Source organism: Eurosta solidaginis, chromosome 3 (genome assembly GCF_040869045.1).
Source record: "Eurosta solidaginis isolate ZX-2024a chromosome 3, ASM4086904v1, whole genome shotgun sequence".
NCBI classification, from domain to species: Eukaryota; Metazoa; Arthropoda; class Insecta; order Diptera; family Tephritidae; genus Eurosta; species Eurosta solidaginis.
Window position 1 is genome coordinate 32,835,188 of NC_090321.1, and position 144,179 is coordinate 32,979,366.

Genomic DNA, 144,179 nt, shown 5'->3' on the forward strand with positions numbered 1-144,179 from the left:
ATCGAGCAAAATATTCTATCACTGCACCAGGTAAAATTTTTCTTTTCTGCCTTCAGATTACATTTGTCGAGGTCAATACGCGGCTTTTGACACAAGAAAGCGTCCACCATTATTAGGGTATCATTCTACTACCATTGAGGTTAAAAACGCGACTGATCCCTATTTGGCTCAGTATTGATACCAAAAGGGACTAGTCGTCATATGTTCCCACATGGGTACAGAGGGGATTGGTCCTATCGATCCCTTTTGGGTATATATGGGTGCAATTAGTCTATTGATAGGACAGGCTCAAACAAAATGGAACAGTTCAACTCATACAAAGAGATCAAAACTGACATTGGTCGCATACTCCTATGCGACTCATTCCTGATTCACCTTACACTAATCGCATTTTTTGCACGGATACGTAAGGGCTAACAAGCACACGTTTATAATTTATTTCATTCATTTTAAGAAACAACTACTTACAAACGTACATACATATATACTACATACTACATGCAATATATATATGTGTAGCTCCTTGAATATGCATGAGCATCGTATAAATAGCATATTTTCAGTGTAAAGCCAAGCAATTCATTCAAATACTAAATAAATTCTGCAACGCAAAAAGTGAAAGCCAAAAAACGGTGATAAATGAAGTTTTAGTGGCTTTTGACCCAGTTAATAAATTGTTGAAGTTGCATTCAATGGCACACACAAACATACAAACGTACATTTACAAATGAAGCAAGAAAAAGTGCAATTTTTATTAGTTTTAGTATTAAATGATGCTGAGAAAGAGCAAAGTGGGCGTATTGAGTTTGAGAAAACTTAAATGTTAAACATACAGATTAGTATACACTTTCATAGTATTGGAAGAGAAATTTAAGCTCTTGAGTTTTTGAAAGATTGAACATTTATTTGAGTAAATCAAGACAGATGCAGTTTTTCCTTTTAAGGTTAAATATTTTGGCGGATTTTATCAAATGTGGCACATCAATGAAGAAACCTTAACCAGCCACTAGTAAACGAATGGCGCTGGAACAGCAACGGCAATGTTAGATAACAAAAACTTAACAAATACTACAGCACTGCTGTCACTGAATCGAAGATAAAGAGGAGACGCCCATACAACCGAGAAGCGTTCGAGAATGTAATACGCGAATGATACAGACTTTCGTAACAGCTGTCTGCTCCTGCTTGACAGGTTTTTTTTCGAATGGGAAGACGATGAGTATATACCCGCGATAGGCATGCCTGTCGTAAAAGGCGCCTAAAATACCGAATTTATTCAATGGGTTGTGTAGCGCAACCCTCTCAAGAGGTTGCCAATGCAATATATTAACTTCTCCAACCCAATGGTCAAACTCACCCACCCGTTCCCGAGATGGTCGGGCTAGCACCTTAATGGTGCATTGTTACCGGAACGTACTGGATCTATATCCGACAAGGGACCATCAACATCGATCACACTCCCCAAAGCCTTCGGTGAGTGACTTTATCGTTAATACAAAAACAACAACATGAGGCGGAAGACGCTTTCTGTAAAGTTGTTATTGGCGACTTTAACGCCAAACTAGGCAAAGAATTTGTTCTTGGTCCCACAATCGAAATGTTCAGCCTACACAATGAAAGCACTCCTACTGAACTGAAGCTGATCGACTTCGCCGGTATTCGAAACATAGTCCAAACCAGCTCAAGGTTCATGCATAAAACTATACATCATTACTTGGCTGTCCCCCGAACGAAATACACGCTGTCAGATCAAGGACACTGTGATAGACGGAGGGCATAACTCCAAATATGCACGGGATTCGAGGATCTGAGGATCTAGCTTTGACTCGAATCATTATCTCATTGCAGCCAAAATGCGAGCCCGCCTATGCACAACTAAAACCAAGGAACAAATAACGCAAGGAAAGCTAGACGTCGTAAGACTGCAATCACAACAATTTCGCAACTCGCCTCTCACATCTGCTCGCTGAGAGCACAAGTCAATCCGATGGAATACGGGAGTACTGGGTGCATATCTCTAAAGCACTTCGTACTGCCGCTTAGGAAAATTTTGTTACCGTCGAAGCTCTTTCCCTAATTCTTTGCTACTCTCAAGGCGAATCTTTACAAGGTGATGTCAAAGAGAGTTCAACCCTATTCGCCGTTCAGAATAATTTCAAATCAAAAGAGAATTTGTATTGATTTCGATGTAATGAAATATTGTTGTACCAAGCCGGTGTATAGCAAAGCGAATTCAGTACAAGGTGTTGTTATCCCAACAGCTGATTGCTGCTTCTTGATTATTTTCCATACAGCGCTTCAATACAATAATATGTCAGTTAATCAAAATCAATTAACATTTTCTTTTGACTTGGCATTCTTTTGCACGGCGAATTGGTTGAATTCGCTTTACCACCACCTAGTATGGATTCGCTTTGTGTGTATGGAAATCAAGAGCTCGTACAAAGTGATTCCAAAGCGAATTTAATTCAATTCTGCCAGCAGAAGAATGCCAAGTCGAAAGAAAATTAGCATTGATTTCGATTAACTGACATATTATTGTACTGGAGCGCTGTACGGAAAACAATCGAGTAGAAGTAATCAGCTGAGAGGATAACAACACATGGCCAAAAAGAGAATTCATAACAGGTGGTGGCAAAGCGAATTCAACCAATTCGCCGGGCAAAAGAATGTCAATTCAAGAGAAAATTTTCATTGTTGTTGTTGTTGCAATAACGATAAAGACACTGCCCGAAGGCTTTGGGGAGTGTTATCGATGTTTATGGCCCTTTACCGGATATAGATCCCGTACGTTCCGGTAACAAAGCATCGACCATCTTGGGAACGATTAACATATATGGCCACATTAAACCTTCAAGGCCATCCCTCCCTCCCCACCCCCTAGTTCCATGTGGGGCTTGGAGTCGCCAGAGCCTCGTCTGTTAATGAAACAGGATTCGCCTCGGGTAGGTCAGATTGACAATTATGTTGGAGAAGCTATATACTACGCTGATTCCGATTAACTGACATGTTGTAATACAAGGCGTTGTATGGAAAATAATCAAGAAGAAGCAATCAGCTATTGAGAAAACACCACTTGGTACTGAATTTGTCTTGGCTACTCTGTACATTATATTTGATGATCTGCCTCACTGTAAAAGGAATAAAACAAATATGAAAATCTTCAAAGAAGACTGTTGCCAAAATAGTTTTTTTTTTGTCAAAAATCTTAGTCAAAATTTGTTTCTTTCGACAAAACTATTCAAAATTCTCAAATACGTTTTTTTATTTCCAAATACCGTACAAATTTTTGCAATGGATCTCGATATGGATATGATATTCACTGTTTATTATGCGATCGTCTTGCTGTCAATTGCGGTTGGCGTTTACGGCGTAACAAATGAGAGAGTGGAAGAAGCAAGGCCCTGAACAGTTTGAGAGCTACTGCACAGTTTGAAAATAAACGCAATCAAATCATCAAGGGGTTACATAAATATTATACAAGGAGAAGAATAAGATGAAACATTGCAAGATTATATACTTAGAAAGTTTTTAATTCATTAAACAATTTTCATCCTGAGGAAATTTAAAATGTTTTGAATCATTTCGGGCTTTGTGCTTTTGGTGCAAGAAACATGCGAAAAAGTGGTCTGCGTGTTGCCCGATCTCCTTTTAAGTGGCGTTGACTGAGCTCCAATCACGTTAGTTCGAGATCAAGAGCTGACGAATGAACCTCTCTAGCATATTGCAATGGCAATCCTAACTTTAGTTTACACATCGCGGATATGGCGATCGTTATGTTAAGCTTCGCGAAGCTACAAAGATTTGGGGTTATACATATATTTTTGTAACAGAGCATTTCAATATTTGTATATGTTGCGTCAGTGTATAATTGCGTCAGTGTTTTTTAAGAGCTTTTCATTTCCTCAACACATTTCGGTACTATTCGCACCTTACTCAAGGGAATATGGTTACGCCTGCTGGGGAAGAAAGAAAAAGTGGGGATAGGACACGTCCTAGATGCATTTCTTATTTAATCATTTGTGGCTTTAATGTTGCGTTTCTCAACTCAGCAATTATCTGAAAACCATTTAAATTTTTGGGTTCACATACTCAGGATCAGATCTGTTTGTGCATGGTCTTACAGGGTGTAGTGGAATGTATCGAAGGACGTGTACAGGTTAAATGCCACAAGGGCTGCTGTTGTTACTGTTATAATGACGATAAAGACACTCCCCGAAGGTTTTGGGGTCGATGGTCATTTGACGGATATAGATCCGATATGTTTCATTAACAAAGCACCATGAAAGTACTAGCCCACCCCTGTCGGGAATGAGTATGGGCTGCTATTTTGCTCAGTTGGGTTTATCCGTTCTAGATTGTAGATGGACGTAGATTCACTGTGAAGAAATGCCGAAAGTTGACGTTTGTTGTGATTTATTAAGAAAGGCAAACGTTGTGATAAAGACCCCTACTGAAATTTCACCTGCGCCTAAAATAACAATACAGTGTACCTTCAGGACAAAAAATGATCAACCAAGGACCAATCAGCTAACAACCAATAGCAATTCACCGAAGTGCCAAGCAAGCATGTGTTGCAGTGACACTACACTCATGTCGTTCAGTTAACTGTGAGAGTTCCCTGAATTATCACACATTTCCTTCAGCATAGAGGCTACCGATGCGCTTATGGGATGCACACAGCTTCCATACACACACGCTAGTTAACTGAGCGAAGGTGGTTCTACAATGGCAACTGGGCAACTTTCACTTCGCGAGGATGACAGGCTAAAACCTTTTAGAACATTTTAGGTTATTAAGATCGGCGTTCAGTCAAGAGAAGGGGGATTTGCTGCCTTGTGACTGTACCTCCTCACCCATGCTATTCTCGCTACGATCGTAGATCGATGAGTGATCCGAAAAATTTACCGCAGTGCTTTTGGTGCACACAATCACTGAGCAAATATGTAGATCGGCATCCGAAATTAAGGTTGAAAAAGATCCTATGGCCGCCGTAGTGTGATGGTGGTGTGCCTCGCTTACCACACAGCAGATCCTGGGTTCACGAAATTTTAGAACCAAGTTTTTTCAATTAGAAGAAAATTTTTCTAAGCGGGGTCGCCGCTCGGCACTGTTTGGCAAGCACTCCGAGTGTATTTCTAACATGAAAAGCTCTCAGTGAAAACTCTCCTACCATGTAGATGCCGTTCGGAGTCGGCATAAAACAAGTAGGTCCCGTCCCGCCAATTTGTAAGAAAATTTAAAAGGAGGCCGACGCAAATTGGAAGAGAAGCACGGCCTAAAATCTCTTCGGAAGTTATGGCGCCTTACATTTACTAATTTTAAAAGTTCTACTTCCATTTTTGTTATGTATACATTCATATCCAGTGAGTAAACCAGCTCTAACCTGAGTAGATCGGCATCCGATATTAACGTTGATAAAGGATCTACTACCATTTTTGCTATGAACGCAATGGTACCCGGTAAGTCTGCCATCTCTAAGGTGAGGACCCCCCGTCGGCTGCCACTGTAAGATCAGTCAGTTTGACGATGTAACCAACCAATTCCGTGGCACTAGCGAAATCGCCGACCCTACCATCTCTACAGCTCTGATACTGGCATGCACTGCGCCGTTTTACTGCAGCTGTTGGTGCAGGCTGGCGATCATATTGTCACCCAGGCTTATGCCGACCCTATCTTCGCTTCTGTTTACAATTGTCCTTCAGGCTACTCCTGCGACCATTAACCTAACTGTTGCTAACACCAATCATCCATAGGAGTTCTTCATCTACTATATCGTCCATCGCTTACGCATACTTCCAAGAGGGTACATTGCCTACAAAAACTCACTCCGCTGATTTGTACTAAATGAAGCTATAAAAGGTTTATCTATCATCAGCACCATATCTGCACAACAATAACAATTGTGTGCCGAAAGCACTTAAAATTGTCACAAGCACAACCGCAATACAAACAATAACAATAAAAAACAAAAGAATTGCAAATAAATTCATAAAATTTTTAAACTAAAAACAAATAAACAAAAACTCAGTGCAGCATTAACATCATGAGCAACAAAAAAAACAACCTAAGGTGCAGTTGTTGTGGAAATTGTTAAATGCAATTGCAATGCATAACAACATATGTACCAATACATACGCAGAAATGCATTGCATTTCAAAACCGCATTGCCAATGGCAGCCATGCCAACAGAGTGAATTTTACTGAGCGCACAATGGGCGGTCGGTCAGACTGGTGTGGAAAAAAAATTTGAATAAAAACAAAAAATTTTTATAAAATCAGCAAGCAGGAAATAAAGTAATAGAAAATAAAATAATGGCATTTAGAAGCACATTTACGAAACATTTAAATAAATTGTTGTGGCATGCAACAGCAGTGGCAGCAGCAGCAGCAGCAGCAGCAGCGGTGGCAAGTTAAATCAGCAGCAAGCGCAAAAAGTACTGAAATGGAAAAACAAAAAAAAAAAACAACAAAATACCAAGGCATACTAATGTGTCGCAACGTGTGGCAAAATCTGTGGCATGCAACTAAAGGAAGAACAACAACAACACGACTACTTCAAATTGTGTCTTCAGGAATGTTGTTAGGAAGCTAACATGGAAACCAGCAGCAGGGGCAACAAACAAATCTCTGCTAAAAATTATGATCTCTGTAGCAGCAAAAAAATGCATACACACTCAAAAAGAAAATTTTGAAATGCTACACCCAATAGCTGCATGGTTACTTGATTCGTGCGACAGAAAGAGTAGGGGAGGAGCTGTAAGATATCTTCTTTCAGGAATCCCTGAGTTAGGCGAGTACTGTGGGAATTCTACTGGACATGGAGCTGCACTGAACTGTAAGCTGTCCCAAAAACTCAACGTTGGAGATAGAGCTATAAAAGCCTCAAATTTCATGTATAACTGCAGCGGACCCGTCGACAAAACCTGGCACCTTTCGGTCTGGCAATGGCTTAACAAGATGATAGTCAAATCGATACTCCCCTATAAACTGCTGGTGAGGTGGAGCTCGGTGGGCATGGCAGAAAAATTTTATTGTCTGTGCAGCGAAAACCACTGGTTGGAATTGCCTTCCATGGGTCTCAATGTGATGCTGAATTTACATCTGGTATATATTTCGGGCAGAGCGGCTTCAACCCGCACATTGTTCAGGCGTTGTGTTTTGCAATGTGAGCTCTCAAACTTCGGACCCTCCAGCATACTTACCAACTTCGTCATTATTCAAGGCAGGACAGATTAGTATGTACTAAACACTACCCCTGTGTGGACTTCATCATGTTTGTTCCACGGCAAGAAATGAAGTTAGAGACCCAACTGAGGCACTGGACCAGCTAAGTAGTTCGGCATAGCGCCAAAACTGAAATGATGGTGGCGAGGTTTACTGTTAGGAGTTCACTGCAGACACTGCTAACCAGGAGGAAATCGCCGAGATTTAGGAAGCAGTGGATTGAAGGCTTTCCAGTGTCAATAGGGTTAGAGAGCTTAAAATATGTATGCATACATAGCTAAACAGCAATTAAGGCTCTGGGCTCATTTGTCGTAGAGCAGAGGGTCATGATAATAAACCTTTTAGTACAAATTGGTACAAATCAACCGAATGTGAATGGTTGGTGGCAGCTTGGAGTTCCGCTTGCCACCTGAATCATGCTCTGGGATAGATAGAAATCAATACAGCTAAGCAAATACTGGCCAGATATTTCCCTTTGTATTGCAGAAAAACCCTTACGATCGGAAGTGCGTGGGTCACTGCAGCACATATATCCTTGGTTGTTCGCTTCTGGTGGGTCATTGCCCAATGATAGTCCATGCGGTACGTCTCAATGGAAACCCCTTCGTGCTACATGTTGAATAATCAAATAATGCTTAGGAGGTTCAATGTGGTCATATTAAATCGTTTCCGAGATGCTCGGGCTTGTACCTGAATGGTGCTTGTTACCGGAACGTACCGGACCTATATACGGCAAAGGACTATCAACAACAATAAAACTCTCCAAAACCTTCGGAGAGTGTCTGTGTGACCCAAAGGTATAAGCGGTCAGGGGCGTGTTTAAAATTTTCTTAGACTGGAAATTATTTCGACCAACCGGCACATAGTAACGAGATAACTACTTCTGCTAGCCAATGAACGTGTATGATGGGCATGGATATCAATGCCTTTCGATGATCCTCTTTTTTGGGAAGTCCTGCTTCAGTCCCTATTAGAAAGGAACAGGGCTCGTCATTGCTTCAGATTCCGCTAGCCAGTACGACACAATACTCCTGGGGTGGATACCTTCCCTGCGTATTACTTAGAGATGCTTCTCCAGCTTGGTACGCTTTGGTGTTTCACCAATTAGCATTTTGATAGATCAAAATTAAGTCAGACATGTCAGAAGCTAAGGCCTGGATTTTCTGCTTTCTCTGAGAACATCGAAATCAATGGCTGCGCTTCGTATTTCTACGTACTTATGTATTTGAAAGTGATGAATCTTGGTTTGGTGCAGTTTGGTCTTGATGGGATATGGTTTTGTATAAAGACTGGACAGTGTAGTGTAAACAGCCAACAATTTAATGCCAAATATTTAAATCAGTCTAATATGCTACCCTGATACAAAAATTGTCTAAAGGTTCATCAACACATAAATATGCATTTGATAATTATTGCTGACATAGCCAGTCACACGATTTAATACAGGTGTGTGTACAACACACAACCAAACAAAATTGAATTCAAGCAAGTTTGCAAACATTGCATTTCCCACAGAAGTCACAGCTCAACACAGATGTGCAGGTACATATTTTGTATCGAGTTTTATGTAGGTATGTACGTATGCTTGAGGAAGATATGCATGTAAGTATGTATGCTTAAATGTAAATATGTATGTAAGAATATGTTTCAAATAATTTAATATAAGTAAGCTTAAATATTTGAATAAAGAGACATTCAGAATTCGCTCACTGATGTCAAAACTCATTTACCTGCATTTAATCCTTTATAACAGCTGTCGGCACATAATCCGAATTGACTTAGAACCTACTTCGATACTACTCCGACTTTTGAAGCACTGATAGTCAGTAAGATCTAACATTGATTTTATCCTAGCAGGGAGTGACTAGGAGGATAAACAATCTTTCTAAGCAATTAAGAAAATCAAAAAAACTCTCACTGTAATTTGAACCCAAATCTTCTTGAGATTCAACAAATTCGCTGGCCGATAGTATGCACAGTATATAAAAATATATTTTCAGCAATGTGACCATCACAAATTCCTTCAATATTCCTAAATCTTATGAATTAACTAGCGCACATAATCTTGATTAATTACGAATCAACTAGTTAATACAGATCAGCGTACCGTCTGTCAAGCATATAAGTAAGAGATATTTGTATCTCATGGTAATCACTAGCTGTTTGTGATTTTTCTTTTACTTTCGCTCCATTTCCTGCATCTCACGAGACTCTACCACTCCGTTCCCGCACTCATAACTTCACATAGAGACCCCAAGCGTACTCGGTCTCCCCCGCCGCAGTAATCAAGAGTAAAAAGATGTCGCTGTCACATTTAAATGCTGATTCAACACCTGCTTTATCGAGCAAATAATGCTGCAACTTCTTGCTTATGCAAATTTTGTTGTATGCAATAAGAACAAGTAAGAAATCTAAGTTCAGCTGAAACCAAATATTACATACTAGGGCGGGTCGATTTAAAAATCTCTGATTGCTCTGTGAAAATCGTATTCTAGGGATCAAAATAAGAAACTTTGCTGAAGGGACCATACCTCTAAAACGAATTCTGATGTCCCCCAATTTGGGTCGAACTTTTGGGTAGGGGCAAATTTTGAAAAATCCCACTTTGACCCATTTAGAGGGCTCCAATCGAGTCCAAATGTACGACCGACCCCCACTAACTTTGGAGGCCCATGCTTGGGTATATGACTCAATTAGCACTTCACACTTTGACTTCTTCACAACGACTTAATGCATTCACAAAAACTGTTGCGTTGTATATGGGCTACGAGACGACGTAATAAGAATGAAATGGTAATTTCAATTCTACCTGCTGTGTCTTGTGGTGGCTTAAAAAAAAAACAACACAAGCAATTTTACGATCTGCAATTGTGTCACAGTGATACCTTCATTTTTTAAAACGGTTGAATAAAAAGCCCACAAAACTATGTTTACGACATGCAAATGCATCACAGTGATGCCTTGGTTTTAAAAGGGTTGTAAAAACGCTAATTTCTAATAATTTTTTTATTTCTTTTCTATTACGAAGTTAAATTCATTTTTAGCACGCTTTTATTAGCTTGGCCTGTATGTAACGGAATCTTTGAGCTTAATTTTCACCGGTTTCTAAAAGTCTGATTAATTTGAAAATTTGCATACCTATCAAGGCTCGATGACAATGCATTAATGTGATGGTGTGGTGACATAAGATCAACGGCTATAAGGTCAATTGGCCTTATTACCACATACCCATTTAGCTGATTTTTTCATGTAAAGTGCAAAACCGGCGATTTTTTTAAATGTTTGTATGGTGAACCCCCAGAGTGGTTCCAGGAGTATGCCACTGGCATCGGTGGGTCGCGCCTCCAAAGTTAGTGGGGGTCGGTCATACATTTGGACTCGATTGGAGCACTCTAAATGGGTCATAGTGGGATTTTTCAAAATTTGCCCCTACCCAAAAGTTCGACCCAAATTGGCGGACATCAGAATTCGTTTTAGAGGTATGGTTCCTTCGGCAAAGTTTCTTATTTTGATCCCTAGAATATGATTTTCATATGGGCAATTTTTGTGCCTCCCCACAAATCGACCCAGCCTATTACATACCCAGCTGTGCATTTGAAACGCTGTTTTTGTTTTCCTTGTGTGGTTAATAGTGTTAAAAGACTGCATTACAGGACCTTTAGGAAAAGTGAGTGTGGTCTTTAACCGATTTTGATTATCTTCACTCAGTCAATGTAATATCTTGTAATAATGTAATATCTTTTGATTTACGGCTTGTTAAACTTACAAATTTTCTTCTTCTAAATGGGTGGGGACCCGCTCATATTCCAAAATTTTTTAAATTTATGTTTTGCGTCATAAAACCAATTCACCTACCAAAATTTCATTAGCTTAGCGGTATTCGTTTTTCAATTATTTCATTTTTTTTTTTTTCATTTTTCTAAATTTTCGGAATCGACAAAGTGTGCGTGGTTATCGTCCGATTTTGCTAATTTTCAATATCAGTCTATTCTGGGCCCTGATAAGTCCGTAAACCGAATTTGATGAAGATACATATCTCAACATTTGCTCAAGTTATTGTAATAACGGATGGGCAGTCGGACGGACGGACTGACGGACATGGCCTAATCAGATTTTTTTTCGATACTGATGTTTTTGATGTATGGAAGTCTATATCTATCTCGAGTCCTTTATACCTGTACAACCAACCGTTATCCAATCAAAGTTATAGCATCCTGTGTACGAGTACAGCTGGGTATAAAAATAATCAAAATGCAACAGACTTAATATGAAAAAGTTAGGATTTGGCTATGCGAATAAGTGAAATAAGTTTTGAAATATATTGGGAATTAGGTTTAATGTCCAATGTGAACCACCTACTTGCACTGTGCTCGTTTTAGCTATTGACTTGGGTGGAATGATGGAGCAACGCAGATCTTCAAGCCTCAAGTTATATTTATAAAATATTCTGACATCTTCTTTTATAAAGACGGTAAATGGCTTAAATGAGCTTGGTACTCCAACAAAGTCACTATCTTCTTCGCTGACCTGCCTACCATCAATTTGTAACATCAAAAGGACTCAAATCGCTTTCCGCCTACTTCTTCCGGTGGAGTGAAAGTCGTCCTCTTCCTCTACTACCATAGGTGGACTCGGAAAAGAATACCTTCTGGGCTATATTGATGATCATTAAGTCTTCGCCGGCACTCGCCATTGCCAACGCGTAGGGGTCCGTTAATCTTTCCTAAAACTTTTTCCACCACAAAAGCCGCCTCATCTGATATTTCACTGTCAACTCTTCTACTCGAAGCCGATATGTTACTTGCAGGTCTTGATTTTCGTTTTTCGTGAAAGAACTTTATTTTTACTTCTGATATCTTCTGATATCATCACCCCACAACTGGAAAGTTCGGTTAAGGAAAAAGCTATGTGTGTACGATACATTACTAAAGAGGCAGACCTCGGTCCTGGATAGATCCCGACAAAAATATCTATGCCCACTCTCTGAAAGGCTGGGAAGCTGAGCATTAAATTACTAGATGAACCTACCTCTACAACTAAATCAGCTGCAGCTGTCCAGACGAGAGCAAGAGGTAAGACTATACTGGTAACAAGGAGGTTCTGCTCACAAGTGAATATTCAAACCCTGAGATAAGCTTAACAGTTTCTAGAAATATCCTCATTCCCCGACAGCCTGTGGCCTCAGCGTGTCAGACCTTGGTGCTTTGTGAGCCTTTTGATTATCTGCGTAGACATAAAATATTAAAGCGGCGTATGCAATTTCCTATACCGCAACTTTGGCCTTAATGCCTATATATTCGGCTGGTACCGAGCTTTTGTTCAAAAATTACCAAAGCAGTTATATCGCTCCCCATGAGCGTAGTCTAAAATTTGGGATCTTGTGCTTCCTTTTGTGCAGAACCTACTCCATTTTACTAGATTTAAGAGCTAGTCGGCATATTTTAGACAACCTAGTCACAATGTTCTGGTAGGCCTGTAAAGCATGCCACAGTGATCGGAAGTACAAGGACTGCGTAAGCATCAGCATAAGCCAATATCAGTTTGATAACCGAATGAATATCCGTTTCTCATAGCACTGCAATCACAGTAGGCGCACTGACGTGCAGAAAATCGCTCTCAATAAATCCTGCTCCTGACTTAAGCTAGATCAGCCGGTCCAGTATTTATATCACGATCAAGAACAGGATGATTGGTCTATAGAGTTAGGCAGGGACTTCAAAGATGTTATCCGCCTCTGGGGTGGATATGATTTGGACTATATTCCAAGAAAAACAGACAGTTGGCAAGAGTTAGAGCCAGCCAGCTGCAGGAAACCCCCATGAAATTGTGCAGGAGTGAGGCTTTTTGACCCGGCCCCTTGTAGGCCTTAAATGAATGTGGGTTGACTTTCTAAATGAGGTATGGATACCACTCCTTTTGTTCCAACCGCGACATCCATCATATTTTTGTTGTTGTTGTAGCGATAAGGACACTTCCCGAAGGCCTTGGAGAGTGTTATCGATATTGATGGTCCTTTGCCGGATGCAGATCCGGTACGCTATATTAAGGTACTACCCCGACCATCTCGGGAACGATTTGGTATGACCACATGAAACCTTCTAGGCCATACCGCCCTCCCACCCCTAGATCCATCAGGAGTTCGGGGTCGCCAGAGCCTCGGCTATTAATGAAACAGGATTCACCACGGGTAGACGAGGTTTACAATTGGGTTGGAGAAGCTATATATTGCGCTGGCAGCCCCTTGAGAGGGTTGCGCTACACAACCCCTTGAATAAATTTGGTATTTTAGTCGCCTCTTACGACAGGCAGACCATACGGTATCCATCATCATTATCATTGGTTGCCGCTTAACCGCCTGAGCGATTTAAACCATTTCGTAAAATGTCCCGCCAGCTTCCACGGTTTCGCGATAGCTTACGACAATCGGGAGCACCAAGGAAGGCCAAGTCTTCCTCCACCTGCTTGTCTCAACTCAGTGGAAGTCTGCCCCATCCTCTGCTTCCAAACTGTGATACCGACTGAAATACTTTCTACGCCGAGTCGTTTTTGCCCATTCGCATAATATGACCTAGCCAGCGAAGCTTTTGTGATATCCGGAAAAAGTATACAATTTCTGCTACGATAGAACATTTTTTCAACAAATTGTGATATAAAACGTATTCAAAAGGCCAGCTGAGGCATGTAAAAGCTTTCCTACAACAAATAAGAGTTCATTTAACTTTTGTACTTTGGTAGCTTAGTCGCGGCAATTATTCACACTGAACAAAAACAACCAGAAAAATGTTTGACTTAACGTATTGTTGTAAAAGTTCAGTAGCCTGTCGACGCATACAAAATATTTTAGTTGTAGTAGGATGCACCCACTTACTTGGCGCTATTCATTTAATGAATGCAACTGCAACACTTCCAGCCGCCAAGCGCTGTCAAAGTTATTGTTTGGGAGCATTAGCAGCACAAAGAAATACAATGCATGTCTCAAGGAATGGATTATTGTTGTTGTAACAATGCAACAAATTTAACAATAGGAAAAACTACTTGGAAATTATACGATTCTTGCAAGATGAATCGCACCTAGAACACTAGATACACTATGACCTGTCAACCACATTCAGAAGTTGAATACGGTTTTGTGAAGATTTCCTTAGAGTATTTGGGAAATGTGCGAGCAGGAAACTTTGTTTGGAAGCAGATGCAAAAAGAGAGGACATTGGCTTGAACGGTGATCTGGTATTTAAAGGAAAGGGTTTAATCGCACCCTCGTTTGTAAAATTTTAGCTTACTGGCACGCCACGATATTATATGGCCGATGTAAAAAACTCACCAAACCTCTAGTACAGACTTATATGTCAGGGAGGAATAGGAGGACGGCTTAATTAAAGAGTGGGCATAGTACAATCCACACAGACAACTCAAAGCTGGAAAAAAGAGCTGGGGAACTGGGCAAAACCATGGATTTGCTGAAAATTTGGGAAACGAGAGGAAGAATTAATTATAGCCGCCTTCGACAGCATGAAAAGGAGCTGCCTATGTGCCGCTATGTCTGAATTTGGTTTCCCCGCAAAACCTATACGGCTGTGCAAAATGACGTTGAGAACACCATCAGCTCATCCAGAATTGGGAAGGACCTCTCCGAGCAGTTCGAAACTAAACGAGGTTTCAGACAGGGTGACTCCCTATCGTGCGATTTCTTGGATGCTGGAGAAAATTATACTAGCTGCAGAACTTAACCGCACTGGAACAATATATTATAAAAGCGTGCAATTACTGGCATATGCTGATGACATTGATATTATCGGCCTAAACACTCGCGCTGTTAGCTTTGCTTACTCCAAACTGGAAAAAGAAGCGGTAAAGATGGGTTTAATGGTGAATGAGGACAAAACGAAGTACTTGCTGTCATCGAGCGAAGAGTCAGCGCATACGCGCCTTGGCAACCACGCCACTGTTGGCAGCCATAATTTCGAATTAGTAAAAGACTTCGTTTATTTGGAAACCAGCATCAACACTAGCAACAACATCAGCACTGAAATCCACCGAAGAATCAATCAAGCACTGAAATCCAGCGAAGAATCAATCTTGCCAATAAATGCTACTTTGGATTAGGTAGGCAATTTAAAAGTAAAGTCCTCTCTCGGCGAACGAAAATCATACTCTACAAGTCACTTATCGTACCTGTCCTGCTATATGGGGCAGAAGCATGGACCATGACAACAGCAGATGAAGGGAGTGTTCGAAAGAAAAGTTCTTCGAAAGATTTATGGACCTCTACGCGTTTGCGATGGCGAGTACCGAAGAAGATTTAGTGATGAGCTGTACGAGCTATACGCAGACATCAACATAGTCCAGCGAATTAAAACTCAGCGGCTGCGCTGACTAAGCCATGTTATGCGAATAAAAGATGATGCTCCGGCCAAGAAAGTGTTTCTATCGGAACCCGCCTATGGAAGCAGAGGTAGAGAGCGGCTCCACTCCGTTGGAAGGACCAGGTGGAAAACGATTTAAACTCCCTTGGTGTGACCAATTGGCGCCGGTTGGCGGAGCGAAGGAGCGAATGGCGCGCCTTGTTAGACGGCCATAACCGTTTAGACGGTTAAGCGCCAATTAAGTAAGTAAGTAAGTAATTCAAAGTGTTAGTACGAAATCGTCACATCTTTGTAAGGGTAAAAATCTAAGTGGAAACTAAAATCTTCCAAACTTGTAGGCTTAGTACAAGAAGACCCTAAATTATTTTATACTTACAAATTCGCCAAAGTACGTCCTTCTTTGGCTCTGATAAAAAGGCGAAAAGGTAAGTGTTGCTGTTATTGTTCCAAGTAAGGCTGAAATCTTGCAGTCGACAAATAAAGAATCGTTCAAATTTGAGCTGGACAACCACGGAGAATAACATTAACAGCGATACTAATTTTTTGAGCCTATGAGTACAACGTAGAAAAAACAGTCTGACAGCTTATCGGAACAGATATACGGCACGAAGTCATGGACGAAATAGGAATAATAAAAAATAGAGTTTGGGGTATTTGAGAGAAAGGTTCTCCGAGATATGTATGGCCCCTGCCTTTGTCCTCTTCCAATATATCCGCCACTGCCTCTATGCCGTCAGTTTGTGCCGCTAATGTGAAGCTCTCTTTCAACCTCCCTTGCTTTAGGCGTTTTATGCCTGTTATTCTTAGAACTTCACTCTGAGTGCCACATATTTTCCGTTTCCTTTTTTGAAATATGCAAAGCACCTTCCAGTGGTAAATCCTCCTATAAATACTTGCAAGCACTGGCTGCAGATCACAGTTCATGGAACAAGCTAACGCGGGATGAAGGAACCAACATGTTGAGTGCCCCAATCTAGACGGAAAGAGATCGCAATCGGTCATACTCCTGAATTGTCTCTCTATTAGCCCATTCGTGGGTATCCTAATGGGTCACTGTCTTCTGGGTGCCCATGGGGCTCATATGGGCTTGCAAACAAATGACTTCTGCCGCAGCTGCAGGGACGAGGAAGCGATTGAAAGCGTAAAGCCTTATCTATGCAATTGTCACCCTTTGCAGAACTTTCGAACACGTTCTTACCTGATCCGGTCATAAGTGGTTCTGAAATAATCGCTGCCTTTGAGAAGTTGATTCAAAAAATCGTATAACTTAGACCTAACTACTGTTCGTTTTAGCATTGCTACCAACCGGCTCGCTCAGCGTATGTATTGCGTCTGGTGGGGTGCGATAAAGCCATGCGAGATAACGCCATATGGCCTTATCACTCAATTCAAAGAGAGATAAAGCCATATATTCGCGCCAAAATTTCTGTATGGCTTTATTTCCAATTTCAAAGAGCGATAAGGCCATATGGCGTTATCTCGTATGGCTTTATCTCTCATTTGATTTTCCCTTTTACGGAATATTTTCGGTGGGGTGCAATAGAGCCATACACAATAACGCCATGCGGCTTTATTTGCAATCAGTTTGGGAAATAAAGCCATATGGCCTTATTTCCAATTGCTAATGGAAATAAAGCCAGTATGACCTTATTGCCATTTTCAAAACATGGGTGGCGCGATACCGGCCTAGTGAAAAACATAAAAATTGTATAGGTATTATACAAACTCTGTAAATAATAAACCAGAACTTCATTAATTTATTAGTAATAAATTTGCCTCTATTATTTACAAAATTATGGTTTCTCCTTTTACGAAATGTGCACTATTAGTGATTTTAACCTTTCGTAAAAGGAAAAATCTTTGACAATTCAATTTTAATAGAGTGATTATTAAAAACAGTTCTACGTATTGTGCTTAAAAATTAATATGGAAAAATTGAAACAAATAGAGAGTAATCGTATAAACGCAAGTAAGATCTTACTAAAGAAAAACGCCTTGCTTGCCATTTATTTTAAGTTTTACCTCCTTATGGCTTTATTACTTATTTGAGAGAATTTTCGGTATGGCTTTATTTCGCTTTGCGATTTAAGCGAATTGGAAATATCGTCATATGGCCTTATTTCCATTTCGCTTGAGAAATAAACCCATATGGCGTTATTGCGTATGGCTCTATTGCACCCCACCAATATTTTCTGCTCTATATGCATTCAAGAAGGTGTAAGCATTCTGTAAAAGGGAAAAATCATTAGTTTTTCTTCTTGCAATGAAAAGTAATGATTTTTCCCTTTTACAGAAATGTGAAATACATTTGAAAAGCTAACGATTTTACAGAATTTGCCACTGACCATTTTTTAAAAAAACAAACTTTCAGTTTCTTTATATTTATTTAAAGATAATAAAGTAAACACAAGTATAACATTAAAAGAAAAACATTATTCCAACAAACAAATCAAACAATATGAAAACCAAAAATTACGTGTAACAAAAAATTAAACACTATTTCGATATAGTTCTAGGTATATAATAACATATGAGTTTAATTGTATTATTAACAAAATATATGTTTTGCTTCTTTTATTATACTGCGACAAATTGGGCACAATGTTTGTACGCCCTTTAATTTGCTGTTTTCTTCCATTTTTCGAAAGCATGTTTGACAAACTTTATAATGATGAAATGGGTCGAACAAGAGTTCCCTTTCCCTTTCGCAGCAAATTACGCATAACAATGTCATATTTTGTTGCGTTTGTATATGATCTGTACAATGTTGATCTTCAATACTGTCGTCGTCGTCTTCATAATCATCATCGGAACTATAGATTTCATTGACGAATTTTTTTGCAAGTATGCAGTTTTCCATTTTAGAAAACTGACTGAGAATTTCCATCAAAGATATTTTATTGTTTTTTAATAAGTCTAGCCGTTTTTTAATAAATTTGTCACGAACTTTATTGCCGAATGTTTTGATTTATATAGATTCGTACAACCAGAAATAGATTTTGAATAATCCATGGATTTTACAAAATCTAATTCGAAAAGGGTTTCTAGGGAGTTGTAAAACGTGCCTCGCTTTGGAGGCTTCATATTCAATCTGCTATGGAAACCTTCAGCCGAATTACTTGTCCTGACAGGTTCTTTATACGCTGAAAAGTTTACAGGTTTTTCCTAAAACAAGAAAATTTCATAAAATTATATATGTATATGTAATTTAGTTTTCTCTCATTTTTTTCATCCATTGTCGCTCGAAGTAATTTATAAATGGTTTAACGAAGCTTTCTGTATTATTTGATGCATTAACAAATTTTACATCCATAGCATCTTGTTTTAAAATGCTATATATAGGCTTCTATAATATTAGCCGGTTTCAATAATGGTAGATACATAAATTTGGAAAATACGTGTTTGGCATTTTTATCTCTGTTCAATTTAGCTGTGAATCCAGGAATTTGCGTAACTTTCCGTCGAAGAGCATTCGTGTAGTGAAACCAACATCCAACCGTTTTCACTGTTGGGTATACACTTTTAAAAGCATTACGTAAACTGCATTCAAAATCAGTGATTACTGACGTCGGCTTCAAATCGATGACATTTGATTGCAAATATTGCAAAACATGTTTATATGCAAATTCTGACTTATGAGACATTAAAATATATATGAACGGATATGCCTGAAAAATAATGAAAAATGATCGAGTTATTTTAAGATAAATAATAAATTTTAATTTTAAAGTTCTCACATGGTCTGCGTGAATAATATGAATTATAAGCAATTGCTTATATTTCTTTGAAATAGGTACTATGTTAAATGTTCCATCAACTATATAATTACGTTGTTCCATGTGGTTTCTTCCTTTAATAGCATTAGAAATGGTAGGAGACACAAATAATGAGTAGGCAAAATTTTCTTCTACTATAGTGTCAATATAAAGTTTGTCATTTTCCTCATATCGGGACATTGTGAATTTTGATGCAATTTCTTTATTTGTATAAACTTCAATAATTTCTTCAAAAGTCATCGGATTTTTTGGATATTTTTCTTGTTTTATATGAAACAAATGCCTACGCATTTTACCGAACTCCACTGAGTGTGATGTTTCCTTTTATTTTTTACATTGTGCATCAAATATATCCGCACACTTGAACGTTTTAATGATGCACTCATCACTTCAGTTTTTATCGAATTTATTAATTTTAATTTATCAATTAAGGCACTTTGTTCCCCATGATTGTGGCCGTTCTTGACACTTTTCTCTGTTTTACGGCAAAATCTTGTGCTATTAAATTCAATGGCAACTGCAGCTGAACAATTATCCACTTAACAATAATAATATTTAACATTTTTATTCATATATTTATATTTGAAAATTTAATTTTCTTTTTCAATTAATAATAAAGAACTGTTTTCCCTAAAACTTGGAATCAACTTATATTCAAAAATTATTTCTTGATTTTCCATTTTAATCAAAGCACTAAACACGTGGATTATGAAAATATGCAATTTGACAATATGCAATATGACATTGATTAAGAAAGTTGCCAGGTGAAATGAATAACAATTAAATGCACATTCACAATGACAAATAAATTCATATGAGAGATAAGGCCATATGGCTTTAACTCACAATTGACAAAAAAAAAATATGGCATTATCTCTCAATACGAAGCGTGATAATGCCATATGGCTTTACCTCGCAATTGGATGGGAGATAGAGCCATATGGCGTTATCTCGCATGGCTTTATCGCACCCCACCATTGCGTCTACTTCCGAAAAGCAATTATCCTATTGAACGATCACAGGACAAAGTTCAAAATCGTGATACGAGAATTATGAATAATACAACTCTTACCGTGAACCGTGAAATGTCACCCTTCTATCAATGTAACCAAATATATAGCAGTGAACATAACATAGGGCCCGACACAGCCTAGTGCATATTTGATTCAACCTATGAACCGCGTTGGGGCCCTTAATCCAGATTTTGAAGCTGTATCCTGTAGCATAATTGGAAGTTTAATTAACTCAATTTACTTTAGCAATCGTAATGAAATCACATTACTACCTTAACTACTCACAATTGTCAACGACAGAAATACATACTTACCTATGTAAATATGTATAGTTTTTAAATAAGAGCAGAAAATACATAATTAAAACCAATGCCTTGGCAATTTACAATATTGCAAACTAATTAAAAACCAATGATATCAATATGAAAAGGATTCTGATGCTGACATTTATTTGCTTGAATACCAAATGTAGGCTGCCTGCATATCTACATACAATGAATCCTTTATTCATACATGTGTGTGTAACTATGTGCATAATTTAAAATGTCGTTTACACTTTTATGCCTTATTAAATCCGATAACCGCAGAGAAGTGGCGAACATCCGACATCCTACAAATGAATTGCGCTTTTAAGCGTTTTTCAATTTCTGATTGCTGCAACAACATTTCACATACTTCTATGTCTGTATGTATACTAGGCCGGTCGATTTGTGGGGAGGCAAAAAAATCGCCCAATGTTCTGTGAAAATCATATTCTAGGGATCAAAATAAGAAACTTTGCCGAAGGAACCATACCTGTAAAACGAATTCTGATGTCCCCCCCTTTGGGTCGTAGGGGCAAATTTTGAAAAATCCCACTTTGAAATGCCTATGTTTTTTTCTTTTTGGAGTTTATTTTTCTCTTTAAAAATGTATTTAATCAGAACATATGTAAATGAAAAAATTAATTTAACTTAGTAATAGAAAAGAAATTAAAAAAAATTATTAGAAATTTGCGTTTTTACTACCCCCTTTTAAAACCAAAGCATCACTGTGATGCATTTGCATGTCGTAAACATAGTTGTGTGGGTTTTTTATTCAACCGTATTAAAAAATGAAGGTATCACTGTAACACAATTGCAGATCGTAAAATTGCTTGTGTTGTTTTTTTTAAGCCACCACAAGACACAGCAGGTTGAATTGAAATTGCCCCTACCCAAACGTTCGACCCAAAGGGGGGGACATCAGAATTCGTTTTAGAGGTATGGTTCCTTCGGCAAAGTTTCTTATTTTGATCCCTAGAATACGATTATCACAGAGCAATGAGCGATATTTAAATCTACCCGCCCTAATGTATACATATATGTGTAATTGGCCTATACAAGCAATTGCTGAAAGATTTTATTATTCTCTTCTTGCACATTAATTTCATTGAATTAAACAACTTATTAAATTGCCAGCTGATAATTAGTTGGTATTTTGATTGATGCAATTGAAGCAATCGGCAGACAAGCTGTCAATTTAAAGCTTATTGCATAAAAGGAAGCCCCTTCAAGTCCCTGCAATATAAGCTTGTAGAAAAAAAAAAAAAAAAAAAAGAAAAGTGCAGCGTGACTGGTGGTAAAGGAAATATAGGAAAGTTTATGAACAGAACTTTGAGCCGTAAAGCTACATCATTAATTGGCGCTATCAATCACGTCAACTATTCCTGTTTCGCGATAGCTAGCGCCAATTGGAAGTAGCAAGGGTGGTCAAGTCTTCCTCCACCTGCCTCTCCCAACTCAGTGGAGGTCTTCCGTTTCTCCGAAATAGACGCAACCATAACTCTATAATTATCTCGAAATCGTTATGAAATGATCCCAGGAATATTTTATAACTATCTCAAAATAGCCTTACATAATTCCGAAATGATCCCGAAATTGCGCTAAACTATTTCCAAGCACCTTTGCAAAATTATCTCGAAGCAGTTATACTCAAATCGTCTCAAAATTGTATCGTAATAATCATAACATTACTACAAAAAAGTTTGGAAATCATCCTAAAATGATTCCCTAAAAGTGCAGCAATTATCTCAGAAATATGCTATCGTGACGAGGTATGGTTTTAAATTTTGAGGAAGAAATAAATCTAGGCAAACCCTACAGTGGCGTATTGAGGTTTTCTTGCGCCCGGGGCTAAATATTTTTTTAGATTCAATTTCTTTTCTACTGCGAAGTAATATTTTACGGTCACATATTTCGATAAAAAGTTCTGTTCCATCGAAATCTTTATTATAAAATATACCCAATTTCTTTCTAAAATGTCATTATCCTTGTTTAACAAATATCCAACAACTAAGAGAAATCAAAATTTAAAATTAAGGTCATTTAGTCGTGTGAATCTTGTACGTATTTCTTGTTGAAGATGATCGCGAATACTTTTCATAAATGTCACATTCTCCGGAAAGACTAATATCTCTAGCCGACTCTCCGGGTGTGTTGCGGCGCCTTCTTAAACGTTTTACTGTACCAATATCCCGTTTTTCACAAAGAGACTTCACTTTTTCTAATGATTTAAGATCATGATACGTTTCTCTAAAATTCATCCCCGGATTTTGTAATCTGCGCTGCACACGATCAATCCTCCTTAAGATTTCATACCATGTTATGAAACTAAAATTTAGTACTACATCTCTAACCCATCGACGATAACGCTAACCGCTTGTATTCTCGCGCTCCATCGTGTTTCAGATTCACGTTTGACAGTTTTCTTAAAGGATTTTTTAATAATTCCCATCGTAACGTTGAACGTGAGAAACAAAAGATATATGCTTTCAATTATTCCACAACCTGTTGCAAGTGTTTCCGATATATGCATGCATTTTTTAGTATAGAAAATTTTTGCCAGAAATCAGTTATAATAAAAATACAAATTATCCAGGAAGTTCTGCCTTACTGACCATTTGGCGCCCCCCTGTGAGTAGCGCCCAGTGCGAGATGCCCCCCTTTCCCCCCTCTGACTACGCCTCTGAAACCCTAATAATAATATAATATTAAGTTTACATTATGTTAAGTCTGAACAGACAAGAGATTGACCATTCCCGAAACCTATTTCGGTCGGAAAATAACAGTTTTAAAAATCCTTTTACATTAAATCACACTGAAAAATCTCAGTCATAGCGAGGAAAATAAAAATTTATCTTATTGAAGGCCAAATAAATACGCATATCTCACGTAGAAAGTCCCTCTTTGTTCGTTGGTATCGGTTGTTATCCGTAAGAAACCAAACTGCCTTTTCTGGTTAATCGTTAAATGAAGTATCTGATTTTTGACAAAAGAGCCTAGATCATCATAGATCGGATCTTGCCTGTGGTTTTCTTAATATTTCAATTCAATCATTGAACTGTAGAATAAATAACTCAAATATTCAGTATAGCAAAATGTTCTATATTGACAACACTACTTTGGTAGTACTAGTCCATAGCCAAATTACTCGCGTGCTACACTCATAGCGTACTAAAATCAAACTGACTTATTATACCTCAGCTTGTGCTGCCTTTGTAGTCTCAGTTATCACTTTCGCCTATTTATTCTAAGGTCTAGGCTTTCCATGAACAGTCGTCTCGGATAAATATATCTCAAGTTGGTTATTTAGATATATACATGTTGTGACGAATATTATCATCACTAAGCGATACTAGTATCACTAAGCCGATACTAATCATGTACACACATACATACAAGACAGCAGAGAGATACTCACAAACACATGTTATCATCAGCCGAATTAGTACTCACATATACACACGCAGATGGATACAAACTTCAAATATACATGTATATAGCTGGTAACCAAGCATGAAGTTCACGAAATTACTAGACCTTAGGAGAAATGAGTGAAAGAGGAAAACGATAGTATGAAAGCAGCGCAACCTTAGGGATGACTAAGCAGTTTAGATTTAAGCACGCTATTGGTTGTAAAGTATAAGTGTTATTGTGAAGTACTTTCTAAGGATTCTAATAAAGACCATTTTGCATTATTGAATATTGGAGTTATTTATTCAGCAGTTTAGCGATTTGAACGTTAGCAGAAGGTTTGGGATAAGCGGAATTTCCTTAAATTCGTTGCAATATATATGTACGAGTAATTTCAACTTCGCCCTTAGCTGATGATTCCTTGCTGTGTGACTGTTTATCGCTTTTCTTCGCTCTTAACTGCTGACTACAGTTGGAATATTCTCTTTGCTCTAAGCTTCGCTATTTACATGGATGAGTGGCTGCTTGCTTTGCTGTTCTTGTGCATATATTTACCAGCAGCACAGTGATGTATCGAAATGCTAGTATTCGCCACAATATATAAATAATATTGAAAGGAGCAGAAACATTGCTAATAATGCATTGCTATAAAATCAAATGTCACTGATCAAGTTCTGTTGAACATGCCTTTAAATATTCCATACAATTTGCATTAAAAACGTAGAGTACCAAGATGTGTAACAACAAAAAATCAAAAGTTTAAGAGCAGCACCCGAAGCTATCTGAGAAAGAAGTGATAAGTAATATTTTTTTAATATCAATAAAAATAAGAACTGTTATTTATGATCTCACGCAAAATAAAAACAAACAATAAATTTTTTTTTATAATTTTATTCACTCAATAAATTTTTATTCTTAAAGATATTTACTTATTTTCTCATTGTTACTTTATAGTTTTTTTTTTCTGATTTAATGTTGTGTTTTAGTGTACATTGCAATGTTAAATACTCTATATAATTATGTATGTATTTATTACAGTAAGTATCTATATGTATATGTGTGTATATGTATATATTTGTGTATATATATTAGTTTAATACAATATTTATTTGCTTTCGTTTACTTTTACTGCTTTTAACGATTTTTTATCCATTTATACTGCCATGGTTTTTTTTTTTATTTTTTTTTTTTTTTGTTCTTTTATAGCAACACTTAACATCTTTTTCTGCTATATTTTTGTTAAGTAAAATGCTTTGCTTATTTAAAAATGTTTCACTAATACTTTTTTTTATGTTAGATTAAATAGAATCAAAAATTTTATGTGTATTTTATATAATACAAATAATCTAACATTTTTCTAAATTGTTTTAAACTAAATAACGTTTTATAGCTGAAACTTATATACATTTATATTTATTTTAATAGAGTTTAGGTTTAGTATATGGTATATTGAAAAAAAAAAAATATTATAATAATAATAATAACAATGATAGCTACGACATTGTGTATAGTATTTTTTTTTCTTTTTTTAATTTGTTGACTAGTGTAAAATTAATAATATCATTTGGTTTGTCAGCTTAGTTCTCATTTTGCTTGAATTATAAATTTTTTATGCATTTTCTTCGCTTTTTTAACAGAACATTTTTCAAATTTTAAAAATAATTTTTTTTCCTTTAGTGTTATAGAAAAAACTATCAAAATGAATCGAAAGAAGTCGAAAAACCGCAGTTTTCCTTTTCATTTGTATACTAAAATTAAAACTATCAAACCAAATCGAAAAAAAATTGCAAAATCAACAACTCGGTTTCTCCTTTATTGGTTCTTCTTATTCCAAACTATTCCTCATGTTTTTGTTACACGGAAAGAAATAAAGCCAGTAAAATCAACAATCAAATTTCTTGTGAGGGAAAATAGACATTCAGTAAAATTGATCGCATTATGGTTGATGTAACGGAGTTTTTTGTCAATAAAACAAATTTGTTTAGTTAATACAACAGAAGAAGAACTCCTGGTCTCAAGTTAACAATATACTGTAAAAACTAAGGATTCATAATCAATCTGATTTATTTTTGTCTTATAAGAACTGATATCATTGGTCATGTCACAGTTGTTCGCTGTCAATATTGTGGCGAATATTAGCAGTTCTATACATGACTATGCTGCTACTTAACAAATCCACAACAACAATAAAGAAAGCAGCCACACTTATGTACATGTACACATTAAAGCAAGCAGCCACACCTTATACATAAACACATCAAAGCAAGCAGCCACACACACACATTACCAGCTGCTTTAAGCAGAGAGATTATTTCACATACACATGTAGTCAGCAGATAAGAGCGAATATTAAAGAGAGACAATCACATATTACGTTATCATTAGCTAAGAGCAGAAGTTGTTACTCACACATGCACATGCATATAGCTAAATAACCAAGTATGAGATGCAACTGTTCCAGAAGGCATGTTCGTAAAAAGTCTAGACCTTAAGAGAAATATGCGAACGAGGCAAAAGAGGGTATAAAAGCAGCGCAAGCTAAGGAATGATTAATCAGTTTGATTTTAAGACGCTTTAGTGAAGTACGCGATATTTGTGAAGTACTACTCCAAAAGTAGTATAAGTAAAGAACGTTTTGTTATACTGAATATTTGAGATATTTATTCGGCAGTTCAGAGATTCGGACGTTAACATAAGCTACAAAATAATCAGGAGTTTTCCAAAATTCGTAATAATATTATACAAATCAAGCAGCTAATTTTAAAGTAAGACTTACGCTCACGGCGTTCACTTACTTCTTCTTATTGCTTTCTTGTCACAGAAATCTCTCTCATATCAACAGCCACTTTTATTCTTATGTTGATGGAAATCTGTTATTTTAACAGTTTTCTTAGGGTGACATTAACAATTGTTTCATGAAACCAGGTGGTCACCGTGGTGTGATAGTAGCGTGCTAGGCCTACCACACAGAAAATTCTGTGTTCAAGCGCTAGAAAAACAACATCAAAATCTTCAAAACAAAGCATTTTCAATGAGACAAAAAGGTTCTAATTTTTTGATTTTTTTTTAACAGATCCTTGGCTGAAATTTTTGATGTGTTTTACTTCTTTAGGCGTGTTATGAAAATTTTATGAGAGTGAAATTTTATAAAATGTGACACAAAAGTCACAGGTTGAAGATGCGGTTCGTGTGTTTGTTCGCTGTGCATTGTACTAGCAAAGTGCTTTGAATGGGATGTACGTACATTTATGTATGTCTTTATTCGAAAAAAAACTACCAACAAAATAGAAATACCTCCTCTATTGTTTATATGTATAATTGTCCATATATACTTATTTTTGTGCACTAAGGAGATTTAATCTATCTTATATATGGGGTATTCCATCCCATTTCGACCAATTTTGAACCCGACCCCTTTAGAATTGGCTGAAAGTTTTTCTTCTTTTTCTAGCTTACGAAAGACGTTTTTCAGAATTTTTTCAAATTTTTTCATCTAACTCAAAAAAAGTTATGAATTTAAAAAAAAACACCGTTTTTGTTTTCAAAATGCTATAACTTTTTCAAAAGTTGACCGTTTGGGATCTTTTTTTTTTTTTAATTTGTTTTTAAATGTACTTTTCGGAAAAAATACAAAAAAGTTTTTAAAGTTTTTTTTTTTTTTTTTTTTGTTTTCAGTCTTTCGAGATTTTTCGAATTTCGCCATTTTTTTTCTCATAAAAAACTTCAATCAATTCTGCAATCATCCCCACTAATCCCGGAGTGGGCCGATTTTTTTTTATTTTTTTTTTTTATTTAATTGAAAAAAAAAATTTTTTCAAAAATAAAATTTTTTTTTATCAATTTTATTTATATCACAAAAAAATGTAAGAAAATGATTTTTAATTATTCTTTTCTTTTTTTGTTACATTATTTTTAGAAAACTTACATGTTTACTGTGTCAGTCATTAATCCTGGTTATTTGATTCGTAGATCACCATAATATATAAAGAAAAGAATACTTCAAAATCATTTTCTTACATGTTTTTGTTATATAAATAAAATTGATAAAAAAAAAAAATTATTTTTGTAAATTTTTTTTTTCAATTAAATAAAAAAAATATAAAAAAATCGGCCCACTCCGGAATTAGTGGGGATGATTGCAGAATTGATTGAAGTTTTTTATGAGAAAAAAAAATGGCGAAATTCGAAAAATCTCGAAAAACTGAAAACAAAAAAAAACTTTAAAAACTTTTTTGTATTTTTTCCGAAAAGTACATTTAAAAACAAATTTAAAAAAAAAAAGATCCCAAACGGTCAATTTTTGAAAAAGTTGTAGCATTTTGAAAACAAAAACGGTGTTTTTTTTTACATTCATAACTTTTTTTGAGTTGGATGAAAAAATTTGAAAAAATTCTGAAAAACGTCTTTCGTAAGCTAGAAAAAGAAGAAAAACTTTCAACCAATTCTAAAGGGGTTGGTTTCAAAATTGGTCGAAATGGGATGGAATACCCCATATATATACTATATCTTCTGTAGGTGTGTTTGTCACTGCACTCCTGCTAAACGACTCTACCGATTTTGATAAAATTTTCTGTGTATATTGAAGAGGGTTCGAGGATACTTAATAACAATTTCGTCCGGGAAGTAAACCGAGGCCGAGCTATCTCAAATAATCTTATTTATGGTGCATTTCGTTTGGAATTCGGTACAGGGGAACCTCTTTGACTAAAATAATATTTGAGAAACTTTTCATTGCGGAATGTGGACTAGGGGCCGGCATATTCTAAATAAAATAGTGCAGGTGGCGCTTTGTTTGAAATTTGGTATTGGATACTTCCGTGACTAGCTTATTATTTGAGACACTTTTTTGTCCGGAAAGTGCACCAGGGACCGATTTTATCCAAAAAATCGTATTTATCACGCGATTCGCTTGAAATTCGGTACAAGGCTACCTCTTTGACAAAGATAATGTTTGAAACACTTTCCATCCCGGAAGTGTTTCAACTGTGTTTCAACAGTCAAATCATTAAAAAAAAAAAATAACTTAAAAAAATGGACGCATGTTCTTTTTTTTAAATTTTTTTTTTTTTTTTTTTTGTTGAAACACTCAATTCAAAATCAACAACTTTTGCGAAGTTGATTCAACAGCTATTTACTATGGATAAATATTGACAGAAATAACGGTTGAATTGACCCGTGGTTCGGTTGATTTTACCAGCTTTTTGCTTTCGGTGTATATTTGCAGTAATCGAAAATCAAATAACTGATTCAAATTAATCGATCAATCGTTTTAACTGAATTTTTTCCACTTGCTTCATTTGTATTCCTTTTTCTTTGTTTAGTGTCAAAAAATATTTTAAATAAATAAAAAAATTTTAAATAAAAGCAAAAAGTAAACATAACGTGTGAACTATCAATTTATTTCAATAATATTGCAAAATATTCATATTTCTAAATAATCGATACAAATATCGATAAAAATCAATTTTTTGCACTTGCTTCCTTTTTTATGTATTGTGATCTTCCGTTTTAATACTTTTTATATATTATTAATTTTTTATGTTTGTATTCAGCTGTTCGATAATTTTCTTTGCTTTTAACTTTATAATAGCACATTTATTGTGTATCAGTTGATTGATCAATGAGGCGGACTTTAATAATATCATTCGTTTAAATGTAAATTCATAGATGATTTACAATTAGTTTTTCTGCTTTTCTCTTAACTTCTTTATTTTTTTTTCCTTCAAAAATATTGTTTTGTTTATTTTTTAATTACTTTTGTTTAATTTTGTTTGGTTCTCTGCAACTATAACATGGTACATCTCGTTAAACTGTCAAAATTAGCTGTTTTATCTGTCCTTCACATTTCAGCTGTCATAATCAGCTGATATCAATAAAATGCTGCAGTTAAATATACGACACAAGCTTTATTTTATTTTTTATATATATATTTTTAATATTTATACTTATTATATATTTTTTTTAACTTTTTCATATTTATTCAATCTGTCAAGGTACAACATTTAGGTAAATATATATATGTATGTATTTATATTATATACTGCTGCTTTTTATTGATTTACTGGCATAAGCAAATTTCTTTTAGGCTTTTCTTTTATTTTACCTGTCTCTGTTTATTTTATTTATTTTTTTTCATTTATTACTTTGCCTATACATACATATCTTAATCTACACATATTCTCTTAGCTTAATATTCACCAAAATTCCTTTTCCCGCAAAATAGCTACATACACATATATATTTGTTTCATCTATTGCTAAAATGATATGATTGTGATGTAGGTAAATTTTTGCAAATTAAAGTTTCTATAAAACATTTGCATGCAAGTACATCAGGGTTGATAAAGAAAAATTAATTTTTTTTCTTTTGGCAAAAAAAATTGCCCGATTCACTCTCATCAAAAGCTTCAATCTTTGGGGGCCGACTCAATCTATTATAATGTATTACCTAATACAACAAATATGGGTCGATGTACTACGCTCGCTCAACGCTGAGAGTCTAATCGGTTTCGTTAAAATTCATCAGCAAATTGCTGACCAGAATTGTAGTGGCGAGGTGGAGTGAGTGATGGCTCTGAGAAAGATGAGTACGGGTACGTGTTACTGAACTACTTGCTTCAGAACCTTTTCCCGCAGTCAAAAGGTTGGAAGCCGCACAGTGATTAGCAACGGTAGCAATAAGCAGTGCCCTTCGTACAACACATATGCAGACACTAAGGGCAATTGTGAATCTGTACCCGATGGACATAGTGGGCAAAACGTTCGCAGTCCGGGCGACAATATGGTTTCGTGAGGTGGAATATATACCTCTGAACAGCGGTCACCCCAGCATTATGATTGCGGTTAATTTCATCCTTGGCGGGACAGACTACTGTACATCGCCTTCCCCTCCTATTGCCACATTCATCACTCATATTCATCCAAGGTAAAGGGGAACCTATATGGTATGGGAGTTTGTAAAGATAAGAGTATTCTGCCATGAACTTGGTGTTAGCTGGAAAATTGAGCTGCCCAATTGCTGCAGCATCTTCCAGGCGGACGTTGCCGCTGTAAAAGATGCCCTTATTGAGATGCTATCCACAGAAGTAACTCAGATAATCAGACGACTGTCAACTCAGCAAAGTAAATGTGGAGGAGAGAGCGGATGAAAGCTGTTGATGAGTGCTTTAGTATAGGGCAATTTTCATACCCCTGGGTGACTAGGCCCTCGAGATATAGGCCAAAGCGTGGATAGAATGGGTTTATAAAATATGGATAACAAATGAAAACTGTTGATGAGTGCTTTAGTAGAGGGTAATTTTCATACACCTGGGTAACTAGGGCCTCGAGATATAGGCCAAAACGAGGATCAGGGTAACACTAGGATGGGTTTATAAAATATGGACAACAAATGAAAACTGTTGATGAGTGCTTTAGTAGAGGGTAATTTTCATACACCTTTGTAACTAGGGTCTCGAGATATAGGCCAAAACGTGGATCAGGGTAACACTAGGATGTGTTTTTACATTATGGAATCAAATTTCTGATAAAAAGTATCTGGGTGCCTGGGCGTATAAAGATATCCCTGGTAACTGTCTGACAGATCTCTTGGCATGGGTAGCCAAAGAAATTGTCTGGCAGTGGAGACATTGAGCACCCAGCCAGCTAAGCAAAGGCTGAACTGACAAGACCTTTTGCCGAGTGTCGAGATTTTTTTGGCCTGCGTTGACTTCACGCGCAAAAAAACTCTTATCATTACTTAGATATTGTTTAGGAGACCCATCTAGCGGCAATTATGGAAGTCTCGCGGCAGTAGTTAAATAACTCGATACAAAACGGTTTGTGCTTAATAACGGAGACACGAACCTATGTTGGTCTAGTGTATAACCTGTAGCTGAATTAGTTGCGATGAATTGTAGACACACACACTTAGGCCCGGTTTTGCAGTACAAGTTCAACTCACTTTGTCAGTTAAACTACGCTTAAACTTATTCTGCGGTTTTTCAGTCTATTTTAACTGAAGCTTAAGCTGAGCTTAAATGACCAATCTTGCAGGTTTAAACTCTAGTTAACCTATCAGTTATTTGTGTTCGTTCAAAATGGCATGGAATATACCCAACAAGCATTTGTTCTTGAGTACAGTTAGAGCTCATGTTGATAACTATGAATACTTCTTCTACTATTCAAGAGTTATTTCAAAACAGTGGCTCAACTTGAGAACCATAGCGTACTCAGCAAAAGAGAAAATTTTTTATAAAGCAGCAAATGCTATTACTTAAGTTGAAAGAATTTAATTCCCAACTTGTGGTTCTCTAACTGGACTCAAATGTAAGATTCCTATACTAAAGTATTTTCGCAAAAATGAAACATAATATTTATAATTAATTTTTGATTAATTAAGCTTAACAACTGCTATCAATCAGTTGTTTATTTCGCACAATAAATAGCTGTTGGCTTTAGTGGTACCACCTTGAAGACTTTTTTCAACTTCACCTCAGCTCGATGTCCAATGTAGGATATCAACTGGAGAAACATGTTGAATATTCATTTGAGAACTGTACATTTCTCAAAATCTCTTAAAGATTGGATAATAATTTGAAAATGCTAATGACGTTAGAGATCAACTCGAGAACTATATAGTTTAAAAAATGTCTCAAAGATTGGATAGTGATTGGAGAATGAATTTGGATATCAACTTGAGAACTATCTTGTTTAATAATACCTAGAAAATGACGTTGGATATCACTTACAGAACTGGATATATATTTCACGGGAGAAATATCTTCTAAATGTTTGTTGGGTAAACAAAATCTGATATGGTATCTACAAATTATCTAGGTAATTAAAAACCAATGTTGCCGTACAAAAAAGCCTACCCAAAGGCGGCCTTAAACTGACTGAAAAAGTGCTCAGTAGTTGAAATGGAGTTTAAAATTTACTGGAGTTTAAGCAAACTCAGTTTAAGCTTAGCTTAACCAACTACTGAAAAACCGGGCCTTAGTGGAGAATAGTGTAGGGATAAAATGCAAAGGCACATTTCAGTAGCAACTGAGTATAATTCATACTGAAATTTGGCAGTACTAACTTTATGCGTTTGCCAGTGCATATAAGTGTATATGTATATACATATAAAAAGAACACAGCTACTATGTAGATATGAAAGCTGTCAAATATTTTCACACCAGTGTACTTGTATACATATTTTACGGCGCATGCGGATTTTATGTATATTAGACTGGGTCGATTTATTAACCGATATCGCGCCATCGATTTTTCAATAGGATTTGGGCTCAGAGAAAAAGTTCCACTAAGCATGCCCAAAAAAATAATTTTCGAGCTTGCGAAATTTAAGTTTTTTGACTTTTTTTCGACTTTGATTTTTAAGGTTGTTTTCGTGACCTACTAAAAAAATTTTCATTTGATTGTCCGCTAAAAATATACTTTTTTTTTCAAAAAGCTGTTATCGACAACGTTTTTAGCGGACATTTTTGAAAACTTTTAGGTAGGTCATGAAAAAACCTTAAAAAGCAAAGTCGAAAAAAGTCAAAAAACATAAATTTCGCAAGCTCGAAAATTATTTTTTTGGGTATACACAGTAGAACTTTTTTTCCTGAGCCCAAATCCTATCGAAAAATCTATGGCGCAATATCGGTTAACTTTCGTTCATACAAATCGACCTACCCTAATGTATATACTATAGGTAGATATGCAAAACTACCTCAACCGTTTACAAACTCGACTAAATGATGTCATTTAATGTTTACATAACAGTGTAAACACCTAATTTGAGAAGCTAAAGATGGATGAATTATGAATACTTTCGTTTGTCTGGAATTAAGGGTGGGCGTGAATTTATTCCCTTATAGTAGTTAGGCGGTGTTGCTATTGCTGTGGTTTTGCAAAAACAGCGACGCTTTGCACGATATTTATGGTATGTACTTATGTGCTTTTCATATATATAGGCTGGGTGCGAGTTCGCCTAAATTTTAGATACCTAAACTAATATTCCACTGGAATTTTCCAGCACTGCAATAATTTAAACCTGTCAAAACTGTGCGAGTTGATTTGAAAACCTACATTTTTTATTTCTGGTAAGAAAATAATAGCAATACGGGAAATTTGGTATTTTTGATACGTTTTCATGCTTAAAAAGACTAGAAGTCAAGTAGGGTCCGCGGTAAGTAACTATCCCAAGATAGCAGTTCAAGAAAATGCAGTGGCTCCGCGGCTTTTTTTTCGGACATAGTGGAGCACGTACACAATGGTCTTTTCCACAATCTCGAAATCAAAACTCTGATGTTGGTACGCCTCCAATAACTTCTTTAGGCCAATTAGCGCACTTGGCTGCCAAATATGTTCAGATTGCGGTCCATATTTGAGAAGGATCCAATTCTTGTTTCGCCAAAAGCAGCTTGAACAAAATTGAGCTCATCATCACGTACAATCGATCGGACCTTAATCGCAGTAGAGATCATCGCTCTATGATCTATGATTTACTTAAATTGAACGGACAAGAGCCATTTATTTGCATATACAATATTGAAAAATCAATATTTTTGTTTTTGAAATTTGACATTTGAATTTAGGTTGAAAAGTGTGCTCATCAAAATTATAAATTTTTATTTTGTACTGTCCTACCGACAGTTTCCAGTGATTTAGGTTTTTTCTCTATTTAGGTAGAAATTTAGGTCAACTCGCACACACCCTTAATATATATTTCACTTAAGATTTATTTTTTAAATATATATATATTTAATTTAATGCATATATTTAAGCAAGCAATAACAGACAAAATCAATTCTAAGTAGAGCGTTTAAAATTGTTACTTATATCAGCGCTATCGAGCAAACTTGACTTTGGTTGTTATCGCTTGTGTGTAAAAATATATTTGTAGCTTGGCTGTGCATATGAAAAGTATTGTTTTTGTTTTTAAACATCCTGCAAATATATACTAAAATAAAATTAAAGTGATTTGCAAAGAAATAAAAACTGCATGTAAGTTAATATTTATGTTCGTTCTGCTAGTTAGGCCATTTTTCGCGATATGTTTTGCAAAATATTTTTTTCAAGTTACCATATGCCATTGCCATATAATTTTTTGCTAAGTTTTTTCTTTTATATATATAATATCGTAAATGTATTTATTTTCCTCTTGCTTATTAATTGTCTAACTTATGATTCGTTACAAAAACTTTCGCTGAGCTGATTATATTTTGCTAACGTGTTTGCTGCACATTCAGTGATTGTTTTTTATTACCATGTTTGCGGTCTATGTGTTCAGTTTATATATTATTTGTGATTTTTATGAGTACCGTTTATTTTATTTGTTTAGTTGTTTTGCACTATTTTTTTTTTTTATTTCGAAATTATTTTTTCTTAAAACAATAGTTTATTTTGAACAGTTCACTTAAAAATTTTTATTTTATTGGTAAAATACACCTAGATTTTCATATATTAAAAAAATTCAAAATTTTAATAACGAATACAGCTATAATTTGTAGCGTATTTTTTTTTTTTTTTTTTTTTTCTAAACTTAACTAATTATCAATGCTTATAACACAAAAAATTTGAAAACGAGAAAATATTTTATACAATTTAGTTATAGCAAAGAGAGCGACAGCTGGAGCGGTGAGGTTTTTTTACATTAATAAAAAAAATTATAAAATTAAATACTAATAAATAATATTAAAATAACAATGCTCAACGGAAACATTGCTAATAACGCACTGCTAAAAATGCAATGTGAATAAGCAGTTCTGTTGAACGCGCCTGAAAATATTCCAAACAGTTTACTAAAAATATTCACTCCTGAGATATTCGAAAAGACAAATTAAAATAACCGAAAAAAGCTTTAAACAATATTTTCATATATTAAGCAATAGTATACCTCCCGCTTAAAACGGTATTATAATATTTATCTAATATTAATAACAAAAACAATGTATTAAATTAAATACAAATAAATGATATTAATATAATAATGCACAGCGGTAACATTGCTAATGACGCACTGCTAAAAATTCAGTTCTGTTGAACGCACCTGAAAATATTCCACACAGTTTGTATTAAATATATATAGTATACATTGTGTATAAAATAAATAACAACAAAGAGCTAATACTTATGCAAATTTTGTAAATTTTCTCTTATATAAATAATAAAAAACGGACACTTAAATATCGGCGAGAAGTGAAACTCATCAACTTATATTACAATAATATTTCGAAGAAGAACAATTTCTTGCATATTAAGTGCCAATTTGTAGAAAATTAAAATGCTGCGCATGCCAAATTAAAACACACAGCTCGATCTAAGTCTCCACGAAATGTATCGCTTTATAGTTTTATGCAACGAAACATTCAGGAGCTAAAATCCCGAAACAGTCCGGCTAGTACCAGAAGGTGCTAGTACTGGGGCAATTTATGTCTAGCAGAGAACTTCGCATACCCGCAACACACCCAAAGACGTTATGGAAGTTTGTAAGCGGTTACAGCAACAACAGCATTAGTACACTTTAAGAATTCGAGGCCCTTTTTTCGCATGAAATGCCATGACTCCGCTTGAAGGTCTTTTCCAAGCTGAGTAAATGAACTTGGGAGTAATTTTTGAGAATGTTACGGGAACAAAAGTTCCATTCGAGTAAGAAGTCGTGTCTTTTTAGTGTGATTTTAGCATAGTTCTATATTCAGAGGGCTAAAAATGACACCGAAAATGGTGAAAAACTCGATACTGGGTTGTTCCTAAACTAATTTTGACAAACCCTGTGCATTTTGAAGAGCAATGTGATCTGGGACTGTGACTTTTCAATTTCAGCCACTTTTATCCGCTACTGTGATTTTATAGTGATAAGAGAGCAACATGGAATTTGCTCTGGCCTTCGACCTTCGCGAATAGAGCTTAAATCACAGTGCTTAATCTGGAACTGCGATACTGCTACTTAGCTGAAGCATAAATCACAGATTCATTGATGAATATTGTTGCTGCTAAACTTTAATGTGATGTGAACTGTGATTAACTCTTTGATTGCGGTTTTTGATAAGCGTGGTAGTGAACTTGGCATAGATGTTGTCACAGTCTGAAAATCCTGACGATTTCTGGGAAGCTGTCGTTGCAATTTACTGTGACATTTCAATCGATGTGATAAAATCACAGGAACGTGAATATTTTTCAACCAAATGTGATGAGGAATGGCGAATTGTTTCAATATATATTAAATCTCCAAAATTTCAACAATGAAATAATTTCACTGCTCTCTTTATCTCTCTCTGCCTCTCTCTCTCACTCTCTCTCTCTTTCTCTTCACTATATCGTTGATCATGTAGGCGTATACACAAAATATACATACAAATAGATGATTCGAAAACTGTGTCTAAAATTCACAAATCTAATCTTGGTGCAAAAAAACCCAATTAGCACTCTAAATGCTCTCCAAACTCACACAAACATCATACATTTTATGAGCTTATTGCGCGAACGGATTGTGAGGAGTCGCGCCGGGTATGTCAAGATTACCACCTGTAGTCTGATAAGTGCCGTAAGTATTGCCTGTGCCACCATTGGGATTCATCTCATTCAGGCGGGCATTCGACAGAGCGCGCGGTATTGGATTACTGGGTACACCATGAGGCGCTAAATGTGACGTCTCCTCCGCCACCTGCAATACAGAAAGTTGTTGTTAGTTTCTTTTATCACTTGACAGATCTCTCTTTACGCATAACTCACCTGGCGTGGATCCTCGGTTGGTGGCAAGTCCGAAATGAAACCGCCCTGATCTTTGCGATAGAAATTCACGAATATGAAAACACCCAAGACGACCAAACAAGCCAAACCATAACCGCGGAATGTTTTCGTAGTACCATAACTTGTAACGAACATACCACCAATAATCGCGCCACAACCACGCCCCAAACCATGATGTATACCCTGTAAAACACCTTGTGCTGAGGCGCGTAAATGTTTCGGTGTGCTGTGCGCAATATACGAGCAGGAAGCAGCCCAAACCGCTGCATGTGTTACACCCTGCATCAGCTCGAATGGCAAGACCATCCATGGATTTGTAGCATACGAAATGTATAAGAAACGCAGCACATTACCAGCCAAACCCAAACACAGCACTTTAATGTGCCCAATTTGTGTGATAAAACGGAAGCTGTAGAAATATGCAAAGATTTCGGAGACATGATTGATGACAGAAGCGACACCGAACAACGTTGGAGTGCCGCCATAATCTTGCAAATGCCAAAAGAGGAAGGTGAAAATCAAACCAATGCCGAACCCCATGAACCAAGCAACGAATAAGAATGAAATAGTTTTCATATCCCTGAAATGTGTCAGCACAGTCATCCATTCGGGCATTTCTTTGGTAGTTTGCGCAAACATTTTCGATTCAGTGCCGACAGGTGCTGGTGTACGTGGTGTCTTGCCAGCGCCACCTGTGCCACTACCCATCGCTAATGATGGTAAATTCAATTGTGCAGCCAACTCGGCCATTGAGTCATCTTCCGCTTTGTTAGTAGCTGCAGTATCAACATTATCAGTGGGTTTTTGCTCCATATCGATCGGATCATATTTGAAAGTAATTTTCGAAGCTGAAGCTATAGCGCCAACCATTAAAGCGGAGAAAATCGCGAAGCAAATATTGTAATTTTTTTCCATGTGTCCGGCACCGCATGGATGATGTGAAAAGCGTGTTGAGTGATCCAAAGCAATGCCAACAACAAACATAGATATACCCCAACCAAGTGAGCCAAACATGCGTTGATGCCCATATCTGTCAGCATTTTCGCCAAGTAGCGTGATGACAGCGGAGTCGGCCAGAGTTATGGCTGGTGCGCTGAAGAATTCGCCGATCAAGATGACGAGCAAGAGTAGGAAGAATGCTTTTTGAATGTCCTGCGCGTGTGGAAAGTGTGTGTAGAAGAAAATAAATAAGATGAAATAGAATTAAGAAAATGTGCTTCCATCTAACAAAAAAAAAAAAAAACAACTCACCGGTGTGCGATAGACCATAGATGAGAAGATGGGACTAACATAGTCACGGTGCTGTTTATCATCGTAATTGCTGACAAAATTGATGTGAATGGGTGAGATACCGGCATCTATGCGTGGAATTAGTCCACGTTTGCGTCTGGAAGAAAAAATATTAAGTAGTTTTGGAAATATTGATTTAAGGACGAAAGGATTCGAAATCAAAACGAAATGAAAGGGCAACGAACAGCCATATTGCCCTTATGGCCATAAATATTTTGTTCCAATAACGCATTTTCAGTATGACGTAGGATAAGTTGGAAGTGGATTTTGGGCTTACGATTTCTTCTCGAACACGAACGAGGTTTTCGAGACTCGCAGCTATTAAATTGAATTTCGAGAAGCTGCAGAGTCTTACAAGTATTTCGAGATTGGAGAATTTCATGAATTCGAGAAAGCGCAAATTGTTTCAGGGAGCTAAAAGTCGCAAGAGGTTGAAATATACAAGGCAAGTATGCCAGGCTGGTTTTCAGATGCAACATACATAAGGAGGATCATTTGGGCACATGGAGGAGCGGTGACAACCAGCTTTGAATTATTCACGAAGCCACTAAGCTGCAACGATTAAGTTCCCAATAAACCCCAAAGTCGGTTCATGCCTGTTGTCAGAGGCGACTAAAACCTGTACAACCGAATCTTGAAGTGGTCACATAATTAATTCCGGGCTAGTACCATGATATTTCAATACCGGAGAGTACATGATTTATATCCGGTAAACTATCTGTATTTACAAAACCCCTCTAAACATTCGTGGAGGGTATGTGCGATTACAGCAATAAGAAAAATATTGAACCAACTTCAGATTTCTACAAGTCTTTCAGAGATACGAGACGAATGATACTTTGGTCTTATCTTTGGAAATCCTCTTCTCTCAAGTATTTGCCGCCTTCAATACAGTGGCCTACTAAATTACCAATGAGCAGGTAAAATTGAGCCTTATTGTACCAAAGAAGTTCGGCTGAACGCATGGAAGCTATACCTTGCTATAAGGACTATATGAGGACGCTATAACTTAGCTGACCTAGTCCTCACCATTTTACTGGCTAAGAAATTCCGAATTTCTCATTCTCCGCATCTGACTCGCATATACATAGCTGGATTACAGTTATCAGGAATGTATATCTTTGAATTCCAAGATGACCTCTATCGTGAAATGGAACGAGGCTTCCTCGACGACACCGCTCTACTTCATAAAGCTGAGGGTTCAATGAGTCACTTTCGTGTAAAGGCCAGATGATGCTTGTACCGAAAGAGGCCGGGTTCATATCCGGAAACGAATATAACAGTAGCACTGCCTTTAATTTCTCCTTCTTCTGGACGCAGAAGTTTAATGGCAAATTTCAGTCCGAGTTTAACCTCTTTTTCTGTGAGTGATCTTTATGGCATCAAAGATATCCTTAATGGCTGTGTATATGAACAGTAAATAAGATATCCTTCAAGTAAAGAGTGCTAGGGACATCACAGTCGACACAAAAGTGAGAAAGAAAACTTGAGTTGAGCTTTACTCCAAGCATTTGCAGGTCAGCCAACATCCCGCGTCCACCGGATGGACAATACATTCTTAGATACCATTGTAACGATCTCAAGGAAACGAAATCAAGCAATAAACTATTAGGCCACAGAATTTTTTTGGAACAGCCGGAATCACTGTGAAGTGTCAATGTCCTTTTACCTATTTTAGTATATAAAAGGAACGAGCTTCTTTCCCAAACTTGGCCAATATGTGAGTATGTAGAGAAAGCGAAGTTGATGTCCAGAACTTTAATCAAGGCGACTCAGATTTTGGGGCGCTCGGTTTTTCGACAGTCTGGCAGAGGTAAAGGACGTAAAGTCGTCGTTCGTATTTTAATTCAAATGAGAAAGTCAGTGGCTTGATGAGGACTGATTAGAAAGTATGTTTCTGGTTCAACGAATACTTGAGTGCATTCAAATCGAATGTAAAGGTAGGAAGTTCGCGTGCACACACCGTCAACCTACCTTAAGCTAGCCCAGCGGCTGCGAACCACGCTTCTACTCTTCTCATTCTTCTTCCTCTTCTTATAGCTATGACCACGCTAAACGTTTTGGGGAGATTGTATATGCCCTCGTTGGCCCTTCTAGGTTATCACACTCCTTGCTTCCGTGAGGAACTTGGTGTCGCAGAGTCACGTCTGCTAATAAAACAGGATTCGCCGTACGAAGGTGAGGTTGGCAGTTGGGTTGAAGAAGCAGATAAATTGCGCTAGCAACCTCTTGAACCGTCTTCGCCTTCAATCTAGCGTTCGTCAACAAGTTCAGCAATACATTTGTGTAAATAAGCCCTTCACTAGACTTGTTCATTCAAATCGTAAAGCTATCAAAAAGGAAAGGTTTTCCAGTTAATTAAGTCACACCGCACGAACTTTCATTAGACTATGATACATCACAACTCGCACCACAATTGCCCACAATAGAATATACCCGCGCTAGCTATGCCTGTCAAAAGACGCCACTAAAACACCAAATTGAATCAAATGGTTGTGTAGCGCAACCCTCTCAAGGGGTTGCCAGCGCAAAATATTGCCTCTCCAACCCAATTGTCAACCATGTCATGTGGTCATACCAAATCGTTCCCGAGATGGCCGGGCTAGTACATTTATGGTGCTTGTTACCGGAACGTACCGGATCTGCGTCCGACAAAGGACCATCGACATAGATAACACTCCCCAAGATTTTCCGGGAGGGTCCTTCTCGCTACAACAACAACACCAACAGAATCTTACTACCCTGCAAGAAAAGCTGGACCGCCTCTAGGTATGTTTCCAAAAACAAAACTTAAAGTTTCCCTAGTGACGAAACAAACTTGCGATAGACGAATCGGGATGATTTCTAACTGCCATTTGCCCCTATAGTCATGTTAAGACAGCAAGTTCACATTTAAAATTATAAAAACTTGCTCTTCAAAGCAATCAGGATGGGAGAGCAGAAGATCGATTCATAACTTCCTTTGTTTCGACGAAGTTCACTCGATTTAGAGCTAACTGAAAGCCTTCAAAGCGAAATAAATGTTCCATCGTGAATAATATTTGCTAGGGTAGGCATCATTTCTGTTCACAATAGCCAGTCGACCAAAACTTACCTAATATGAGATTCTTGTACCATTTCCACTACAGGCTTTGAGTTTACACCATGTAAAGCTGACTTTGAATCAAAATTCTCGCTGTTCTTCGTAAACATTTCATCCTGATTGTAAGCTGATAAATCACGCTTGGTACGAGTTAAAGTCAAAACAAAGTCGGTATCATTTTTGCGCTCGATACAATTAACAGCCTCTGGCTTGATAAAACTCAAAGGGATCGTGAATAAGATCCAGCAAGCGAGTGAAGCCATGAGTAATTGTTTGCCTTGACGGCAGCTAAATGAGAAAAGAAAAAGAAAATTAAGAATGTGAAGTGTGCCAAGAAAAGTTTGACAAATATTTACGTACCGATCAGCATATGAACCCCAGAAAGGTGCTGACAAGAATTCCACAAACGGACGCATACCAACTAAGATACCACATTGACCTGGATTCATGCCCATTTGCTTGAAGTAGACGCCCATCAAAGGAAAGAGTGAACCAAAAGCGGCAAAGAAAAAGAAATAGAAAGCTTTCACAGGTAGAAGATCTTTTTCAGAAGGATCGAAAAACTTTTCTATAATATCAGCGTGACTGCGAATTTTTTGTGTTGCTTCTTTGGGTTCGGGATAACTAGATGAATGAAAGAAAAAGAAAAAGGAAGAGGCAGTGAGATAGAGGGAGAAGTATTAAACATCTAAATCAATTGTATTTTGTGATTCAGAAAACTTACAGCGTTGGGTCCACTTCACCTGTCGCGTCCACATCCACACGCGGACGTGCCGCTACACCAAATGGTTGTTGTGGTATTCCTGCTGTTGCGCCAGCACCTTGCATACCGCCACCATAATCCATACCCATACCTTGCCCACCATATCCGGCGCCAGTTTGTCCGTACTGTGGATCATAGCCGCCACCGCCACCTGTCTGATCGTAACCACCCATTGGTTGCCCATAGCCGCCACCATAACCAGGCTGCTGTTCATAGCCACCACCACCACCAACTCCACCGCCAGCAAAGGGATTAGGCGTGCCGCCGTATTGAGCCATGCTACTCCGCTTGCCGCACGTCGATTAATCTATGTGTATGCTGGGTAATCACTCTGTGTACTGAACTCCTTTTGCTTCTAAAACAATATTAGTTGTTTTGTGGTTTTCCCCCTTTTGTTTTCTTCTCCCTCCTTTATTCGTAGCCTACAATTGTTTCCATCCAATATTTATGAAAACTTTCGTATGTTGCCCTCACTCAATCTCACCTGCTAATGACAGCAAAGGCTCGTTAGTTTCTTCTCTTTTATCCCGCACAATTCAGTTTTCAATTAAACTTGTTGTTGTTTTTTCCTCAACGTTGGCTTTGAATTATCTTTTGTTTTAGCATTTTTGAGTAATCAAACAAAAACTCATTGCTACTAATATTCTGCCTTGGTGATCTGAAAAGGGATTAAAATAGGGAAATGGAAAATTTATTGGAATGCGTTTGAAGTTATTGCTCTAATTTTTTTTCTACTTCTTCTTTTTGAGGAAACATAGCTTAACCATCACGAGTAAACCGATGGACTTTACTACCCATCCTTATGGATCTAGGGGGTGGGAGGGCGGTATGGCCTACAAGATTTCATGTGGTTATACCAAATCGTTCCGGAGACGGTCGGACTAGTACCTTGTTATCGGAACATACCGGATCTGCATCCGGCAAAGGATCATCAACATCGATAACACGCCCCAAGGCTTTCGGGGAGTGTCCTTATCGCTACAACAACAACAACAGGAACAAGCCATCCGCTTGCATTTACCCCTTTTTTGTTTGTAAAACATCTAGACGGACGCGTCAAATATTTTTCTCTACGTAGTAGACTGCCCATTCCAAGCTCCTTACGGAAGTTAGTGATTGTATAATCTTGAGGGTTCAAAATAAATTTATCTAATCTTTCCCGATATAGTTGATTTACTATCTTAAAATGCTTATACGAAGGGTACCGTATCCATATCCGACAAGGGACTATCAAGGTCGATGGCACTCCCCAAAGCCTTCTGAAATTGTCTTTATCGCCACTTTAACAATGTTCGAATCAAATCGTTTTCTCAACGCAGTATCACGACGTCCACAAGTTTCTTACATGATAAGACGGTGATATATCCTCTTAGGTTTCAAAGTGGTTATATATAGTCGCTCTCGATCATCCTCCTCTGCTTCCAAAGTTAAGTACCGATGGCAGTATTTGCTAAATCGAATAATCTATAATCGATTTTATATATATAATTTGGGTTGAATTACTTTCCTTAGTAACAATTCATAAGAATCCGACATCACGTAGTCGAAATCTTACTTGGCCTAGTTCTACCCGGAGCGATTGCTGAGAAAATGATCTAGTTGGAGGTGTTGTTTGAAGCGAACCATAATGCAAGCCAAGAATGTGGTCAACACACTTACGCAATCAAAAATGCATGCAATGAAATAAGCCTAACAAAGTTAATTTATGACTGGAGGCCCATGGGGGGCATTGTTGAATAACACTGCCATCTGGGGTCGCATGTTTTAGAATTAGGCCTCGTTGGTCCTAGCTTTGGTTGCTGTTTTTCAGTTAATTCGTAGATCAAATTTCTATGTGAAGTCCTTACGGACTGGTGAGTTCAACCCCATTTTACCTCAGCGCCATCAGCACATATACTCGGGCGCCAGCTAATGAGCACAAGTTAGAAAAATAGTTATATCTAGTATATTAAGATCGTGCTGCGTTTCTATACAAAGAAACAAGTATTGAGTCAGTAAGTTTACACTTGGAAGCTTGGTAGCCAAGGTTTGATTTTTTACTTGCTTACTTAATTAGCACTAAGTCGTTTAAACGGTTATGACCGACCAACATGGCGCTTCAGTCGCTTGCTCGCTAAGCTAATAGACGCCAATTGGTAGCACCAAGTCCTTCCAATGGAGTGGGGCCGCCCTCTTCGTCTGCTCTCACAGGCGGACTCTGATAAGAACATTTTTTTGGCTGTAGAGGCCCATAAATATTTCAAAGAAATTGTCCACTTAATTTTCCAGTTTGGAGTAAGGAGAACCTACGGAGCCGGTGTGCTCCCAGCGGGTTAGGAGCTTAGAATATACCAGCGGCAAGTATGGCTGTCTTAAAATTCGACTAAAATACCAAATTGATTCAAGGAGTTGTGTACCACAACACTTCCAATGTGTTACCAGCGCAATACACCGCGCTCCAACCAGATTTTCAACCTCACCTACCCGTGGCGAATCCTGTTTCTTTAACAGCCGAGGATCTGGCGACCCCAAGTTCCTCATGGATCTAGGGGGTGTGAGGGCGGAATGGCCTAGAAGATTTCTTGTGGTCATACCGAATCGTTCCTGAGATGGTGGGGCTGGTACCTTTATTGTGCTTGTTACCGGAACGTTCCGGATTTGCAAAAGGGCCATCAACAATCGATAACACCGCCCAAGGCCTTTAGGGAGTGTCCTTATCGCGACAACAAAAACAACAACGCAGCCGATTTTTAGGCCCATCATTGCAAGCTCTTATGGAATATTTTTCCAGAGCGATTCAGTTCTGCAGCTGGTATAATAATGTCCAACATTAAATTACAGGGGTCACCTTCTCTGAATCCTAATTTTGTTTCCAACGGCTCGGAGAGGTCCTGATTCTCAATTGTTTTTTATTGGTTTTTTCCCCATTATTGTTAGATTTACCAGGTCTGAAGCCACACAGACAAGATCCAATCATGTGATATTAATAATATGGAGTCTACGCACGAAAATCGATGAGCTGATTAAACATGACGTCAAAGAGTTGGCGACGTAAAGTACTTACAGTGATTATATGACAAATGATGAGGTGATGTGAAAAACGAATCTTCTTATATATAAGAGCCGTTATTTTTATAGTGTCGTTTGTCACTGAAAACAATGTTTATTCATATGCATGTTTTACAGGGGCCCAATAAAGTTTCGTCCACTTATTGCTTGGAATTTTGGGAAGGATATATGTAAGTAAAGTAAAACTATTTTAAATAGGAAGCTTGGCGTCCCATACAACTAAAGCTTAGCAGTCATATATTTTCGGAATCAGAATTGTATAAATCCCTGCCAACCGAGTATGAAGTGATCTCAAGTGGTAGCGAAAAGGGACTCATGCAATACACCCTCGGAGAGTGCTTTGATTATGGAGCGAAGAAGGAATCCTAAATTATCGAGAATTTTGATAGAAAGTCTATAAAATTTTGATAACAAATCAATAACACTCCGATGACAATCAATAACTCTTTTATAACAAACCAAAAACTTTTCAATAGTAATCGATAAGTTTTTGAAAGCAAATCGATAATTTTTTGATAATAAATTGACAGCTTTTCGATATTAAATCAATAGCTTTTCGATAACACGTCGACAACAAATTGGTTATGCGCCGATAACAATAAATACCAACGACATATTGATAGACAATCGGTATTTTTAGTAATAAATCGACAACTTTTCGACACCACCAATAACTTGTCGATAGAAGGTCGATAGCTCACCGCTTATCATTGTTATCGATAGCATATTTATAACATTTGGAAGACTATGCCTACACTACATTCCATATTCCTCCATATAGCACACCATGCTCACACTTACCTTACGCTTACATTCCGTATGCCGTGAGCAAAAATGTTAACACATAAAAAAATGTTAAAACCCGAGATCCCAAATAATTAATATAGCAACTTTGTTAACCAAACCAAATTTCATATCTATGTATGTTTGTTTAATGGTGTGTTCAGTTTATACTTATATTTGAGAATTCATGAGCTTAACACCGGCTTATAATAACTGAATATTAACTATTATGCTTTCTAAGAGAAACTGAAAATAAAGAAACATTTACTGGCATATTGCGATGGAACCATTTCGAAAACCGCCCGCAAATTTCATATTCTTTTGTGTGTCTCCTCCCACATTCACATATTTCTATTTTTATTATAAGTAAATTTCGCGTTTCACCTTTTTCACCGTCACCATAACGATAGTTATTTTTGTCTATAAATTGTGCTACTAAAATACACCACTTGTCAAACAAATGTCGATGTGTGTTTTTTGTTTGAATTATGTACTTACTACTTGCCATTGCATTCCGCTCTCTTTATTTAATTGTATAACATTATCTCAATAGTCTGAGCGCACATGTGTGTCACTGTGCCACCTTAGCAAATAAAGCACTCACTCAATTTTATACATAGTGTAGGCGCCTGTTTGTATACTACGTGAATAGTGCGTGCTTTCCACTTAAAAAGAAGAAGCAATGTGTTTGCTTTTGGGAGAATCATTGAAATTTTTATGAATTTTAATGTATGGTCGTTCAAACACTTTGGTATGTAATAAATTTATTTCTTGCCAATTTAATTATATAAGATTATTATATTTACAAAAATTTTATTTGGAAGGCACTTTATATGCTCCACACGTTTTGTATGGCAAGATATTTATCATTTTATTACGAGTAGCAAATACTTACTCGTTTATTGCTTTTTTTGTGATCAGTTGCTGTTGGAAATATTCCTTGGCTCTTCACCTGATATGTAGATGTACGTACAGTAGTTTTATAACGATATTAATCTGGATTAAAGATTATAAAAGGAACTCGTTTTTAGAATTTCAGTGTTTGGGGAAATTCTGAGTGTACTCGAGAGATGTAAAGCATAAGCAAATGAGTAAATGTATTCCTTGAAAGTGGTATGGGATATGGAAGATACATGTATGTTGAATGTAAATGCAAGCATTGTGTGGAATAATGGTATAGGGTATGAGGTATTAGGTACTACAGATTGCGTAAGCGGTGGAATAGTGTAGTATTGGTACACTGTATGGAGTAAAACAGAATGTAAGTGTAAGTGTAGTCACAATATTGTAGTGCAGTGTGGTAACAACGTACGTGGTAAAGTTTATACGAGAAGGATATCAAAACAAAAGTAGGAAAATGAAGGAAAGGAAAATAAAAGAGAGTTAAGAAAAAGAAAGCAAAGTAAACTAAAGGAAACAAAAGGAAAGGGAAGGAATGGATAGGAAAGGAAAGGAAAAAAAAGTAAAGGAAAGGAAAGGATAGGAAAGGAAATGAGTGGAACGAAAATGAAGGGAAAGGAAAGGAAAGGGCAGGAAAGAAAGGAAAGGAAAGGGCAGGAAAGAAAGGAAGGAAAGGAAAAAAATGGAAGGAAAAGGAAAAGGAAAGGAAGCGAGACGAAAGGAAAGGAAAGGAAAAGAAAGGAAACGAAAGGAAGGGAAGGATAGGAAAGGAAAGGAAATTAAAGGAAAAGAAATGATAGGGAAGGAAAGTAAAGGAAAATATAGGAAAGGAAAGGAAAAGAGGGGAAAGGAAAGGAAAGGATAAGAGAAGAACGGAAATTAAAGGAAAAGAAATGATAGGGAAGGAAAGGAAAGGAAAAGAAACAAAAGGAAAGGAAAGGAAAGGAAAAGAATGTAAAAGAAAGGAAATGAAAGGAAAGGAAAGGTAATCAAAGGAAAGGAAAAGAAAAGAAAGGAAAGGAAAGAAAGGAAAGGAAAGGATAGGAAAGGAAAGGAAAGGAAAGGAAAGGAAAGGAAAGGAAATGAAATGAAAAGAAAGGAAAGGAGAGAATATGAATGGAAAGAAAAGGAAGGGAAAGGAAAGAAAGGAAAGAAAGGAAAAGAAAGGGAAGGAAAGGAAAGGAAAGGATAATAAAGGAACGGAAATTAAAGTAAAGGAAAGGAAAGGAAAGGAAAGGAAAGGAAAGGAAAGGAAAAGAAAGGAAATGAATGGAAAAAAAGGAAGGGAAAGAAAAGAAAATAAAAAAAAAGAAAAGAAAAGAAAAGAAAAGAAAAGAAAAGAAAGGAAAAGAAAAGAAAAGAAAGAAAAGAAAAGAAAAGAAAAGAAAAGAAAAGAAAAGAAAAGAAAAGAAAAGAAAAGAAAAGAAAAGAAAAGAAAAGACAAGAAAAGAAGAGAAAATAAAAGAAAAGAAAGAAAAGAAAAGAACAGAAAGAAAAGAAAAGAAAAGAAAAGAAAAGAAAAGAAAAGAAAAGAAAAGAAAAGAAAAGAAAAGAAAAGAAAAGAAAAGAAAAAAAAGAAAAGAAAAAAAGGCAAGGAAAGGAAAGGCAAGGATAGGAAAAGGGAAGGAAAGGAAAGGAAAGGAAAGGAAAGGAAAGGAAAGGAAAGGGGAAAGGAAAGGAAAAGGAAAGGAAAGGAAAGGAAAGGAAAGGAAAGGAAAGGAAAGGAAAAGGAAAGGAAAGGAAATGAAAAGAAAGAAAAAGGAGAGGATATGAAATGGAAAGAAAAGGAAGGGAAAGGAAAGGAAAGGACAGGAAAGGAAAGGAAAGGAAAGGAAAGGAAAGGAAAGGAACGGAACGGAACGGAAATAAATGGAAAAGAAAAGAAATGAACGAACATAAAAAGGAATACAACAGAAAAGAAAGGAAAAAAGGAAAGAAAATGTTATACAAGTGTTTCGAAGAGATTTTAGGCCGACTTTCTCTTCCAATTTGCGTCGTGCTCCTATTGATTTTTCCAACAAATTGGCGGGAGGAGTCTACTTGTTTTATGCTGACTCCGAACGGCATCTGCAAGGCAGATAAGTTTTCACTGAAAGTTTTAATTGCAGAAATACGCTCGGAGTGCTTGCCAAACACTGCCGAGGGACATCCTTGCTTAGAAAAATTGTCTTCTAATTGAAAAAATTTTGATGGGGCTTTGCAGCCGCCAAATTTGCTATATATAAAGTCGGTTATCGAAAACTTATCGCTTTGTTAGTTAAATGTTATCAATTAGTTATCAAAAAATTTACGATTTATTTTCCAAAAGTTATCAACTTCTTATCAGAATGTTCCCAATACGCTATCAGCGTGTTATCGATGTATCATCGTCGATCCATACGTTTATTAAGAAGTCCAATAAGAAACCGACAAAACTGCAATACCAAGCCGAAACACACCGAAAACCCAACGATAATTAGTCGCTGTCGATAAAAAGTCGATAATCAAGCATTAACTTTGGGTATAAGTCAAAAAATCCTAAACTATTTGCTTCTGGTCATGTTGCCTCATTTGAGAGTTAACTACAACTACTGAACGAGCTTTAGTTAAATTAATGACATTAGCTTTCTAGACGTACACGCATCGAACTTAACGAGTACTTTGTACTCATGCCTTTTTTTCCAGTTTATTATACAATTTTTTTTTTTTTTTTTAAATAGAGGAAATTTCCAAGTTTCCTTGTCATTATAAAAGTTTCATTACTTTAAGGATGAAATTCCTACGGTTAAAAATCATTCCAATTTGAAAAAACAAACGCTTTTTAAGTAACCTTTGTAAGTCATACGAAACAAATTTTTGATTTTCTTTTATTTAATTTTACACACGTGTTGTACCTCTTTCTTTTGTTGTCGTTCCTTTTCATTATTATTATACTCAGTTGAGCAGAGCTCACAGAGTATATTAGCTTTGATTGGATAACGGTTGGTTGTACAGGTATAAAGGAATCGAGATAGATATAGACTTCCATTTATCAAAATCATCAGTATCGAAAAAAAATTCTATTGAGCCATGTCTGTCCATCCGTCCGTCCGTCCGTCTGTCCGTTAACACGATAACTTGAGTAAATTTTGAGGTATCTAGATCAAATTTGGTATGTAGGTTCCTGGGCACTCATCTCAGATCGCTATTTAAAATGAACGATATCGGACAATAACCACGCCCACTTTTTCGATATCGAAATTATCGAAAAATCGAAAAAGTGCGATAATTCATTACCAAAGACGAATAAAGCGATGAAACTTGGTAGGTGAGTTGAACTTATGGCGCAGAATATAAAATTAGTAAAGCTTTGGACAATGGGCGTGGCACCGCCCACTTTTAGAAGAAAGTAATTTAGAAGTTTTGCAAGCTGTAATTTGGCAGTCGTTGAAGATATCATGATGAAATTTGGCAGAAACGTTACTACTATTACTATATATGTGCACAATAAAAATTTGCAAACTCGGAGAACGACCACGCCCACTTTTAAAAAAAAAAATTTAATTCAAGTTTTAAAAGAAAAGTTAATATCTTCACAGTATATAATTAATTATGTCAACATTCAACTCCAGTAATGATATGGTGCAACAAAATACAAAAATAAAAGAAAATTTCAAAATGGGCGTGGCTCCGCCCTTTTTCATTTAATTTGTCTAGGATACTTTTAATGCCATAAGTCGAACAAAAATTTACCAATCCTTGTGAAATTTGGTAGAGGATTAGATTCTAGGAAGATAACTGTTTTCTGTGAAAAAGGGCGAAATCGGTTGAAGCCGCGCCCAGTTTTTATACACAGTCGTCCGTCTGTCCTTCCGCTCGGCCGTTAACACGATAACTTGAGCAACAATCGATATATCGTTACTAAACTCATTTCACGTACTTATCTGAATTCACTTTGTATTGGTGTAAAAAATGGCCGAAATCCGACTATGACCAGGCCCACTTTTTCGATATCGAAAATAACGAAAAATGAAAAAAATGCCATAAGTATGTACCAAATATGAAAAAAGGGATGAAACATGGTAATTGTATTGGTCTATTGACGCTAAATATAACTTTAGAAAAAAACTTGGTAAAATGGGTGTGACACCTACCATATGAAGTAGAAGAAAATGAAAAAGTTTTGCAGGCGAAATCAAAAGCCCTTGGAATCTTGGAAGGAATACTGTTCGTGGTATTACATATATAAATAAATTAGCGGTATCCGACAGATGATGTTCTGGATCACCCTTGTCCACTTTTTGGTCGATATCTCGAAAACGCCTTCACTAATACAACTAAGGCCCACTCCCTTTTAAAATACTCATTAACACCTTTCATTTGATACCCATATCGTACAAAAAAATTCTAGAGTCACCCCTGGACCACCATTATGGCGATATCTCGAAAAGGCATCCACCTATAGAACTAAGGCCCACTCCCTTTTAAAATACTCATTAACACCTTTTATTTGATACCCATATAGTACAAACAAATTCTAGAGTCACCCCTGGTCCACCTTTATGGCGATATCTCGAAAAGGCGTCCACCTATAGAACTAAGGCCCACGCCCTCTTAAAATACTGATTAACACCTTTCATTTGATACCCATATCGTACAAACGCATTCTAGAGTCACCCCTGATCCACGTTTATGGTGATATCCCGAAAAGGCGTCCACCCATAGAACTAAGGCCCACTCCCTTTTAAAACACTTATTAGCACCTTTCGTTTGATACCCATATTGTACAAACGCATTCTAGAGTCAACCCTGGTCCACTTTTATAACGATATTCCGAAAAGGCGTCCACCTATTGAACTAAGGCCCACTCCCTTTTAAAATAATCATTAACACCTTTCATTTGATACACATGTCATACAAACACATTCCAGGGTTACCCTAGGTTCTTTTTACAACATGGTGATTTTCCCTTACTTTGTCTCCACAGCTCTCAACTGAGTATGTAATGTTCAGTTACACCCGAACTTAGCCTTCCCTACTTGTTTTTATTTAACTTTTTTAACTCATTGTTTTTTCTTTGTTAGCATTAACATGTTTAACCTTTGATGTATTGTGTCGATTGTGTTTCATATTTCATTTGAGTGTCAGTGTCACCATTTAACTTTATTCTATGTCAATGCGCAATACTTACTTGCAATACACGCACATAGCGACACATATTAATGTATTACTTATGTATGTGTGTTTACACGCCAATATTCGCAATGAACTACATATTTATCTCAATTGTTTTAAGTACATATTATATATTTTTTAAAGGTCGCACTCAAATGCTTACATGTTAAATACTCGTTTATGTATATGTGAATGTGTTACAGGGGTGCGTGTACTTGGATATCAGCTGCTATCATTAATACTCATACGCCGTGTCTCCAACAATGGTTATTACAACTTTAACCGTAAAACGCATAACCAAAAAATACCACGCAAACGCATAACGGGGGTACCCGTGTGTCCACTTACAAGTTTTTACCGTTACAAATGCACAGTAACAAAATTCATTAGTAACAAGTAAGGAAAGCTAAATTCGGGTGTAACCGAACATTACATACTCAGCTGAGAGCTTTTGAGACAAAATAAGGGAAAATCACCATTTAGCAAAATTAACCTAGGGTAACCCTGGAATGTGTTTGTATGACATGTGTATCAAATGAAAGGTGTTAATGATTATTTAAAACATAGTGAGCCTTAGTTCTATATGTGGACGCCTTTTTCGAGATATCGCAATAAGGGTGGACCAGGGGTGACTCTTGTTGTTGTTGTTGTAGCGATAAGGTTGTTCCCCGAAGGCTTTGGGGAGTGTTATCGATGTGATAGTCCTTTGCCGGAAACAGAACCGGTACGCTCCGGTGCCACAGCACTCTTAAGGTGTTAGCCCGACCATCTCGGGAACGATTTATGTGGCCACATTAAACCTTCAGGCCATCCCCTCCCTCCCCACCCCCAAGTTCCATGAGGAGCTTGGGGTCGCCAGAGCCTCGTCTGTTAGTGAAACAGGATTCGCCGCGGATAGGTGAGGTTGAAAATTGGTTTTGGAGAAGCTATATATTTCGCTGGCAACCTGAAGGGTTGCGCTACACACCCCTTGAATCTGGAATTTTAGTCGCTTCTTACGACAGGCATACCTACCGCGGGTATATTCTTACCCCCTTACCCGCCAGAGATGACTCTAGAATGTGTTTGTACGTTATGGGTATCAAATTAAAAGTATTAATGAGGGTTTTAAAAGGGAGTGGCCCTTAGTTGTATATGTGAAGGTGTTTTCGAGATATCGACCAAAGTGTGGACCAGGGTGACCGAGAACATCTTCTGTCGGGTACCGCTAATTTATTTGTATATGTCATACCACGAACAGTATGCCTGCAAAGATTCCAAGGGCTTTTGATTTCGCCCTGCAGAACTTTTTCATTTTCTTCTACTTAATATGGTAGGTGTCACACCCATTTTACAAAGTTTTTTCTAAAGTTATATTTTGCGTCAAAAAACCAATCCAATTAACATGTTTCGTCTCTTTTTTCATATTTGGTACAGAATTATGGCATTTTTTTAATTTTTCGTAATATTCGATATCGGAAAAGTGGGCGTGGTCATAGTCGGATTTCGGACATATTTTATACAAAGATAAAGTGACTTCAGATAAGTACGTGAACTAAGTTTAGTTAAGATATATCGTTTTTTGCGCAAGTTATCGTGTTAACGGCCGAGCGGAAGGACAGACGGTCGACTGTGAATAAAAACTGGGCGTGGCTTCAACCGATTTTCACAGAAAACAGTTATCGCCCTAGAATCTATGTCCCTACCAAATTTCACAAGGATTGGTAAATTTTTGTTCGAAATATGGCATTAAAAGTATTCTAGACGAATTAAATAAAAAAAAGGGCGGAGTTACGCCCATTTTGAAATTTTCTTTTATCGTTGTATTTTGTTGCATCATATTATTACTGGAGTCGAATATTGACATAATTTACTTTTATACTGTAAAGATATTAAATTTTTTGTTAAAATTTGACAAATTTGAAAATTTTTTTAAAGTGGGCGTGTTCGTCATCCGATTTCGCTAATTTTTATTTAGCACACATACAGTAATAGGAGTAGCGTGCCTACTAAAATCATGATATCTTCAACGACTGCCAAATTACAGCTTGCAAAACTTTTAAATTACCTTCTTTTAAAAGTGGGCGATGCCACGCCCATTATCCAGAATTTTTCTAATTTGCTATTTTGCGTCATACGGTCAACGCACCTACTAAGTTTCAATGCTTTATCTGTCTTTGGTAATGAATTATCGCACTTTTTTGGTTTTTCGAAATTTTCGATATCGAATAAGTGGGCGTGGTTGTAGTCCGATTTCGTTCATTTGAAATAGAAATCTGAGATGAGTGCCCAGGAACATACATACCAAATTTTATCAAAATACCTCAAAAGGTACTCAAGTTATCGTGTTTACAGACGGACGGACGAACGAACGGACGGACATGGCTAAATGAATTTCTTTTTTCACCCAAATCATTTTGATATATAGAAGTCTATATCTATCTCGATTAGTTTATGCCGGTACGGATTACCGTTATGCGAACAAAGTTAATATACTCTGTGAGCTCTGCTCAGCTGAGTATAAACATTGTTACAGATTGTGTGCTGATCAATGAGTTACTTGCTTACTGCGACAAGCTCGAGAAAACCGGTAACTGGATCCTGCTACCTATGTTGTACTGAAACCCCCAACCGAAGAAGAAAAACGCGAAAAGCATGCAGCATCTCCAAAAAACCAATGTGCCTGGTACATTCGGTGACAAATTGTATGTGCACCGTTTGCGCGCAGAAACATTAGTATACGTCTACAAAATACAATATTTTTTGTTTATAGATTCATGTTTTCTAATTTTTTTTTACAATCCGCAAAAAAATTTCCTATTAAAACAAATAAACTGTTAAATATTTGAAGGGTACACAGGTACCAGGTTATGCGTTCGTGTAGGTGTCGACTTTGAGAACGCATATCTGGGGAACCCCTCAACTGAAACCTCCAAGCATTGACTTAGACGATACAGAAATACTGTAGTTTCCTAGATTACAAGGTTCAACACTCTAGTCATAGTGGTTCTCTCACTAAAGTAGTTTAAATTCGCAACTGGACACACGGGTACCCGATTATGCGTTCTAGGGTTAAGATAGCATATCACTAATGGATTATTATTGAAGAGTAAATTTAAACAAAGCGAAACTGAAAAAAATAGAACGAAGTGGCAGGGTAATAACGCTGCTTCTAGGAAAGTAAAAGAAAAGAGAGGAAAGGAAATTAAATTAAAGGAATGGAAAGGCAAGGAACAGATGGGAAAGGAATGGTAAAAAGAAAAGGAGGGGAAAGGAATAGAATGGAAATATTAGAGATTAAAACCAGTCCGAAACCGGACGGCGTATTATCAATTTGTTAGCGTCTTACCAGGTGTTAAAGGTATTTTAGTGATGAGTTATATATTTCCGGTGGGATCTGGGAGCGTTATCCGTATGTTATCGGCACGTTATCGGTTTATCGTCAGTGTGGCATAGACGAGGTATAGACGAGTTATCGATTTGACGAAAACTATGCTCTACAAATCACTTATCGTACCAGTCCTGCTATTTGGTGCAGAAGCAAGGACGATAATAGCCTCAGATGAAGCGGTTCTGGGAATGCTCGAATGAAAAGTTTTTCGAAGGATTTAAGGACCTCTACGCATTAGGGATGGCGAATACCGAAGAAGAGTTAATGTTGAGCTGTACGAGATTTACGCAGACATGAGCATAGTCCAGCGAGTAAAATTGCAGCGGCTACGCTAGCTAGGTTATATTATGCGAATGAAAGATGGCGCTCCGGCAAGGAAAGTATTTTTATCGGAAGCCACCTATGAAAGCAGAGGAACAGGACGAGCTACCATCTGCTGGAAGGATCAAGTGGAAAATGATTTAAATTCCCTTAGTGTTACAAATTGGCGCCTTTTGGCAGGGCGAAGAAGCGATTGGCGCGCGTTGAACGATCATAACTGTTTAAACGTTTAAATACTAATTAAGTAAGTAAATTATATAGCGGAATGGCGTAGTTTTCTTTGAGGTAAGACTAGGGCCGAATGAACAAAACAAGTTAACGACCTATACCGAAAGAAAAAAATACTCACTCTTTTTTTTAGAATATTCCGTGAAGGGCCCTACAATAATAAAATATGCGCATTATAACGAAATTTAGTAAGAATATTGAAGGTTGTTTTATATGGATATCAGCTCAGACAAACAGCCAGTTCAACCTAATCTAAACACTATGTATAAATTCAGTCTATGTCAGTTTATTCACTTGCCAGTTCATCTAAGACAAAAGGCTGTTGTTGTTGTTGTTGTTGTTGTAGCGATAAGATTGCTCCATGAAGGCTTTGGGGAGTGTTATCGATGTGATGGTCCTTTGTCGGATACAGATCCGATACGCTCTGGTAACACAGCACCATTAAGTTGCTATCCCGACCATCTCGGGAACGATTTATGTTGCTACATTAAACTTTCAGGCCATTCCTCCCTTCCCACCGCCAAGTTCCATGAGGAGCTTGGGGTCGCCAGAGCCTCGCCTGTTAGTGAAACAGGATTCGCCGCGGGTAGGTGAGGTTGACAATTGGGTATGGACAAGCTATATATTGCGCTGGCAAGCTGAAGGTTTGCGCTACACAGCCCCTTGAATTTAGTATTTTAGTCGCCTCCTACGACAGGCATACCCACCGCGGATAAATTCTGACCCCCCAACCCGCTGGGGGAAAAGACAAAGAGCTAAATGTAATTGTTGGAATAAATAGCCTTAGGGCTACTTACAGAGCTTCAAGTTCTTAAGAGCTGTCATATAATTTTGACAAATTTAAAAATTAATTCTCGTTTAAACAATTTTAATGCCTTTCCTGAAAATAGGATGGTATATTAAGAATTGTAAGCAATCTCAAAATTGTAAGTCCTTAAAGGAAAATAGATAGACCCACCAATGAATATACCGAAATGAACAGGATGAAGAGCTGAGTTGATTTAGCCATGCCCGTATAACAGTTTGTATGAAAACTAGTCTAGCAATTTTTGAGATATCTTGATAAAATTTGGTGAGCGAGTATACTTAGGTGTTCGATTAGACATTTGTCGGAACCGGCTGGATCGGACTACTATAGCATATATCTCCTATACAACCAATTTTTCAGAAAAATATGATTTTTGTCATATCTTCCTCAATTTAAAAGATTTAAGCTTCAAACTTCAGCATATGCTTTCGAAAAAATGGATGAGATCGGTCGTATATATAGCATATATCCCCCACAACACATTGTTCAGATAAGAAGATTTTCGTAATTACTGCGCCATTTTAACAGCTAGAAGCTTCAAATTTCACCAAATGCTTACGTATATAGCATATTTTGATATCTGAAAAAATCATAGAGATCGGTGTTATATACCCCATATAAACTGTCATAAACTGCCCCCTTTTTAAGGCTAGAAGCTTCAAATTTCATCGAAGGCTTACGTTTACGTCATACATATATTATGGAGATAAGTGATTCATGGTAAAAGTATTTCATACAGACCACAAAAAACATTAAACTTGGCATCCTCACACAAAGTACCTACCTATTTTATTACTTCCTTTATATTACGTCGCTTGAATGTTTGTCCAATTTTCATACAAATCTTGCAAACGATTTTTAAGTAACTTCTCATTGAGCTACAAATGTGAAACTTTACATATAGGTTACAACGCCGTGACAATGCAAAAGAGGAAAAAATCCGTTAGGTGGCGCACGGATCGAAATAATTAGATAAGAAATTGAAAATTTTCAAACCAGCTTTTAAGTAACTTTTCAATGAGCTAGAGACTTGAAATTTCAAACTTAATTCAGAGGTCGACAACAGCCGATGACACGATACAAAAAGATGCGCTAGGGGGCGCACGTTATGAAATATTTAGAAAAATCGTACGAAACGGAGGGAATTTTGGAATTGATTTTTATGTAAGTTCTCATTTAGACTCAAGCGTAAAACTTAACAGATAGGTTAAGACACCGAGAAAATGTAAGAAAAGGAGAAAATAAAAATAAAATAAAACAAGTAAGGAAGGCTAAGTTCGGGTGTAACCGAACTTTACATACTCAGTTGAGAGCTGTGGAGACAAAGTAAGGGAAAATCACCATGTTGTAAAAAGAACCTAGGGTAACCCTGGAATGTGTTTGTATGACATGTGTATCAAATGGAAGGTATTAAAGAGTATTTTAAGAGGAAGTGGGCCATAGTTCTATAGATGGACACCATTTAGGGATATCGCCATAAAGGTGGACCAGGCCTGACTCTAGAATTTGTTTTGTACGATATGAGTATCAAATGAAAGGTGTTAATGAGTATTTTAAGAGGGGTTGGCCTTAGTTCTATATGTGGACGCCTTTTCGAGATATCGCCATAAAGGTGGACCAGGGGTGACTCTAGAATTTGTTTGTAGTATATGGGTATCAAATGAAAGGTGTTAATGAGTATTTTAAAAGGGAGTGGGCCTTAGTTCTATAGGTGGACGCCTTTCCGGTATATCGTTATAAAAGTGGACAAGGTTTGACTCTAGAATGCGTTTGTACAATATGGGTATCAAATGAAAGGTGTTAATGAGTATTTTAAAAGGGCGGGGGCCTTAGTTCTATAGGTGGACGCCTTTTCGAGATATCGCCATAAAGGTGGACCAGGGGTGACTTTAGAATTTGTTTGTACAATATGGGTATCAAATGAAAGGTGTTAATGAGTATTTTAAAAGGGCGGGGGCCTTAGTTCTATAGGCGGACGCCTTTTCGAGATATCGCCATAAAGGTGGGCCAGGGGTGACTCTAGAATTTTTTTGTACGATATGGGTATCAAATTAAAGGTGTTAATGAGGGTTTTAAGAGGTATTGGCTCTTAGTTGTATATGTGAAGGCGTTTTCGAGATATCGACCAACACGTGGACCAGGATGATCCAGAACATCATCTGCCGGGTACCGCTTATTTATTTATATATGTCAAACCACGAATAGTATTCCTGCCAAGATTTCAAAGGTTTTTTATTTCGCCCTGCAGAACTGTTTCATTTTCTTCTACTTAATATGGTAGGTGTCACACCTATTTTACAAAGTTTTTTCTAAAGTTATATTTTGCGTCAATAAACCAATCCAAATACCATGTTTCATCCCTTTTTTCGTATTTGGTATAGAATTATGGCATTTTTTTTATTTTTCGTAATCTTCGATATCGAAAAAATGGGCGTGGTCATAGTCGGATTTCGGCAATTTTGTGTACCAATACAAAGTGAGTTCAGATAAGTACGTGAACTGAGTTTAGTAAAGATTTATCGATTTTTGCTGAAGTTATCATGTTAACGGCCGAGCGGAAGGACAGACGGTCGACTGTGTATAAAAACTGTGCGTGGCTTAAACTGGTTTCGCCCTTTTTCACAGAAATAAGTTATCGTCCTAAAATCTAAGCCCCTACTATTAAAAGTATCCTATACAAATTAAATGAAAAAGGGCGGAGCCACGCCCATTTTGAAATTTTCTTTTATTTTTGTATTTTGTTGCACCATATCATTACTGGAGTTGAATGTTGACATAATTTACTTATATACTGTAAAGATATTAAATTTTTTGTTAAAATTTTACTTTAAAAAAAAAATTTTTTTAAAAGTGGGCGTGGTCCTTCTCCGATTTTGCTAATTTTTATTAGGCGTACATATAGTAATAGTAGTAACGTTTCTGCCAAACATCATCATGATATCTTCAACGACTGTCAAGTTACAGCTTGCAAAAATTTTAAACTACCTTCTTTTAAAAGTGGGCGTTGCCACGCCCATTGTCCAAAATTTTACTAATTTTCAATTCTGCGTCATAAGGTCAACCCACCTACCAAGTTTTATCGCTTTATCCGTCTTTAGTAATGAATTCTCGCACTTTTTCGGTTTTTCAAAATTTTCGATATCGAAAAAGTGGGCGTGGATATGGTCCGATATCGTTCATTTTAAATAGCGATCTGAGATGAGTGCTCAGAAATCTACATACCAAATTTCATCAAGATACCTCAAAATTTACTCAAGTTATCGTGTTAACGGACGGACGGACGGACGGACGGACATGGCTCAATCCATTTTTTTTTTTTCGATCCTGATGATTTTGATATATGGAAGTCTATATCTATCTCGATTCCTTTATACCTGTACAACCAACGGTTATCCAATCAAAGTTAATATACTCTGTGAACTCTGCTCAACTGAGTATACCAATTTTAAAGAGTATACAACATTTAAACCATTATATAAATGGACAAAAGCCAGCGAAAAATGTCTCCTTATATAAAGACATATTCTTGCTAAACTTTTATTTTTAGAATTTGACATAGAAATTGCAAAATATTTATGAGAAGTAAAAATATAAAAGTGGAGCGCAATTGATTGACTAATAACATCTCCTTTCCTACCAACTTTCCAATCCAAGTAATGTGCACTCCACTTTTTTTATTTTTACTTCTCATAAATATTTTTGCAACTTCTATGTCAAAATTTAAAATAAAATTTTAGCAAGAATATGTCTTTATGTATGTAAGGAGACAGTTTTCGCTGACTTTAGTCCATGTATATAAAGGAAGTATTTTAAATTTGTTTATTTTATTTTTATTTATTATTTTTTATTTGATATTTATCTTAAAAATCGCTTAGGTGTGTACATCTGTTCACTATATATTTTATGTTTTATACAGCCGATTATTTGGATATTACGAATGGGATAAAATTATTCTCCAGCCCTATTCATGAAAGGTATGAAGTCCTCGGCACAGCCGAATTCAGTACCATCCTTACTTCTTTAATTTCTTATTGATTAAACTCAGATACAATTATGTTTACCACCCATGTATATGGAATAACCCTAGTGATTTTTATGTAATTCTAGATAAGTACATTGAAACTTTCGCACACTATCGTTGGTTAGCCTTTCGATTTATTTTGCTTTTATTCAAGACTTGGCTTTTAAGTGTCCAGACAATATTTCGTTACAGGAACTTGTAGTTTTTTATGAATTTCTTTTTTTTTTTATTACCAAATAAAAAAATAAAAATATTGCAACATCACTTCACATTCAAATGCAATAACCAATCAACTTTCACACCAAAGATTTTCACCCGTCTTTTTTTTTTTTTGCTGCCCTTCCTTATGCTAACCGTGATTTTCATTTTACTCTTTCAACCACCTTCAAACAAACTGTCAACCCAAAGCTCACATTCAAGGTAGAATTACACATACTAAATGGTATATGTATGTATGTGTAGGTGTATGCTGTTTGTATGTATACTCACATGCCTATTTCAATTGTTTGTGAAAACACGAAGAAAATTTTTCATTTGTCTTATCAGCCAATTGCAGAAAATATGATGCTTTATGAAATAGATTATTTATTTGCTTTATTATTTATACTTTTTTCTTTAAACTGTGAAACTTTAACGTTCTGAATTTTCAAATTTCTTAAGATTTAACACTTATTTCACTCGTCTACAAAATTGCAAAATCGCGAAGGCCAACCGAACGATATGAAATTCGATTTTTCTTGTTTTACAGCCAAAGAAAATTTCGTCACTTCTCACATATTTTTCATGTAATTTTTCACATATGTATATGTTTATGCTTAAACTTTTTTCCAAAATATTCTAGTATTTATACTTGAAACTGATATTTCTCTGCAATTTTTTTGCAGTAAGTAAAGCGACAAAAAACTAAAATGTGCCCCACATAGAGCAAGGACAATTCTTTAGTATTTCCTTTAACTGCTCTTGCTATTAGTGCTGCTGCTGCTTTTGCCTTTGCGATTGCTACTGTGCTACTCAATTACTTGAAATTCTTTTACTGGTTTTTCGCTCAACTTCTTGTTGCCTTTACACTCGCTCAATTTCACGCAAAGCAAAGCTGTCACAGTGAATTTCTTAACAACAACTCAACAAACACAAATTCAACATAACTCGAACAGTTTATTCAAGCTACACCTACACACACACACATATTGTTATATCATTAACATTTATTTATCAAAATTTCTTTTACTCTGTTACTCTCTGCCTAGGCTATGCGAGCAGCATAAACCATCTACATTGTATATTTGTCCACCATGGCGTATGAGTTGCGCGCTAAAGCGCATTAAATTCAATTCTCATTTTCCGTTAAGCGAATGAGCGCGCTATTTATGCCAGTGTGGGTGTGTTGTTTGTATGAAAATAGAGCGTGCGGAAATGATATGAGTTAGTGAGAGGAAATAATTATGTTATTTTACTTGCTTGACTTTTGCGTTACTCATTCGCTTGTACTCAGTGTTCAATTCAAATTCTTTAACATAATCAGTTTCATTGAGCTGAATTGTGCTGAGCTGGTTGACAGTTACCCTTTATAATACTCAAGTGATAAGGGAGCTTGAATTTCATGTGATGACCGCGTAATAAAGTTAATTTTTTTTCAAATTACCTCAAAAGGTTTTTTTTGGTTCAAGTTGGCGTGAGTTAATGTTAACTCTTAACCTCATATGTCAAATTGATCTGTTGCGTTAGCGTCTGTAGATTTTTGACAAGACATTTAAAATGCCTAATGTGATAAGTAAGGTTATGTTTGTTGATGGTACACTCAGAACACGCGCAAAGAACAGCTCAGACAATATTGATTGTACTGATGTATAAGTTAATTCAGCCAATTCTAAATTCTCCCGATTTGAGAATATAAATGAGGTTATATCAGGTTTTGAGAGTTTGCATGGGAGTATTTTAAACCTCGGCTCTTTTCATTGTAACAGTCCTCTTTGAACGCCGCTTGGTATTTTACTAGACGCTTTCTAATTGAAAGACAGGCGTTGAAAAATGTATTAATCTGAAAAGTGAATGAAATCGAGACAAATAAACATAATCTGAATTAGAAACTGAACTTAAAGTTTTTCTTTCAAAACAAGAGCACAAAAAAAGAAGACATACTAGGTAATTCAACTCATATGGAGCTACATAAGTGCCACCTTTCTCCAGACGTATACTATTAACGGACTTAGGTAAAATTTTGAAAAAATTTAACTGTATCGCGGAAAGTGCGATCGAGGGAGGTCTGGGAGTGCCTGCCTTCGCTTGCGATTGCATCGAACTATTTTGTGATTGATATTATAAGGGTCCCGGGCCATAGTGATATCTTAGCCCGCATCGGTACAACTGTAGCGGATGAAGAAGATGACTGTAGGCGTTCCCGAGATGGTCGGGCTAGCACCTTAATTGTGCTGTGGTACCGGAGCGTACCGGATCTGTATCCGGCAAAGAACCATTACATCGATAACACTCCCCAAAGCCTTCGGGGAGCAACCTTATCGCTACAACAACAACAACAACAAGATAACTGTAGGGATTTCGGGATACTGCTGGCCACCAGTGGTTTGCTCCTGCATAGATGGGCCTCGAATCAGCTCAGCAAGCGTTGGGCGGACACCACCACTTGCAGAGAAGCAATATCTTTCTGACCGGAAGCGAATGGTAGGAGGTATGCCGAAATAATTGGGTTCACTAAGGCTCAGCTATCAAGGGTCATTGGAGTTTTGTCCAATGGCAATCTATGCGGTGCTTCTCAATTCCAATATGGAAACGCTATCCTGCTGTAGCTGTATGGAGGATAATGAGGTGAAATCATCGAATCCCTTTATGTTTGATTGCACAGCTTTTGTCAGAAGTAGGCGAAATTACTTTGGTCGCAACTCATTTAAATCTCCGGAAAATATATCCAAGGTTGAGTTCGGTCTCGTCCGAAACTATATATATAGTTACGTCCCCGTTATTTTATTGTATGTGGTATCACACGGGACCTTCATGCTGTCCAGCTATGCAGCTATCACGCAACCTAACCTCCCCTAACTGTATTGCATATTCCTGAACCATTTTAGGACTGCTTCTGCATTATTCCGAATTGGTCCCGAAAAAGTTTTGAAATGATTCAAAAAATAGTCCCGAAGTGTAGCCGAAAGATTGTTTGAACTATCCCAAAATTGTGCTGAAATAATCCCAAAACGATTTTGAAGTTGTCCCGAAATGATACTTAAATAATTTAGAAGTGATCTTGAAATTGTTCCGAATCGGTTCCGAAATAGTGGAAATGATTCCGAAGTTTTCCCGAAATGCTACCTAAAATACTCCTGAAGTGATCCTGAAGCTGTTCAGAATTGATTTCAATATAGTGATGAAATTATTCTGAAGTCATGCTGAAATTTTCACGAAACGGTGCCGAAGTAGTCTCAAAATGATCCAATAATATACGATACAGATTCATCCGCTTAAACATTTTATCGAAGTCCATCAATTCTTTACATTTTTCATCGCCGTACATTTAATTGGACTTCAATGAAGACTTTCTTTGTGATGTGAACTTAAATGGGAGCATATGATCAATTTCCCTTCCTCTGTGAGGCTATCTGAGTCATATTGTCTGCAGTCGTCCAATCGCCAAAGAAAGGGGTGAATGGAATCCTCTGTAATGATGTCCGTAATTACTCTTACTGCAGATTAATTGAAAAGAAACCTCATTATTATTCTATCCACAGAAAGTTCTCTGCTCTCATAGTGGATTTCTCTTCAAGAGGTAACCCAGTTATGGTCGTACGACGCTATCGGCATCGTTTTTATCGTTTGCGATTAAAAAGGAGTATATCCATTTCAGTGGACCAAGGAGATCAGCTTTTTACTGACAGAATCTGTCAAAAAATCCTAATAAGTTAAGCCTCATCGTGTATCCTGGTCGCAATCATTCCTTTATACAATAACACCAATCCCTCGAGCTGGCTACAGTCTAATCTGCTCTTAAAGAAAAATTTTAGGTTATAATCTCAGCCAACCTATAGTTCCTCAATACTTTCCACTCTCGACTTGGTGATATATTCGCCAAATCTCTGAACATGGCTTCGAGTCGTCTCATTCTCAAGAGCTCTGATGTGAGTCACCAACCAGGGCAGGCAGCATACCAATTACGTCATATGAATACTCCAAATAGTGAGGTAGCCCCATTTTCCTCAATAATAAACACCGCAAACATTTCAAAAGTAGTTTTTAAAGGTGTCAGTAAAGATTCTCCAGCTAATTGCAGTAAAGGCAGAATCCCCATGTATGAGTACGGAAAGGAAGCATAGGTACCGTTCACAGCGCTGCCAGAAGATGTAAGGTCCGGGGCCGCGTAAAGTTTTCCAAGTTAATTTCTTAAACTATTCACTGTAATGTGTGTAATCCATCGGTTTTTTCTTTATCGCGAAAACGTAGTCAGTCTTTTTGTCGAGATGTTAACGATTACGGCATACAAACTGAAAGTTATTGGGTATTTATCAAAGTTCATATATATTTGATCAGAAATGTATCGATTTTTAATAATTTACTGCGAAAAGTAATGATTTACTATCAAAAAGTTAATGACTCGTTACCAAAAAGTTATTGATTTGTTATCGTAATATTATCGAATTATAATCGAACAGTTTTCGATTGTTTATCCAATAATAATCGGCATATTATCAAAAAGTTATCGATTTCCGTCGGATTATAGCCAATTTTTCATCGGCGTATTATCGATAAGTCAAACAAAAGTTATCAAGTTGTAAAGGAAACGTTATCGTTTGGTTATCGAAATGTTTTCGATTTGCTGTCACAAGACTTCGATTTGTTATCGAAAAGACATAGCTTTGTTTCAAACCGTTATTTACTAGGTATCAAAAAGTTATCAATTTGTTGTCGAAAAATTATCGATTTATTATAGAAAATATATATTATAATGTATCAAAAAATAATCGATATAGTTTCAGAAAGTTATCGTTTCTTTATCGAAAGGTTATGCATTTGTTCCGGTAACAAACATCATAAAGGTACAAGCCCAACCATATCGAGAGTAATTTAATATGACCACATTGAACCTTCTAGGCCATCTCTTCCCCCATGGAACTTGCGATCGTCAGAGCCTCGACTGCAAAAGAAACAAGATACGTCACGTGTAAGTGAGGATAACAGTTGGGTTGGAAAATCTATACAACCCCTTGAATTATTTGGTTATTTTAGTCGCCTCTTACGACAGGCATACCTGACATGGGTAATTCTAAGCCCCCTTATCCGCTGGGTTCGCCCTTTGCCGTATGTAGCTGTATTACAGTACTGAATATGAATGTTATTAGGAGTTAAAGGCACTAGCAACCAAGACGAAGAAGACAAAATGGTCTTATGAACTTGAAATCTTTGGTCAGCTAGCTCTTTACGACAAGAAAGCAATATACGGGGAACAAATTTACGTACCAAATAATACCCTTGACCTCTTTAGACGATAAATTAGCAACTAACCAGCCACAAACCTATCGCACGATCTCGGCGTCTTAAGTGCTGCCACCTTTGAAGCATCTGGCGTCAAATTGACTCTTGTCTGTTACATTGTTGAATCGTTAAATACCTTAGGTGGCAATAAACGCAGGATGGCAGCGAAAATTGTTTGCACTTCAAATAAAAAAAAAAACTTAAGGAAGGCCAAAAATTATGAAAACAATGAAACAACAACAAATGAAAAATTGTTTCAACGCGACAACAAAGAGGCGTCATATATAGTGAGAAGAGGCTACTTTTTAGAAAGAGAATGGCAACAAGAAATTAGAAATAATGAGCAGCAAGAAAATGAAAACAACAATAGTTCAAAGGACAATGGCTGTAGAAATGATTGGTTACCAAACGCATTGACTAACAATAAACAATTAAGGTCTTTAAGCATACGGGGCAGAGATGAAATGAGTGCACGATTATGATGGATTGCGAAATATTCACAGTGCTAAACGTAATCGTATGAATATGTACACTTTATAATACATGTATGTAATTAGGGTGGGTCGATTTGTATGGACGAAAGTTAACCGATATCGAGCCTTCGATTTTTCAATAGGATTTGAGCTCAGGAAAAAAAGTTCCACTACGCATACCCAAAAAAATAATTTTCGAGCCTGCGAAATTTCATTTTTTGAGTTTTTTCGACTTTAATTTTTAAGGTTTTTCATATGTATCGACAACGATTTCAGTTGACATTTTTGGGTCGGAGAGGGTATACATGAAAATTTTAAATCAAGTGCAAACTTTTAGTAGTAGATCATGAAAAAAAACTTAAAAATCAAAGTCGAAAAAAAGTAAAAAAAAAAATGGAATTTCGCAGGTTTGAAAATTACTTTTTTGGGTATGTGTGGTGGAACTTTTTTTTCCTGAGCCCAAATCCTATCGAAAAATCGATGGCGAAATATCGGTTAATAAATCGACCCACTAATGTACATATGTATATGCACATTACATAGGCATATTAAGGATGAAAGAAACAAGTGGCGGCTTATTGCTAGAAGGGAGATTTAAGTTGTTTTATTTTTAGGAATTTAATTTTGCATTAAGTAGGATTTGGAAATATTTTGAATTGGCTTGGGATTACGAAATTGTCTTAAGTCTGTTAGTATTCAAAGTGCCGCTGGAATCCTTTGCTGTATACACTATTTTGAGAATAATAAGGCATGAAATTAGAAGCTGGAAGAAAAAATAAATAGACGAAGTAATTTCAATTTTAAAACAACGTTTACGCCTGCTTTCCATACTAAGGCTGGGTTAGGCCGATCCGTGAGAGCCTAACATAGAGTGAGTGATTCCATAGTGTTACCAAAAGTTTGCTGAACAACAAAATTGAAAATCTCTATCAAAAACTAAAACCTATGTTATAAAATAACTGCATCCACTTGACACATACTAGACGTTTTCCAGCACCCATACTACTGCTACCTCTAGATCTAAAAGCTGTGTCATTCCTGGTAGCCGGAGACTTTGCCGGGCGTGCGCAGGGTACGAGGGCAGTACGTGCTAGATCGTTTGCTCCAGCAATACGCACTTCCTATAACTACTACCACTGACGAAGCCAAGTTTAAAAGCATGTCATATCAAAAGTCAGCGTCCATCATAATCCTCCTTTCATTTTAGAAATAAGTGTAACTTTGTTAGTCTAAGGGCGTAAGATCATGATTTTCGAGTAGTTGATAAGTGCAATACAAAGCTTTATAGCTTCAAAGCTTCCGTAAACCAATTATGAACCACACCTACGCGAGGGGAATCCTGTTACAAATATGATTGTATCATACACATATATAGCCGGCGAGGCTCTGGCGACCCCAAGTTTCTCAAGGAACTATGGGGTGGGGAAGGGAGTGTAGGCAGAATGGCCTAGAAGTCTTAATGTGGTCATGTTACTCGTTCCCGAGATGGTCGAGGTAGTACCTTAATAGTGCTTTGTTACCTGAACGTACTGGTTCGATATCCGATAGAGCACCCTCAACCTCTAAAGCACTTCCCAAACCCTTCGGGGAGTGTCTTTATCGTTATTACAACAACAACAATGATTTCTGACCCTTTCACACTAAAGTATTGGTAATCTGCTACAGTGTTTAATCTATCGCATTGCATTTCTAGATGGTGCCCGAGTAGGAACCCGATATAATAAATTTATACTTGTACGAAACTATTTAATACTTATATGAAACTTTTTGAAGCTTGTATGAAATTTTGTACTAGTATGAGATTTTGTAGTTGTATGAAACTATTTAACACTTGTATGAAAGTACCTATATAAAACTTTCTACTTATATGAAAGTTTTTAGTATTATGGAAAGAACTACTTGCATGAAACTTCGTACTTGTGTGAAACTATTAGGTATCGATACAAGCTTTACCTCAAGAAACGCTCTACAAATATTGAGATTGAAAACAAGGTTGTTCCTGAAAGTGAATTTCATACAAATATCGTAATTGAATGTGAATATTTTGGAATTTGAAGGGATCTGTGGATATATATATAACAGTATATAACTGTATTATTCCTTTTAATGAAGAGAGAGAGAAGGTGGAAACAAGGCTTGTCCTTGCAGAAATTAAAGTAGGACTTCTTATCTTACCGCTTTCCATTTAAAAAAAACTGACATCAGCAACAGATTATTACAGCTGCTGCAACGGTTGAGAAAATTCCTACTGCTACAGATGATTTTCGGCCGAAGATCAAGAGTTCTGAATTTATCTTATACTCATAACGCCGCCTAATACGTTCAAAAGGATGGCAGAAAAAACGAATAGTGTCCCTAATAAGGTCGCAACGACGAAACTGATGATTTACCTCCATACCGTATTTGACCTACCGAGCACGTGATTCAGGCTCCTATTACTTGTTCGTATGAGCAACCGAAAAATCTGTGGGTTTATGGCAATTTGCTAATACTGGGAATCAACAGGCTTGTTGGAAAGCACAACCCTCTTAGTATAAAAACCTAGACTAGGGGGAAAATTTTATCCTATGAATGTCCTAGCTTAGTTCGTTAAATTCCTAACTACATTTATCTCTTCATGGAATATAGTCTAGTAGTCTAACCCAAGGTAAACGCATTCCTTATGTACCTAGCTAAGTGCTATGAGAAGTAAGCTGCACCTGCGAACCTTTCAAATGGAATGTGAAGATGTGCCCTTTGGTCTGAAAACAGCTGCTACTATTGTCAGCTTGGCTGACTGAGCGAAACAAGCAGCTGGACTAACATCGAGGCGAAAAAACACATCACTTTAAACACAGCTTAATGGGGTTTTTTGCTCAAAGGAAAACGGTGATTTTTGCATGCTTGAAGAACACTTAACTAAACAAAAGTGAGCTTCAGCTGATTAAATAGAAGCTCAGATAACGTACGTGCAAGCTTTGTAGGTTGTAAATACCCGCCACAGTAGCAGAGAAACAGTCACTGTATCTAATAATGTCTTATCGCCCTAGAAAGCGAAAGCATGTACTTAACATACATTTGCATTTCTAGTCGCCAATGATCTTGAAAATGATATAAAAGGCGCTTCCCCATAGCTTATAAGCAACAAGTCAGCATTCAGCATTGAAGCGATCAAAAGCTCGACTAGCAAATTGAAAAAAGTAATTGTCTGGCATACTCAAAGAAAAAGATGAAACTCATATTTCTTGCTTTCTCCGCTGTACTACTTTGCAGTGTAATGATGTCTGCTGATGCTGGTAAGCCTCGTCCACGTCCACGTGTAATTCGCATTCGCATCATACGCATTATTCCAATTCGTCGTGGACGTCGCGATGTGAGTAAGACTGTTGCTTCACAGTTACCTGCTACTGAAGATTTTAACACAATTACCAATGGAAAACTGATCACCACAAGCGATCCAGATACCCTAATCTACAGACATAACTTCAAAAATGGTGATGTGACACAATTAGAGATTGCACGGCTTTGTGATACAGTACGACAGCAAATTAAGGAGAAGACAGGTGAGGATGTAGACTTCGAGGTGGAGGCGTTACCCATAACAGAGGAGTGATGAAAAATAAAACATATAAATTTTTTTAAATGTTAAATTATTTGCTGTTAATTACTTTAGTAAAATTATTGAAAAAAAGCTTTGTTTTGATATTTATCTCAAAAATATTTCCACTCACTAAAAGTATGACTACTTCAATTGAAGTGGTGAGTTATTCGATATCATCATCAACAATCTCATACTGATCTCCTCTCCTGTTAATTGGCTTCTAAACGTCACACGATTTTAGCCGTGTCCAAGAGGTTGATTAGCACAATACTAAACTTTATAGCGTTAGAGCTTCCGCAACCCAATTTTCAACCGCACCTACGCGAGGGGAATCTTGTTACAAGTATAAACTTATTATACACATATTCAGCAGGCAAAGCTCTGGCGACCCCGAGCTCCTCATGGAACGAGGGGGTTGGACTAAAAGATTTAATGTCGTCATGTTAATCGTTTCCGAGTTGTTGGACTAGTACCTCAATGGTGCTTGTTACTGGAACATACCTGATCTATAGCCGGCAAAGGGGCATACGCATCGATTACACTCCCCAAAACCTGCGGAGAGTGGCTTCATATTTAATACAACAACAACAACAACAACAACAACAACAGCCGTGTCCAGCACAGCGTTGATATTTCTTCCTTGCAAATAACCGACCACAACAAAATCACTAAAGGATTAAGAGTCCATATACATATTGTAACGAATTTGGGGAAATCCTGGTTATTATGCACTTCTGCTAACGTTCGAATCGCTAAATTGTTGAATAAATCACTCCTATATTCAGTATTGCAAACTGGTTTTTATTTAGATAACTTTGGCAGTAGTACCATTATACTTCACAATTATACCGCACTTCGCAACTTATAGCGTGTTTAAATCAAACTGATTCGTTATTACTCAGCTTGCGCTGCTTTTATACTCTCGGTTTCCTCGTTCACCCATTTCTCCTAAAGTCTAGTAATTTGGCGAACTGTTGTAACTCATGCTTGGTTAGTTACCAGCTATATACAAGCATATCTCTAGTCCACGCCTCTCCCATAGCCATACGCGTGTGTATGTGTGAGTACCTACTTCGGCTGATGACTATATCTGTGTGTGTGAGGTATCTCTTCGTTGCTTTGTACATAAGTGTGGCTAGCTTTAATAGAGACGCCATCATACATGTTGAGGTCCGACATCTGGTTCCCCCCATAAATTCAGAAACACATTTTTTCAGAAAACATTAGTCAGAACCCTTTTTTCAGAAAGTCAAAATTCAAAAACAAAAATTCAGAAATCAGTATTCAGAAGTCAAAATTTTATATTTTTTTGTTGTCGGATTACTTTCTGAATTTTGATTTCTGAATTTTGCCTTCTGAAATTTCACTTCTGACTTCTGAGTTTTGACCTCTGAATTTTGTCTTTCTGAAAAAAGGGTTATGACTAATGTTTTCTGAAAAAATGTGTTTCTGAATTTTTGATTTCTGAATTTATGGGGGGCACTGCGACATCTAGATGCCTTATTAGCTGATTTGCAGTTGATCAGGAACCAATGGGAAACAATTTTAAACGAATGCAAAACAGTTGCGATTCAATTGAACATCTCGCTAAAGTTTCCGGACATTCGAAAGAGAAAACCCAATAGACGTTTTGAAGATACTGGAAATGAGATGATTACGGATGATCCAGGGTCTGATTTTAAAAACAATACATTCTTGGTAATCGTCGATTTGGTAATCACTGGCATTACTGAACGATTTGCAGCTATGAGAATTTTGAGCGAGACGTTTTCCTTTTTATGGCAATTTGAAGACATGGATGAAACTACGGTTCGGGCGAGTCCAGCAAAACTTGTCGAAAAATGCATTTCGGACGTTTTTCAGAGCTAAAAATGCGAAATAATTCACTTGAAACACATTTACGAAGCAAATTTTGATAAAGGTCTGTCACTACTGGAATTGCTAAATGCCATCTATGTTCAAAATCTCCAAAATTTCAATTTTCCCCAACATTTGTGTTGCTTTACGTATCTTTTGCACTATAGCTGTCACTGTAGCTAGTGCAGAATGTTCTTTCAGCCTCCTTTCAAGAATCAAAAACTTTCATAGATCGTGTTCATCTCAAGAGTGAGTTTCAGGACTTGCCACGCTTTGTGTTGAATCCGTTTTGGCAAGACAGTTAAATTTTGATATTATTATTAGGCCACCGTGGTGTGATGGTAGCGTGCTCCGCCTATCACACCGTATGCCCTGGGTTCAACTCCCGGGCAAAGCAACATCAAAATTTTAGAAATAAGATTTTTCAATTAGAAGAAAATTTTTCTAAGCGGGGTCGCCCCTCGGCAGTGTCTGGCAAGCGCTCCGATTGTATTTCTGCCATGAAAAGCTGTCAGTGAAAACTCATCTGCCTTGCAGATGCCGTTCGGAGTCGATATAAAACATGTAGGTCCCGTCCGGCCAATTTGTAGGGAAAAATCAAGAGGAGCACGACGCAAATTGGAAGAGAAGCTCGGCCTTAGATTTCTTCGGAGGTTATCGCGCCTTACATTTATTTTTTATTTATTATTAGAAATTTTACAGCGAAAAAGGCAAGAAAATCCACTCTTTGATATCCGAACTTTCTATATTGGATAATTTAAATTTATAATCATCATTAAATTTATCAGAAATGTATTAAAATGTTAACAAATAACTAGAAAAGATTATTTGAAACAATATGTGGCTGTTAAAGAATTTTATTTTTATGTTACAATAAAACAGTGTAAATAGTAAATATTCTGCGTTAATTTTATTTTCAGTTCTTAGTCCAAAAGTCATTTAGTTGATGTGGCAAAAACAGCCTAGCCCTTTACTCCAGTGCTTATATCAGGGGCACTTCTACGAAGGCTGTGCTGAACTTATATTCAACTTTATAATGCGGTTAGAATGAATACAGTCCCGCTCTGTAGCGACATCAGATTAGGTCATGTTTCTGGGGATGAAATATATGCCAATATCAAACAAAATATAGGCCTTCTAGCATCTTTCAGATAGAATTTACAGCCATGATGGCGGCCAATCGATGACTGATATCTAAGAATTCCACTGCCTATTTACTCTGGCAGTCAAGCAACAATCAAAGCCCTACCTCTGGGTAGAATTGGCTACAGCAGTGATATAGTACCAGGTGGTTACAGTAGTGTACTATACTGTCGATGAATTTTCTAGGCACAACACTGAACCGACCAATTTGAACCAGCTGCCTGACATTTCTCCTCCTCTAGCTACGTGCAACTACTGGCTCGGTACTTTTATCAGCAAGAAATCGAATGCCAAATGGACACTGGATCCCTTATTCATGGTGTCCAGACAAACTTGGCCAGCTTAAATGAGAACTGAACTGCGTTCTTAATCATTTTTAAACATTTCTCCTTAGGCCCTTGGGAATTAAGATCATTCTTCGAAATCGCTCGCTTTGATACTTCAAAAATAAAATAAATTTTATTATTTTATAACAATGGCTACATTCTCGAAACCCTTTACTAGCTATTTGTACTATTACACAGTCCGAGGTCTTTGGAAACTACTTAATGTGTACTTTTTATCAGCAGAGCTCACAGAGTATAGTAATTTTGTTTGCATAACGGTACCCCGTAACGGCATAAACTAAACGAGATAGATATAGACTTCTTTCTATATATCAAAATGATTTGAGCGAAAAAAGAAATTCATTTAGCCTTGCCCGTCCGTCCGTCCGTCCGTCCGTCCGTAAACACGATAATCTGAGTAAATTTTGAGGTATCTTGACGAAATTTGGTATGTACGTTTCTGGGCGCTCATCTCAGATCGCTATTTAAAACGAACGTAATCGGACTACACCTTTTTCGATATCGAAAATTTCGAAAAACCGAAAAAGTGCGATAATTCATTACCAAAGATGGATAAAGCAATGAAACTTGCTAGGTGGGTTGACCTTGTGACGCAGAATAGAAAATTCTTAAAATTTTGGACAATGGGCGTGGCACCGCCCACTTTTAAACGAAGGTAATTTAAAAGTTTTGCAAGCTGTAATTTGGCAGTCGTTGAAGATATCATGATGAAATTTGGCAGAAACGTTACTCCTATTACTATATGTGTGCTAAATAAAAAAAAGGTATAATTAGCAAAACGGATGGCGAACACGCCCACTTTAAAAAAAAAAAATTTTTAAGTCAAATTTTAACAAAAAATATAATATCTGATTCCAGTAATAATATGGTGCAACAAAATACAAAATTAAAACAAAATTTCAAAATGGGCGTGGCTCCGCCCTTTTTCATTTAATTTGTCTAGAATACTTTTAATGCCATAAGTCGAACAAAAATTTACCAATCCTTGTGAAATTCGGTAGGGCCATAGCTTCTATGACGATAACTGTTTTCTGTGAAAATGGGCAAAATCGGTTGAAGCCACGCCCAGTTTTTATACACAGTCGACCGTCTGTCCTTCTCCTCGGCCGTTAACACGATAACTTGAGCAAAAATCGATATATCTTTACTAAACTTAGTTCACGTACTTATCTGAACGCACTTTATCTTGGTATAAAAAATGGCCGAAATCCTACTATGACCTCGCCCACTTTTTCGATATCGAAAATTACGAAAAATGAAAAAAATGCCATAATTCTATATTAAATATGAAATAAGGGATGAAACACGGCAATTTAATAATGGTTTATTGACGCAAAATATTACTTTAGAAAAAACTTTGTAAAATAGGTGTGACACCTACCATATTAAGTAGAAGAAAATGAAAAAGTTCTGCAGGGCGAAATCAAAAGCCTTTGGAATCATGGCAAGAATACTTTTCGTGGTATTACATATATAAATAAATTAGCGACACCCGACAGATTATGTTGTGAGTCACCCTGGTGCGCATTTTGGCCGATATCTCGAAAACGCCTTCACATATACAACTAAGGGCCACTCCCTTTTAAAATACTCATTAACACCTTTCATTTGTTACCCATATCGTACAAACACATTCTAGAGTAACCCCTGGTTCACTTTTATGGCGATATCTCGAAAAGGCGTCCACCTACACCTTCACATTCCAGGGTCGTCCTAGGTTCATTTTCCTACATGGCTATTTTCCCTAATTTGACAAAGGATGAAGGAAAATCGTTCCAGAAAACGTCATCCTTGGTCTACAATTTGGTCGATATTTTCCAAACGTATGTGATGTGGAATTAAAAACCACTTGAAAACCATCTACGAAACCTTAAGAAACCAACGCAGCTAAGATCTCAGCTATGTAATTTTCGGTACACCCGAACTTAGCCTTCCTTACTTGTTGAAATTATTTATTTTCTAATTTCTTTAATAAATAGTAGGTACATTTTATTTCGATAATTTAATAAATATTTTGACCGTTGCTCTTTTTTTAGAAATTCAGTTGAACTATAGGAACCTGCAAATCAGCCATTTTCAATCCTCAATACTCGCTCCCTCCCTCTTTTATTTTACTCAGCCAAACATATGAGTAAGACCCACACCGCCAAAGTAGTCTCGTTGTCCACTCAATGGACCACTAGTCCACTTCGAACCGCTGCCCGTAAGATCAAAACGTGTATTACGATCCCGCGAGGACCAAATATTCGCTTTACCTGCCAACTCCACCTGACTGCCGAAGTTAGGAATGGTGCTCTTCGTCAAACTAGCTGCATGACCATTAATGTGTGAGTAATCCAAACCAAAACCGTTACGCTCAAATTCCACGCCATTTTTCAAAAGAGTATTCTGTGACTTGAAAGCGTTTGCATCCAAATTGTGCACACCGTTGTTAAAGAGATTGGCATTCAAACTCTGGGTCACTGTGTCACGCACACCGGGTGTATGAGTCTTCGATATGGCGGCACCCAAGCCATTGCTGAAAGAAACAAGCAAATAATAGGAATTTAGTTTTGTTCAATAAAATTCTTTGTCGGCAGCTCATACTTACTTGTTATAGGACACCGTACCACCAGTGGTTACTGGTCCACGATCGGTGTTTGCATCAGCAAAAGCGCTAGCAATTAAATTATGATTTGGATTACCAATAGCATTAGCGATTTGCAGGCGTGCATCGGCGCCACCGTTTGGATTACTGGCCAATGCGCCAACTACACCAACATCACGTGCCACACGTACCAAAAAGGGACGTGTTGGTCGGCTCGGCGGTGGATAATAAAGTAAAGTTTGAGCGCGTACACGCTGTGGAAACGCTGCAACGATGCTGTTGATTGCAAGCGTAGTGACAATTGTGTAGATGAAGAGTTTCATTTCTATTGCTGTGAATGAGACAAGAAATTTTCTGTGCGGAGTATGCTTGTTGAAGCTGTGGCCGGTTGACTGATGCTCAATAAGGCGCTCAGACAGGTTTAAATACACGACCAAAAACAGCGTTCAATCGCAAAAATTGTTTGAGGGAGAGTCTTAACGGTGATTTTTTCGTAATCAACTTACTCAGAGTAAAAAATGTATGAGTTTGCACAAGCTAAGAAACGTCTTATCAATTTTGGATTCTTGGGATTTACATGTATACACACACACATGTACCAACACGGTTGCATGAATAATTAAGTTAGGTACATAACTGCACTGTCAGCGAACCAAAAATCCCCTTCCTTAATGAACTTGCGATTGGGTGACCCTACGTGTGAAATACAAAATCATTTAACCGCTGATGTATGGGGCGATCATTGTAGGCGCTGTCTTAACAATACTAGGTTACGCCCATAGTGTTATCAGAATTTGTTTGACGGCCGAACTGAAGAACCCCAATCAGGTGCGAGGATATCTGTTATAGAATAAATCCGCCCCCTTGGCAATTACTACCAGTTTTATAGGACCCAGCTTGATTGCTGCCTCGAGATCTAGCAACTCTGCCGTCCCTAATAGCTGGAGCCTTGACCTGGCGAGCGCAGGACACGAACGCAGAACGTGCTCAACCGTCAGCTCACACTTCCTACACTAGCTGTTACTGACGAGGCCTAACTCATAGACATGTGACGCCAGAAGGCAGTGTCCAGCCAGTATCCCATCGTGAGCCTTAAGTCTTCTCTCTTCAGAGATATGAGCCACTTTGTGAGTCTAATATCATAGGCTTTGCACGTGATCTTTAAAATTTTGCAGCCCCGTGGTTTTGTCCACGCCGTTCCTGCTTGATGGATCATATGCAACTCCTGTCTCCTTTTGATTTCTCCCAAACGGATTGGGACGTCTATCGTCGAGTCAGCGAGTGTGGTACTCTCCTCTGCCAAGTCATAGGCCTTTTAAATAAAAAATAAATGTAAGGCGCGATAACCTCCGAAGAGATCTAAGACCGAGCTTCTCTTCCAATTTGCGTCGTGCTTTTCTTGATTTTTCCAACAAATTGGCCGGACGGGACCTACATGTTTATGCCGACTCCGAACGGCATCTGCAAGGCAGATGAGTTTTCACTGAGAGCTTTTCATGGCAGAAATACACCCGGAGCGCTTGCCAAACACTGCCGACGGGCGACCCCGCTTAGAAGAATTTTCCTCTAATTGAAAAACCTTATTTCTAAAATTTTGATGTTGCTTTGCCCGGGGTGCGAACCCAGGGCATACGGTGTGGTAGGCGGAGCACGCTACCATCACACCACGGTGGCCGCCGGTTACCTTTTGGTTACCCTCTAATGCTCCTTTGCATTCCAGAACACTTCTTGATGAAGTTCTGTGTGAGATTGTTGCCTCAATCGCAGCCTGACTATCAATATATGTATAAATTGACGCGACTGCAGATTAAGCACGCTTCCTCCAGAATTTCTGCTTCTTTCTTCACTGCTATAATTTCCGCCTGTAAAACGCTGCAGTAATCTGGCAGCCTGTAGGATCTACTTATTTCTGTGTCAACACAGTAAACCGCAGACCCAACCCCTTCCATTAATTTGGCAGCATCCGTATACACGTGTATAGCATGTTCTGCATTTCTGCAGCCCGGCACCAACCCTCCGGCTCAATTGTGGGTTGTGTTCGTATGTATCAGTTATTCAAAAAATTACCCCCGACGTTCGATTTTATTTCCCAATCTCTGATACATGATCTATATGTTTTATCGTATTCTTCTTCTTGTAGCGATACCCGACGTTCGATTTTATTTCCCAATCTCTGATACATGATCTATATGTTTTATCGTATTCTTCTTCTTGTGGCGATAATGCGACGACGTGAAGATATTTTGGACTTTAATCAATTTTGACGATTCTTTGGCGGATTTTAATGCGGTACGTTGCGGTATATATGTAGCACTATTAAGGTACTACCCCCGCCACCAGTGGAACGATTTGATATGACTGGTCTTTTGGCTACTCTGTATTACAAAATCTGTTAACTTGACTCTGAACTCTCTACTCTACCACCGAGTTCTTTTTGTTGTTGTTGTTGTTGTTGTAGCGATAAGGACACTCTCCGAAGGCCTTCGGGAGTGTTATCGAGTTGATGATCCTTTGCCGGATGCAGATCCGGTACGTTCCGGTACCAAGCCCGACCATCGCGGGAACGATTTGTTATGACCTCATGCGACCTTCTAGGCCATACCGCTCTCCCACCCCTAGATCCATAAGGAGTTCAGGGTCGCCAGAACCTCGATTGTTAATGGAACAGGATTCGCCACGGATAGGTGAGGTTGACAATTTGGTTTGTAGAAGTTATGTATTGCGCTGGCAACCTTGAAGGGCTCCACTACACAAACCCCTTGAATCTGGTATTTTAGTCGCCTCTTACGACAGGCATACCTACCGCGGGTATATTCTAACCCCCTACCTGCTGGGGGTCCCGATTTCTTGTCTCTGGACATGCTTTATAATTCTTGAAAAAAAGCATAAAATGAAAGTGTGAACTAAAAGGCGTATTACCCTTTGATCTGCCATTGAGTTGCACACCACTAGTAGGCGTATTGTGGCTCCTCTAAACTCTAGCTGCTGCTTCGGTCCTAAATTTTTTGTTTCGTTGTCTACATAGTAATCGCCGTAAGCCTTTGGGGCTTTGATCTATGCGCTCTGATTTGCGATCGCATGTATGTGAAATATTTTGAAATATTTGACGCGAGTTTCATGATCTCTGCTGTCAAATGTCGTATCCTACCGCTTGTGATTCTTTTTCTTAATTCAATGCTCTTTGATCTCCGAAGTGAGCTATTTAGTACCTAATGTTCCTTTTGTAGTTTCTCACTTTCGAACTGCAGTTAATAGCCTTTGCTCAGCAACCTGTGATATGAGTTTCCGGTTTTTTCTTTTCTTCCTGGACTTTTGTAACTAGCTTGTCTCTCTTTGGCATTGATTCCTGGTTTCTATCTTGTCTGATCAACGCCCTAGATTGATGAGGAGTGTGATGACTATTACCTAGGACCTACCTAATTATTTTCTAGCTTTTAGTATTATTATTATTTCATGTAAATATTGTTTTCAATAAAACCGTTTAACTTAAAAAAAAAATTTTATTTTTTTTTATTTTATTTGTTATGATCTCTGGTCTGATCGTATATCAACGATCTTTGGTTTCTGATCTGCCGACCACTAGTCTACTATTGATCCCTGTTGTCCTATGAGAGACCTCTAGCATATCTACTCTAATAACTTCAGTAATCTGAACTGTGGTTCCTTGTATCCTCGTCCCCGATCTCTGGCCTCTTATCTCTTTCTTTTCAAACAAGCAAATGTAGATCACCTGCATGAGTTTATTACCTCATCACCTCACATTTTTTTTCTGCAAGCAGTTCACCGAAGCAGGGGATCTTTTACTCACAATTATGACTAGCACCTGAAAGCAGTTGTAAATTTAGAAAATTCCCACAGTTGTAACCAATTGATAAGATGAAAAAATCAATAAATTTACAATTAACCAATGCGCCAGTAAATTATGCTACCTAAAGAGACTGAATGCAACTCAAAGCACCGAGAGCACTGTAAGCGGATGAGAAAAGAGGGAAGCTATGCTCGAGATAAGCCAAGCGTGAGAGCTCGTATAAAAGCTAGCAGCAGCGCTAATGAAAATATCAATCAACTTACAGCTTCCATTCAGCTATCAGCTTAACATTCAACTCAACAAGCAAATATCAAAATGAAATTATACATCCTCGCAATTGTTGCTGTAGTGACTTTTAGCGCCTTCGTTGAGGCTTATCCACAGCGTGTACGTACTCGCCATCTAATTTATTATCCACCGCCGAGACGACCAACACGTCCCATTTTGGTGCGTGTGGCACGTGATGTTGGTGTAGGTGGCGCATTGGCCAGCAATCCAAACGGTGGCGCCGATGCACGCCTGCAAATCGCCAATGCTATTGGTAATCCAAATCACAACTTAATCGCTAGCGCTTTTGCTGCTGGAAACACCGATCGTGGACCAGTAACCACTGGTGGTACGGTGGCCTATAACAAGTAAGTATGAGCTGCCGACAAAGGATTTTATTGAACAAAATTAAATTCCTATTATTTGTTTGTATCTTTCAGCAATGGCTTGGGTGCCGCCATATCGAAGACTCATACACCCGGTGTACGTGACACAGTGACCCAGAGTTTGAATGCCAATCTCTTTAATAACGGTGTGCACACTTTGGATGCAAACGCCTTCAAGTCACAGAATACTTTACTGAAAAATGGTGTGGAATTTGAGCGTAACGGTTTTGGTTTGGATTACTCACACATAAATGGTCATGCAGCTAGTTTGACAAAGAGCACCATTCCCAACTTCGGCAATCAGATGGAGTTGGCCGGTAAAGCGAATCTTTGGTCCTCGCCAGATCGCAATACACGCATTGATCTTACGGGCAGCGGTTCGAAATGGACAAGCGGTCCATTGAGTGGACAACGAGACTACTTTGGCGGTGTGGGACTCACTCATATGTTTGGTTAAGCAAGTTATAGCAGGGGTTCATATGGGGATATTGGAAATCATTGTTAAATTTAATTTAGTTAAAATATTTATTGAATAAAAAATGTAAAAAACTAGTAATCGGATATATGTATATGCAGTGATAGCTCAATCTTTCTTACCCTTAGTTATTGTTGTAACAACATTTCGCACTGATTAGTCGTCACGTTCTCTGGCAAAATTACCAGAAAAAACTGGATTGAATTGTTATGATGACGATACTGCTGTTGTTGTTTTAACGTCAAAAATCCTCCCCGAAGGTTTAGGAGAGCGTTACGGATATGAGCAACCATTTTCAGGAAATAGATCCGGTAGGTTTGATAGATTGCGGCAAGAGTTTACCCCATTAGAGTATCGAGATTGAAGTAGAACTTGAGTGACGCGAGTCTACTATGTAGGAATGATCCGGACTGAGGAAGCTGGGCAACCCATTACCGACAAACCAATAGTCGGTAGATACATAGTCAAGATGTCCTCCAGTATTATCGGTCTGAAGGTTGCATCTGTTTTGTAAAACTCCTCGATAATGTTGAAGGATTTTGTCGGAGTAACATTTTTTGGCCAAGTGTTAAACTGGGGCACTCTAGTACTTAGATTCGGCTATCGTTGGCGCTTAGCATGCTATCTTGCAGTGTAGTACGTTTTCGAACAGGATCTTCTCTGGTGCAATTAGACCAAAGCCCCTTTGTCTGTATTCTAACTATACGTCTGTAGGAGAGATGATTATACTTCTGCACGCGAATGGGAGCTTTATTTCGCTCACTCAATAATAGGACATCAGGAAACGAAGAAGAAATTCTAGCCCATTACTTGTTTATCACGCAAGCACTGTAAGAATTCTAGTTCGAATCTGTAAAATACTTCGTCTACCTGGGAGCCAGGCGCACTTGGACTAAGAAGACATTTGAAAAGTAAAGTTTTGGGCTTCGTTAGCTAGGTGAAGAGGACGAATGAAAAAGACACGCTCCGGCTCAGAAAGTGTTTAGAAGTGCTTAAAGAAGGGTAGGGTAGGAAAACTATTGTTTTCGCAATGGGGACTTCACCAAAGAGAATACCGTCATCTGATTTTCGTTTTCTCTTACAATAATTAAGTCTACCAGCAGACAGCATCTGTGCAATGTGTAGCGTCTTGGCTTGGATTCTGCTACCAGTATGTTCTGTTCTTTTGGAATTTATAGTTTTAATGTTATAAAGAAAAGTAAAGTTAGGTTGAGTGATAGCAGTTCCGATAGGCCGAAGTTCACTTGGACGCAAGCTATAGCTTCTTAGATGCTCGTAACAATGATATAGTTGCGAATAAGGCAATTGGATCAGTTGTCGAGTGCGTCGGGAACCACAATATATTCGCTTAGTGCTGAACACTGAAACAGGGGATGACTCGATGAGTCCACCTTATCATCCAGTATATTAAAACATACGGACTCCCAATGGACAGTGATGCGCAGATCGCCTGCTATCCACCAAAATCATCTCTCTACACTGCAAGGGGTAAGATCCATATAGACTTTGCTAAGCTGACTCGAGGTAAGAGCACTTAATTCCCAACTGCTATCTGCTCGGTATACTGCTATGTCCAGGCACACAGAAATTATTTATCTTGAAAAATTCCGATGCAACCACAAAAGAGCTCAGACACTTACCGACCACCCTCGAGCGCACCACAGTTAAACGCAATGCTTTATTTTCGCTAGGCTACCAGAGTATCCGAGTAAAGTACTCTTACCGTTGTAGCACTGGATAACATCCCGTCCTAATCGTGGAAAGTTTCGCTTGAAAGACTGTACAGTGAACGAGCTCCGGATCGCATAAACGCTCCTCTCACCAACATTCCCCTCCAACTTCGACCCATTCGTGAACGAATTAGCTAGTTTAATCCGCAGATGAGTCTCTCCTCAATCTACTCTAGAGTGGGAATTACTTAGGTGGTGCTTGCAAGAGGGGGCAGAAGCATGGACCATGACAACAGCAGATGAAGCGGCTTTGGGAGTGTTCGAGAGAAAAGTTCTTCGAAAGATTTATGGGTTTATGGACTTCTATCCGTTGGCGATGGCGAGTGCCGAAGAAGATTTAATGATGAGCTGTACGAGCTATACGCAGACATCAACATAGTCCAGCGAATTAAAATGCAGCGGCTGCGCTGGCTAGGCCATGTTATTCGAATGAAAGATGATGCTCCGGCCAAGAAAGTGTTTCTATCGGAACCCGCCTATGGAAGCAGAGGTAGAGGGCAGCCCCTACAACGTTGGAACGACCAGGTGGAAAACGATTTAAACACCCTTGGTGTGACCAATTGGCGCTGGTGGCGGAGCGAAGGAGCGACTGGCGCGCCTTGTTGGACGGCCATAACCGTTTAGACGGTTAAGCGCCAATTAAGTAAGTAAGTAAGTAAGCTTGCAAGAGGGGCTGAAAGGGAGATAGTTAATTTAAGAAATTTAAGCCCTTTTAAGAATTTTTAGCTTCTTCTACCGACATAAGCTATTGATTCTTTAGGTTCTGGTATCCTTTGGAAAAATTATAGTTCTTATGTTTAAAAATGACGTTATGTTTAAGATTTCTAATTTTTATTAATTTTAATCAAATAAATAGTTTTTTATTTTTTAAATAAATCTAGAGCTAACCACTAATCAACCAAACAAATGTGTCAGTCCCAATCCAGCGCTGAAATCCTTTTGCCCACTCAACGGTCCACTCATCCACTTTGAGCTACTGCCAGTCAAATCTAAGCGCGTATTACGATCATGTGATGACCACACATTCGCTTTGCCGCTCAATCCCAATTGACTACCAAAATGGGGAATATTACTGTGAGTCAAACTAGCGCCATGACCATTTATATGCGAATAATCCAAACCAGCACCGTTACGTTCAAATTTAAGACCATTAGCCAATTTATTCTGCGAGGCGAAGGCATTAGCATCAAGGCTGTGTACGCCATTATTGAAGAGATTTGCGCTGGCACTCTGTGTGAAAGTATCACGTACACCGGGTATGTGCGTCTGCGAGATAGCGGCGCCTAAACCGTGACTGTGGAAGGGAATGTGGTAGACATTTAGTAATATTCCTTTGAAGTTTTTTTTTAACAAAATCGTGTACTCACTTATTATAGGCCAATGCGCCTCCTGTAGCTACCGGTCCACCATTTGTATTGCCAGCTGCAAAAACTTTGCCAATCACATTATGATCTGGGGTCCCTATACCTTTTGCCAATTCCAATCTTGCATCAGCCCCACCAAGTGGACTACTACTTAACGAACCACCCAATGATTGGGGATAAGCTTCGACGAGTGCACCAAGGAGTGCTGCTGTGAGTACGAAAATTGTGTAGTAATTCATTTTGTAGATGTTTGAGGGTTGTTGTAATTATTTATGTGTGCGCTTGGCAAGCTCTGGGTTGAATGTGATTCGGTTGAATGGCTCGACTGGTTTTTATATGCAACACTCAAGCCTTGCCTTATCTCAACTTATACCCACACAAGTGTGCATACACTCATACAAATTTAACTGCCTCTCAGGGAATCCCATTACTCACGAAGCTGTGAAATTGGAGCTGTGCCGCTTCTCTTTTTGGTTTTTGCTTAATGAGACCTGTAATCTTTTGGATCTCATACATACCATGTGCATCTTTTGTTTTCGTTGATTAAGAATAATTTGTTATCATTTTTTTCACAGTAGCGTTTGAGTGAGCATTGGCATGTTTTATTATTTGTTTTTGTTAAAGTCGCGCATAATCCCTGTTTTAAACATAAAGGAAAGAAGTCCACAATCTTAAAAAAAGGGGAAGTAATTGTTACTTATGGCGTTTTCTTTTCTGAAAATAATGTCTCCTGGTTTGTGTGGTCCCTTCACAAAGTCTTTCCCACTGATTAAGAATTGAGGTACCATTGCCTACAAATTCAGTCACTTTGCAGAGAGCCAGGTGAAATCCGGGGTTTTGCCTCATAATCTCGCAGATCGTTCAAACATTTTCAGGAGTAGCTCCTTGCGGAGGGATCGTCCCTCGTTCACTTACTCCAGAGAGGCTTCGAACCTAACACCGGTCTTTGGAATTGCTGCGTCTGCTGAAAAGAAATAGAGATACATAAAATGGTCACACTTTTGTATGTATATCTCATGCAAAGCGTAGTTTCACCTGGGTTTAACTCCTAATAATCGTCGCAAACAAAATTTCTTTAAATCATTTGTGGCTCCTTGGCGGTCACGCACAAAGGCGACTTACGGTTGCTATTAATGGTCTTTTAATACTCATGACTCTCGTGGCACAGGTAGTCTCCAGGTTTTTTCGGCTGTTTTTAGGAGCTACAATTCCCGATGTGCGAATAGTAGCAATCCCGGACACCAGTCGCTACCACGCCTCCTAACCCTCACACCATATGACAGCACAGAAGCTATAGGACTGCGACTTCGAACTCTTACCTTCGTCGACGTCACTGTCCTAGAAGCTCTAGGTGGAGCTCCGAAGACTTTCTAACGGATGTTTTTGTCGCGCAATGTTGCCGAGCTACACCAGTGAAACACCTTGAAACGTTGGGGAGTGACTATTCGGCCAATGATGTTTCCCTCGAAATCATAAGCAGTCTAAGTAGATGTCATTGCGGATCTCATGGGTGAAAATCGTATAATCCTCGGAGCATCTACATAATTAAAATTTTTCAAGGACCCTGGATAAAATTTTAAAATGTAGACCAAAGTTTGCAGACGTTTGTTTTCACAATATTTCAATGTCCCGTGATACTATTGTTGCCTAGCCTAGCCTGCGATTGCGTCGATCCTTCGCTTATGCTTCTACCCTGCAACAGCCGGTGTCGCCCAGCGTTTGCGTAGCCGACTCTAGGCCCATCTATAAAAAAGCAGATCACAGATGACCATGAGAACCCCAAATTCCCCGTAGCCATCTTTGTACTCTCATCCGAAATCTTTTGGTTAATCAACGCTCATCTAACAATTGTGATTTGTGTTTTTACAAGCCACTTTCTAATCGAAGTATATGTGGTACGTTCTAACACAGTGGAAAACCCTTCATGCTGCATGGAGGACGATGAGGTCAAGTCGCTTTATGCTTGCTAGAACTAAGTTTCCGTATCAGCTCACTCAGATCTTCGAAAGAAGGTGGTTCTCTAAGTAGCTAAAGCACAATTGACCTTCATTTTGTCCAACCTAAGCTATTCTACAACATGAATAGAGAGCGACCTATAAAAAAATCGCCGTTAGGTGGCGCAAGAATCGCGATATTCAAAAATATCGTATTTGTGGTCCGATTTGGCTCATATTTGGAACATATAATACATACATGAATAGACAGCGACCTATAAAAAAACCGCCGTTAGGTGGCGCAAAGATCGCGATATTCAAAAATATCGTATTTGTGGTCCGATTTGGCTCATATTTGAAACACATAATACATACATGAATAGACAGCGACCTATAAAAAAATCGCCGTTAGGTGGCGCAAAGGTCGCGATATTCAAAAATATCGTATTTGTGGTCCGATTTGGCTCATATTTGGACAACATATAGTTCGGTTGAAGTGATATCAAAATATTTTGGAGTTTGAGAAGGGACAAGCATACGTGGCGCAGAGTCGAGTAAAGTCTTTGGAAAGATTATATATTGAGGACTTGGATTGTAACAAATTGTCAGGAAAGAGTCCGTGTAATAATGAGTCACTAACTGAACTAAATAGAATGAGAAATAATAGGCAATTAAGTAAAGACTAAAAACTTGAAAATAAAATAATTAAAAAAAAATGTTTTAAGTTAAATGGTTTTATTGAAAACAATACTTACATGAAATAATAATAATACTAAAAGCTAGAAAATAATTAGGTAGGTCCTAGGTACTAGTCATCACACTCTTCATCAATCTAGGACGTTGATCAGACAATTAAATAAAAGCGTTGGGCTTGAAACTTGTCAAATTTCTAAAAATGTGAGACGTAGCATAACCTAATTAAGGTCCAGTTGGTCTTATATATGACTATCAATAGAAATTTGACGCGTCCAACGCTTTTATTTAATTGTCTGATCAACGCCCTAGATTGATGAGGAGTGTGATGACTATTACCTAGGACCTACCTAATTATTTTCTAGCTTTTAGTATTATTATTATTTCATGTAAATATTGTTTTCAATAAAACCGTTTAACTTAAAAAAATTTTTATTTTTATTTTATTTGTTATGATCTCTGGTCTGATCGTATATCAACGATCTTTGGTTTCTGATCTGCCGACCACTAGTCTACTATTGATCCCTGTTGTCCTATGAGAGACCTCTAGCATATCTACTCTAAGAACTTCAGTAATCTGAACTGTGGTTCCTTGTATCCTCGTACCCGATCTCTGGCCTCTTATCTCTTTCTTTTCAAACAAGCAAATGTAGATCACCTGCATGAGTTTATTACCTCATCACCTCACATTTTTGTTCTGCAAGCAGTTCACCGAAGCAGGGGATCTTTTACTCACAAATATGACTAGCACCTGAAATCAGTTGTAAATTTAGGAAATTCCCACAGTTGTAACCAACTGATAAGATGAAAAAATCAATAAATTTATAATTAACCAATGCGCCAGTAAATTATGCTACCTAAAGAGACTGAATGCAACTCAAAGCACCGAGAGCACTGTAAGCGGATGAGAAAAGAGGGAAGCTATGCTCGAGATAAGCCAAGCGTGAGAGCTCGTATCATATAAAAATATATAATGAAAACATCAATCAACTTACAGCTTCCATTCAGCGATCAGCTTAATACTCAACTCAACAAGCAAATCTCAAAATGAAATTATTCATCCTGGCAATTGTTGCTGTAGTGACTTTTAGCGCCATCGTTGAGGCTTATCCACAGCGTGTGCGTACTCACCATCTAATTTATTATCCACCGCCGAGAGGACCAACACGTCCCATTTTGGTGCGTGTGGCACGTGATGTTGGTGTAGGTGGCGCATTGGCCAGTAATCCAAACGGTGGCGCCGATGCACGCCTGCAAATCGCCAATGCTATTGGTAATCCAAATCATAATTTAATTGCTAGCGCTTTTGCTGCTGGAAACACCGATCGTGGACCAGTAACCACTGGTGGTATGGTGGCCTATAACAAGTAAGTATGAGCTGCCGACAAAGGATTTTATTGAACAAAATTAAATTCCTATTATTTGTTTGTATCTTTCAGCAATGGCTTGGGTGGCGCCATATCGAAGACTCATACACCCGGTGTACGTGACACAGTGACCCAGAGTTTGAATGCCAATCTCTTTAATAACGGTGTGCACACTTTGGATGCAAACGCCTTCAAGTCACAGAATACTTTACTGAAAAATGGTGTGGAATTTGAGCGTAACGGTTTTGGTTTGGATTACTCACACATAAATGGTCATGCAGCTAGTTTGACAAAGAGCACCATTCCCAACTTCGGCAGTCAGGTGGAGTTGGCTGGTAAAGCGAATCTTTGGTCCTCGCCGGATCGTAATACACGCATTGATCTTACGGGCAGCGGTTCGAAATGGACAAGCGGTCCATTGAGTGGACAACGAGACTACTTTGGCGGTGTGGGACTCACTCATATGTTTGGTTAAGCAAGTTATAGCAGGGGTTCATATGGGGATATTGGAAATCATTGTTAAATTTAATTTAGTTAAAATATTTATTGAATAAAAAATGTAAAAAACTAGTAATCGGATTTATGTATATGTAGTGATAAAAATCTAGCTCAATCTTTCTTATCCTTAGTTATTGTTGTAATAACATTTCGCACTGATTAGTCGTCACGTTCTCTGGCGAAATTATCAGAAAAAACTGGATTGAATCGTTATGATGACGATGCTGCTGTTGTTGTTTTAACATCAAAAACACTCCCCGAAGGTTTAGGAGAGCGCTACGGATATGAGCAACCATTTTCAGGAAATAGATCCGGTAGACTTGATAGATCGCGGTAAGAGTTTACCCCATTAGAGTATCGAGATTGAAGTAGAACTTGAGTGACGCGAGTCTACTATGTAGGAATGATCCGGACTGAGGAAGCTGGTCAACCCATTACCGACAAACCGATAGTCGGTAGATACATAGTCAAGGTGTCCTCCAGTATTATCGGTCTGAGGCTTGCATCTGTTTTGTAAAACTCCTCGAAAATGTTGAAGGATTTTGTCGGAGTAAAATTTTTTGGCCAAGTGTTAAACTGGGGCACTCAAGTACTTAGATTCGGCAATCGTTGGCGCTTAGCATGCTATCTTGCAGTGTAGTACGTTTTCGAACAGGATCTTCTCTGGTGCAATTAGACCAAAGCCCCTTTGTCTGTATTCTAAATATACGTCTGTAGGAGAGATGATTAAACTTCTGCACGCGGATGGGAGCTTTTTTACGCTCACTCAATAATAGGACATCAGGAACCGGAGAAGAAATTCTAGCCCATTACGTGTTTCTCACGCAAGCGCTGTAAAAATTCTATTTCGAATCTGTAAAATACTTCGTTTACCTGGGAGCCAGGCGCACTTGGACTGAGTAGACATTTGAAAAGTAAAGTTTTGGGCTTCGTTAGCTAGGTGAAGAGGAGGAATGAAAAAGAGACGCTCCGGCTCAGAAAGTGTTTAAAAGTGCTTAAAGAAATTCCTTCTGCAGGGAGCTTAGATCTAGAAAAAAAAGTTCGAAGTCTGGACACGATATAGGATTCAAGATTTTGATATAGTCACTATACCAATTGTTTTTCTCAGCAGCTTACATGATGGATTTTTCCAACCATCTCCAGAAATGATATGGTATGAGCTTGATCTACTAGACTTTTGGAGGAGACTTTTTGAGATGTGGGTACGAAAACTATTGTTTTCGCAATGGGGACTTCACCAAACAGAATACCGTCATCTGATTTTCGTTTGCACTTACAATAATTAAGTCGACCAGCATACAGCATCTGTGCAATGTGCAGCGTCTTGGCTTGGATTCTGCTACCAGTATGTTCTGTTCTTTTGGAATTTATAGTTTTAATGTGAGAAAGAAAGGTAAAGTTAGGTTGAGTGGTAGCAGTTCCGATAGGCCGAAGTTCACTTGGACGCAAGCTATAGCTTCTTAGATGCTCGTAACAATGATATAGTTGCGAATAAGGCACATTGGATCTTGGATAAAGCCTTCAGTTGTCGAGTGCGTCGGGAACCACAATAGCTTCGCTTAGTGCTGAACACTGAAACAGGGGATGACTCCATGAGTCCACCTTATCATCCAATATATTAAAACATACCGACTCCCAATGGACAGTGATGCGCAGATCGCCTGCTATCCACCAAAATCATCTCTCTACACTGCAAGGGGTAATATCCATATAGACTTTGCTAAGCTGACTCGAGGTAAGAGCAGACCATAGGTGGCCACCGGAGCACTTAATTCCCAACTGCTATCTGCCCGGTATACTGCTATGTCCAGGCACACAGAAATTATGTATCTTGAAAAATTCCGATGCAACCACAAACGAGCTCAGACACTTACCGACCACCCTCGAGCGCACCACAGTTAAACTGAAGGCTTTATTATTCGCTAGGCTACCAGAGTATCCGAGTAAAGTCCTCTTACCGTTGTAGCACTGGATAACATCCCGTCCTAATCGTGGAAAGTTTCGCTTGAAAGACTGTACAGTGAACGAGCTCCGGAGCGCATAAACGCTCCTCTCACCAACATTCCCTTCCAACTTCGACCCATTCGTGAACGAATTAGCTAGTTTAATCCGCAGATGAGTCTCTCCCCAATCCACTCTAGAGTGGGAATTACTAAGGTAGCGCTTGCAAGAGGGGGCAGAAGCATGGACCATGACAACAGCAGATGAAGCGGCTTTGGGAGTGTTCGAAAGAAAAGTTCTTCGAAAGATTTATGGACCTCTATGCGTTGGCGATGGCGAGTGCCGAAGAAGATTTAATGATGAGCTTTACGAGCTATACGCAGACATCACCATAGTCCAGCGAATTAAAATGCAGCGGCTGCGCTGGCTAGGCCATGTTATGCGAATGAAAGATGATGCTCCGGCCAAGAAAGTGTTTCTATCGGAACCCTACTATGGAAGCAGAGGTAGAGGGCGACCCCTACTCCGTTGGAAGGACCAGGTGGAAAACAATTTAAACACCCTTGGTGTGACCAATTGGCGCCGGTGGCGGAGCGAAGGAGCGACTGGCGCGCCTTGTTGGACGGCCATCACCGTTTAGACGGTTACGCGCCAATTAAGTAAGTAAGTAAGTAAGCTTGCAAGACGGCCTGAAAGGGAGATTGTGTAATTTAAGAAATTTAAGCCCTTTTAATAATTTTTAGCTTCTTCTACCAACATAAGCTGTTGATTCTTTAGGTTCTGGTATCCTTTGGAAAAATTATAGTTATGTTTAAAAATGACGTTATGTTTAAGATTTCTAATTTTTATTAATTTTAATCAAATAAATAGTTTTTTATTTCTTAAATAAATCTAGAGCTAACCACTCCTCAACCAAACAAATGTGTCAGTCCCAATCCAGCGCTGAAATCCTTTTGCCCACTCAACGGTCCACTCATCCACTTTGAGCCACTGCCAGTCAAATCTAAGCGCGTGTTACGATCCTGTGATGACCACACATTCGCTTTGCCGCTCAACCCCAATTGACTACCAAAATGGGGAATATTACTGTGAGTCAAACTAGCGCCATGACCATTTATATGCGAGTAATCCAAACCAGCACCGTTACGTTCAAATTTAAGACCATTAGCCAATTTATTCTGCGATGCGAAGGCATTAGCATCAAGGCTGTGTACGCCATTATTGAGGAGATTTGCGCTGGCACTCTGTGTGAAAGTATCACGTACACCGGGTATGTGCGTCTGCGAGAGAGCGGCGCCTAAACCGTGACTGTGGAAGGGAATATTGTAGACATTTAGTAATATTCCTTTAAAGTTTTTTTAAACAAAATCGTGTCCTCACTTATTATAGGCCAATGCGCCTCCTGTAGCTACTGGTCCACCATTTGTATTGCCAGCTGCAAAAACTTTGCCAATCACATTATGATCTGGGGTCCCTATACCTTTTGCCAATTCCAATCTTGCATCGGCCCCACCAAGTGGACTACTACTTAACGAACCACCCAATGATTGGGGATAAGCTTCGACGAGTGCACCAAGGAGTGCTGCTGTGAGTACGAAAATTGTGTAGTAATTCATTTTGTAGATGTTTGAGGGTTGTTGTAATTATTTATGTGTGTGCTTGGCAAGCTCTGGGTTGAATGTGATTCGGTTGAATGGCTCAACAGGTTTTTATATCCAACACTTAAGCCTTGCCTTATCTCAACTTATACCCACACATGTCTACATACACTCATACAAATTTAACTGTCTCACAGGGAATCCCATTACTCACAAAGCTTTGTAATTGGAGCTGTGCTGGTTCTCTTTATACTCAGTTGAGCAGAGCTCACAGAGTATATTAAGTTTGATTGGATAACGGTTGGTTGTACATATATAAAGGAATCGAGACAGATATAGACTTCCATATATCAAAATAATCAGGATCGAAAAAAAATTTGATTGAGCCATGTCTGTCCGTCCGTCCGTCCGTCCGTTAACACGATAACTTGAGTAAATTTTGAGTTATCTTGATGAAATTTGGCATGTAGGTTCCTTAGCACTCACCTCAGATCGCTATTTAAAATGAACTATATCGGACTATAACCACGCCCACTTTTTCGATATCGAAAATTTCGAAAAACCGAAAAAGTGCGATAATTCATTACCAAAGACAGATAAAGCGACGAAACTTGGTAGATGAGTTGAATTTATGACGCAGAATAGAAAATTAGTAAAACTTTGGACAATGGGCGTGGCACCGCCCACTTTTAAAAGAAGGTAATTTAAAATTTTTGCAAGCTGTACTTTGTCAGTCGTTGAAGATATCATGATGAAATTTGGCAGGTACGTTACTCCTATTACTATATGTACGCCTAATAAAAATTAGCAAAATCGGAGAAGGACCACGCCCACTTTTAAAAAAAAAATTTTTTTAAAGTAAAATTTTAACAAAAAATTTAATATCTTTACAGTATATAAGTAAATTACATATATCAACATTCAACTCCAGGAATGATATGGTGCAACAAAATACAAAAATAAAAAAAATTTCAAAATGGGCGTGGCTCCGCCCTTTTTCATTTAATTTGTCTAGGATACTTTTAACGTCATAAGTCGAACAAAAATTAACCAATCCTTTTGAAATTTGGTAGGGGCATAGATTTTATGATGTTAACTGCTTTCTGTGAAAACGGGCGAAATCGGTTGATGCCACGCCCAGTTTTTATACACAGTCGTTCGTCTGTCCTTCTGCATGGCCTTTAACACGATAACTTGAGCAAAAATCGACATATCTTTAATGAACTTAGTTCACGTACTTACTTGAACTCACTTTATCTTGGTATGAAAAATGAACGAAATCCGACAATGACCACGCCCACTTTTTCGATATCGAAAATTACGAAAAATGAAAAAAATGGCATAATTCTATACCAAATACGAAAAAAGGGATGAAACATGGTGAGGTAATTGGATTGGTTTATTGACGCGAAATATAACTTTAGAAAAAACCTTATAAAATGGTTGTGACACCTACCATATTAAGTAGAAGAAAATGAAATGGTTCTGCAGGGCGAAATAAAAAACCCTTAAAATCTTGGCAGGTATTATATATATAAATAAATTAGCAGTATCCAACAGATGATGTTCTGGGTCACCCTGGTCCACATTTTGGTCGATATCTGGAAAACGCCTTCACATATACAACTACCACCACTCCCTTTTAAAACTCTCATTAATACCTTTAATTTGATACCCATATCCTACAAACACATTCTAGAGTCACCGCTGGTCCACCTTTATGGCGATATTTCGAAACGGCGTCCACCTATAGAACTAAGGCCCACTCCGTTTTAAAATACTCATTAACACCTTTCGTTTGATGCCCATATTGTACAAACAAATTCTAGGGTCACCCCTGGTCCACCTTTATGGCGATATCTCGAAACGGCATCCACCTATGGAACTAAGGATTACTCCCTTTTAAAATACTCATTAACACCTTTCATTTGATACCCATATCGTACAAACGCATTCTAGAGTCACCCCTGGTCCACCTTTATGGCGATATCTCGAAAAGGCGACCACCTATATAACTACCACCACTCCCTTTTAAAACCCTCATTAATACCTTTAATTTGATACCCATATCGTACAAACAAATTCTAGGGTCACACCTGGTCCACCTTTATGGCGATATCTCGAAACGGCGTCCACCTGTGGAACTAAGCATCACTCCCTTTTAAAATACTTATTAACACCTTTCTTTTGATACCCATATTGTACAAACAAATTCTAGGGTCACCCCTGGTCCACCTTTATGGCGATATCTCGAAACGGCGTCCACCTGTGGAACTAAGGATTACTCCCTTTTAAAATACTCATTAACTCCTTTCTTTTGATACCCATATTGTACAAACAAATTCTAGGGTCACACCTGGTTCACCTTTATGGCGATATCTCGAAACGGCGTCCACCTGTGGAACTAAGGATTATTCCCTTTTAAAATACTCATTAACACCTTTCATTTGATACCCATATCGTACAAACGCATTCTAGAGTGAACCCTGATTCACCTTTATGGCTATATCCCTAAATGGCGTCCACCTATAGAACTATGGCCCACTCCCGCATAAAATACTCTTTAACACCTTTCATTTGATACCCATATTGTACAAAGAAATTCTAGAGTCAACCCTGATCCACCTTTATGGCGATATCCCTAAATGGCGTCCATCTATAGAACTATGGCCCACTTCCTCTTAAAATACTCTTTAATACCTTCCATTTGATACACATGTCATACAAACACATTCCAGGGTTTCCCTCGGTTCATTTTCCTACATGATTATTTTCCCTTATGTTGTCACCATAGCTCTCAACTGAGTATGTAATGTTCGGTTACACCCGAACTTAACCTTCCTTACTTGTTTTGGATTATGCTTAATGCGAACTTCGTTGATTAAGAATTTTTTTTTTTTCACAGTGTTTACATTTCAGTGAGTATTGGCATGTTTTTTTTTTATTTGTTTTGATAAAGTCGCGCAAAATCCCCGAGTTAAAGATAAAGGAAAGAAGTCAACAATCTTAAAAAAAAGGGGAAGTAATTGTTACTTATGGCTTTTTCTTTCCTGAAAATAATGTCTCCTTGTTAGTTCTGCTCAGCTCTCTAGTAAGTTTGTGTGGTCCCTTCGCAAAGCCTTTCCCACTGAATAAGAACTGAGGGATCGTTACCTACAAATTCAGCCATTTTGGAGAGCGTCAAGTAACCTAGCTGGTACTCAAGAGTGCAACATTAGTGACTAAAGCCGGAAGATTAGAGGGGGGATTTTCTTACAATAGCTCGGTGGAAGCTCAAGTTTGAGTAGCCCGATCACTGTAGCGTCTTTCAAGCGAAAGTTGCCGCAATTAAGGGTGGATCGTATGGAATGTTGTCCCGTGATACTATGGTTGTGATCAGGATTGTATGGTAGTGCCTGGCAAAGCCTGCGATTGCGTCAAACTATTATATATGATTAAGTTTATCTAGGCCTTATGGCTACAACTGAACCGGGCAAAAGGCGGTGTCGCCCAGCGTTTGCATAGCCGACTCTGGGCCCATCTATAAAGAAGCAGGTATCTTTGTACTCTCATCCCAAATCTTTTGGTTAATCAACGCTCATCTAACATTTGTGATTTGTGTTTTTACATGCCCCTTTTCTAATCGGAATATATGTGGTACGTCTAACATACTGGAAAACCCTTCCTGCTGCATGGAGGAAGATGAGGTCGAGTCATCAAGTCGCTTTATACTTGCTAGAACTAGGTTTCGGTACCAGCTCACTCAGATCTTCCAAAGAAGGCGGTTCTCTTAGTAGCTAAAACTTACTTCGCCTTATCTTATGTGGTCTCACAATTGACCTTCATTTTGTCCAACCTAAGCTATTCTACACCGATAGTGCGCTGGACAATGTTGTTGTCGTTATAGCAGTGCTTCGCCCTACCTAATAGGTGCGAGCGATCACAAATTGTCATAATATCCTCTAACGGGAGTCCAAGGAAACTTGCTGTTTCAACAGGGGGGGCCATAATGAAATGGGTGTTAGAGGCGTTGGTTCCACATTACAATTAAAGAGATGGTTGGTGTCATGTGGGGAAACATTTCAAGCGGGGCATACATTTCGTGTGTCGAGGTTGGTTCTGTATAGGTAAGAGTTTAACATGTTACAGCATCCAGAACCAAGTTGAGCTAAAGTGACTCGCGTTTCCCTGTGGAGTATGCATTCCTCTTCCTCTTGGGTACTATTCTTTGAGTACTGGATTCACCGGGCAATTCCTGGCATAAAGGTGCGACGTAGAGTTCACTGAGGACTTGCTTGTGTTTTTTTGCTTCATACAGCTGAGTTCTAAGGTGCCGTATTTCCTTATAATGCTTACGGAGATTACTCCTTAAGCCCCTAGGCGGTGTTGGCTCATCAAATCAGATGTCTGTTGGGATGCCCAGGTTTCTGGGTATTCAACAGGAACTGCTTGGTTAGCATCTCATTTCTCTCCCTGATGGGGAGTATTCTCGCCTCATTATGTAGATGGTGTTCTGGGGACATAAGAAGACAGCCCTGGCGGTTCTGAGAGCAGTATTTTAGCATGCCTGTAGCTTCTTCCAGTGAGTAGTTTGTAGGCTTGGCGACCATATAGGGGACGCCAGCCGATTGCTTTGTATGTGGTAATGAGCCTTTCTTTGTCTCTTCCCCAAGTACTGCCAGCAAGGGATTTGAGGGTTTTATTACAGCTCTGGATTTTCGGTACAATTGCGGCTGCATGCTCACCAAAATGTAGATCCTGATCAAACTTCACACCCAAGATTTTGGGGTGTAGTACAGTCGGTAGCGTAGTGCCATCGACGTGGATGCTCAAAATGGTCGACATTTGGGACGTCTATGTTGTAAATTGTCGGTGTAATGCCAGGTTTCGCGAGGCGAAAAAACTGGAGAGATCATGGGGTAGCCGTAGAAATTACACAAAAGTGGGGATAGGACACCAACCTGTGGCACCCCTTGTTTAATTCTTCTTGGTTTTAATGTTTCGTTTCTAAATTGCACCGATGCCTGCCGACCACCCAGATAATTTGCGGTCCACCTTTTAAGACATGGGGGAAGGGTAGACTCTTCCAGGTCTTGCAGTAACGTGTTGTTGTTGTTGTAGCGATAAGGTTGCTCCCCGAAGTGCAGTAACGTGTCATGGTTGACCGTATCAAAAGCTTTTGATAGGTCTAGCGCAACGAGTACTGTTCTATGGTTGGGGTTTGATTTAAACCGCAATGCGCTGCACAATCGCATATTAGGGTGTCCACTATTGCGTCCGTCCCTGAAAGCTCCCCGCAGGTTGTTATTGATTTGTATGGTCCACTGTCGGATATAGATCCGGTACGCGGCGGAGCAAGCACTATTAAGGCACTAGCCCGTGTCTTGGGAGCGCATTAAGATGTCAACATTGAACCTTCTAGGACATCCCGCCGATACACTTCCCCCCCCCCCTCACCCCCCTTGATGACACCAAAACGTCGCTTGCTAAATATGTGTATGGTACATTCATTATTGCAACAGGATTTCCTTCGCGTAGGTGAGGATGACAATTGGGTTGCGTAGGTTGTGAAGCTATAAAGCTTTGAATTGCGTTTATCCTTAATCTCAATCGTCGGCCATATCGTTGTCCTATAAGTTACGATGAGCTAGCACCCAAATCTTACTTACTTACTTAATTGGCGCTTAACCGTCTAAACGGTTATGGCCGCCCAACAAGGCGCGCCAGTCGCTCCTTCGCTCCGCCAACCGGCGTCAATTGGTCACACCAAGGGAGTTTAAATCGTTTTCCACCTGGTCCTTCCGACGGATTGGGGGTCGCCCTCTACCTCTGCTTCCATAGGCGGTTTCCGGGCACCCAAATCCGGAAAACGCTATTATCTCTCCAGATTCAACTGGCTATCGGTGCTTTTTGTACCCAGTACTGCTTTAAATACCTTCTGAAGAGTCAAAATCTTGAATTCGGACCCACTCTCTGATTTTGGAAAACGCCCAGTTATGCACGTGGCCGTAAGTGTTGCTAAGACTCCCCTCTTCTTCTCGTACCGATAAAGAGATTCCCCGTTGGTGTTGGGCAGTTTAACTGATTTTAATGGTTCTTTACCGAATACAGAGCTGGCACGTTCCAGGAAATAGCATCATAAAGGTACTGGACCGACCATCGTAGAAACGATCGATGGCATATCAAATTTTCTAAATGAGTTTACCTTATCCTCCTGTGATCGAACCCCAGCAGATAGCTAAATCTTACCTTGCATGTTATTTGTGTAGTTCACATTGAACGCCTTCAACCAAGCTAATGCTTGTATATTAGGTTGGGCTTCAAATCCAACTTGTTTCTCAAGAATTTCTTTGCACGCATAGACTTGACACTGTGTTCCGTCTTTTACCTCCAACTCAACTTAGGTATCAGAAACACGCCGAGTTATCCAGCACTGTTAGGAAGATTTAGCTCTTGACCATTTAAAGAAGAAACAAGTTTATCTAAGCGGGATCGCCCCTCAGCAGTAATTTAGCAAACACTCAAGAGTGTGTTTTCTGCCATGAAAAGCTTCTTAGCAAAAATTCATCTTGCAAATGCCGTTCGGAGTAGGCAAAGAACATGTAGGTCCCGTTCCTCCAGATTAGAAAAATTAAAAGGAGCTCGACACAAATTGGAAGAGAAGCTCGGCTCTCTTCGGAGGAAATATTATACTAAAGCTGTTAGGTTAGACTGAACTAACCCGTCCGGAAGAATCTCAAATAGAAGAAAAACTATTAAATTTTATACTTTTTTCTACATTTTTAATAGGACATTGTTCAATCGTTTGCTGAGATAGGCTTCCAGATATAGCTATACTGTATAAGCCACACTCTCTAATTAGTTTTAATTAAAAACGCCTCTTATTCTCTTTTAAAAGAAAATAGCACGCGAATATTTTATTGAATCGAAATTTTTTAAAAAATTCATTCGTTTTTGTACCGATATAATTTTTATAATTTTGTAGAACTAGGCGAAGGCAAACAAAGAGATTAAACAAAGAAAATATGCTTGAAACAAAGCAAAAGAAATTGTTGTGTTAAAGGAGGCATTTATATCTGCTGCTTTGTGATTGATTTTACCATTTTTTTTTTCATTATAAACCTTAAAATATTTATCTTTTTTATAATTTGTATTGTTTTAGCAAATAAAAAAACACGCCAAAGATATGCTTGCCGCTAAGTAGCTACATATTAGCAGCTTGTTTTACTATAAATTTATGTATACCAATTATTGTATTTACTGCAGATATTTTGAAACTTCTTTATTTATTGTTAAGTATATTTTTTGCTGTGTTTTAACCCATTTAGCATACAAAAATTAAATTATTAGCAAAATTATGTATTTTTTTTTTTTATTTAATAAGCCCTCATTCTGAAATTTCACGGTCCACTGCCATATATTTTTTCGACAACTCGTAAGTAAACAACGGATTAAGTGCGCTGTGTATGAAGACATTGAACATGACTGCGACTGCTGCTATTGTTAGTATATTTTTCAATACAAATTTAACAGAATAAGGTATAATTTATATAAAATGAAATTATTTGTTAGTTCTTTGTTTTATAATTATTATTTATGTTATCTTTATCTATGACAATTTCTTGGCCTTTTGATAGAGCGTATCCACTACTTTGCCCATACTATGTATAGTTTCCAATACACGCTCATAGGTTTTGTCGACGGGGGTCTGTTCAAAAACGATAAGTACACCTTCACCTTGATCTAAAATGCCGCTAAACTTCTTATCGAGAATCATTTGTGATAATTTTTTCTCCACTTGTGGCATAGGCAATTTAATGCACTCGGCAACATGAGAAACCTGAAACATAGGAACAAATATTATTCTAATGTTATTATATTTAAATAATAATTAAGATACATATGTAGAAGATAAGAAATATACATGCTAACGTTTTTTTGATTCTGATGCTATTCTCAAATTTTTTTTTAATAATTATGTACGTCTCTAATTTTTCTGCCCCGTGATTAATTTTCACCTACAAAAGTGCTGTTGTTGTTGTTGTTCTTGCTGCTTTAATCGCAAAATAACTCCAAAAAATTTAAGAAGTGTTGGGGAGCGATATAAGTAGCCTTTTGCAAGTTGAATCCGATTTGTTCTGGAGCAAGCACATTATGCTACTAGCCAAACTACTCATAGATCCACATTTTACCCCCTCTAAACTGTGTATTTTAGTCTCCTCTTACTACTGAGATACCTATCGCGGATTCGTCCTTCGTCTGACTAACTGGTCACAAAATTATACAACATAGTAGAGCAAATGGCCCAAAGTTACTTCCAAACCTAGCTCCCTAAGTTGTAAGCAGGTAATATCAAGACAGACATTTGCTAAAGGGCATATAGCTTAGTCTGTGTTTTATTGGCGTACCTCTACTCTCGAATATGGTTCAATAATGCGGCATAAGTTCTGCTCCAACATGGTGTCATAAAGCGTTCCCAAATGTGCCTGCACAATAACATCTTCTGATAATTCTTTTTTGTAATCTTTCAACGCCTCTTGGAAATCAGCAAGTGAACGTTTATGTGAGGCTTCTGCCACTGCTTTCATGGCATCTATATCGCGGCCCGAGTAAGTAATTGCCTATGACAAAGAAATAACAGATGAAAAACAGCAAAGAACAACTATTATAAGTTTACTCGAAACTTACCAATTTACCGCTCACAATTTGATTAACGTCCTCCGATTGACCCAACATAATTTTGCATAGCAGCATATACTTCAAACCAGTCAATGCTTTGCCATTATCAACGCTATCGAAACTTTCGAAAGCTTCGTAAAAATAGGAAAAGGCTGTTTTAAAATCACGTTCATCGGCGGCATGCAATATTCCAGATTGCAAATCTAGCGCACCTTGCACCTTAGGCGGACAATATATCGCATTAGCGGTTGTGCGTGCAGAGGTGAGTGCGGCGCGTGCTTTTGGTAAATTACTAAGTGCATGATAAGTTTTACTTTCCAACAATTGCACCTCAACCAAAAGATTCTTATCATCCAATTTCTTCAGCTCTCGTAATAATTGTGAACCTAATGCCAAAGCATCTGTATACAAGCCTGTGTCGAAGAAAAGTGCTATAAGACGCGCTTCCAATGACTGACGTAAAAATGTGCGTTTCTCCTGCTTAGCCCACTCAATACAGTCTTTACATAATTGCACCTGTCAAAAAATTTGTTTTTCATTTAGTATATGTAAATTAACTGACATGCAATGCGCTTACCTCTATACCCGTACCAGCGTCCATGTCTAGAAACATATCCACTAATGTACGCACCATTTTTGCTGCCTTTGCTTTGCTTATCAAACTGAGAAAGGGACGCGTCACCTTGATCAAATCGGCCAATTCTTTGGCTTTACCCTCTTGCTTATACAATTCACCCAGTTGCAGGATTCCCTGCTCCTTCAAACGAATCAGCTCTTCATCATTCTCAGCTACTTCTTGTTCACGTACAATTTTATTCAATAGAGTCATGCCCTCTTCACGATTCACCGTAGACAGGGCTTGAGCGCGTTCAAATAACGTTGCTCCGGCCATTTTTTCTTGCTGTAAAACAAATTTCACTTAATTTATTCAAATTCAATGGAGTTTCTGTGTATATTATTTCGTTGCGTTTTCTTTGTGTTTAAAATAGTCCTTGGCTTTTTACACTTTATTCAATGGAAATTTCGCGTTAGTTGAAATTTTTACTTTGAGTATCGGAAGAAAATTATTTTTTGCCTTTTCGCTTTGGTCTGAATGGCAGAAAAATGACATTTCATGGAACCGCCAGTCATGCAAGCAGTGCAGCCAACTGTGGCACATGAGAGTGCTACCAGATCTTTTACATTAAAGATTAACAGAGCTCTTGTATTTACATAGGCAATATAACAGAGCTCTTGTATTTACATAGGCAATATAACAGAGCTCTTGTATTTACATAGGCAATATAACAGAGCTCTTGTATTTACATAGGCAATATAACAGAGCTCTTGTATTTACATAGGCAATAATGTTAAAGTTCCTCGCTGTGTGGCAGCACTGCGTTTTCGAACTGTCAAAGGAAAAAATATATATAAAAATAAAATATAAAAATTCGCAGACGCGCGTTTCTGGCCGATTTAAAGATTTACGCCAGCAACAACAGCACAACAGCTAGGCGTTGGCATTGCTGCTACTGGTGGAGCTACGCCCATTTGGAAAATGCCAATGGCATGCCTAACATACGATCCAATAACAGTTGTGTGCACATCAGCAGCACATCACATCGATCGATCGTCACATCGTCGGGCAGCCAGAGCAGCCCAGCCGCGTAACGACAATGGACCCACCCACCCACCCACACACAGCCACACAGTAAGAGAGTAGCGGTGCCACAGTACCACTGCAGCAAACAGCATTGCAAGCAGTTTAGAACATCTCGCATTAGAATTTTAATTGCCGGCTTTAGCGCTTTAGCGTTGAAATATCTGCATTCTTTAGGTTAATCTATAGGGATTTGAAGCCAGAAAATATTATGCTGGACGAACACGGACACATAGCGCTACATATTTTGGGCTATCGAAACAACCATTGGATGGTTCAAAAACATACAGTTTTTGTGGAACCGTCGAGTAAATGGCGCCTCAGATAGTTAATCGTAAAGGACACGACTTTGCTGCAGACTCTGATGGTCCTTTCCTTTGGTGTGCTTATGATGCAATTTACCATTTCATGGGGAAACACAACAAGAGATATTGAATCAAATATTGCGTTCCAAGTTAGATATGCCAGAAAATCTATCACCTGAAGCACAATCACTCCGCGCCACCAGCTTCCACGGCCGCACCCACTCACAGCTACAATATCGGTAGCACAGCTGGGAGCAATGCCGAGCATCAGCCCCCGCCCACGTCTTCTTCCCCCCTCTTTTCCGGCAGCAATAGTGTAGGTCAGGGACACAGACTCTTAGTCCCTAGTAGGGACTCCCTACCACCGTTTGCCAGCACAGAATGTATATGTTTGCACCATCCGCCAAATGGCGGTGCAATATATTTGATCCCGACATCGGCCGCAGGGACAATATCCTGGAACGTCATAGCTTATCTGTCCGGTCAGGCGATTTATACCTAGAAATCATCAACATCTACATCCCTCTTCCCACCTGCTGCCCCAGTGGATACCGCCCTAATATTAGTGCGTTAATCACTGGCGACAATCGCATTATCTTAGGCGATTTCAATGCCCATCAAACTTTGCAGGCGGACAGCAGAGGCGAGATGTTGCCGGATCAAATAGAAGAAACGACGTTCTGCACAAAAAATGGGACGCCCCCCCACTATGGTAGGAAGCCTGTCACAGATCGCCAGAATCAATCGTTCTGATCATTTGGACTTCACATCGAATCGTTGAACTATGGTACGTTGCGAAATGAAAGATATGCACCTATTTCTTATGGAAAATATGAACTGACTGCACTACCAATAATATGACTGCACTCCCCCGAAGCCTTCGGGGAGTGTCCTTTTCGCTACAACAACAACAACAACTGCACTACCATGTCTACATTACTCGGATTTAAATATTTCCATGATGCTTACTTCAGGTTTACCAAGAATTAAACATAAAAAATAACAAATCATAAATTTATTTAGTAAATAGTTATTTATTTAAACAAATATTAATATTATTAAAATAAACATAAGATAAAAACATGAAATATGTATAGAATAATTTAATGAAATCTGAAATAGAAGAAAAATATTAATTACATTATAATAAACATAGCATAAGAAAACATGAAATATAGCACAATTAAATGAATATAAAATCTGAAATAGAAGAAAAAATAATTCTATTATAAATATATTTCTGAGAGGAATGAAATAAAAACTGAAAATAGAAGAAAAGGATCAATCTGGAATAGAAAAAATATTATAAATTGTGCAACCCAAATGAAATATAATATCACTGGAACAAGAATTGCGAAATTGTTTTTCATTTCTCACAAGACTTAATTTGTTTAAATTAAGTCCATTCACCCGTTCTCATCTTAAACATGGCTTAATCTAATTTGATTAAGTAAACTTACAATGTCTGAAATGAGATCTAGGCTCAAGTCCAGAATTCCTGTAAACTAAAAAGAAGAATTAGTATATACGTACACATATTAAATTACGAAAGCTGTAAAGCAAAAATTAATAAAAATTGAAATAAAAAACCTCGCGTATACCCGTACCCTGACCTAGACCTAGAGCTTCCTCTTACAAGCCAATGTTTCATGAGAGATCCAATATTTCATGACAAATCCACTTTGCATATTTAAAGAGTAGATCAGTAATAAGGAAATCCAATAATTGCAGTCGGTGATTTAAACATCCATCTTCATCGGAAAACCATCCAGGAAAGGCGGTTTCGGTTTTATTTTGAATTATTGGTACCAACAAACTTTTTAAACCAACCCTATGTGCATGAAGAGGAAAAAGCTGAGTAAACCATTTAATTTGCAAATGACACACCTCGAACACCCTGTCGGTAGGATTAACAAGCCTCAAATCACTCGAATCCTTGTAATTTTTGGCTTTGATCATCGCTTCCGAGTTATGGGGGAGCTCGCTTTGAGTCTTTGTCAATGACTTGGTGCATTTTTCGCATTTCAGTTTACACAGTACCTTATTATAACAGTAACCTGTGTAATACCGCTGCACCTGTACCTCTACTTTGTTCTGAGCCTTGACGAAACTTTCGTTCGGTACATTAAAATCGTTCAAGGCTGGCATACTCTTATCATCTTCAGACACATTTGTTAATTTATGTCTATCGTCTTCTTCGGTCTCAAGACGACTGTCTTCTTGAGTCCAATCTAGACAGTTGTACTGGTCGTCTTCACAATTACCGTCTTTCGTTTTGCATGGATGCTTCAGAATTTTTATAGAAATCAACCGAGCTACAATATATTGCATTTCATTCGCCGAAGGGGTGGTGTTAATCCCTTGGCTTTCACGTATACTGAAAAAGATATTTTCCAAAGCATCTTGGTTTAACTTTCCCGGTAAAATAAATTTTATTTCTTTTTGTGTTTCGAAAAGGTCTTCAGTTAGCATCAACATTGCAGTAATTGTCTGTCGCAGACCATCAATGCAGTGAACTTTCTTGTACTTTTTCTCACCTTCAGAGTCTATGTTCAAGACCTTCCAGGAAAGCAAATGTTCAACGTAACCTTTCAGCCTTTGGATCTTCTTCGTGCTATCCCGGGGGATTGCACATTTTAATGGATTTGTAGATGTCAACGTTTTAGCATCAAGATCGTCAAATATGTCGTTACACTTTTTTACGAACTTTTGTGTCGACTTCGCGAGGCTTTTCACATACTCATTTTTACCAAATAAATTTTGGTTATATGCCAGATCAATGCCGGCCGCGACCGAATTACTTAGTATTTGTACCGCCTTTAAAACATTTGAACGATTAAATTTTGACGGGTAAACGTGAACCTCTGTAAGTTTCGGACAAATTTTGAAGTTGGAATTTTGCTTGTCGATGTCATACAGAGCACGTATGACATCGAAGCTCGCAATACCATCAACAGTCTCAATTTGGTAGAAAAGCATGGTGTTACGTATAGACTTAATTAGATGGCAATAGTCGTAGAAGGCATACACCTTTGTATTGTTATGCATGAAGTATGGTTTGGATACCCAAATAATTGCCATACAACGAGAGGTTAATACCTGCTTGGTCGCAAACGATAGATTTAACATTTAAACCGATATCTGTCCAATTGGAAAGATTGTCTCGAAGTATGAAATTTAAGGTCTTGGCATCCATAGAGCCATCCGTAATATAATATGAAAAAACGTATTTCCAATTTGATGTGACACCTTTAATCATAAAAAAAAGGAATTTGCTTCCAAGTTGCAAAGTACGATGGCCTCCACCGATATCTTGGAAACCATCAATTAAGTCTCTTGCCTTATTATAACATAAATCTGATTTTATAGGCATCTCGTCAAAAATTACCATGCAATGACGTTCGATGTAGTGATGGACGATATGGCGATTTTGAGCTATCAGTGAAAATAGATATGGCTATTTTTGAATATCGGCTATTTTTTATAGCTATAGCGATCGTTTTATTGCAACAAGCGATTCCATACAGAAGAGCGATTTGGAGCTATCAGTGAATATAAGTATGGCTATTTTTTTACAGCTATGGCTATTTTTTACAGCTATGGCGATCGCTTTAATTTATCTTTAATAAGCGAATCTGCAATTATTTGTATACTTGTATATAAAAAATGAATGTTTAAGTCTTTTTACCAGAGTAGATTGAATGTTATACATTAATTTATACTAAATTAAATTTTATTAGAATATATGAACCAAAATTGGAATAAAAAGAAAAAAGTATGTACCTTTAATTGTAAACTAATGTAATGTGAAATTCTAATCTTCTGAGATATTATGATATATATTATTAACTGGCTGACGACAATATGTTCAGACTCGTATTACACTCAATGAGATGAAACTAGCTGAAATAAATGTATATGCATCTTTGTTTTATAAATTTTGTTAATTGAAAATGCTTTGATTTTTAAATGTAAGATGAATCAACCCGAAATAAATCTGTATATGTAACACCATAAAGACATGATTTATTTACTATATTATACTACACCGATGTGTTCAGAAATACTCCGTATGAATTTATTCTGAAAGTTGTATTTGGCTGCATAAATTTGTACAGTAAAGTGAATCAATTTTTAATTTACCCAAACCACGTGGCTGCTTTTCTAGCCGACTTCACAATGTCGTCGTTCTAGTTGTTGCACAAGTTTGCTTTGTTCCGTTCGCTGTTTCGGAAAGTAAAGCACACAGATGAGTAATGATGAACGATATCTCACTATCGATGTGTGCATCGCTGCTATTAGTATTAGAATTTCATGCTAAAGGAAAATCGCCAATCGCTATAAGCGCTATAATCGCTATTGGCGATATTCTGCCAGAGGTGATTGTATTAAAAAAAATCGAATGAAGGAAAATAGCCAATCACTGATATATTTGGATTGCAATAGCTATAGCTAATAGCGATTTGTCAATAGCGGCGATGCAATCACCAATAGCGAAATATCGATCCATCACTAGTTCGATGCTAGACATATTTTTTACAATGTCTTTTAAATTCTTACACACGTTCTCGTTGATACCGGGTACAACAACTCGAATGGGCCGCCATCGCAAAAGAGAAGTTTTAGATGGCAAAGCGAAACCCAACTCTTCGCGCATGAAATTGAACGCTTTAGTTGATATAAAATTTATATTTTGCGAAATAATTTTTTCGTCGTCGGTATAAAATGCTCGTTTGTCAGTTTGTACAATCATTTTCGCAAATGTGACCGCATTTGCACTCGCATCTTTGGTAGCAATTATAGACCGACGACGTAAGTCCCGATTTTGTAATTTAAGTTCTTTAATTTCCTTTTTTAAGAAACAAATTTTCTTCTCCTGAAAAGCGGAATATCGAAAATGATGCCGCGTTGAATTCAATCTAACGCGACGTCTTTTCGTATTCAAGCTCACTGAAGTGTTTTCAGATGGCTTAGTTTTTAGCTCTAGTGTGGGATGAGCCCCCAAGTCCTTAAAACATACATATTTTGACGACACCTCACTATCGTGAGGATTTATACTTTCTGAATTGACGTCGACCTCTCCAATTTTTCTAACCTCCTCTAAAAACAAGCTAGGGTGTTATGGATGCGCATTTACAGTGGAAGCAGTAAGGAAGGCGGTCGGCATGATGTGTTGGTGCACAGTGGCTAGTCATTGTCGGCTGGGGCGGGTCCTTGCCAACCTTACTGTTCCTGCGCCATAAACAGAAAAAAGTTCCTATCATGCCTATCAAAACGAGCAGCTGTCGAATTCAAAACAAACTGACAGAAGCGCAGAGACCGACTCAAAACGCTTATAATTCAAACTAAAACAACATCCGGCTGAACCGGATGTCACGGACAGACCGTTAACATTCAAAAAAATTCAAAAATCTAAAATTCAAAAAAAAACTGGCGCATGGACATGACCGGTTACTAACTTTAAAAACCAAATTCAAAAAAAAACTGCTGAAATTAAAATAAAATAACCAAAGGGAAAATAAACATAAAGGGCCGAATATATATAGGGGGCGCCGCGGGTGGTGTTGCGACGCCCGGTGCTTGTCCCACCCTCAATAACCATGGCCACCGACGCACCTGTATTTCGGTGGCCCCTTACCTGTTTTATCTAAGTGCCTTCTAAGTAAGTGGCGACGCCAGCATTCCCATTTTAAATTACAATTTATTTATAATTCATTATTAAATTATAAATACATTATTAAATTCATTACAAAAATTATTACAATGTTATCGTAGAACTCAGTTTTGAGTGTAACCTGATATCGAATCGATATAATGCTAATGCGCCTAGTATAATGCTAACAATATCTAATATGTACAAAAAAAGTATTTACCAAAAGCAATAACGATAAAATTGCGATAGCAATATGTATTACGGCACGTAAATCACCTTCGTCTTGTTGTTCGAAAGGTATTGCCCGCAATAGGGATTCATATGCATATATATATACCTATATATTGCATTTGGAAGGAAAAAAAAATTTTGAATTCAAAATCCTTTTGCCAATTCGTGTATACTTGACAATCGACGAATGGCTGCTGTCGCAAAAAAAAATCCGTTAAATCTATGGTTAAGCTTCCAAAGTGAATCGCTAAAACGTTTCAATGTATAGAGCTAACTTTAAACATCTTAAGGTGACAAAATATATATTCTTAAAATGATCGAAAAAAAAATGTATCCTTTTTCTTTTTTTATGTAAAGCTAATGCTTAGGTAGGTATTAGGTAAATGGAATCATACTAGTTAATTGCTGAATACAATCTTAGTCATAGTTAAAGAGTTTTGTTTGATATATTATATGTAAGATGCATTCTCAAATAAACGGCGTATGTTGAAATTAGGGTTAAGCGTTCTAACAGGTAAGTGCTGCTTGACCGGACTGAGACAAAACTGCCTGTTTATTTGTGAACAAACCTTTAAAACGTGTAAATAATTTTGGCATATTAAAATATGGTTGCATTCTTTAATATCTTGTCAAGTTGCAAAACATAAGTGTTCATATGGTAATTCTTTTGGTTAGGTAATCAATACAGCTAAGCTTAACTCGTGGGAATCATTTATGTATAACCTTTTTCGTCTATAATACGTTATACTATCCTTTCATCTTTTGTGTTGATAATTCAAAAACAAAAATATCGTAATTTAGACACAAGAGATCGATCCTTGTCGAATGGTTTACCCGGGGTTATATAAAACCCTCTAAGTACCACTTGGAAGTTCTTTTAACTACCCTGCAAAAATGCTCTCGTCATTCCACGCCGTTTGACTAGTTACTACACAGTCATAGGTTATGTTCTTAGTCACATTTGCATGGGCGTGGGTAAGTTTCGTGACCAGAAGTTTTTTTGTAGGGTAATTAAGTCTAAATTTATACCGTCCTGGTACTTACATGGCCGACAGAGTGCGTACCATGGGTCTCTGCCGGCGTGTTGTCGCTGGTGGAGTTGACCTTGCCGGTGAAGTTGACGCTGATGTGGGTTGTGGTGTGCGGTCTTGGGCGCGCTGTGCTGGTATTGTTGGTGGTTGTTGCGCTCTGGTCCGAGGTGATCGAGTGCACCTGGTGGCAACGAAACTTCGGAATGACTTGGGGCTAAATTTGGCTTTCGTTGTACTACGCTGCCGCGTACTGCTGGCCCTGGAGGCGGAGGTGTTGGTTTAAGAGTCTTCTCGTAATTCGCTTGACCCTGTACTAATGTTTCTTAATTGTCCTTTTTGGTCCGCAGGAAATTGCAAAACGGAAGATTCCAAATTGCTCGATACTAGTTACAAGCTTCGCCACAATTAGAAGGCGTAAAAATATTTCCAAAAATTATTTTTCCAGTGTGCGGACCGGGTAGTTGGTTGATAAGTATGTGGGACTCCGTTAAACACAAGCAGTGTGCAACCAATAGGAGCACCCTTAACAGTCAGTGTTGGTGGGTTTCATATTTTTACATACTATTCTACATTCTAAATTAGCAAAGTCTCTTGTTATTCCAGTTTTCGAACCGTTGCACATTTGCTGGTGGTAAATGTTTTCAAGCCTTAGTTAATTGGGTTTTGATGACTTATAAGTATGTGCGTGCAATAGTTTTAAAGGATAAGACTCTTATGGTACGAAGTTTTCCAAGCCGAAATCGCCAACGTTGATATTTTTGGGTTAATTCTTACCGTCGATCCCTTTTCCTTCCGCGCCCACTGCAGTTAGATTCTATTGGCCCCTTTTGCAATCCTTTTGTAAAACAAAAACTCTTTTATGGCCGGAACCTCGTGATCAAAAAAAGAAAGAAAATTTTCTTCCTCATGGCCGGTCTGTCTGTTCCCTTCCTTTTTCGATATTTTACATCGCAACCTTTGCCACATCGCTAGGTGTGTTCCCGTGAACACGCTCCCAAGTGGATCGCAGCCATACACCGTAGCAGCAGACCGTAACAAACCTGCTTCGCTTAGAAGGCCCGACGATGGAGCGAACAGGAAACCGGATCCGCTGTGGGAAGCCACTGCCAGGGGCCTCCAATGCCAATCAACGTGGGGCACGACTCACCCCTGAGATAAGAGTCTCAAAGTCCTACTACGAAGCTAGCCGGGCAACATAGGTCCATCAAAAAAAAGTTAAGTCAAATTTGGGAATTAATTCTGTTTCCTAGTTTAAAAGGGCTTTGCGGCAATTAAACATTTGTTATGGAGAACTCGTCAAAACTCCGAAAGGTTTTAGTGGTTATCGCCCCCACAAAAGGCAAGACAAAAAAAATATAGACATTTTGATATGGAGAACTCGTCCAAACTCCGAAAGGCTAGTGGTTATCGCCCCCACAGAAGGCCAAAACAAAAAAAAAGTGTAGACATTTTGATATGGAGAACTCGTCCAAACTCCGAAAGGCTAGTGGTCATCGCCCCCACAGAAGGCCAAACAAAAAAAAAAATTTGGATACTCAATGGGAACGCTGACATCTCCTGTTCCCCGAAGGCACTCGGGCTCCAAAAAAAAATAAAAAAACATAAACTCATTCATTCTTGTCCCTAGTGCTCCCAACCGCAACGCATAAGGGGGTCTTAAGGACCTGCCTCTGGGACTGGTTGGGACCACTAGGGTCAATTCCCTACACACACAGGTTGGTCCCAACACACCCAGCCGCAACGCAGAGGCGGTCTCTGGGACTCGCTAGTGGGACTGGCTGGGGGTGTTGAGGCCTCCCGTCCATTCACCCTGGACACCCCTCCTGCCTCCGCCGCTATGGGTGGAGCGGCTTCAATGGCCGCTCCCCAGACTGGTGGGACAGGGAAGGGTGTCACTTTGAATCCCAGCTCAACCCGTCACAGTCCAGGTGGTATTCTAAACTACCACCTGGGGCGTGGGATGAGCTGGGGTTCTTTTTCCACATACATACACGCACTCACACTAACAACACAAAATTCGGCAAAAAAAAAAAATTTTTTTTTTTAAAAAAACTATTAACTTTAAGCAAAAAAAAAATTCAAAACCCAGTTAGCGGACATATATGTACCAAAGCCGACTAACGGACAACATTCCGGGAAAATAAAAAAAACCCACTTACAAAAAAAATAAAGTGCGTGCAGCACTGCCTCAACGGGTGAATACAAAAATCCCGATAACTGACGTTAAGTCACGTGGATCCCTCAGCTACCGGAGACGATGATCACTCCGGACACCCTGATCCGTCAAACCATCCCACCGCAACGCAGGTGGCTGCTCCTGCGGCTGCTCACCCCGGACTGGTGGGATGGTCAACTTCACAAGTTGACCAGGAGTGACCCTCGCACCCAGCGGCTCAGGAACCGCGTTGGGCGCCATCTGTTATGGAAACGCATCTACGATGGAATCAGTAAGGAAGGCGGTCGGCATGATGTGTTGGTGCACAGTGGCTAGTCATTGTCGGCTGGGGCGGGTCCTTGCCAACCTTACTGTTCCTGCGCCATAAACAGAAAAAAGTTCCTATCATGCCTATCAAAACGAGCAGCTGTCGAATTCAAAACAAACTGACAGAAGCGCAGAGACCGACTCAAAACGCTTATAATTCAAACTAAAACAACATCCGGCTGAACCGGATGTCACGGACAGACCGTTAACATTCAAAAAAATTCAAAAATCTAAAATTCAAAAAAAAACTGGCGCATGGACATGACCGGTTACTAACTTTAAAAACCAAATTCAAAAAAAAACTGCTGAAATTAAAATAAAATAACCAAAGGGAAAATAAACATAAAGGGCCGAATATATATAGGGGGCGCCGCGGGTGGTGTTGCGACGCCCGGTGCTTGTCCCACCCTCAATAACCATGGCCACCGACGCACCTGTATTTCGGTGGCCCCTTACCTGTTTTATCTAAGTGCCTTCTAAGTAAGTGGCGACGCCAGCATTCCCATTTTAAATTACAATTTATTTATAATTCATTATTAAATTATAAATACATTATTAAATTCATTACAAAAATTATTACAATGTTATCGTAGAACTCAGTTTTGAGTGTAACCTGATATCGAATCGATATAATGCTAATGCGCCTAGTATAATGCTAACAATATCTAATATGTACAAAAAAAGTATTTACCAAAAGCAATAACGATAAAATTGCGATAGCAATATGTATTACGGCACGTAAATCACCTTCGTCTTGTTGTTCGAAAGGTATTGCCCGCAATAGGGATTCATATGCATATATATATACCTATATATTGCATTTGGAAGGAAAAAAAAATTTTGAATTCAAAATCCTTTTGCCAATTCGTGTATACTTGACAATCGACGAATGGCTGCTGTCGCAAAAAAAAATCCGTTAAATCTATGGTTAAGCTTCCAAAGTGAATCGCTAAAACGTTTCAATGTATAGAGCTAACTTTAAACATCTTAAGGTGACAAAATATATATTCTTAAAATGATCGAAAAAAAAATGTATCCTTTTTCTTTTTTTATGTAAAGCTAATGCTTAGGTAGGTATTAGGTAAATGGAATCATACTAGTTAATTGCTGAATACAATCTTAGTCATAGTTAAAGAGTTTTGTTTGATATATTATATGTAAGATGCATTCTCAAATAAACGGCGTATGTTGAAATTAGGGTTAAGCGTTCTAACAGGTAAGTGCTGCTTGACCGGACTGAGACAAAACTGCCTGTTTATTTGTGAACAAACCTTTAAAACGTGTAAATAATTTTGGCATATTAAAATATGGTTGCATTCTTTAATATCTTGTCAAGTTGCAAAACATAAGTGTTCATATGGTAATTCTTTTGGTTAGGTAATCAATACAGCTAAGCTTAACTCGTGGGAATCATTTATGTATAACCTTTTTCGTCTATAATACGTTATACTATCCTTTCATCTTTTGTGTTGATAATTCAAAAACAAAAATATCGTAATTTAGACACAAGAGATCGATCCTTGTCGAATGGTTTACCCGGGGTTATATAAAACCCTCTAAGTACCACTTGGAAGTTCTTTTAACTACCCTGCAAAAATGCTCTCGTCATTCCACGCCGTTTGACTAGTTACTACACAGTCATAGGTTATGTTCTTAGTCACATTTGCATGGGCGTGGGTAAGTTTCGTGACCAGAAGTTTTTTTGTAGGGTAATTAAGTCTAAATTTATACCGTCCTGGTACTTACATGGCCGACAGAGTGCGTACCATGGGTCTCTGCCGGCGTGTTGTCGCTGGTGGAGTTGACCTTGCCGGTGAAGTTGACGCTGATGTGGGTTGTGGTGTGCGGTCTTGGGCGCGCTGTGCTGGTATTGTTGGTGGTTGTTGCGCTCTGGTCCGAGGTGATCGAGTGCACCTGGTGGCAACGAAACTTCGGAATGACTTGGGGCTAAATTTGGCTTTCGTTGTACTACGCTGCCGCGTACTGCTGGCCCTGGAGGCGGAGGTGTTGGTTTAAGAGTCTTCTCGTAATTCGCTTGACCCTGTACTAATGTTTCTTAATTGTCCTTTTTGGTCCGCAGGAAATTGCAAAACGGAAGATTCCAAATTGCTCGATACTAGTTACAAGCTTCGCCACAATTAGAAGGCGTAAAAATATTTCCAAAAATTATTTTTCCAGTGTGCGGACCGGGTAGTTGGTTGATAAGTATGTGGGACTCCGTTAAACACAAGCAGTGTGCAACCAATAGGAGCACCCTTAACAGTCAGTGTTGGTGGGTTTCATATTTTTACATACTATTCTACATTCTAAATTAGCAAAGTCTCTTGTTATTCCAGTTTTCGAACCGTTGCACATTTGCTGGTGGTAAATGTTTTCAAGCCTTAGTTAATTGGGTTTTGATGACTTATAAGTATGTGCGTGCAATAGTTTTAAAGGATAAGACTCTTATGGTACGAAGTTTTCCAAGCCGAAATCGCCAACGTTGATATTTTTGGGTTAATTCTTACCGTCGATCCCTTTTCCTTCCGCGCCCACTGCAGTTAGATTCTATTGGCCCCTTTTGCAATCCTTTTGTAAAACAAAAACTCTTTTATGGCCGGAACCTCGTGATCAAAAAAAGAAAGAAAATTTTCTTCCTCATGGCCGGTCTGTCTGTTCCCTTCCTTTTTCGATATTTTACATCGCAACCTTTGCCACATCGCTAGGTGTGTTCCCGTGAACACGCTCCCAAGTGGATCGCAGCCATACACCGTAGCAGCAGACCGTAACAAGGGATGTGCCCTGAGAGGACTCGGTTTTTACCTAAATGTTTAGGTTGAAAATGTTTGCTACAAACATATAACTTGTTTTCAGAAGCATCGACTTTGCAGGCCAGAGCCCAAGCTTCGCGAGCTTTTCTTTCCCACGGGAATTTAAAAAGTGTGTGTTTGCCATCCCAAACACAGCACTGTACACAACAGTACTTACTTGGCTTGCCCGGCTTCCATTGATGTGGAACGTCTTCATAACCTACGGATAAAGTAGCATGACTTTAGATAGGTTGAAGACTTAAAAGGAAGGGATGATTATTGATCATTATTAACAGGACCGGATTAACAAGTAGGCAGAATAGGCAGTTGCCTAAATAAAATAAAATTCTAGAGAGTGAATTGAATATATAATCAGAACTGAAAATAATTTTTACTCCAATAAACAAAACTCCATTGACCGCATTCAAAAACCGACGAACTAGACAAGGTTCCTAAAAAGGACATTTCTTACTCATTTGACAAATTGTATTAGTGAAGTGAAAGGAGAGGATATTGAATAATAAAAACCAATTATCTCAAAATGTACACTGGTTGTTTTTATTTTGAAAAATTTAAGTTGCTTTGGAACATCGAGTGTAGAGCCTTCAACTATATTTTGATTCCTATGCGTTCAGTGAGTAAGTCATTGCAAAGTGAAAAAGCTTTTGACGTGCTTAGAAGAGTTCAGTTTCATTCCGTGAAAAGTTCAATGATTTCGAGGAAAAAATAAAACAACTATTAGTAGGTTAACAGAAATAGTAAAACGTACTCTCGTCGTAGAAAAAACAACCTAATGACGGAAATGCTCCAGAAGTAGAATTTTCGCCTCGCGATGATTTTAGGACAAAAAGGTTTCTTCGAAATCAATCACAATCATTACAGTGAAAGTATATGAAACTTTCAGAGAGACTTTCATTTCTCATCAACTTTTCTCTAAGTGATGGAGACCTCCTCCACTCCTCCACGAAGCTATAAATAACTTAGTTATTTTTTATTCTAGAGATTTGGAAGAATTTTTCATTCAAATGAAACAATTCCAAAGTTACGTGACCTCCGTATACACTGATGCACAAAAAAGTTGTTGTTGTTGTGCTTGGTTGCTCCCGGAAGGTTTCGGGGAGTGTTATCGATGTGATGGTCCTTTGCCGGATACAGATCCGGTACGCTCCAGTAACACAGCACCAATAACGTGCTAGCCCGATCATCTCGGGAACGATTTATGTAGCCACATTAAACCTTCAGCCATTCCCTCCCTCCCCACCCCACCCTCCTTCTTACACCAGGAATACCTACCGCGGGTATATTCTGACCCCCTAACCCGCTGGGGAGCACAAAAAAGTCTTAGTCATTTGTATAAGATTCTAATGGAAGATCAATCAGCATGTATTTTCTAACACAGAAATAGCTCTTTTTAACATTAATGATCACAAATTGTTCTGCCGAATGATCCTTCTCGCAATTAAAAAGAATCAAGGCGCAGAAAGTGCTACAACGCGGCAAGAGTGACTCGAATTTTAGGTACACTTTCATTGAGGTAAGCTTTATTGAACAATATCGAAAATAACGGAATTAATACCGATAAAGATGGGGATTTAGTAGTGAAACGAAAGGCACACGCTAAAAGGTCTGGTGTAATACAAATTGAGCACTCTGAAGCAACCGAATTACGGTTGGTGGGGTTACAAGTATGGCGCGGTGCTTTATTATTGGCAGATTATATTTTTCATAAACATGAAGAATTTGTAACATGTCTGTACTTGAATTAGGTGCAGGTGTTGGGTTGACCAGCATTGCTGCAGCCATTTATTCATCAAATGTGGTGTGCACCGATGTAAATGTTGGTGGAATCTTAGATTTAATACGTGCAAATATTAAACACAATACCGAACTTTTTAAAATACCAAATAGTATTAATGTATTGGAATTTGATTTTCTCCAACCACTGCAAGATTATTCTGGTGAATTACTGGAAACCATTGACAATTGTGATGTGGTTGTAGCAGCTGATGTAATCTATGATGATACATTAACTGATGCATTTATAAATGTTATGGACACTTTGTTTGAGCGTGGGAATCTGAGCAGAAAAGGTAAAACAATTTATATAGCATTAGAAAAACGATATGTATTCACGCTTGCAGAAATGGATACAGTAGCGCCAATGTTTGAATATTTTCTAAGGAAATCAATGCATAAATCATGGAAAATTGAATACATCGCAACAGATTTCCCATGATATGATTGGATATATTTAAAGGTATCATAACATCATTCACATCAAAATCGATATCTTCTGTTGTAGCAGTGCCATTTGTTTTGAGTGCTTCAGATCCATGTTTATAAGGCAATGGATTATTCTGCTCATCACGTTCGCCTATAAATTGTGCTTCGCTAAAATCACGTATGGCGGATGAAATTAATTCAACAACTTCTTGATTGCGTAAATTAGCCAATTCAGCGCTGGAGTGACCAAGCAAATAATCACCAGTGAGTAAACCGATTTTATTGCCAAATGCCATATCTTCATATGAAGCTTTATCCTTTCCTGCTTCTGAGGATGGTTGCAAATTTACTAAACTCTGTAATAATGATAGTTATGTAAAATTTTTACTTTTTTGAGTAATTCTTAATTTACATTGTGTACTAAATGCGAAATACGTATCATTTCTGTTACTTCAGCTAATGCGCGTTGTGAATGCAATACACCAGCACTTTTATCCTGTTCTATATCTGGTATATTGGCTGCATGACCAGCAGCTTTCGAGATCAGTAGCACGATTAGACCCCAAGCCTGCATTGTATTCTTACCATTGTAAAGTAAATGTCTGAAATGAAAAAATTTTAAATTACAATTAAATTATATTGCTTTACAATTAAATACTTTGCCGTCTCGAGTAGTGGGTGATTGCTGCCTACCAATTTGCGCAAACGTAATGCAACATTGGCAATTTCATCGCTGAGCAGCCAACGTAGACTTAAAAATGAGGTGGGGTACCCAACAATACGTTCTGCCTCGCTAACAGCCCGATTGAGTCCTATTTTCAAGATAACTTGAAATCCAACTTAATAAAGGCGCTGGAAAACCCAGAAGATCAAGTTTGGTAACTAAGAGCTCGTGATTAACAGAGTCAAATGCTTTACTGAAGTCGGTGTAAATTACATCTGTTTGTTTGCAAACTAAAAAACCATTCATAACAAGAGACGTAAATTCAAGCAAGTTGGTAGTAGTTGATCTCCGATGAACAAAACCATGTTGACAAGGCGATATTAAAGAGCTAAACAAGTATTGAAGCTGGTATGTAATTATCTGCTCAAAAGTTTTAGGGATAGCTGAGAGCTTAGCTATGCCTCTGTAGTTCTCAATGTTAGACCTACTACCTTTTTTATGCAAAGGTATAATAAACTATTGTTTCCAAATAGATGGGAATGATGCGGATTCCAGAGACAGTTTAAATAATTTAAAGATAGGCTCTGATAAGCTGACAGCACAGTACTTAAGTACACAACTAGGAACACCATCTGGACCCGGTGAAGATATCGGTTTCAATGCAAGAAGTTTATTAGGATATTTAGCTCATTCCGTTCTAGTCGTTCAGTCAGAGTGGTCGTGCGGGTCATCCTCGGCTCAACTATAATTTGTCGGACTTTTTTTAGTTGAGTCGAAAATTTTAATAGGCCTCAAGGTTGGCTTTGTGCTTCCTTTTGGCTTTTCGGCGGAGTTGGGAGATGCACTGCTTCACTGATCTTGGTGTCAGATAGTGGTTGTGCACTCCCAACAGGAATCAGTGAAAGTATAAGTGAAAGCATATTGAAAAATTAGAATTGATAACCTGGCGTGGGCGCGTGGGCCACATAATACCAACTCGATTTACGTATAACTGTCGTAACGGGAAAATGTTTAGCACATGGCAACAGGCCATATACTGGAAATTAAGGAATTATAACGGAACAAATTACGGATTATAATTTTTATGACTTATAACCATAACCAGATAAAACAGCTGATCGAACCGACCTTTTGGAAATCAATGTAATCGATTAATGGTGCCATACCAGTACTTGGATGGTGCTTGTTACAGGAATTCTATCCAAACCATCAACACGCCCCAGAAAACCTTCGGTGTCTTTATCGTTAATACAACAACTAGGGCTCGAGCAAACCAAGTAGGCCAGTAGCTATTGAGAAAGCAGAAAAACACAATTGCCGTCTTTCAGTGAGCTTTACAGCTCCGGCTCACGCTCAATTCTCACGGGAATGCTTTGGATGATTGAGACTTGAGAAGCAGATGTCATGAAATTTTCCACGCGTGAAATGTGATAGGCAGATGTCGCCGCTGTTTTTCATTTAACATCTATTTTTGAAAGTAGGTATATTAAAGGCCGCGTTGCCAACCTAAAAAGAAGTAATTAACAAATTTCTGGCTCACAAATTGAACCAGACTTCTATCTGGATTTATCTGGCTCAAATCGTTGTTGTTGTATTTACATGCAAAATTATTTCCTAGGCTCAGGATTTTGCCACCGGATGATAGCTAGTTTCCAATTGTTCTCATTATAATGTACGCGTCGATGTTGTGCCAACCAACATTTTCCAACGCATTATTCCAGAATTTTTAACCATTTTTTTTTTCTTTTGCTATTGAGACTGCGACATTACAATAATGATATTGGTGGAAATCCACTGTAGTTAGCGGATGAAACGTTTTCGCTCAGACATCACGGTTCTGGTACAATAGCTCATTTAGCGTCAAAAACAAATGGTTCACAAGTCCTTCTAGAAGCAATTTTATTGAAGTAGAGGTTTAAACTATCCCTAAATTCAACGCGAAAGACATCATTGCGACATCAAACGGTTGTGCGACACAAAAAATTCTGACATATCATGTAGAGTATTGAAATAAATGAACAACTTTGTTATAAATATAGTATTTTATTTTAGTTTATTATTAGGAAAGTGAAGTACAAGCTGGATTGTTGAAATCATAGCTCCGACGTTTTATCTGAAAAAAAAAAAAAAAACATACGAAAAACGCAACATTAAACGAAAATTCACACTATAAAATATAATTTAGTTTTGTATATAAATCAGTTAAAAGTAAACAGCATGGTTTTAAAAAGGGTTCGACTCAGAAGAGGGACCTGAGTTAGGATAATATCATCATTAGGATATGCTAAGTTATAAATTCGAGTATAATTATGCTTACTTTCAAACAATTTGAGTACAAATCTTTGAGATGCGTTGCTAATGAATTAGTAATCGGCTTTTCTAGTTAAAATCTGAAATATAAGAAAAAATCGATTTAATAAATATATTCATTTAATAAAACATTTTACTTTTAGATAAATATCAGTTAAAAAAAACTGTTACATTTATATTTCAAATGAACTATACTATATGAGTCATCATGTAAGCAATTTGTACATAATTGCATTTTATGATATAAGAGCGCTCACCATTTTATGTAGAATATCTTCTTCATATTTGCACGTCCTCTTTCCTCAGCCGATAACCATTCATTTGCATAGCACGTGCACAAGTTTAAGGTGGTTAATAGCACGTTTTCCACATGAACTCATTTGGCATCTGAAAATGATTTTACAGTTAGTGAATGGAAACGAGCTTTATTCATACTTTATTGTTTTCTTTATTGCTTCAGAATCCTTTTGGTTTAATAAAATGATTCAGCATGATTTAATTAAATCAGCTTCAAATTTGTCATCATTTACAACTTCTTAACGAAAAAGACAAATTATTAATACTATAATACAAACCTCTTAAGATGTAAGTCGAAACATGTATTGCGCGCTTTATAATCACCATAAACCTAAAATAAAAAGAAAATTAACGTTGTCGGCTGTACTGTACTATATATAATGTAATAAACTGAATTCTTTCAGAATCCTTTTGGTTTAAAATGAAGTCGTCAGCAACTCTACTAATGATTCAACTTATCATATAAACATTTAATCTAAGTTTAGGTTTGTATGTCAAATCTCCATCCGTATCTGGTTCATGTACCATTGAAACACGAGGTATGTTATTTTAATTTGACATTTTCTTTCAATATTTTCTGTATTTTGTTTTGAGATTCGCTGTTGTTGTTGTTGTAGCGATAAGGTTGCTCGCCGAATGAGATTCACTGTCATTTCGTTTGTCATCTTTGATTCGTTTTGGTTGCAAAATTCGCCTCCTTCCTGTATTTTTTTTTTCATAGCAAAATGCCAAGCGGACATTAGTCCAAGTTATTGTAGTTAAATAAAAACCAAAACACTTTGTTAAAGGATTCAAAATTAAAAGAACCTGTAAGTTTTATATAGTTAATAACTTAAAACAATCATGGTTGAAGAAACAACACAGAGCAGCCGGCCACGCATGAAGACGGCACGGCCCAAATCGGTTTGTGCATGGTCTGTCACCGATGTGCGAAAATGGTATATGAGGCATTGCGGCGAGTATCCACAATATTTGGAACTCTTCTCAAAGGTGAGCATCAAAATAGGGAGTTATAACGATATAAAAACGTTTCCGTCAGCAAGTGCAGTCTCTACAAGGCAGGTGCACATGATATCTAGCATATACGGGTTGTGGAGCAAGTTTCTCCGGTAATAGTGCAGTTTACGGTACTCACCGATATTTGGGCCAAAATTTTCGAGTGAGGTATCAAAATACGCGTATTCACGTCTAGATCAAGAATCCGAAAGCGGAAGTTAACTTTTTTACCCGTTCAAAATATATTAACGAAAAACCGAAAAAAGACCCGCGGTCCCTCCGAAACCGGGGGTGGGATCCATAGTATTTTTGCGCAGAATACCTTTCTGCGTTGGCGGCCTTCGGCAGCGCTTATAAAAATAACCCTGGGCTACGCCATGCCAAGTCCGGGTGTGTGGTATAACCGTGGCTACCGCCACGGTGATGCACAATTTTTTTGTGGTTACAAACACAACAACAACCACATGAAAATCGCCAACTTCAACTGCAAATATCTCCGGACAGATATAACATTTTTCTTTTCCGCCTTCGGATTATTGTTCTCGAGATTAATACGCGTCTTTTGATACATCACTTAGCCCAACTTTAGGGTGGGTACCGTAAACTGCACTACTACCGTTTCTCCTCTCGCAGGAATATAATTTTATATTGTGAATTGTTTTTCCAGCGACTTTTTACTACAACGTATTTCCAAAAGTGTTTTGGGTCACCGTAGGTGGTTCATACATGTACAAGATACATTCATACATATACGCAATTATACTTACTTGAAGTGCACCTAAGGCGAAAGGGCGCTTGCTACCCGTGCTGTCATTGTGTCCCAATATATCTGTTATTCTTCCAATAGTTATGAAACCACGTATTTAGTGAACGTTTTCCGGAATGAAACCGTTATTTCTAATAATTGAGATAACAAATTTTTTATTTTTTTTTTTTAACTTCCAAAAGTCTAAATAATTCCAATTTTTCCAGCTTTTTGCCAATGTGCTACCGAAAAATTATGCCATTGGCGTGGTGAGAAGTTTTTGAAAATGTTGCCGTATATTACAACGTTATATTCAACGCTATATATAAGTGCGCTGGCAACCCCTTGAATAATTTGGATATTATACAGTCTCTTACGACAGGCACTGCGGTCCCCCAGCGGGTTAGGGGATCAGAATATACCCGCGGTAGGTATGCCTGTCGTAAGAGGCGACTAAAATACCAGATTCAAGGGGCTGTGTAGCGCAACCCTTCAGGTTGCCAGCGCAATATATTGCTTCTTCAAACCCAATTGTCAACCTCACATATCAGCGGCGAATCTTGTTTCACTAACAGACGAGTCTCTGGCGACCCCAAGCTCATCATAGAACTTGGGGTGGGGTGGGATGGAATGGCTTGAAGGTTTAATGTGGCCACATAAATCGTTCCCGAGATGGTCGGGCTAGCACCTTAATGGTACTGTGGTACCGGATCTGTATCCGGCAAAGGACCATCACATCGATAACACTCCTCAAAGCCTTCGGGGAGCAACCTTATCGCTACAAAATCAACAACAACAACAGGCACTACGGGTTGGGAGGTCAGAATATACCCGCGGTAGGTATGCCTGTCGTAAGGGGCGACTAAAATACCAAATTCAATGGGCTGTGTAACGCAACCCTTTCAGGTTGCCAGCGCAATATATAGCTTCTCCAAACACAATTGTCAACCTCACATATCCGCGGCGAATCCCGTTTTACTAACAGACGAGGCTCTGGCGACCCAAGCTCCTCATGGAACTTGGGAGTGGGGAGGGAGGGATGGCCTGAAGGCGTAGTGTGGCCATATAAATCGTTCCCGAGATGGTCGGGCTAGCACCTTAATGGTGCTGTGTTACTGGAGCGTACCGGATCTGTATCCGGCAAAGGACCATCACATCGAGGGGAGGCGGTATGTCCCTAAAGGTTTCATGTAGTCATACTAAATCGTTCCCGAGATGGTCGGGCTGGTGCCTTAATAGTGATCTGCACCCGGCAAAGAACACCCCTTCGGGGAGTATCCTTATCGCTACAACAACAAATGGAGGAAGACTTAAACTTTCTTGATGCTCCCAAAACAACTTCACTTATAGTAAAATAGTGATAGTTGGAATGTAACGCAGCGGCCAAAATCGCATACGCACGAACTCTATTATAACTTACGAATTCTGTGTCAACTATGAACTATGTAGGGTTAAATTCTTCTATAGCAACAACATCAGCAACAACAAGCTCTCGTAGCAACAAAGTAATTCGGTACGATCATTCATTACTGCAATATCGCTGTAGTGCTCTGTTCGAACCTTTTCTGATCTAGCTAAATACAAAATTTTACCAATGTTAAAGCCATCTACACTTGCCGCTTAAGCCCAATCAGTGGAAAAACTCTATAAAGGTCCATGCCTTACTGTATTTTCGTTGAATGATCAGCACATTTCAAATAACGATTTCTTTCAATTTGTAGGCGTAGATAATTCTAAAGCACAGCACAAAAATTACAACAATATACTTAATAACTTAATTGTTTGCTTTTCGTTTAATTTGCAGCATGAAATCACAGGCCGCGCACTTCTGCGCATCAATGATTATTCACTACAAAGAATGGGCATCAGTGACAATGGTGATCGTGAAGCAATTTTTCGTGAGATATTGAAACAACGACTCAAAACCGATATTATGGAAATACGTGATATGGAACGTGAAATAAATACATATTACAATACTAGATAAATAAATTTAAAATATTCAGTTTAATCAAGTATAAGGGAAAATTTAAACATTTTAAGAAAAAAGTGTGACTAGTACAACAAGTTTAAGACAAATATAAGTAGAATGGATAGTACTTCATAGCGAAACAAAACGCACACCAATTATCAGCTAATTTTTATATACCTGTGAAGAATGAAATTGTAAATTGTGTGCATTGCAGAGATTAGGAGTAAATTTTAAATATCTATTAGTAAAAAGATTGTAATTTAATACGTCGTAAGCTCTACAAAACTGACTAGGTTGAGATATAAACATGCAAACTTTACATTGTAGGCTGTTAATATGAGTGTCGTATTCATTGTAAAATCGTATGTCGTATTTTGTTTTCATGGGTTTCAATACAAGTGTTGCTTAACACATAGCACATACGACGAATAAGAGACCTGTTGTTTGCCATAATAGTTTTCTAGGTTTTTTTTATATGTCTTTGAATGAAGTGACCTATAATTTATGTTTATGAATTATTGTGAAATTAAAACTGTTAAAATTTTGTAACTTTTATAGTTTCTGCTTCAAAAATTGTTTGTTGCGTGTAAAGCATACAATTATATTTACAACATATGTATGTATGTACTACATGCTTGTGATTTATTCGTAACAGGAAAACCAATATTTAGTGTAATTTATTGAGAACACCATATAGCTATTATATAAACGGAATTAAAAAGAATTATATCATACATACATAAATAAGTTAGTAAATAATAAAAGTTTTTATTAAAGTTTTTGTATTAGTCGTTTAGCTTCACCAATTTTTTTTTTTTTTTTGCTTTAGCCAAACTAATCAAAAAATAAAATGTAGAAAACCGAAAATCCCGAAAAATAAAAATGTCGAAAAAGAAAATGTTGAAATTCGCGCGAATTTTACACATAATTAATTACATTATCTCGATAATTGTAATATATGAATATAAACGCCTCTTCACCTGGGAATCAATAATTCAAAGACGGAAAATAATGATATTTCTTATGTTAAAATATGGTCACAAGAAACCAATTAGTAACCCCAAGGAAAAGCAGAGGCCCGATATATAATTTTTTTGCACGAAACCCCTTATTGCATAAGTGACCTTCGGCCAAGTTTTAAAAATAATAGGCCTGGATGGATCCAACGCGGGCTACGCTATCCACAGTGTTTCTGCAGAAAATACATTTTTGCATATATGTTTGTGTTTACAACAAAATCATTGAAAATACCAAAACACATGAAAATGTGCAACTTTTCTTCGCAAATGCCTGTTGAAAAGTACAAAATATACCAAATATGTAAGTTGGCATTTTTCTACTCTTCTTCTCTGTTTATCACTAAAACAGGAATATTTAAGTGAGAGAAGTATAATATGCTAAGTTTTTTAAAAGATCAATTTTAGAATATTCTTTTTTTATCTAGAATTATAAGAATATTTGCCTTTCTATTTTGGTATGATATTTTGTGTTTGGTAATATTTTGAGCGTTTATAAGATTTATTTTATGTTTAACTACAATATATTCAGATTATAAATTGTCAACTAGCTTATATACTCCCACGTGGTTTTTATCAACTATAACCTTCAGTATTCTGTGCCAAGCTTCAACCGAGTTCTGCGTGGTTGGGATATTCAAATCCATTTGCTCATAAATTGACCAAAATGCTGGGGGATACGCTGAAGCTGACTTACCCCCGAAAATGTAGTTTTTTTCATCCATTTTAAAATATTTCCGCAATTACTACTCATTGACTTTTTGAGGCAATCATAATATAGAGGTATCTCCTCCGGGTTTAAGAAAGCTAAACATTTGAACATTCTTAACTTTAGGGAAAATATTTCGTTCTTTCCGTATAGCGTTGCAAGTTTTTCACTCTGGATTTTTCTCCATAAAGTCTGCCCAAAGTGAAAAAAACATCCTTTATTGATAATACTTGGGCAAAATTTGATTTCCATATTTTGAAAAATCAAATATTTCGACATTTCTGTTTCGTCATTTTTATTTTCGACTTTTCGTACGGATCCCAAACTAATATGTTAAATTTTCACCATTTGTCTCCTTACATATGTATATTGGAAATAAATATTTCGAACAAATTGTAATTGCTTAATGGAAGAACCAATTTCTCGAATGCTTATGTCCAACCAAAACATACATTTTTACTTACAATTTTTTCCCAATTTTATCATATTTAACTATTAGAAAAGTATTTAAAACAAATAGCATCTAGTATACAAAATTTTATAATACAATAATTTAATTGAGAAAATTTAATTATTAACATTGTATAGTAAATTTTTTTAAGTAGCGCTGTTACTTTTTTATTTTTTTAATTCAAAAACAAATGTGTTTTTCAATTATTTCTTCAAACTGGCTCTAGGTCAATAAACTAAACAAGTTCAATCAACTTCTGAAAAAACAACAAGTTGATTGAACTTGTTTAATTTATTGACCTAGAGCCAGTTTGAAGAAATAATTGTTAAATTTAAAGGTCGCCAAAAATCAAAATTTCAAATGTTTTTTTTTTTTTTTTTGATACAAAACAATTATAAAATTATTAAAATTGTGCATGTCTAACAACTCGCAAATATATGTACATATATACATTAATTAGAAATAAATTGCTGAGCATTTTTAATATCTCCGGCACCTCAGAGGGTTTATAACATATGTACATACCGAAATTCTGGCCTATAAGGTTTAATGTGGTCATATTAATCGTTCCGGAAATGATCGGGCGCTCAAATAATTCCTTGTTTACCCCTGCAGCTGCTTCACTCAGCTCATTGACTTTCATTGTCTTAAGCGTTTTTATCTTCCCTGGCTAGCTACTGCATTCCCCTCCTCATCATCTTCATTATAATAGTCTGAGTGAACTATCCTGGTCGTACGACTGCGAGATTAGCGGGTTAATATTAAATATGTGGAAGCAAAAAAGTCCACCACATTAGCGCTCCTTCGCGTGGTAAGGCCAACTTACTTATGGAGGCGGTCAGGTTTGCTGATTAAGAGAGTTTGCCATTGTTAGCGACTCACGTCCTGTCGCCGTCCCATTAGGAGGAAGCTATGAAGTTTGACTAAGCCCTCAGAATGTCTACAAGTGCCCATCATAACTCACCTGAAAATTACCAAAAAATTATGCACAGGGCTCCCCAACTTTTAGCCAAATTTGGCTAGTATGAATAAAACGAGCTCATATAACCGGTATTAAATAGAGATTGTTGTTGTTGTTGTTGTAGCAGTGCTTCGCCCCATCCAATAGGTGCGACCGATCACAAATTGTCATCAATATCCTCTAACGGGAGTCCAAGGAAACTTGCTGTTTCAACTGGGGTGGACCATAATGAGAGGTGTTTTAGAGGCGTTGGTTCCACATTACAATTAAAGAGATGGTTGGTGTCATGTGGGGACACATTGCAAGCAGGGCATACATTTTGTATGTCGTGGTTGATTCTGGATAGGTAAGATTTAACCTGTTACAGTATCAAGATCGAAGTTGAGCTAGAGTGACTCGCGTTTCCCTGTGGAGTGTGCGTTCCTCTGCCGCAAGTTTTGGGTATTGTTCTTTGAGTAATGGATTCACCGAGCAATTGCTGGCAACAGAATAAACGGCTACTTCCCTGATCTCTCCACTTTTTTCGCCTCGCGAAACCTGGCATTATCACCGACATTAACTCCTCCGCGACCTTATTTACAACATGGACGTCCCAAATGTCGCCAATTTGAACATCCACGTCGATGGCACTACGCTACCGGCTGTCCTACACCCCAAAATCTTGGGTGTGACGTTTGATTAGGATCTACATTTTGGTGAGCATGCAGCCGCAATTGTACCGAAAATCCAGAGTCGCAATAAAATCCTAGACTAAGAAACGCTCATTAACACATACAAAACAATTGGCCAGCCGATTGCATACTACGCGTCCAAGCCTAAAACCTACTTACTAGAAGAAGCTACAGGCCTGCCAAAATACTGCTCTCAATACCGCCACGGGCTGGCTTCTTATGTCCCCAGTACACCACCTACACAATGAGTCGAGAATACTCCCCATCAGGGAGAGAAATGAGATGCTAACAAAACAGTTCCTGTTGAATACCCAGAAACCTGGGCATCCCAACAGACATCTGATTGATGAGCCAGCACCGCCCAGGGGCTTAAGGAGTCGTCTCCGTAAGCACTATGAGGAAATACGGCACCTGAGAACTAAGCCGTATGAAGCCAAAAAACACAAGCAGGTCCTCAGTGAACTCCACAAACAGGCGTCGGACCTTTATGCCAGGAATTGCCCGGTGAATTTTGTACTCAAAGAACAAAACTAGGAGAGTAGGAACGCACTCTCCCTATGGAAACGCGAGTCACTCTAGCTCAACTTCTATCTGGATACTGTAACAGGCTAAACACTTACCTATCCAGAATCAACCCCGACATACAAAATGTATGCCCCGCTTGCAATGTGTCCCCACATGACACCAACCATCTCTTTAATTGTAATGTTGAACCAACGCCTCTAACACCCCTCTCATTATGGTCCATCCCTGTTGAAACTGCAAGTTTTATTGGACTCCCGTTAGAGGATATTGATGACAATTTGTGATCGGTCGCACCTATTGGATGGGGCGAAGTACTGCTACAACAACAACAACAACATACTAATTCACTCTGTGAAAGTTTTTTAATAATTGATTATTTATTTATTTTAACTTTAGTTAAGTTTGTATACTAATCATTTACAAACTACTTCTCAAAAGGTGAGCACTTCCACAAATGTTTGCATTTGACAGCATATTCCTACATTCAAACGCTTTGTAATTAAACTATAATGCTTAAAGCTGGTCAACTTTATTACATTTTCTTTGGTTTTTTCTCGAAATAGAGTATATATACGATCTATTCTATATCATCTAATAACTCAATTACGTCACATGTGTTTCAGTCCTCTTTCTCCACTTTAGGCGTCATCAGTTGAACATCGGCCATTGGAGCGTTCGCTACTGTTGTTGCTGTTGCTTGTTGTGCAATAATTACGTTTGGCGCTGGAGCCAATTTAGGCATTGTCGTCAATTTAGTTGGAGTTAATATTGTGGTACCGCCTGCTACACCCGGCACTCCCGGCACTCCTGAAGTGGTAAAGACCAATTTCGGCGGATTTAGACGCATTTGTTGTGTATGCGCTTGCACTGCTGCAGCAACTTGTTGTTGTTGCTGTTGCAGCACATTCGCTTGCTGTTGTTGTTGCTGGTTTTGTTGCGTGAATATCTTTGGTAGTTCTGTAAAGAAACGTTCCACAGCCGAACGTTCGAAATCCAAACGTTCGCGTTCAAGTGCCAAACGCTGTCGCTGTATTGCGTTATTTTCCAGTTGTTCATTGTATATGTTACGGAGGAAAATGCGCATGTTGGCAGCTTCTTTGTGTGGCCGCAAGTCATCTCGACGCTTTTTCTCGCATTGCGACTTGAGCAGACGTAGTTTCGCAGCTTTCAATTTGGCGGCCTTTATCTGCTGCCGTCTTTGCTCTTGCTCTTTTTCTAGCTGCTGCTGCTGTTGTTGTTGTTCCTTTTCCAGTTGCTGCTGCTGTGTCTGCTGCTGTGCTTGTTGTTGTTGCTGCTGTTTTTGCTGTTGCAGTATTGCTGCATTTATTTGCGGCAGCAATGTTTGACTCAAACTTGCATTTGTTGCATTTAATTGAGTTCCTGCTTGATCCGCATTCACTAAAAGTAACTTCATTCCACCTGGGCCCGTTGCTACGAAGCCTGCGCTAGTGGGCGTGCCCGTTGCACCACCCACATTCGTCGCACCGCTAAGCAAAATACGTCCTGGCTGCAAAGTGCCCGTGGCGTTCAATGTATTCGGCAACAATATTTGGGACCGCTGCAACGGTCTTAACTGCGCTATCGATGTTGCTGATGTGGGCGTTGTAGCGGTTGGGGTTGCCGATTTCGGTTGCATTAGAAAATTTGTGGGTACTAAGGAAATTTTGCCTTGTGGCGTCGTTTGAGTGCTGAAGGTAGTTATAGTTGAGGTTTTGCACATCGATTGTGGGCCAGTTGAGACAATAGTCATTGGCAGTGAATCGGGAACTATGATACTCGTCGACGTGCTATTTGCTAAGCGTTCAACAGGTGTGGGCGTATGTGTTTTGGTTGCTGCAATTTTATTTGCTTTGATTTCTTCCTCAGCATCGACATCGATAGGCTCCTCTTTGATTTGTGCACCTGATGTTGATGTTGGCTTGGACGCATTTACTTCACTGTGTTTTTCTAATTGGCTTGCTGTAGTTTTTTCACTTTCCAGCGACTTTCTCTTCGCACTCTTACACAATGAAAACTCATCGCTATCTAGACTATCATTTTCCTCTTTAATCTGCATATCACCCATATCCGTTCCAGCATTGCTGCTCATATCAACCTCAAGTTCATCACCATACTCGCTACCCAAATCCAAGCTGCCTTCACTTGATTTCGCAACTTTGTGCCTCTTAGTCGCCGAGAGCGCGTTTACAGTTTTCTCCGCAGCACTTGCAATGGCCGCGAACGCTTCATCGTTTATATCTACCTCAACATCAGGTATAATTCCATCATCGATCTCGTTTCTTGCGGAATTGCCATTACTCAATGCAACCAGTTCATCTAAACCATCATCGCTTTCGGAAACTGAACCGCCTGCAAAAAAAAAAGGGGACAAATTTAAGTTTCAATCAAAACACAATGCAAAAGGCAACGCCATTACCTTCTGCCAATATCTTCTGTCTTCGCTCTTCTCGTTCTTCGCGTGCCTTTTCCAATTGATACTTTAGCGAAGGTGGTGGCACCTCATTTGGGCGCACACTGAAAATTGGCCTCTTCATTATAGCATCCATTTCGGCATAATGCTTCCATGTGGGCTCGGATGGTGGAGTTAAGCCTGATTCGATATCTTTCTTCAATCGATTATAAAAGCATTTCAAGTTTTTGATGCGTGTGCTTATTTCTTCGGGTGAGCGAAAGTAACCGTACTGTTGCATTTTGGATGCCAAGTCAGAGAGCACAGCATGCTTTTTGTGCGCAATAATGAGTGTGCGTTGCACTTTGGGATCACCCCATAGTTGAATAAGTAACTTGGTTTCATCTGTATCGAAATTGGGATTCCGTCCGATGGTGGGACCCTTCTTCGTTACCGAAGTGCTGTTGAGTACACGATTGTTAGATACCCATGGATCGCCTGAACGACGTTTTGTCTTCAAACGTGAGCTTGTCTTGTGACTCATTTTGAATTAACTGAAAGTAGAAAATGTATATTAGTTATTCATTTAACAAGTAAGAAGGCTAAGTTCGGGTGTAACCGAACATTACATACTCAGCTGAGAGCTTTGGGGACAAAATAAGGGAAAATCACCAAGTAGGAAAATGAACCTATGGTAACCATGAAATGTGTTTGTACGATATGGGTATCAAATTCAAGGTATTAATGAGGGTGTTAAAAGGGAGTGGCCCTTAGTTGTATATGTGAAGGCGTTTTCGGGAAAGCGACCAATGTGTGGAACAGGGTGACCCAGAACATCATCTGTCGGGTATCGCTAATTTATTTATACATATATGTAATACCACGAACAATATTCCTGCCATGTTTCCAAGGGCTTTTGTTTTAGCCCTGCGGAACCTTTTCATTTTCTTCTACTTAATATGGTAGGTGTCACCCCCATTTTACAAAAAACAAACCGAATAACCTTTTTTCATCCCTTTTTTTGTATTTGGTATAGAATTATGGCATGTTTTAAATTTTTTGCAATTTTCATAGTCGGATTTCGGCCATTTTTAATACCATGATAAAGTGAGTTCAGATAAGCACGTGTACTTAGTTTAGTAAAGATATATCGATTTTTGCTCAAGTTATCGTGTTAACGGCCGAGCGGAAGGACAGACGGTGGGTGGACTGTGTTTAAAAACTGGGCGTGGCTTCAAACCAATTTCGCCCATTTTCACGAAAAACATTTATCGTCATAGAGGCTATGCGCTTACCAAATTTCACAAGGATTGGCAAATTTTTGTTATGGCATTAAAAGTATTCTAGACAAATTAAATGAAAAAGGGCGGAGCCACGCCCTTTTTAAAATTTTCTTTTATTTTTGTATTTTGTTGCATAATTTACTTATATACTGTAAAGATTTTAAATTTTTTGTTAAAATTTATCTATTAAATTTTTTTTTTTAATTGGGCGTGTTCGTCATCCGATTTTGCTAATTTTTATTTAGAACACATATAGTAATAGGAGTAACGATCCTGCCAAATTTCATCATGATATCTTCAACGACTGCCAAATTACAGCTTGCAAAACTTTTAAATTACCTTTATTTTAAAAGTGGGCAGTGCCACGCCCATTGTCCAACATTTTACTAATTTTCTATTCTGCTTCATAAGGTCAACCCACCTACCAAGTTTCATCGCTTTATCCGTCTTTGGTAATGAATTATCGCACTTTTTCGGTTTTTCGAAATTTTCGATATCGAAAAAGTGGGCGTGGGTATAGTCCGATTTCGTTCATTTTAAATTGGGATCTGAGATGAGTGCCCAGGAACTTACATACCACATTTCATTAAGATACCTCACAATTTACTGAAGTTATCGTGTTTACGGACGGACGGACATGGCTAAATGAATTTCTTTTTTCGCCCAGATCTTTTTGATATATAGAAGTCTATATCCATCTCGTTTAGTTTTGCCGTTATGGATTACCGTTATGCGAACAAAATTAATATACTCTGTGAGCTCTGCTCAGCTGAGTATAAAAATTAGGGATTTTATCTTCAGTCGAATCCTACCTGCCCCAATCCGTAGCTTTGTGGAAATTATAGGACTGATTGTCAGACTACAGCGCGTAAACCTGCAAGGTATTTATATGTAGTTAAGCCTCAAAGACAAAATCTTGAATAGATATCACTAAAAAAAATCTAAGATAACCTCTCAGAGTCGATGATTTTGGTCTGAATCGATGGTTCGGGCTTACACCATACGCCCTTAGCTAGATTAGAGGTCTATTTAAATATATTCGAGTTAAAACTTTCCCGCATTTCGATATCAACCGCAGCCATCACGAAGCTCCCGTAGGGCTTTTCCCAGGAAGAGGAATAGAGCAAGCTTCAAGCGCTTGCTGCTCCCCGTGTTACTAGCTTTTACGGGCCTATATTAGCCACCTGTGGTCATTCGACGTCACCGTCGTCTAAGCTTTTTCGACGCATAAATGATCTGCAGTTGCACGCTCCGACAAGAGATAGTCCATTGGTATCAACACTACTATCACTAACAAACAAATACTCCTCGTCTATCTTACTTAATTGGCGGTTAGTCGTTTGAACGTTTATGGCCATCCACCAGACGCTGCAGTCGCTTCTTTGTTGTGCGAACTGGCTCCAATTGGTAAAACCAAGGGCACCTAAATCGTTTCCCATCTGGCCCTTTCAACGGAGTGTTGGTCGCCCTCTTCCTCTGCTTTCATAGGCAGGGCTCCGATAAGAATACTTTTTTTGCCAAAGCACCATCTCACAGCACCCCTGAGCTATCTAGATCCATAGTATTCAATTATTTAAAATTGCATTTTAAGAACCATGACCTGTGACAGGAACAACCAAGCTCAAGTTAAGTCTGAGGTCTGTACTCTTTGCCACAATGGTAATTCTCCTCTCTAACCGGCTCTTATTTTCCAACAATTCTGGCTCCTTATCATCGTCGGAAATTTCTTCTTCCTGCAACAATGGCATGCTCATCCTTCTTCTCAACCTGATGGCAATAGCACTAGGTCAAGAGAGAGGCACCCACCCAAGCTTACATTGCATTTGCTTGGAACCTTTCTCAGCCATATGGTGGCTCCGTACGTAGCACAAGCTTCGAAGAGGTCTCGATATATTCTATGGACGGCACGACAACTCAAGCGCCAATCTCTCCTAACGATGCGAACCAACATGGCCTGTAAACCTTGATATTTTCCTCATACTTGAGGCTAAGCTCATTTTTGAGTACAACCGGTGGGCGAATCCGCGACAAGCTAGCTTGTTAACCATTATTAAACCACTTAAACATATACCACTGTTTCACACAATGATTCGCTGAGACGCTGTACACTTTCTCGTGACTCCCCCTCCACCATCAAGAGATGGTCGTCCCTAAACGCACTCAAGCAGTTGCACATTTCCCATCTCATCCAATCAAAATCCGCTGATCACTTAGACCAAGTAAGGTCAAACGCATATTCTAGCGCCTCGTCCTCTAGTGGAGGTACCGGCATCTCTTAAGCAGGAGGTACATCTATCAGCCTCACAAAAGAAACCCCCAAGCAGAACATTCGGGTACTCCTCCCACATAGATGAAGTCGACTCACCAGCGCGGAGACAGCTAACAGCATTGTTCTTATTTTTTACTTAAAAACAAATTGAAACATGTTTCACAAAATCTATCACAATCTATATAAATACAAGGGGCGATAACCTCCGAAGATACTTAAGGCCAAGCTTCTGAGGTTGGTGGGACGGGACCTATGTACATGTTTTACGCCGACTTCGAACGGCATCTGCAAGGCAGATGAATTTTCACTGAGAAACTTTTGACAGAAATACACTTGAAGTGTATGACAACGCACAGCCGAAGGGCATCCCCGCTTAGAAAATCCTTTTTCTAATTGAACAAAATTGTTTCTCATTTTTAATGTTGCTTTGACGGGGACTTGAACCCAGGACTTCGATGTGGTAAGCGGAACACGCTGCCACCAACCACACCACAGCGGCCGCCGCTAAATCCTTTAATGCGCACTTAACCACTCAACGGACACACGTACACATATGTAGGTATATGTATGTATATAATTGAAAATACGTTCGACGTATGCAACGGTATTTCACCATGATAACCACACACACACAAAATTTATTTAACGGTAATCCCTTTTCCATATCCCAACATTTTATTTAAGTCAATAACTTTCCAATGCATCAATGAAAATTGGTAATAAATCAATTATTTTCAACTACTTACATACAAAGGTATTGGTTATTCGTGTGTCCTGACGGAAATGTATTCTTACACTACTAAACGCATGCGAATCTGAAAAAGTGACGCACCAAGATTGTTGTATGAGCTCAGAGCGGCTAAGAGTTTTATCGAACAACCGCGCAACTCCGTAGTGTACAACTCTCCCACCTACAAGCGAAAGCACATGAGAACACACACAAATTTAAAAAACACCTAAACAGAATATAAAGACGATGTCAGGAAAATATGAAAATCACCCCTAGACAACAACACCAAAGTCATGAGCCGAGATATGTACATTTGGAAGTCTAAAAAGCGCGTGCCTGCTACCACCCGAAATCAGCGAAAACAAATCCAAATAATGACGAACTGACTGTCCTCATACTTAACATACACAAATATTGCCAGCAAAAAATCATGTAAGCTATCATAACATATAAAAAAAAAAACACATCAGCCGAGTTTTTATACTCAACGTGCTTTGCACACAGAGTATATTAACTTTGATTGGATAACGGTTGGTTGTACAGGTATAAAGGAAACGAGATAGATATAGACTTCCATATATCAATATCATCAGTATCGAAAAAAAATTAGATTGAGCCATGTCCGTCGGTCCGTCTGTCTGTTAACACGATAACTTGAGTAAATATTGAGATATCTTCACAAAATTTGGCACACGACCTTATCTGGACCCAGAATAAATGAGCGAAATCGGATGATAACCACGCCCACTTTTTATATATATAACATTTTGGAAAACAAAAAAACCTGATTATTTAGTAAATAATACACCTAGAATGTTGAAATTTGACGTGTAGACTGATATTGAGACTCTTGATAAAAATTTAAAAATACATTTTTAAATGGGCGTGGCACCGCCCACTTGTGATAAAATAAATTTTACAAATATTATTAATCATAAATCAAAAATCGTTAAACCTATCGTAACAAAAAGACGTTGCCTTTACTATAAGGAATGCTTTCAAGAAAAATTAACGAAATCGGTTAAGTACCACGCCCACTTTTATATAAAAGATTTTTAAAAGGGTCGTGGACGAATAAAATAAGCTATATCTTTGCAAAAAAATCCTTATATCAATGGTATTTCATTTCCCAAGTGGATTTATAACAATAAATAGGAAAAACTTTAAATTTAAAAAATGGGCGTGGCACCGCCCCTTTTATGACTGAGAAATTTTCTGTGTTTCGGGACCCATAACACGAAGAAAAATTAACGGATCGTAATAAAATTGGGTACACAAATTTTCCCTATAGCAGGACTCATGTAAAAGAGAGATAACAAGTAATGGTGTCTAAGTTCGGGTGTAACCGAACATTATATACTCAGCGTGAGCTTCAATTGTACAATTCATTTCAGATAAATTACGTTTCTACATAACACGTGGTACCGCCCGTTTAAAAAAAATGTCTCCCCATTTCCTCTTACAATAAAACTTGATAAGTGAAATATCATTGATTCAAAACTATTTTTTGCTAAGTTATAGCTTATTATTCTAGTCCACGACTCTTTTAAACTTGTTTTATATCTAAGCTGCCGTGGTCTTTAACCGATCCCGTCCATTTTTACTAGAAATATTTCCTGCTATAAGGAAAATATGTGTATACAATTTCATTACGATATTTTACTTTTTCTTCGAGTTATGGCTCCCGAAACATAGAAAATTACTTAGTCATAAAAGGGGCGGTGCCACGCCCATTTTCTTAAATTTGAAGTTTTTCCTATTTATTGTTATAAATCCACTTGGGAAATGAAATACCATTTATATAAGACTCTTTTTTGCAAAGATATAGCTTATTTTATTTGTCCACGACCTTTTTAAAAATCTTTTATATAAAAGTGGGCGTGGTCCTTAACCGATTTCGTTAATTTTTCTTCAAAGCATTCCTTATAGTAAGAGCAACCTCTCTGCCAAATTTTGTTACGATAGGTTTAACGATTTTTGGTTTATGATTAACAATATTTGTTAAATTGATTTTATCACAAGTGGGCGGTGCCACGCCCATTTAAAAAATTTTTCTTTCAAATTTTTATCAAGAGTCAATACCAGTCCATTTTTTTCGATACTGATGTTTTTGATATATGGAAGTTTATATCTATCTCGATTCCTTTATACCCAATCAAAGTTAGTATACTCTGTGTGCAAAGCACTCTGAGTATAATAATGAAATAACAATAATATTAATTTAAAACAAGTAAGGACGGGACTGTCTTCGGCTATGCCGAAGACTTCATACCTTTCATGAATGGGGCTGAATGGCAAAAAACCCCCTTATCTGAACGATCGGTTGAATGGGATATATATTATATATAGCTCCGATCGAAATGATTTTTACAGGAAATCTTCTATGATATAATAGAATATACCACCAAGTTTCACGGTTTTATATTGGAAACTAAGGGAGAAATGGCCAAACATCTTTCTATCTGAACGATCGGTTGTATGGGATAGGTACATATATACTATATACATATAGCTCCGATCAAAGTGATTTCTTCAGGAAATCTTCTATGATATATTAGAATAAATATCATCAAGTTTAACGTTTTTATAATATTGGAAATTAAGGGAGAAATGGCTAAAAATCTTTCTATCTGAACGATCGGTTGTAGGGGATATATATTATATATAGCTCCGATCGAAATTATTTTTTCATCAAATCTATAATATATTAGAATAAATATCATCAAGTTTAACGTTTTTATATTGGAAATTAAGGGAGAAATTGCCAAAAATCTTTCTATCTGAACGATCGGTTGTATGGGATATATACTATATATAACTCCGATCAAAGTGATTTTTTCAGAAAATCTTCTATGATATATTAAAATATATATCGCCGAGTTTCACGTTTATACTTTCTAAATTAAGGGAGAAATGGCCAAAAATCTTTCTATCTAAACGATCGGTTGTATGGGATATAACTATATATAGCTCCGATCAAAGTGATTTTTTCAGGATATCTTCTATGATATATTAGAATATATATCACCGAGTTTCACGTTTATACTTTCTTAATTGCGGCAGGAATTACCAAAATAGTCTTATCTTAACGATCGGTTCCGCCAAATGTCTAATATAATACAAAAATACATCCCTGTGCCAAATTTCATTTAGATATCTCAAAATTTGATGGACTAGTTTGCGTTCAAACAGACAGACGGACGGACAGACGGACATGGCTATATCAACTCAGTTCGTCGCCCTGCTCAATTCGGTATACGTAATGGTGAGTCTATCTTCCATATTTCTCAACGTTACAAACATCGGACCAAAGTTAATATACCATTTCATGTTCATGAAAGGTATAACAAGTAAGAAAGTCTAAGTTCAGGTGAAACCAAACATTACATACCCAGCTGTGCACTTGAAACGCTGTTGTTGTTTGCTTTATGTGGTGTTATAAGGCTACGCAATAACACATATATGGTTCTATTCTAAACTCATTTTCATTCAAAAGAAGCCAACAGGATGCAGAGGCTACCACTAATGAACTTGAGCAGGTAAAAAGGTAGTTTCCTTTAGATATGGGGATTTCCCTACAAACACTATTAATTTTAAAATAAAGATATAACATAACAATAAACATAAAAACACAAGTTTCGTTGTACATAAAAAAGTAGGAGTGGCTTTCAAGCGATTTCGCCCATTCACAGAGCTCATTTTATAGCTACGAAAAAAATTAGTATGCCAAATTTCGTTCGGATTGGGAAATTTTTTTATTTTGGAAAGAGTAACAAAAAAGTTGCGGGTCACGCCCTTTTCAAAATTTGTTTAAGTTTTGTTCTTAGCTCAACCATACCACTACTGAGGTAGAATATCAGTCAAATGTAGGTAAATACCATAGAGTTATTGCAAACTTTGTTAAGGTTCGACCTTTAGGAAAAGTGGGCGTGGTTTTGAACAGATTTTGATTATCTTCACTCAGTCTATATAATTTGGCAAGGATAGTGCCTCTGCCAAATTTTAATGTAATATCTTTAAAGACTTTTGATTTACGGCTTGTTAAACTTCCAAATTTTCTTCTTCTAAATGTGGGTGGTGCCACGCCTATATTCTAAAATTTTTAAGAATTTAGGTTTTGTTTTTTTGCTATTTCAGTCCACCTACTAAATTTCATTCGCTCAGCGATATTCGTTTTTAAATCCTCTAATTTTTTCCATTTTTCTAAATTTTCGATATCGAAAAAGTGGACGTGATTATCGTTCGATATCTCTCATTTCCAATCCTTGCGTTTCCAATGAGCCAGATACCGATAAAAATTTAACATGCAAAGGCAACAACAAATTGATCCACATGGTTCACATTGTTGTTGCATTTGCATGTCAAATTTCTATCCGTATCTGGATCACGCTTCCTTGGAACGTCACAACCTTTTCTAGATCCAGATAACCCCGTATACCAAATTTGGTGAAGATATCTTAATATTTGCCCAAGTTATAGTGTTAACTAACGGACAGACGGACGGCTTAATAAATTTTTGTTTTCGATACTGATGATACTGATGAAGGACGCCAATGCAGAAAAGTGTTCTACGCGAAAATAATATGGATGCCACCCCCGGTTTCGGAGGGACCCGCGGGTCATTTTTCGGTTTTTCGTTAATATCTTTCGAACGAGTTAGGTTAGGTTAGGTGGTAGCTGCCCTGATAAGGATAACTCACTTGGACAACACGAAGTTCCGTTGTGATACCACATACACCAAAAATAACGGTGACTTAGATCTAGCTACTTAGAGAATCGTTGGGTAGCAACGCTAAATCTCCGAATGATACCGATCTCAACTTTTGATAAATCCTCGGGAGATCCAAGTGAGTCGCGACAGAAGTACTTTCGCCTAGTTCTGGCAAAAGGTGGGCAATCAAGCATAAATTGATTTGGTGATTCCACCTCATCATCCTCCATACAGCTGCAGCAGGATGGAGTTTCCAGTATATTGAGATGTACCGCATGGATACCCATGGGACAGTGCCCTGTCAAACCCCAATGACCATTAATAGGTGAGCCTTAGTGAACCCAATTATTTCAGCAGACCTCCTGCCATCCACTTTCGGTGAGAAAGATCTTGCCACCCTGCAAGACGTGGTACCCGCCCAACGTTTGCTGAGCTGGCTCGAGGCCCAGCTATGTAGGAGCAATCCACAGGTGGCCAGCGGAATCCCGAAATCCCTACAGCCATCTTCATCCGGGTCAGTTGTACCGATGCGGGCTAAGAGATCGCCTTGAGATAATTTTAATTATAAAATAATTAAGCGAGGTCAGGCACTCCCAGACCACCCTCGATCGCACTGTAATTGAGCTCCAGGCCTTGATAGCTGCTTGGCTGTCAGAGTAGATGTTAAATTCCATAACAGTAGTAGCACTGGATAGCATTTCATCCACGGCATCCTTAATCACAGCAACTTCTGCTTGGAATACACTGCAGTGATCAGCCAACTTAAACTTGCAGCTTACATTTAGCTCTCGACAAAAGACCCCCCCGCCAACCTTTCCGTCCAGCTTCGACCCATCCGTGAACAAGTGAATCTGTCCCATGCCCCATATAATTCCTGTTCTCCATTCATGTCTCTATGGAATGACTGGGGTGAAGGTTGTATAGGGAGCAGTTATCGGCATACAATAGTCCGTTCTGTCCGGGATAAAGTCGAATCTGGTAAGAAGGCTAGAGTGTCCGAAGTCAGAAAGTCCATAGCCCATATCACGAAGCCTGACCTACGACCTTGTCGCGGCCGCCTTTCCCGCAAAGAACGAGTTAAAATTTTTATTTTCCGCCTTCGGATTATTGATACTGATGTCAAGACACGTCGTTTGACACCTCTCTCGATATTTTTGTTAGCGTATTAGCAGTCGACCCCTCAACTAGACTTTTACTACCAACCGTTATCCAATCAAAGTTATAATACCCTGTGTACAAGTACAGCTGGGTAACATATAAAATAAAACATATATTTTTTTAACTCCCTGTATTTTGCGAACAAGATCACACAAATTACATTTTGCCTCTACTCATGTGTCGCCTGAAAAATCAGATATGAAATTTGCCAACCGATCCGCACATGTGCAATCAAATAAGTATATAATGTATCATATACATAAGGGATGCAAATTTTTCGGTGGGTTTCTTTAAATATATATCTATATTTGTATAGACGTAAACACACACTCGCCAATTTGTTGGCTGAGCTCGTTGCTCAGCAGCAATCTTTCAATTTATGCAGCTTGCGCTCACTCACTTGATTCGGTCGTCCGATTGCTTCTTTTGGACGAGATGTATATGTTTTTTTTATATATAGTATATACTTACATATATAGCATGTGACGATGTGTGTATGCTATTTCGCAGTGGAAAGGTCGTCTCCACCTCGAGTCGTCGTAGATGGTTTATCTATTTTTTTTACGTTATACCGGATATCCTTTTTCGGTGCACCTTCTTTCCTCATTTACAATTTCCGTCAAAATATCAACACAACCTTAAGTATGTATATCAAAAAACACTTTCATAGAGGTATGCGCAAACGTTTATTTTATTTTTATAAAACACTAAAAACATGTGTTACTATTTCAGTAACGCACACTATGCCGACTCTCTTGCAACTGAGCACCACTTCGTTTCGTTCCGTTTATTGGAGCTGATATAGGGCACTGCATCAGACTTGGGTGGTGGTGGTGGTGGTTTGTCGCACTCGTTGGTCGTTAGGTCGATTGCTCGGCACGTTTTTGTTTCTATTTTCTTCATACGTGGCTGGGCGAATGATAAGTTTGTTGTTGTGTTTAAGTCCAATATTCTGTACATATAATGTGTAGTGCGCAGACTGACATGCGCAGTGGAAACGCACATGAGATTTCTTTGTTGGATTTGTTCTTGTGCCAATTACTCCTTGTATTTTTATTGATTTGTTGCATAAAATTTTATGGGGATATTTATTATTTGGTCATTCTGTTACTTGGAATTCATTTATATGGCTCTAGAAATGATTAATGAAAAACCCAAAAATATTTGAAGTCACATCATATATGCAGATATGTATGTATGTATGTCATTATCTAGAAGCGCCCTTTGTTCACGCACACTTCATTCGGATATGTATTTACTACATACATATGTATGTATGTATGTATATGAATGAGTTCCCTGCAAAAAATCGTGCGATTAATGCCTAAAGAGAGCCGTCTGCGATAGATCTCTTTTGTCCACATTATTGGGGTATAATTGATCCCACCGTGGTGTGATGGTAGCGTGCTCCGCCTACCACACCGTATGCCCTGGGTTCACACCCCGGGCAAACCAACATCAAAATTTTAGAAATAAGGGTTTTCAATTAGGAGAAAATTTTCTAAGCGGGGTCGCCCCTCGGCAGTGTTTGGCAAGCGCTCCGGGTGTATTTCTGCCATGAAAAGCTCTCAGTGAAAACTCATCTGCCTTGCAGATGCCGTTCGGAGTCGGCATAAAATATGTAGGTTTCGTCCGGCCAAATTGTAGGGAAAATCAAGAGGAGCACGACGCAAATTGGAAGAGAAGCTCGGCCTTAGATCTCTTCGGAGGTTATCGCGCCTTACATTAATTTTTTTTTTTTAATTGATCCCTTCTAGTCCCTTTTGGGTATATTTGGCATCAGTCAGTGTGAAATTTATGTAGCCAATTGAAAAAAAAAAACATTGAAAAACAAACAGCAACGAAATAAATAAAATATCAACTAAGGAAGGCTAAGGTCGGGTGTAACCCCCGACAGTACCCGTAGTGGTATAAATAGGACCAGTCCGAGACTACCCGTTCAGGCATAAACAGGTACAATTAGTCTCTCCATAGGAAATGCTCAAACAAATGGGATCACTCCAACCGATATAAACAAATCAGAACTGGCTATAGTCGCATATTCCTTTGCGATCAATCCCGGATTCATCCTAGACTAATCGCATTTTTGCAGGGTTGTTTTGAAACCCACATATGTACATAGGTAAGTCAATTTCTTTTCAAATTGCTTGAAATAATTTTATTAAATAGAACTGTTTCACTTTTAAGAAAACTTTAAAAACCCGTTAAAAAGGCCACACAAAGCTAAAGTT

At 38.1% G+C, this 144,179-nt stretch overlaps 10 protein-coding genes, 1 long non-coding RNA gene and 1 pseudogene across 16 annotated transcripts; 4 read left to right on the forward strand and 8 right to left on the reverse strand.

The window, feature by feature from the left end:
- Positions 1–28,918: 28,918 nt before the first annotated feature.
- On the reverse strand, positions 28,919–62,644 carry jef (major facilitator superfamily domain-containing protein 6 jef). Of its 4 annotated transcripts, XM_067771348.1 has the most exons (9): positions 62,047–62,644; positions 47,672–47,772; positions 43,430–43,603; positions 42,907–43,367; positions 42,543–42,806; positions 42,195–42,470; positions 39,062–39,197; positions 37,793–38,962; positions 28,919–37,724 (listed from the first exon to the last, which is right to left on the reverse strand). In XM_067771348.1, the coding sequence occupies exons 4-9, from the start codon at positions 43,221–43,223 to the stop codon at positions 37,533–37,535; spliced, it is 2,355 nt and encodes a 784-aa protein (XP_067627449.1). In that variant the 5' UTR covers positions 43,224–43,367; positions 43,430–43,603; positions 47,672–47,772; positions 62,047–62,644; the 3' UTR covers positions 28,919–37,532. The 4 variants fall into 4 exon arrangements, with proteins under 4 accessions (XP_067627449.1, XP_067627445.1, XP_067627447.1 ...); XM_067771344.1 differs by having other exon boundaries at positions 42,907–43,603; XM_067771346.1 differs by lacking the exon at positions 47,672–47,772 and having other exon boundaries at positions 42,907–43,603.
- Positions 62,645–76,367: 13,723 nt separating this feature from the next.
- LOC137243540 (attacin-B-like) lies at positions 76,368–77,426 on the reverse strand. Its single transcript, XM_067771349.1, has 2 exons — positions 77,023–77,426; positions 76,368–76,950 (listed from the first exon to the last, which is right to left on the reverse strand). Exons 1-2 carry the CDS (start codon positions 77,340–77,342, stop codon positions 76,548–76,550), a joined length of 723 nt encoding a protein of 240 aa, XP_067627450.1. The 5' UTR covers positions 77,343–77,426; the 3' UTR covers positions 76,368–76,547.
- A 3,642-nt stretch (positions 77,427–81,068) lies between these two features.
- On the forward strand, positions 81,069–82,032 carry LOC137246315 (attacin-B-like). Its single transcript, XM_067777426.1, has 2 exons — positions 81,069–81,462; positions 81,535–82,032. The coding sequence occupies exons 1-2, from the start codon at positions 81,143–81,145 to the stop codon at positions 81,935–81,937; spliced, it is 723 nt and encodes a 240-aa protein (XP_067633527.1). The 5' UTR covers positions 81,069–81,142; the 3' UTR covers positions 81,938–82,032.
- A 2,462-nt stretch (positions 82,033–84,494) lies between these two features.
- On the reverse strand, positions 84,495–85,362 carry LOC137243541 (attacin-A-like). Its single transcript, XM_067771350.1, has 2 exons — positions 85,053–85,362; positions 84,495–84,979 (listed from the first exon to the last, which is right to left on the reverse strand). The coding sequence occupies exons 1-2, from the start codon at positions 85,286–85,288 to the stop codon at positions 84,580–84,582; spliced, it is 636 nt and encodes a 211-aa protein (XP_067627451.1). The 5' UTR covers positions 85,289–85,362; the 3' UTR covers positions 84,495–84,579.
- A 3,289-nt stretch (positions 85,363–88,651) lies between these two features.
- On the forward strand, positions 88,652–89,613 carry LOC137243543 (attacin-B-like). The gene is made up of 2 exons (XM_067771352.1): positions 88,652–89,043; positions 89,116–89,613. Exons 1-2 carry the CDS (start codon positions 88,724–88,726, stop codon positions 89,516–89,518), a joined length of 723 nt encoding a protein of 240 aa, XP_067627453.1. The 5' UTR covers positions 88,652–88,723; the 3' UTR covers positions 89,519–89,613.
- Positions 89,614–92,305: 2,692 nt separating this feature from the next.
- Positions 92,306–93,171, reverse strand: LOC137243542 (attacin-A-like). Its single transcript, XM_067771351.1, has 2 exons — positions 92,863–93,171; positions 92,306–92,790 (listed from the first exon to the last, which is right to left on the reverse strand). The coding sequence occupies exons 1-2, from the start codon at positions 93,096–93,098 to the stop codon at positions 92,391–92,393; spliced, it is 636 nt and encodes a 211-aa protein (XP_067627452.1). The 5' UTR covers positions 93,099–93,171; the 3' UTR covers positions 92,306–92,390.
- Positions 93,172–100,549: 7,378 nt separating this feature from the next.
- On the reverse strand, positions 100,550–102,864 carry Rpn6 (regulatory particle non-ATPase 6). The gene is made up of 4 exons (XM_067771353.1): positions 102,316–102,864; positions 101,748–102,254; positions 101,468–101,680; positions 100,550–100,899 (listed from the first exon to the last, which is right to left on the reverse strand). The coding sequence occupies exons 1-4, from the start codon at positions 102,628–102,630 to the stop codon at positions 100,669–100,671; spliced, it is 1,266 nt and encodes a 421-aa protein (XP_067627454.1). The 5' UTR covers positions 102,631–102,864; the 3' UTR covers positions 100,550–100,668.
- Positions 102,865–117,209: 14,345 nt separating this feature from the next.
- Positions 117,210–120,489, reverse strand: LOC137245875 (all trans-polyprenyl-diphosphate synthase PDSS2-like). Its single transcript, XM_067777078.1, has 5 exons — positions 120,432–120,489; positions 118,750–118,903; positions 118,504–118,693; positions 118,210–118,447; positions 117,210–117,343 (listed from the first exon to the last, which is right to left on the reverse strand). Exons 1-5 carry the CDS (start codon positions 120,487–120,489, stop codon positions 117,210–117,212), a joined length of 774 nt encoding a protein of 257 aa, XP_067633179.1.
- On the forward strand, positions 117,422–118,251 carry LOC137247251 (methyltransferase-like protein 22; annotated as a pseudogene).
- Positions 120,490–120,778: 289 nt separating the features above from the next.
- LOC137246316 (uncharacterized) lies at positions 120,779–121,845 on the reverse strand. The gene is made up of 4 exons (XR_010951441.1): positions 121,641–121,845; positions 121,323–121,452; positions 121,073–121,145; positions 120,779–120,868 (listed from the first exon to the last, which is right to left on the reverse strand). It is a non-coding gene; the product is annotated as an uncharacterized lncRNA (long non-coding RNA).
- Positions 121,846–122,020: 175 nt separating this feature from the next.
- ave (Protein aveugle) lies at positions 122,021–127,662 on the forward strand. The gene is made up of 2 exons (XM_067777427.1): positions 122,021–122,352; positions 124,908–127,662. Exons 1-2 carry the CDS (start codon positions 122,206–122,208, stop codon positions 125,088–125,090), a joined length of 330 nt encoding a protein of 109 aa, XP_067633528.1. The 5' UTR covers positions 122,021–122,205; the 3' UTR covers positions 125,091–127,662.
- Positions 127,663–129,766: 2,104 nt separating this feature from the next.
- Positions 129,767–142,723, reverse strand: LOC137243546 (putative mediator of RNA polymerase II transcription subunit 12). Of its 3 annotated transcripts, XM_067771356.1 has the most exons (4): positions 136,096–136,260; positions 133,893–133,954; positions 131,825–132,351; positions 129,767–131,757 (listed from the first exon to the last, which is right to left on the reverse strand). In XM_067771356.1, the coding sequence occupies exons 3-4, from the start codon at positions 132,339–132,341 to the stop codon at positions 130,028–130,030; spliced, it is 2,247 nt and encodes a 748-aa protein (XP_067627457.1). In that variant the 5' UTR covers positions 132,342–132,351; positions 133,893–133,954; positions 136,096–136,260; the 3' UTR covers positions 129,767–130,027. The 3 variants fall into 3 exon arrangements, with proteins under 3 accessions (XP_067627457.1, XP_067627455.1, XP_067627456.1); XM_067771354.1 differs by lacking the exons at positions 133,893–133,954; positions 136,096–136,260 and adding an exon at positions 142,420–142,723; XM_067771355.1 differs by lacking the exon at positions 133,893–133,954.
- Positions 142,724–144,179: the final 1,456 nt, after the last annotated feature.

Bases quoted from the DNA above. Each gene is read 5' to 3' on its own strand.
- jef (XM_067771346.1), bottom strand. From the start codon at position 43,223: ATGGCTCAATACGGCGGCACGCCTAATCCCTTTGCTGGCGGTGGAGTT. The intron at 39,198-42,194 runs GTAAGTTTTGGT...TTTTTCTTCCAG, and splicing joins GTACAAGAATCTCATATTAG to ACGCAAACGTGGACTAATTC. The intron at 37,725-37,792 runs GTGAGTTATGCG...TCTGTATTGCAG, and splicing joins CAACCGAGGATCCACGCCAG to GTGGCGGAGGAGACGTCACA.
- LOC137243540 (XM_067771349.1), bottom strand. From the start codon at position 77,342: ATGAAACTCTTCATCTACACAATTGTCACTACGCTTGCAATCAACAGC. The intron at 76,951-77,022 runs GTAAGTATGAGC...TGTTTCTTTCAG, and splicing joins GGTACGGTGTCCTATAACAA to CAATGGCTTGGGTGCCGCCA.
- LOC137246315 (XM_067777426.1), top strand. From the start codon at position 81,143: ATGAAATTATACATCCTCGCAATTGTTGCTGTAGTGACTTTTAGCGCC. The intron at 81,463-81,534 runs GTAAGTATGAGC...TGTATCTTTCAG, and splicing joins GGTACGGTGGCCTATAACAA to CAATGGCTTGGGTGCCGCCA.
- LOC137243541 (XM_067771350.1), bottom strand. From the start codon at position 85,288: ATGAATTACTACACAATTTTCGTACTCACAGCAGCACTCCTTGGTGCA. The intron at 84,980-85,052 runs GTGAGTACACGA...TCCCTTCCACAG, and splicing joins GGCGCATTGGCCTATAATAA to TCACGGTTTAGGCGCCGCTA.
- LOC137243543 (XM_067771352.1), top strand. From the start codon at position 88,724: ATGAAATTATTCATCCTGGCAATTGTTGCTGTAGTGACTTTTAGCGCC. The intron at 89,044-89,115 runs GTAAGTATGAGC...TGTATCTTTCAG, and splicing joins GGTATGGTGGCCTATAACAA to CAATGGCTTGGGTGGCGCCA.
- LOC137243542 (XM_067771351.1), bottom strand. From the start codon at position 93,098: ATGAATTACTACACAATTTTCGTACTCACAGCAGCACTCCTTGGTGCA. The intron at 92,791-92,862 runs GTGAGGACACGA...TCCCTTCCACAG, and splicing joins GGCGCATTGGCCTATAATAA to TCACGGTTTAGGCGCCGCTC.
- Rpn6 (XM_067771353.1), bottom strand. From the start codon at position 102,630: ATGGCCGGAGCAACGTTATTTGAACGCGCTCAAGCCCTGTCTACGGTG. The intron at 102,255-102,315 runs GTAAGCGCATTG...ATTTTTTGACAG, and splicing joins ACGCTGGTACGGGTATAGAG to GTGCAATTATGTAAAGACTG. The intron at 100,900-101,467 runs GTACGCCAATAA...CCTATGTTTCAG, and splicing joins AACCATATTCGAGAGTAGAG to GTTTCTCATGTTGCCGAGTG.
- LOC137245875 (XM_067777078.1), bottom strand. From the start codon at position 120,489: ATGGTTAAAAATTCTGGAATAATGCGTTGGAAAATGTTGGTTGGCACA. The intron at 118,694-118,749 runs GTATTTAATTGT...TTTTCATTTCAG, and splicing joins CCACTACTCGAGACGGCAAA to ACATTTACTTTACAATGGTA. The intron at 117,344-118,209 runs ATAAACATGGAT...GCACTTTCTGCG, and splicing joins GCAGAATAATCCATTGCCTT to CCTTGATTCTTTTTAATTGC.
- ave (XM_067777427.1), top strand. From the start codon at position 122,206: ATGGTTGAAGAAACAACACAGAGCAGCCGGCCACGCATGAAGACGGCA. The intron at 122,353-124,907 runs GTGAGCATCAAA...TTTAATTTGCAG, and splicing joins ATTTGGAACTCTTCTCAAAG to CATGAAATCACAGGCCGCGC.
- LOC137243546 (XM_067771354.1), bottom strand. From the start codon at position 132,341: ATGAGTCACAAGACAAGCTCACGTTTGAAGACAAAACGTCGTTCAGGC. The intron at 131,758-131,824 runs GTAATGGCGTTG...TTTTTTTTGCAG, and splicing joins ACAGAAGATATTGGCAGAAG to GCGGTTCAGTTTCCGAAAGC.